The 130,213-nt window shown below is 37.9% G+C and overlaps 12 protein-coding genes across 15 annotated transcripts; 4 read left to right on the forward strand and 8 right to left on the reverse strand.

Moving 5' to 3' along the window:
- Positions 1-6,998: 6,998 nt before the first annotated feature.
- On the reverse strand, positions 6,999-11,204 carry LOC137953724 (uncharacterized). Of its 3 annotated transcripts, XM_068801213.1 has the most exons (3): positions 11,086-11,204; positions 8,278-8,339; positions 6,999-7,632 (listed from the first exon to the last, which is right to left on the reverse strand). In XM_068801213.1, exon 3 carries the CDS (start codon positions 7,613-7,615, stop codon positions 7,259-7,261), a length of 357 nt encoding a protein of 118 aa, XP_068657314.1. In that variant the 5' UTR covers positions 7,616-7,632; positions 8,278-8,339; positions 11,086-11,204; the 3' UTR covers positions 6,999-7,258. The 3 variants fall into 3 exon arrangements, with proteins under 3 accessions (XP_068657314.1, XP_068657313.1, XP_068657312.1); XM_068801212.1 differs by lacking the exon at positions 8,278-8,339; XM_068801211.1 differs by lacking the exon at positions 8,278-8,339 and having other exon boundaries at positions 6,999-7,676.
- An 8,466-nt stretch (positions 11,205-19,670) lies between these two features.
- On the forward strand, positions 19,671-20,117 carry LOC137952542 (uncharacterized). Its single transcript, XM_068799625.1, has one exon. The coding sequence runs from the start codon at positions 19,671-19,673 to the stop codon at positions 20,115-20,117; it is 447 nt and encodes a 148-aa protein (XP_068655726.1).
- Positions 20,118-20,742: 625 nt separating this feature from the next.
- Positions 20,743-29,506, reverse strand: LOC137953401 (GTP-binding protein At2g22870). Its single transcript, XM_068800788.1, has 4 exons — positions 28,560-29,506; positions 28,377-28,446; positions 21,459-21,621; positions 20,743-21,230 (listed from the first exon to the last, which is right to left on the reverse strand). The coding sequence occupies exons 1-4, from the start codon at positions 29,032-29,034 to the stop codon at positions 21,009-21,011; spliced, it is 930 nt and encodes a 309-aa protein (XP_068656889.1). The 5' UTR covers positions 29,035-29,506; the 3' UTR covers positions 20,743-21,008.
- A 2,826-nt stretch (positions 29,507-32,332) lies between these two features.
- LOC137952971 (uncharacterized) lies at positions 32,333-50,071 on the forward strand. The gene is made up of 3 exons (XM_068800115.1): positions 32,333-33,000; positions 40,960-41,147; positions 49,283-50,071. The coding sequence occupies exons 1-3, from the start codon at positions 32,361-32,363 to the stop codon at positions 49,907-49,909; spliced, it is 1,455 nt and encodes a 484-aa protein (XP_068656216.1). The 5' UTR covers positions 32,333-32,360; the 3' UTR covers positions 49,910-50,071.
- Positions 50,072-50,180: 109 nt separating this feature from the next.
- LOC137953960 (ACT domain-containing protein ACR3-like) lies at positions 50,181-52,923 on the reverse strand. The gene is made up of 7 exons (XM_068801536.1): positions 52,853-52,923; positions 52,695-52,740; positions 52,020-52,134; positions 51,791-51,858; positions 51,070-51,705; positions 50,873-50,977; positions 50,181-50,781 (listed from the first exon to the last, which is right to left on the reverse strand). Exons 1-7 carry the CDS (start codon positions 52,921-52,923, stop codon positions 50,413-50,415), a joined length of 1,410 nt encoding a protein of 469 aa, XP_068657637.1. The 3' UTR covers positions 50,181-50,412.
- Positions 52,924-60,034: 7,111 nt separating this feature from the next.
- LOC137953839 (uncharacterized) lies at positions 60,035-60,452 on the reverse strand. The gene has a single exon (XM_068801355.1). It carries the CDS (start codon positions 60,312-60,314, stop codon positions 60,120-60,122), a length of 195 nt encoding a protein of 64 aa, XP_068657456.1. The 5' UTR covers positions 60,315-60,452; the 3' UTR covers positions 60,035-60,119.
- A 7,653-nt stretch (positions 60,453-68,105) lies between these two features.
- LOC137953838 (anthocyanidin-3-O-glucoside rhamnosyltransferase-like) lies at positions 68,106-69,739 on the reverse strand. Its single transcript, XM_068801354.1, has one exon. It carries the CDS (start codon positions 69,579-69,581, stop codon positions 68,184-68,186), a length of 1,398 nt encoding a protein of 465 aa, XP_068657455.1. The 5' UTR covers positions 69,582-69,739; the 3' UTR covers positions 68,106-68,183.
- A 3,346-nt stretch (positions 69,740-73,085) lies between these two features.
- Positions 73,086-77,249, forward strand: LOC137953404 (large ribosomal subunit protein uL3m-like). The gene is made up of 5 exons (XM_068800790.1): positions 73,086-73,545; positions 73,886-74,095; positions 75,918-76,022; positions 76,204-76,317; positions 76,448-77,249. The coding sequence occupies exons 1-5, from the start codon at positions 73,234-73,236 to the stop codon at positions 76,694-76,696; spliced, it is 990 nt and encodes a 329-aa protein (XP_068656891.1). The 5' UTR covers positions 73,086-73,233; the 3' UTR covers positions 76,697-77,249.
- A 12,570-nt stretch (positions 77,250-89,819) lies between these two features.
- On the reverse strand, positions 89,820-91,295 carry LOC137952543 (anthocyanidin-3-O-glucoside rhamnosyltransferase-like). The gene has a single exon (XM_068799626.1). It carries the CDS (start codon positions 91,293-91,295, stop codon positions 89,820-89,822), a length of 1,476 nt encoding a protein of 491 aa, XP_068655727.1.
- Positions 91,296-102,601: 11,306 nt separating this feature from the next.
- Positions 102,602-106,403, forward strand: LOC137953717 (protein PHLOEM PROTEIN 2-LIKE A10-like). Its single transcript, XM_068801197.1, has 2 exons — positions 102,602-104,320; positions 106,048-106,403. Exon 1 carries the CDS (start codon positions 103,029-103,031, stop codon positions 104,289-104,291), a length of 1,263 nt encoding a protein of 420 aa, XP_068657298.1. The 5' UTR covers positions 102,602-103,028; the 3' UTR covers positions 104,292-104,320; positions 106,048-106,403.
- A 3,750-nt stretch (positions 106,404-110,153) lies between these two features.
- LOC137953365 (uncharacterized) lies at positions 110,154-114,334 on the reverse strand. Of its 2 annotated transcripts, none has more exons than XR_011112376.1 (2): positions 113,433-113,529; positions 110,154-110,670 (listed from the first exon to the last, which is right to left on the reverse strand). XR_011112376.1 is itself a non-coding variant. In XM_068800734.1 (2 exons), exon 1 carries the CDS (start codon positions 114,221-114,223, stop codon positions 113,774-113,776), a length of 450 nt encoding a protein of 149 aa, XP_068656835.1. In that variant the 5' UTR covers positions 114,224-114,334; the 3' UTR covers positions 110,154-110,670; positions 113,772-113,773. The 2 variants fall into 2 exon arrangements, 1 of the variants encoding a protein (XP_068656835.1); XM_068800734.1 differs by lacking the exon at positions 113,433-113,529 and adding an exon at positions 113,772-114,334.
- Positions 114,335-116,791: 2,457 nt separating this feature from the next.
- Positions 116,792-117,345, reverse strand: LOC137953989 (phytosulfokines-like). Its single transcript, XM_068801570.1, has 2 exons — positions 117,207-117,345; positions 116,792-117,074 (listed from the first exon to the last, which is right to left on the reverse strand). The coding sequence occupies exons 1-2, from the start codon at positions 117,318-117,320 to the stop codon at positions 116,940-116,942; spliced, it is 249 nt and encodes an 82-aa protein (XP_068657671.1). The 5' UTR covers positions 117,321-117,345; the 3' UTR covers positions 116,792-116,939.
- Positions 117,346-130,213: the final 12,868 nt, after the last annotated feature.

A 130,213-nucleotide genomic window follows, 5' to 3' on the forward strand; every position in this document is an offset into this window, starting at 1 on the left:
ATAATGTTGGGGTGATGCAGTTCTCACTGCATGCTTCTTTATAAATAAAATACCCTCTTCTATTCATGGGGGAAAATTCCCATTCAAGTGTCAACGTCTTCTATTACTTTATTTCCTTTTTATCTCCTTGTGTCTTTGGGTGTGTATGTTTTGTTCATGTATTTGGTTTTTTCGTAGATAACTTGTCTCCTCATGCAATAAATATATCTTTTTGGGGTATTATCACACATAAAAGAGGTACAAATGATTTTTTTCCCTCCACTAAGAAGACATTGTATCTACTAATGTGACATTTTTTAAAGATGTCCTCTACTTTTGTCTAGCTACCATAGATATTACTTCACCTTAAACATGTCCATAAATGGTTGCTCCAGCTCTTGTGGAGGATATCCTTATTTTCTATCCATTTGTTACTACAAATAATCCATTACAAGAGTATCAAAAAAGACGTGACACTCAACACCAAGCTCTAGTTACCTCTCTTCACTAATTCCTGAATCCTCTCCGCCTGCAAATCATGTGGTAAGTGATTTAAATCTCTCCAATGCCCTTCATAAAGGTGTAGTTCTAGATATCAATTGTCCAATTGTGTGTCCCTTGATTCCTTATCTCACCAGTACAAACAGATTGTTTTGTCCTTGTCCTCATGCATTGCTCCTTCTTTTGTGCAAAATGCTCTCCTATCCCCTTAGTGGAAGCAAATTATAAATGTTGAGATGGAGGCTTTATGTGATAAAGGCACAGGGGTTTTGTGTGATTTGTCTCCTAGTGTTATTGTAGTTGGATGTCATTGAGTATACACAATAAAATATAGGACATATGGTTTCCATTTAGCAATATAAGGCTCGGTTGGTAGCAAAGACTTTGGTGTTTGTTGTTGTGAACCAAACTTGACCACTGTTTCAATTGAATATCAAGAAGGCCTCTTTATGTGGTGACCTAGAAGAAGAGGTATGTATGGAGCAACCTCCTGGATATATTGCCTAGGGGGAGATTTGAAAGGTGCATATACTCAATAAGGCAATTTATGGCCTTAGACAAGGCCCTAAGGCATGGTTTGAGAAGTTGCCATGTTTGTTGTGTTCTCTAGGAGCCACTATGATTACTCCCTATTTGTCATGAAGAGGTCATCTGGTATTTTAGTCATGCTAGTATATGTAGGTAACATCATTTTATTTGGGAGTGATATAAAGGGTATTGAGGAGGTAAAGATACATCTTTCTAAGCATTTTCATACTAAAGCTTTGGGTTCCTTGAAGATTTTCTTGAAATTGAGGCGGCTAAAAACAAGGCAGTACACATCTTAACACAAAGAAAATATGTCAAAGATATGTTACAAGAGTATGGCCTGACCTTCATGATGAGCATCGTGATGAACTCAAGGACAATTCTGTATATGCAGACTAGTGGGGAAATTGATCTATGCCACAGTTCCCCATCCTGGTATATCTTTTTATGTTAGAGTGATCAATCAATTCATAAAGCATCCACGTGAGGTACATCTCAAAGTTGCATAAAGAATATTGAGATATTTCAAGGGTCTACTTGGAAAAGGGGTTATTCTTTAAACCTCATGATCACTTAAAGATAGAAGTTTTCCTAGATGCATATTATGTTGGATCTAAACTTAATTGAAAGTCTACTACTAGTTATTGTGTGTTCTCAAAAGTAGGGGTGACTTCGAACCGAGCTGGCTCACGAGCGGCTTGGTATCGGCTCGGTTCGATTCGGTATCCTTGGATCTCGAGCCGAGATCGAGATCCGGGATCAGCTCGTTTAAATTAACGAGTCGAGCTCGACCGAATCCAGGTTCAACTCGACGGCTCGCGAGCCGACTCGTTAACGAGATGAGTCGGGAGTTGGAGCGAGGGGGGGAAATTCTTCCTCCCCTCGTCACCGCCTCTATCGCCATCGACAGCTGCTCGTCGACCACCTATGTGGTCGTCCATTCAATTTCTTCCTCCCCTCGCCTTCGTCTCTATTTTCGTCACTGCCACCTCCGTCATAGCCGTCATCCCCGACGACAAGTCCTTGTCGGCACCGTAACCCCCTTCCTCTGTGTCGTCTCAGTGGAAAATCAAAACCATATACCTAAGTTCAGGGGGAAAATAATTTCTCTCCTACCCCCCCCCCCCCCCCACGCGCGAAGATGATTTTGCACATGCGAGATCATAAAGTGAAAAAAAATAAAAAATAAACTTTCCTTTACTCTTCTTCCTTATGGTTCCTAAAGAAATTGAAAATACATTTTAGTAGAAATAAATTTCTAGGGACTATTAGTGTCTTATGTTTTTGTAAATATTTTTCTAATTGAAATTCTAATTAAAAAATCATATAATTTTCTAAGTAAAATTTTCCTGCCAAGATGGGCTAGAAAACCGTATAGAAAATTTTTGAATAAGTATTTGACAGTTGATGTTGTAATACTTTTAGCATGAGGCAACTTTCATTGCAATTTTGTGCTTGATATTTTATATGATTAAAAATTTATCGATAAGTATAGTAATATATTAGATTGATTATTAATTTTTATTTATTTCCCTAGAAGAGGTAATAAGAGGTCCATTTAACTTTCCTAAGACAATTTTAAAATATTTCTTGTAATTCTAATAAATCACTAATAATAATAGGATTTTATTTAAAGGTTTTTTTGGAAATATGTATCATAAGAAAAAACATTTCTAGTTTTTCCTAGAATAAAAATTTTCAACCAAGGGCACTGAGGAGGCCATAGTAAATTTATGGCCAGATTCAAAAATTACAAAACAAGTTAGACAACATTTTGGAATAAAAAAGATTAATATTGGTGCGTTTTAATCCATTATTGAAATTCAATCCTGAACCTCCCCTATCATTCTTTTTTTAAAATGTATGCATAATTTTATATATAATTTATTGGACATATATTTTATATAGAGTATTAAATGTAGGTTAAGCTCGAACTCGGGTAGAGCTCGAGCTCAAACTCAGTTAAAATTATTAGGCTCGAGTTCGATTACAATTTTAGGTTCGAGGCTAGGGTCCGCTCGAGCTCGAGCTCGAAATATTTAAATCAAGCTCGACTTGAACAAGGTTCAGACTCAACTGGATTCGATGTCACCCTTATGCCCAATTTTAAGTAGAGGTTATTCCCAATTTTATGTAAAATGTATGCATAATTTTATATACAATTTATTTGACATGTCTTTTTTGAAAAGTTTTAAATGTATATTGGAGCACAAACTTGAGATATGTATTTTTTGAAAAGTTTTAAATGAATGTTAAAGCTCGAACTCAGTTAAAATTATTAGGCTCGAGCTCGATAACAATTTTAGGCTCGAGCCTAGGCTCGGCTCGAGCTCAAATTTGAAATATTTAAATCAAGCTCGACTCAAACATAGGCAGGTTCGGGCTGAGCTCGGCTCAATGCCACCCCTACTCAAGAGAAAACCTAACAAGTCAGAGCAAGAAATAGAATGTTGTGGCCTGATCAAACGTTGAAATTGAGTATAAATCTATGACTTAAAAATTAAAGACTTATGACCATGTATTAAGATAATTAGGCCACAATATTTATTACAAGAAATTCAGTATTTCCTGAGAGAATAAAACATATAAAAATTGACTGTCACTTTATTTGAGATGCGGTGATGAAAGAGAAAGTAATTATCCTTTATGTTGGGTCTCGTGATCAAGTTGACGATATGTTAACAAAAGCCTTGGGCAAACGAGAATTTGGGATTTTTTGTAACAAACTAAAGCTTATGGACATCTATGCTCCAACTCGAGGAAGAGTGTTAAAAAATAATATGAGGGCTAATTTCATCATTTTACATAGTCTGCATTTTCAAGTGAGAACACTATCTTAGTTAGTACATATAGGTGTGCCTATAGTTAAATTTTTATGTAAGTTGGAGATGTGTGCAAGGAGTTTTATGTTTGTAAGTATATGGAGAGTATTTGTGTTTTTATAACCTATTTCACTTAAGTTAATAAGGGGTCATGGGTCGTGCTCGATTTCTAATGAGAGCTCTTCAATTGCACCCTTTTCTAAAGCCTTTTCTAAAGCTCTTCAATTGCACCCTTTTTCTCTCCCTCTCAATATACTTCAATTTATCATGTTTCATCTCCATGGCCTTGGGTAAGGTTGTTTGTTTAAGTTTGGATGCTACAGGGAGAAACAAAAGGCATAAAATCACACTGACTGTACATATGCTCCATGTGTCACACTTGTTGATCGAAAGATGAGACAAGTTGTTGTGGGAGAACAATCCAACTTTGGAAATATCATATGTTTCTAGCTAGGAAAAAGACCTTGTAACTTAAATTAATCATTCAGGGAGGAAGCTCTGAACTCCAACAGACCTTTGAGAGAGGGATGAGGCAATCTATAGTTTATTTTCCAGTTAGAAAAAGATTGCTCCCTTGGCTTTAAGAGCAAAAACCACTTTGAAATAGCATCAAACAAGAAAACACTGGCTGGTGTGCCATTTTTCTGGGCATATTTAATTAGGTTTAGTAAACAAAATCATAAAAGCACTAGTATTTCTGGATTAAAAGACTGCCCTTTACAAGTACTTATTGCCCATTTTTATGCACATAACAAAAAACATGCTATCTTTCAGTTATTTAGACTTTCTTTTGATACACTGAAAAAGCCAGAACAGGAAAATAACCAAATTGGTAGAATCAAAAACAAACTTTAAAGAAAATTTTAATGAAGCTTTACTCATTAAACATGAGCTAATGTTTTTGTTAATTACAGAATATGGAAGTTAATTAGATGAAGAGGCCTCAAATGTTGAAAGAGGAAAGGAGTAAAAAAAAAAAAAACACTATTTTGCGGCAACAAAAAGACAACCAAGAGCAAACCAACATTGAAATCCAACAAATTGAATTGAAGTCTATTCTTACTGCTGAAGGTCTCCAGTTGAGTGTAGGCAACACCACAAACTCTCTTATTTATCTTGTTATCTGATTTTCTTTGTATTTGTGCAATAAAGCTTTCACAACGTTCAAATAAGAAATCTATTCTTATGCCAGCCAATTTTTACAAATGTGAGCTTTTTGGCTCAATGACCACATGACAGAAGTGTTTTTAGTTCTAGGTCTTCGATTCAAGTCTCACCAGGGTAGAGGTTTCAACAATCGCGGAAAAATCGACATTCAAAGAAAATGAGTTTTGCACAGATGAGGTTTGATGGATTTGTGGTAAAAAAAAAAGGATAGAAATATCAAGAACTGTATCAGAAACACTTTGGGCCAAAAACTATATATGAGAAAATAATAGATAGTCCTGACCTAGCACAATCCCAACTCACAATCCATTTCCAAGTGAGTCGGTTCTCCCCATTCTACATTTGTAGGAAGCATCAATGCTGGAGCCCTGCTAGGTATCTGCCAGATATTCCATTTCTGGTTCAGTAAAGCCATTGATTTTAGTTAGTTAGCATATAAAGAATTAAACTAAATTAGTTTTTTAGATTAGATAAAGAGCTATACAACATGAAAATTTCTAATTACTAGCCAAATGGTTCGTATTTCAAAATTTTCAGCTCAATCTTCAATTCCAATATAATTATTCCATTTCTGGTCCACTAAAGCCAATAATTTTAGTCAGATAGTATATAAAGAATTAAACTAAATTAGTTTTTTTCTAGATTATATAAAGAGCTATACAAAATGAAAAGTCAGTCTTTGTATGTCATGTCACTAACAATCTTAACTGACACCATTCATCCTCCAAATCAGCAAGCATCAAATGACTACATGAAAATTGTCCAGCACTAGTCCTTAATGTTCAAATTAACCTTTGCTTTTTTCATCATCACATGAAAACTGACAGAATATTTACAGGAATGAGCATCTTGTCTGACCATCAGTAAGAGCCCTCCCTGACTTCTCAGGAATGAGCATTTACATCCTGGAAAGCCATGAGGAAGAGCATCAGGCCCTCTGAGCATTTGGAGAGTATATAAACTCTTCACTCAATGAGCTTTAGTGATTCATGTATGCCCTTTTCTTTTTGTAATGGCATGCCCATCATATTTTATTTTACATGAAAAACAGGAAAAAGTAGAGCCACTTTTCATCAGCACAGGCAAAACTTGTGATAGGACCCCAAACATCAGACCACTGCAAAAGGTCACTTGCCCTGAATCATCTTGTGTTATTTCCTCAAAAGTTTAACGGGCTATTTGAACAACAGCTTAACATTTTTTTCCAAACAAGTATCCACATGTACTGGCTGATATTTCTCAGATTTTGAGCTCCTAATACCAGTATATGAAATCCCACTCCAGACCACCCTTTTTACTTGCAACAGCTCCCCCCCATGATCACCACGGGAACAAATCTAAGTGTTGTCCCACTCTCAAAGTGAAGCATATCAAAGAGTAATGAAGAAACTTAAAAAACAAAATATTTTCTAAGAAGATTACCTATGAATTTCAACCAAATATAAGCAGGATGTAATGTCAAAAAGAGTTTAGAAAGGAGAAAAACAGGTTATGTGATAGGAGAGTAAAAGGAATTAATCAATCTCCACTTACTAACCACAAAGTCTTCTTTCTTTTACCAAAAATCCTTTCATCACAAGTTGAGGCAGAAATGCCCGATGGAAAGTACAAAAAAGTCAATACTGTTACCCATACTTGTGAATATCCAGATAGCCAAACTGACACAGCTATAGGCATGTTCTAAAATCTCTCCCGCTAGCATGGATTCAATGCCAAACAGAAACAAACAAAAAAGAAGGTTCATTTCTTGTGGTAACGGTCTGAATTTACTGCAGTTGTTTTTTAATCGCTCTAGACCAGAAATTCTTCCATTTGACTCAATATTGTACAAATATCTCCAACAAGTAGCCAAGTTTTAAATTTTAAAAAAATCTCTACATGTACAAGATGTCCAATTTTTTCAGTGTCTAATAAAAGAGAAAAGTGTTGTGTCATGCATTCTATAAAATAACTTACAAATAAAAAAATTGAAAATTAATCACGAAAAGAAAAAAAATGAAATAACAAGAAAGGGAACATTCTTTTTTTCCTTAATATTCTAGCAGTCACAGATCAAAGCCTACAAAGACACTAACTTTCATCAACAGTAATCCCATTTTAACAGTAATATTTTATTGCATGACACCCGGTGTCACCCTTATCGATACAACTGCTTGAGTATCCGATTGACATCATTTTGCCACCCGAAACCCACCAAAGAAAAACAAAAATAAGAAATGGCAGCAAACAAGACAAGACAATGATTGTACCCAAGCCAAGGATCACTGAGACTCTTCAGCAAGTGCAGCAAGCTTCTCATTCTCGAGGCGTTCAAGTGCTTTCTTGTGTGCCCAAGTCTCAATGGTGAAATCGGGCTTGGCATTGAGACCAACACCTAGGATGACAACAGTCAGGAAGGAAGTGATGTAGCATGGAAGCTCCCAGTCCTCCCATTTTCGTGACTCACCAGGAGGTAGTGGAGTCCTATTTAAGAGGTAACCCTTAGGCTTTTCCTCGTGCCCATCACTCCTCCACCGGCTAACACCTTCACCACCACCTCCTCGTGTACGTAGCGCCCCTTGAAGCCGTTTTCGAAGCATGCTGCTGGCAGATGTAAATGGCTTTGCAGACATGGTCATGGTGATATAAATGCCAACTACAAAAATTTGCAGCTTGACAATCAGCTAGTGGTAACTTAATCTGAAAATTATAACAAAAGCAGAAGATTAAAACTCTCAGAGAGACTTAGACTGCGTTTGGTAGGAGAGAAAGTGGAGACAAAAGAAAGGAAAGAGATAAAAAATGGGGCTTCTTTTCTCTTGTTTGAAAGATAATAGAAAATGGGAGAAAAAATAGAAGAGAAACATGGCTTCCTTTCTTCAGATGTAAATGAAAAGTCAAAAAGAAAATTGAGAAAAATGAAAACACTACTAAAAGTTCAAAAATCGAAACTAAAACCAGAATTAACAATTTTCTTAAAAAACCTTCATCTATAAATTCATAAAAAAATATATTCAAATACATAAACTCATGTAAAATGGGCTAATAATGCAGCTACTTCAAAGTGCACCATATAGTCAAAGCCCCCAAAATGGAGCATTTGAAGGTACCTAATCATAAAAATTGTTTATTTGTTCCAATTGCTTATAACATCAACTGTAAAACAAGTAAAATCATCAAAAAGTTTAAAAAAGAAATATTACAAACCGTAAAAAAATTATAAAAAATCTACAGGACCACAATAAAATCTTTAGAATACAAGATAACTAATAATATTCACAAGTTATTTAGATTTCCCTACCCACAAAAAGTCACTCAAATTTCAAAGCTCCAACCAACACTCATTCATCCTCAAGCAACAACCTATACCAGTTGAGAGAATGACCCATCCATGAGTGCACAACATCACCATAGTCCACTACTACCTAAACAAAGAAAATAACATCTAATGGCCTATCCAAGCTCCACCACAATCATCTAATCATTAACCAAACTATTATTCAACACAGTAAAAAGGAATATACCAAATGCCTAATCCAAATTCTACAAGAAAAACCATTTCATCCTCAAGTAAACTGTTGTGCAACCATAAAGAGGACAACTTATCCATAAAACTACTACATTAAAGAGTTATCCAAAATAAATAAATAAATAAATAATAAACTGGAATATCAGCTACTCACTAATTGCAATAAAGAAGAGTTGCCAAAACAAGGAAATAGAAAAAAATCATGGAGTTTACAACCAATTGCTAAAATAAGTACCGAAAATTTTATGGACTAATTTGATTATCCATTATCATCAACAACCACATTGCTCCACTCCATATTTAATAAAAGGCATCTCATGAAGGCAAAGAACTATACTTTCATTTCCACAAAACCAACATCGAATCTATATCAGCTGAAGAGATGACAGAAGAATGTATCAAGGTCCAAACACATAATAAGTTGTTGGCAGAAAATCCGAAAATCCATCTCTTACTTTTTCTTTTCTTTTTTGATAATTACGAGAGGCTTCATAAAGAGAGAGGATAAAAAGTAATAGTGCGGCCATGAAAGCCAAGTAAAAAAGGGAGAGAAGAAAGGGAAAGTATTCCCCAAAAAAGGTGTTTTTGGCAAGCCCCAGCTCGAGCAAGAGTGTCAGCCACCCGATTGGAGTCATGGAGGTCTGCACCCATGTGATGTCAATCTGAGAAGTGATGATCATAATCTCATCAAAGAATCTATCAAGTTGCCAAAGTAGGGGGACCGCCTCAAAAGCCAACTAATGACAATCAATGAGTCACCCTCCACCTCTATTGGCCCAAAAGAAGCGATCACAAAATATCTTGTAGCCCAAAAAGCAAGGCCTTAATCTCAGTTTCTATCGTGTCCCTAACCCCATAGGGACCAAAGTATACAACTTTGATCTCACCTAAGTGATCACAAATCACACCACCACCACCACTCATGTACCGTGTTCAAATGCCGGTGAGAAAAAGCTACAACTTGTCTCTAGTGTTCTTGATGATCACGCCAGGTAGACGATTGAAGTAGGGAAGCTTACCAGCTAAAGAGAGTACATAATGGAAGCTTTGTTACTGTCCTTACAGAACAGGAACAGCCATCAAAGGTGGTGGTTTAAGGTGGCAAAGAGTGAACCAATAATAGAGGACTCAACATAATTTAAGTCATTTTCTAAAAGCCCCATGGTAAACCAGATTGGTAAGATCTTCACAATAAAGTCCTAATGTCAGGTCAGAAAGATGGAAGAAGTTACTCTTGGAAAGGAATGGGGTTCTACTGTTACAATTAAATGTGGTTGATACCAGTAGCCTATAACTTCTGCAAGGCTCTCAATTTCCCTTTAGGTTGAGTTAAATAGATATAAGGTTCTTGTCACATTATCCACACAGACATATACATGAACCTTATAATAGATGAAAGCAGAATACATTCAAAACCTTACTGATGGTTATTGCTGGGGAATCCAAGACAAAACATAAAAATGCCTCTAGCCAATTATTTGCGGTTGCCAATGGTAAACTCATTCTACAATTATAATTTCTTTTGAAAATTTGACCCAAGTTGCAAATTCCTAAAGCCAGTAATGACTTTCTTGTTCCAAAATAAACAAACATCAAACAACTTAGTCTTCCAAAGCAACCACATCAAATAGCTCAACAACACATAAAAATGCCTCTAACCAATTATTTTTGGTCACCAATGGTAAACCCATTCTACAATTATGATTTCTTTTGAAATTTTGACCCAAGTTGCAAATTCCTAAAGCCAGCAATGATTCTCTTGTTCCAAAATAAACAAACATCAAACGCCTCTGTCTTCCAAAAGGACCACATCAAACAGCTCAATCAATAAAAACAAGGCAGGAAACACAAAATTTGCACACCATCTGATAAAGGAATGCATCCACCTATAAAGGCTCTAATTGCAACTTCCAGTGATAAGGTGAAAAATAAGGTCTCCAGGAATCTGGATCTGCCAGCAACGTGCAGCCAACCCAGAAAACATAAGTAAACAAGAATGCTTAGTTCTTCTAGATTCCCAAAATTCAAGGTTCAAGCTTGTCACTATTTAAATCCACTATCTGACTGAACTCCGCATGCTGTTCAACAATCATACAAAAATCAAACTTCAAAGGCAGCAACAATTCAGTAAGTTAACTACTTTTACAGTGGAAACCCACATGTAGACATACAATTATACAACGACCAAACCCCAAAGGTAGCAACTTAGATCACCATAATACTAAAAAGGGAGCAGATAAAATAACGATCAAACACCAGCTTTCTCCTTGGTTTCTTTTCTCTCACGTTTCTCTCGAACCAAAACAAAGGAAAATGGTTATCCCTCCCTGTGCTTTTTCCTTTTCTCTCCACTTTTTGTGCCACCAAATAGGGCCTAAAATAAAACAAAGTCTCTAAAAGAAACTCAATAGTGCTTAAAGTGGAGATAAAGATAACAGTCCAGACGAAGACGAGCTAGAATGACATCTCAGAGGTGCTCAAATGACGGTCTCGAAGTTAAAAATCATGAAAGAGGAGCAAGGTCCCGAAGACTAAAAAGGAATTACTAGAACATGCTACTTTCATGATGGATCAGAGTACCTGGCGGAGTGGCAATGCCCGTCGACGGTCGACGATGAGCTGGCTGTTGGCGATTTCAGATTAGGAGGGGGAAGAAAGAGGAAGGCAAGGGCGAAAACTTGTTTCGTCTCTAGTTCTACCCCTTCTGCACTAGCGAAGAAAATTACAAATTTGCCTCTTCATTATCGGGTAAACGGAATTGGATTGGAGACGCGCAGGCACTCCGAATCAGATCGGAGAATGACAGGATACCCTTTTTCTCATTCATGGTTTTTACCCAATCACCTGGAAATCCGAGTCGAGTTGGGTTTCCCGCGATTCCATCCCCCAACCAACTCGATAACTTCCAAAGACAAGTCAACTTGTTGCTCAGCCAGTCAAAAAAAAAAAAGATAAAATATGAGAAAAATAGAAGAAAACGTTGTTTCTCTTGTTTGGTTGCAATTGCAAAATATAAGAAAAAGTAAAATTTAATAATAAATTTAAAATTTTCAAAATCAAAATTAAAATCATCAATTTAAAAGTAAAGGAAAAGATGGTAATATTTAAAACCAAAAATTTGAATTTATTTTCTTGAAATTTAAAGTAATAATCTTGTTCATAATCAAATTTCTTTCATTCAATTTGGGTCTAAAGCCTATCCCAAAATAACTAGCCAACTTAGTAAACTTTTTTTACCAACTAATAAACTTAAAATCTTTGTACTCACTGATCCATGTGGGGTGGTGGCCCAATTAGCTAATTATTTTGGAATGTGCATTAGACCCAACTTTACATGGTATCAGAGTAGGTCTTCATATGTGGGCCTCCACCCAAATTATCCATATATAGAACCACAAAAAATGGCTTACACGTGAGGGGGAGTGTTAAAGAATAAGTTGGCTAGTTATTTTGGGATGGGCCTTTGATCTAACTTCACATGATATCAGAGTAGGTACTCATATGTGGGCCTCAACCCAAATTATCCATTTGTAGAGCATACACGTGAGGGAAAGTGTTAAGGAATAGTCTCATATAGATTAGCGAATACAAAGATCTTATAAATTATTAATTGGGAAAAAAGTTTTTTAAGTTGGTTAGTCATTTTGGGATGAGCATTGGACGCAACTTCACAAGAAAAAGGGGAGAGAGAGAGAGAGGGGAAAAGGAAGAGGAGGTGACAAGGAAGGAGAGAGGGAGGAAAAGAGGAAGGGTAAGTTTGAATCTTATTCACTATTTGTTTTCTCTTTGATTTTGAGTCTTTAATTCATCTTCTTCTTCTTTAGTTCTTTTTTTTAAAAGAAAGAATTGTTTTTTGTTTGAACCGAGGTGTTTGAGTTCGGATTTAAACCTCTAGAGTTTAAAAAATTCTATGCCCTATTCAATCTATGCACAATTGATTGTGTATTGGGTTCTGATTTTTGAAACCAGTAGTTATGGGTTTAGGTTAGGATGGTTAGGTATCAAAAATTTTATGTTTACTTCAATTCCTACATGAATGGTCATGTATTGAGCTTGAAATCTTTTTAAACCAAGGATTCTAATTTAGATGAGGGTTGTTTAAGTTTCGAAGATTTTGTATTGCTCGATTTATGCATGAACAGTGTACTCAATATGGATTTCTGGAATTGGGTAGTTGGATTTGTTTCTAATTCATTTGATTTCTGAAATTTGACACCTCTATTCGATTTGGGTATAATTAATGGAATAAAGGGTGTGTATCATTGGAATTGACAGATCTGGGTGGTTTTTACTTGCTGACATTTCACATTTTTTAGCAATTTAAGTATCACTAGTTGAGTGCTATATAGATTTCTAGAATTGGAGGTCTTAGTTGGATTTTTAATTCATTTGATTTCTGAAATTTGATATCTCTATTCGATTTTGGTGTAGGCTCTAAGCTATTTCCTTTTGGCAATAGACAATTTTCACTTTTTATGGAAAATCTTTCTTAATGTGTCAAGTCTTCTCATTATTGTGTAGCTAAGGGAAAATGACTTTTTCCCAATCCTCATTCCAAGCTAGGGAATCAATTTAAATTCACACATTAAAATGATCTAACATTGTTTCACAAGTGTAGAGCATATAATTTTAAGTCCTAAAGACAAAGGTACTTAAAATTCAAATTAGTTGTACTTCTTGCACTTTTAAAGCTTACAGAAGATGCTTAAAAGTAATCCCAAATATCATTTCTAATTCATTTATGTCTACTATTTTAAAAGTTTGTCTTATGTAATTAGCAGACAATACAAATTACCAAGACTTGGACAATTTTCTAGTTTCAGCTCATGTTCGCCTAACTTAAATTTCACATATGACATGGTTATAAATAAACCACCAAGATGGTCAACGTACTCAAATTGAGCTACATTTACCTTTTTTGAGAAAATTACTAATTGAATGGCAACAACTGACTAAAGGTATAAAAGTTTAAGTTCAATGTCAAAGATTCATAATAGGTAGGGCACAAGTAAATTCAACTAATCAAGCATACAATTTCAATTAGTTACGAGCTTTCAAGATTAAGCACAATTGAAACAAATTAAGGGCTACATAAAGATGACTATCATCACTATAGGTCAAATTACTCAAACTTAATGAATTTTCAATTCTAAGATCTAAGTTTTAAGCTTGGAGATACTACTCAATAGAGTGGTAGAGATATATAAGGATCTAAATCATGAATCCTCATTTTGAAAGTATTATTGCTCATTTATTTGCACATGTAAATCATCTAATGAATAAGAAGAATCATGAACTTTGATTGAGAAGGATTAGTTGATCTCACAGTCTAGATGCTCATTCCTTTTATGATCATGTTATTTCATGTGGGAATGACCTAACCCACATAAACAAATCGATGTGGCTGAAGAAGATGAACCAAGTTTATGTAGTGGTATAGCTTGTAATTTCTAAGTATTTTTAAGTCTTTTTATTTTCTCTCATAGAAAAAGGGTAATTTAGTCCCTCTTATCTGTGCAATACATCCCTCCAAAAGTCAATTAGCAGATATTTTCACAAAAAAAAAAAAAAAAACTATAGAAACCAGCCCCCTTGCTATCACTTGCTCTATGTGTGGAATATTTGATGTTTTTGCACCAACTTCTGGCAAAGTGTTAAAGAAGATGAATCAAGTTTATGTAGTGGCATAGTTTATAATTACTGTATTTTTGGAGTTTTTTATTCTCTATAATATACAAGGGTAATTTTATCCCTTTTGTACCAAACTTTTCATTATAAATAAGAGGATTAGAGAGGGTTGAAATGCAATTTTCAAGCCCTCTCTTGTTGCCCTAATTCTCTTTTCTTTCCTACTCGAGTTCTCTTATCTTCCTTCCCTATTCTTCTTCTTCTTCCCTTTAACCTTAAACTTTTTCAAGCATGAAACCTTGGAATCTAACAAATGTCTCCAAAATTGATTTGTGAGTCCTTCAATTCTGCAAATCAAACACCTCAATCTACTTAAAAAATTCAAAATACTTTCTCAAGACTTGGGATAGAAACATGCTCTCCACTTATGGATTATCAAGTAATCTTAGGTACCTAGATTTGTTTGAGTCCCACGATCTTCATTGGTTGAAGTTGACATTAGGCTGCCTTTTGGTATCAATACTTGTTTTACTCCCTTTTAGTTCAAATTTTATAACAAGTACACAAATGCATATTGATCGTGACATCCACAATAGTACCATGTCTTTTAATGCAACGACTTCTTGTTGGCTTTTGCAAAAATAACTTCGTGGGATTTATTTTTCTTTGGTCTTTTCTATTATGTTTTTCTCCAAGTCATATATTTTCTTGGAGAATAGGCTTAGAGTAATTTCCTCTAAAGCATGGGATAGTTCTAGGACTTTAAGAGTTCATTCTCTTTGTGGAGTTCTCAGATCTTTTCATAAACATCTTTATATTTATCTCTTTGACTCTCCATGGGCATATAGCTTTGCAAATTTGGTATTGAGCTTTAAATTTCTCTCTTTAACTCTTCTAATTTTGAGAAACTTTCGTATTTCAAGATTAATTTTGGTAAGTTGCACACTATGTTAGTTGCTCTCATGGGTTTTTCTCCTAAGGGCAATCCTTGACTCATCAAGCAAGGATAGTAATTATGTCAAGTCAAATTCCTCATAACACTTACTTTTTGCTTCATCATATTTATCTAATTTATGTCTCCAATCATGTCCATGTGCTCAAATGAACATTGAGTGATATGAGTTGCACTCACCATTCCTAGAGTAATTAGATGTTGGTTTGTCATAGATTTTTTTTGTTGATTTGTAGAATTAAACCTGATCAACTAACTCATTGCTCAAAGCATTGAGCAATAGTTCCATTGTTGTTGATAGCTATGTCATTCTCATCTCAATCACTTTTAGAAGTCTGTCATTTACTCTGGGAGATGGGAGATTTGCTTATGGATTCAAGCACTTATTGGCAATCAATCAAAGTACTGATTCTTACAAACAAGTAAATAACAACTAGTTTGATTTGGAAAAATTATAAAAATCTCCACCAAACCGTGTATTGAGAAGTTAACCAACATTTATTGGCAAACATTTCAAGATTTTATTTTCAATCTTGCAAATTGTCTCAAAAGTGCTTTAAAGTGAAAGAGTGACTCATATACTTTGAAAATTCCACATCTCTTGTATCCCATCCTTACATTTCATACAGTCAAATTCTTTTATTCACTTCACATTGTGCTTCCAAATAAGTTGAACCATGAATTTCTCAAGGAGAAGGATCTCTCAAGTAAGGGTGTACTTTTTCCTTTCTTTTTACTTAAACTTGTGAAAAGTTCATCTAAGACCTATAGAATCTAGATATTATTGGCCAACTAGAGCTAGAATCTAACTACAATCTCTTGGGGAGATTGGCGTTATAAGAAACGTGTATTGAGCTATATGTGGCTTAAAAAGAGGAAGAATCTTTTTATGTAATTTCAGCTATTAGAGCTTTTAAATAGTGGCGTTTCACAAACAAGGGTTCTTGGACGGTGAATACCACTAGGGGAACATCGATAGCAAAAATTATCTATCTCTTATGGTGTGTGCATGTTTTGGTTTACTTTGAATTGTTTTTATACATGATTTTTTATTACACGCACAACTCAACTTTAATTTGATAATCTCAATTCACCCCCCTCTTGAGAAGCCACCTGGACCAAAAAATTTCTTTGTTGAACTTATGGTTGATATGAGTTCAGCTTAGTGGTTCCACATCTTTCAAACTCTCTGCATTAAGTTTTCCAAATTTGATTGTGTTTGTACTTTTAAATTCATAGTTTGCCATTGGACTTGAGTTGCTAACTGTTGCGGTATTTTCACATACAATTGGTGAAATGTCTTTTGTGGCTTTTATTGTAATATCTTATTAAGATGCTTTATAATTAACTAAAAACTAAGTTAATTTTACTAGGTTGTGAAGCAATCAAGACTTGGATACATTGATTGGTAGTTGCCACTAAAAATCCCTTTAGACAAGTTTTAATGTTTGTACCTAGTTGTTGTTAGTTATAAGTCCCAAGTGTTGGGTAGTTTCTCTCAATTGGACCTTTGAGGTTAATTGTCATACATGTTGTTTGACTACTAGATGAACCCATTAACTCCGAGGCAAGAGATCTCTAGGAGTAGGGTAGCAATCTCGAATAATGATTGTGAAGATATTGGTGTTCATTATGGTTGAATGCTTGAATGATTGTTTTATTTACTTGGTGTTACAAAATTGAAGTTGCAATTCAAATTAGTCATTAAAATCTAATAAACCTATTAAACCTCTAATGTCGTTATATCCTTTAGTTTCAATCAAGTGATGTGTCATATAGAATTTCAAACAATAGCAACATTAGTACAAAAAGTAATGACATTGTTTTCAAATCCAACTCGGTATGGACCCCATTCTAATGCCTAAGTTCATATCAATAAGTTCAATGACAAAAAAAAGTTGAACAAGTATGACATTATCTTGGTGCCATAAAATAAAAAATACAAATTTAAAAAATTTAATAACTATTTAGAATCATGACCCCTCCCTCAATCTTTCACGTAATGGAACTACCCTTGTCGCCTCTAGCAGAAGTTGTTTTCCTGGTTCAACTTTCTTCAACCTTGGATGGCCAGTAGTTAGGGGGCTTTTGATGAAAGAATTCAACCAAATTCTCCTTGTCTCTAAAATCTCTATCATTATCCAATAATATTCGGGTAGCAATGGTTGAATATTCAACAAGTGCATAGGAGACAGATTTACCGGACATTTTATGAGCCTCCATCAACCTTTGGAAGCCAAAATGCAAGTAAATCGAGTTGAATTACTTAGGCCCTGTTAGTACCCCTGGTTGAAAATTTATGTTGACATGAGAACAAAAAATATGAACGAACACGACAAATTTACGATGGTTCTGTGTAGCCTACGTCCACCGAAGCGACATAGATAATTCTTCACTAATGATAATCAGGGTTACATAGTCTTTATATAATACTAAACCCTAGAGGTATTTGTATCGAAAAGACACAAATACCCCTATACAATTATACCCCCTAACCTTAAATTATATGAGTCATATGTTCAACAATTTATATCCCAAAAAAAAAAAAACTATAAATATTTTTCTATAATATACTTTTCTAAAAAACCTTTAGATAAAAATCCTATCAGTGTCTTACTAGGAATAGAAAGCTTAATTTTTATCCATTAGGGTAAAATTTTATCATCTCCTAAATCGATACAAACTCTAGAAAATTTTAACCAAATAAAATTTAATAATTTTATTTTTTTCTTATGATATAAACACCCCTTTATGTCAAACAATTTCCCGTTATATTCAATTTGCAAATTGATGGTCTTCCTTGTTGCCTTTCTTTCACCCAGCCACTCTCTCCAGTTTAAGATTCTCACATTATAATAATCACAGCCCCCACCAACACTCCCAAAGCCGTTATTGGCATGGCCCAGGGAACACCATTATTTGAAGTCACTGATTTGTTTAAGCTTATCTTCCCAGAAAAATTAAGGTCTGGAGTCGATTCATCAGAAGAAAATGACATGGCTAAGGTTCCAATAATCCAAACTCCTGGCAGGTGAGCGATGTGTCACAGCAGAAGAAACGTCTGTCTCCAATTTAACCTCAACTTGTCTCAGATTCATGCATGTTGCTCCTTAAATTATACTTTTTCATGATTTCCTTCATTCTTTGATCGTCTTAGACCTCTCGGAGACTCTGAAAAATGGTTCTTTCGGTGGCACTCGTCTAACCTGACTGCGGAGTGTTGGAATTTAATAAGTTTTAACCTAAAATAAGAATTTGATCGTTATTATTCTCAAAAATAGTTAGTGAAAATAAGATAACGATTGAATTCTTTGTTTTTTTCACTAATTATTTTTTAGAATAATAATTATCAAATTCTTATTTTTTGTTCTTTTCTTTTCCATGGGGTTCCTGACCTTAAGGAATTGGTTCGTTTGGGTAGGACGTATCGTTTCGGGTGTTTGTATCATAATTTGTAACGTAGTGGATGTTATCCATTATGTCGTGTTCATCGTTCTAATTATAACCGATTGGATTTTTAATTAATTTGGTAATCATCGATTACATCAACCTCCACTTTCTGACTTTCGAGGTATATATATTATATATTATTTTTGTAGATACAATACCTGATAATAGATTTGCGGGGTTTGCATAAAGAATGACCTCACCTTAATTAACGCGAACAAAAAAATATGAGCTATTTTTTAAAAAATGTCTAAATTTTAATTTTAAGTTTCTTGAGCAATTGGGGCAATTTTTAATGGAGTTAAAGAGAAGCATTAGAAAGGAATATAGTTATTTAATCTCGAATTTTAAAAGAATATGAAAATATAATGCTTTATTTTACAATTTTTAATTCATTTCACATTTAGTTTATATTATGAGATAATGATCAAATTCTCCTTTTTATTAACTATTTTTTTAAATAATAATAATTAAATTTTCATTTTCTTTTCCACGGGATTTTAAACTGACCTTAAGAAATTGGTTCGTCTGGGGCAAGGGAAGGCATTTCGCTTCAGGTGTTTCTATCATAATTTGTAACGTAGTGGATGTTATCCATTATGTAGTGTTCATCGTTCTGATTATAACCGATTGGATTTTTAATTAATTTGGTAATCATCGAGAACATCAACCTCCACTTTCTGACTTTCGAGGTATATATATTATATATTATTTTTGTAGATAAAATACCTGATAATAGATTTGGGGGTTTGCATAAAGAAGGCCCTCACCTTAATTAACTCCAATAAAAAAATATGAGCTATTTTTTAGAAAATGTCTAAATTAAATGATGCTCTAACCTGAGTTTTGTACTGCTAATGAATTATTGGGTTAATAGTCAAAACATTCGACTTTTAAACAACTTACCACAGCCGTCACTGCCCTCCCCGGGTTACCGCCTCCCCTCCACGGTCAACAAAATGTCCTGTCTTATTTTCGGGCCCACATCACCCGCTACAAGCGACCAAAATAACTACGGTCAGATCTTCCTCCCTTTGACTGGCTAGCCCACGTCAGCCCGCCGCCACGTGATGCCAAAATCGCCTCCGGCCCCCCTTACAAATACACGACACTGAAAGCGTTGGCTGGCCATGCAAAGATGGTAAAGCAGACAACCAAGAACTCTTCCCTGGACGTACCTGCTGACGAGCAATGGAGAAGCGGAAGCTTCTATCTCCACACTCCACAAAAGCCGCTGCCGCCGTCGGCGAGGCGCCGGAACAACGAGGTGCCGCCCAAGGTGTACACGGTGCACCCCAGGGAGTTTCGCCGCCTGGTTCAGAAACTTACAGGGGCGCCTTCCCCGCGACGGCAGCACTTGAGGAAGATGGCACCGCCACCGCTGCCACTGGATAGTCGTCAGTATCCTCCGCCGATGGAGCCATTGCCGAACGCACTGAAAGAGAATCCCTCGCCTAGATTGCATTCTCTTCCGGTTTTGCCCGAAAACAAATTCTCGGGGTTCTTGTCGCCTTCCTCGAACACGCCCTGGCTGCTGCTCAGTCCCGGAACAATGGCGGCCTTGGAGTACGGCGCTGCTCTGTAGTCCGCTTCGGGTCGTTGATGTCGAGCCGTCGTAGTTGCTTTTTGCTAGTATGGTTCATTTCGTCAACTACATGGCCAACTGTTCTCTTCCTTCTTAATCATCGGTACTTCTGGGTGGGTTCACGACAACGTATTCCATGGTTTGCTGCAAGGATTTCCAGTTCTAGGATTCAGCAAACCCTTACTTTTCCGACTGAAGTCTGAAATTGTACCTGACGAGATCATCAACAGATAATAAAATTATTCCTTGTTATGTCTTACGGGGGCATTTCGATAAGGATATATCTGTTTGTTTTTCAATTTCATTTGTTTAAGGAGCACCGGCACTTTCCACGCAACTTCCATGAAATAATTTTTTTTTTATCTTAAACTACTTCCTCAAGTATGAATTGTTCGAGTATATAATACTCCCTTGATTTAGGAGACGAAAGTCGTATCATTTTTCAACCTGGTATTGAGACCCGGTCAAGTCAAACTCGACCCTCTAAACCCACGGATCATACTTCAGTTTAGATAACTTCTTATCCCTTCCGAGTTCCTGGTTCTGTCATTCTGAAAATGAGAGAAAGAGATGCGTCGTTCTGCAAATTGCATAACTCGCCAAAACAACCAGGTGGTCGTGTTTTCAAGTCAAGGATTTAAAATTCAAGACACGTAGTTAAAGAGTAAAACCAGTTGTTTAAAATATAGAACCGACTTCACAAGCTATTTGCATATCTTCAACATGGTACATGGCAAGCTTACTGCTGCATTTATACGAAAAGGATCCCGGTACAAGTCATAAACCTCCTTCCACTGAATCTTTTGGCTCTGTGAGATGTAATATGAAGGAGGGAGTTGCAGAGAACATTCAGGTTGCTGTACAGCTTAACACGTTAACATTTTCAGCAAGTTAGGTGTCCTCGTTGTCCCAATAGTTCCTCAGTTGTGACATGTGAAGTAGAAGCTCATCCCTGCCTAAGCCTGTAACACTGCTAGTCATGATCCACGGTGGTGGCTGACGGTAGTGCTTTCTGATAAAAGCTTGGAAATCTCTGATGTTCTCATCAGGTCTTTTTCCTTTGCTACCACCCTTCGTTTTGTCACACTTGGTGAAAACAAAAGTCATAGGTATCTGTAATATCCAAGAGAAGAAGAAAGTTAGATAAGACTAATTTGAGAGGTTTAAGTATGTTTAGAATTATATTACGGAAAATTGTTACTTATTCATAAGATAAAGTTAATAAGGAATGCCAGAGTTATCATCTGATCGAGGATAACTGTTCGCAAAGAAAGAAAAGAAGAACAAAGGAAGGAACAGAAAGAGAGGAAGAGGTGGGGAAAGAAAGCACTGAAATTGTACATTGTTGCGGCCAAGCCAGTTTGCACAGTCGAGATCAATCTGCTGAGGCGGAATACTAGCATCAATCAGAAGCAATACTGCAACCAGTGTTTCTCTATTGAGAAAGAAGCCTTTGGTGAATGATGACCAATCAGATCGAGCAGAATCAGGAGCATTAGCAAACCTGCATGCAAATAAAACTTGCATAAAAAATTATGCCAGTTGTGTGGTGCCTCTTTAGTTCTTAAGAAGAAGAGAATTTTTATTAAGAAGAGAAAGGAAAGACACAACAAAACAAGCAAGCTTACAAGAACATCGAAGTAAAAGAACAGAAAAGAGTGAGCTAACAGCACAACAACAAGTGATTGTTTCTCAACTCCTTTATCAAGAGAATCCACTAAATTATTAGCAGACCTAAGGGCATGGGACCATGACATTTGAAGCTTCAACACAATTATCTTATATTTCAGCATAAAAATTTCAAAGTGGCCGAGGCAGACCGAGCTCCATGGAGAACCAGCTAATAACAACCATAGAATCAGCTTCATCTTCTAGATGACCAAGGAGATCTTTTTTGAAAATCCTCAAGCCATATAAAAGGGATCCTTAGTGACAAAAGATAATTAGATTTAGAGCTAGTAAAAAAATGTTCACTCTGAGAAAGAGAAACAACAGGCAGGTTGTCAATTTAGGAACTCACTCCAATCTGCTCCAAACAGGGCATGCCAGCCACTCAGTTGAGAAAGAAAAACTTGACAAGGGACAGAAGGTTTTTCAACACCCTAACTGAACCCAAAAATAGAAATAGATAGAAGGAAAGAAATACCTCACATGGTATCTAGATTTCTTTTTTGAGAAATTAAAAATTTTATTGAAAGGAATGAGGACTACGCAGCACAAGCAGTTCAAACAGCAAAAACAAAAACAGAAAGCAAAGCTGGTGGGGTGGCCAGCCATGTCACATGGTACAAGAAAATTGAAAACATGAAGGTTTAAAATAAGGTCATCAGGGACAAGGAAAAGTTGCCATTGTGTCACAGTGTAAAATTTCATGTCAAGAAGCAGAACAGGATTTACAGAAAAAACCTATTACAAGTGCAGGATTTATGCCACAGGCAGCTGCAAGCCTGTCTGTTGCCATCCCAACAGGGTATGTAGGAATAGAAAATGAATCTCTCTTTTCTTTCAGAAAAGCTTTCATGCACCAGTGAATGAAGCCAGCTTGTCAAAATAAATAAAAACATCCAGATGACAGTATTTCACAAGATCTATGAACGATTTTGCAAATAGCATATAAATGATGTCAAATAACCTTGGTGCCACCAAGGTTTTTAACATAAACAGGTAGGTGGATACGTGATGATAAGGAAATAGAATTTTAAATATTTTTAAAGCAAATATTTTTAAAGCAGCAGTCCACATGCTCCTTCAGAGAAACAATTGAAACCATGGACTGTTATGGACTCAATAAGACTGAGTCATCTACTTTACTTTTATTATTTATGTTGCTTTTAATTTCGAATTTTATTGATTTGTAATAAGACTTAAAGGTAGGGGTAGAATTGGGTTTAATAACCCTAACCTATGTTGATGTTAATTACCCTATTTAAGGGGTAAGGATGGAGAAATAAAGCAAGTTCGGAATTAGCATAAACTAGGGTAATTTAGGTTCCTTCTAGGCTCTCTATTTTAGGGTTCTTGGTGTGAACTCTCTTGGGGGTTTGCTGCATCCATTGGGGAATCTTTGAGGAGATCTTGGAAGGAAAAGGAGGAGGAATCAGCCTTCTCTTCCATGCTGCAATAGTCATCCATCTCTTCCACGAACCAGTAGTGAGGGAAGGAGGATTTGGTTGAGTCTTAGCATCAAGAAAGGGATTTTCGAGTTGCTGAATTGAAGGAGGTCTTCAAGAGGTATTTTTATCTATCTTTTCCGAGTTTACAAGAGCTAGAGACTGCCCTCTTTACATTCAGCATTGGTAGTTGCATGAATTCAGAAACCCTACTCATTGATGTGAGGTATAAAGTGGGGTTTCATAATTGGATCCTTAAAACAGTCTCTTGCTTGAATTGGTGCATTCATAATTAAGAAAAGGAAACTCCTTTTCAAGGGGAATGAATTCAGTAAAGGGAAAGGGGTTGTTCTTGAGTAATTACAGCAAGTAAAACCCTCTTCACATGAATCATAAAAGAGAGGTTTCATATCTGAGTGCTTAAACAGTCCTTTAACTTGCTGGTTGCATCTATAATTGAGAAAAGGAAACTCCTTTTCAATTATAACGTGTGAGGGAAGAAAAAGATAGTTTCTTTTCACAAAAACGTGTTAAGAAACCCTCTAACAGTGCTGGATTCATATTCAACTCGCCGAGTTACTAGATCCATGGCTAGGGACCATAACAACTTGGTATCAGAGCAGGGTAACCCGGTAGAGAGAAGCACCAATGAATACTTTGAATTGCTTGAAAGAAAATTTGATATTGTCCTAGAGAGGTTCTCAAAAATTGATATCGATATGGAGACCTTGAAGGGAAGGATGGATAGCATGGAGAATGGTCTAACTACTGGCAAGAAATTTGCTGCATTGGAGGAGAAGTTCACTCTCAGTTTGGAAACTTTGAAAGGAAGGATGGATAGCATAGAGACTGGTCTGAGCACTGGCAAGAACCCAATTCCGGGAGACCATTCGCAGATCAGAGGGGGAGATGAGTTTACTAGACACACGAGTTTCTCGGGTCAGCAAGGACCCTTCATTCCGGGGGGACACCTCAACCATGGGGGAGGGACTGTACCCCTCATTCCAGATCAGAGAGGAGGGGACCATTCGTATAACAGAGGGGGAGATGAATTTCCGAGGCGCACGAGTTTTTCAGGACAGCAAGGACCCCTCATTCCGGGGGGACACTTCTACCAGGGGAGAGGCACTGTTCCGAGGTATACTAAAATGGAATTCCCTACTTATAATGGGTCAGAAGACCCTTTGATATGGTTGTATCGATGTGAAAAATTTTTTAGCCATCAGCGAGTCCCAACCTATGACCGAGTCAACGTAGCTGTTTTCCACTTACTAGGGGAAGCACAACTTTGGTACCAGCTAGTTGAGGTTGATAGCGAGGTGGTAGATTGGGATGAATTTAAGCGACTGTGTTCTCTCCGTTTTGGTCCTCCGGCTTACAGTAACCCTTTGGGAGATTTGGTTTTACTACGCCAAACTGGGGTCGTGGAGCAATATCAAAAATTATTCCAGGAAAAATTAGCACAAGCCAGCAGTATGGTACAAGTGGATCAACAAGTTGCGCTATTTACAGCAGGACTAACAGAGGCCTTAAAGCTTGAGGTGGAGCTCTATGCACCTGTTGTCTTATCCAGCGCTATGAATATAGCTCGTGCTTTAGAATTGCGACAACAGGCACAACACAGGCGACCTCCAGGGTCAGGGGAGCGCATTCCTCCGAGAAACAACCCGGGTATTACTTTGACAGGGGATCTGAGATCTAGTCATCCTACAACTCCTTATATAAAAAAATTGACAAGTGCTGAGATGGCAGAACGGCGGGCTAAGAATCTATGTTACAACTGTGATGAACCATATCGGGTTGGGCATCAGTGCAAAAGATTGTTTTTGATCGATAAGGTTGAAGATGAGGATATCGAGGTGACAGAGGATATGATTGAGGAAGAACCACCGGACATCTCCCTGCATGCCATTACTGGGCAGCAATCGGCCACAACTACGCAAAATGGGAGCGGCTCGACAACTTTCACCAGGTCTACCCAGCTTCCGAGCTTGAGGTCAAGCTCGATCTCCAAGGGGGGGCAGATGTTATGGACTCAATAAGACTGAGTCATCTACTTTACTTTTATTATTTATGTTGCTTTTAATTTCGAATTTTATTGATTTGTAATAAGACTTAAAGGTAGGGGTAGAATTGGGTTTAATAACCCTAACCTATGTTGATGTTAATTACCCTATTTAAGGGGTAAGGATGGAGAAATAAAGCAAGTTCGGAATTAGCATAAACTAGGGTAATTTAGGTTCCTTCTAGGCTCTCTATTTTAGGGTTCTTGGTGTGAACTATCTTGGGGGTTTGCTGCATCCATTGGGGAGTCTTTGAGGAGATCTTGGAAGGAAAAGGAGGAGGAATCAGCCTTCTCTTCCATGCTGCAATAGTCATCCATCTCTTCCACGAACCAGTAGTGAGGGAAGGAGGATTTGGTTGAGTCTTAGCATCAAGAAAGGGATTTTCGAGTTGCTGAATTGAAGGAGGTCTTCAAGAGGTATTTTTATCTATCTTTTCCGAGTTTACAAGAGCTAGAGACTGCCCTCTTTACATTCAGCATTGGTAGTTGCATGAATTCAGAAACTCTACTCATTGATGTGAGGTATAAAGTGGGGTTTCATAATTGGATCCTTAAAACAGTCTCTTGCTTGAATTGGTGCATTCATAATTAAGAAAAGGAAACTCCTTTTCAAGGGGAATGAATTCAGTAAAGGGAAAGGGGTTGTTCTTGAGTAATTACAGCAAGTAAAACCCTCTTCACATGAATCATAAAAGAGGGGTTTCATATCTGAGTGCTTAAACAGTCCTTTAACTTGCTGGTTGCATCTATAATTGAGAAAAGGAAACTCCTTTTCAATTATAACGTGTGAGGGTAGAAAAAAATAGTTTCTTTTCACAAAAACGTGTTAAGAAACCCTCTAACAGTGCTGGATTCATATTCAACTCGCCGAGTTACTAGATCCATGGCTAGGGACCATAACATGGACTGGTATCAATGGTTGAACAAGAAGAGCTCGCAGTCTAGATGTAATATATTTTGAGAGATGATCCAAGATCCCACCACCAGATGGTAAGACGATGAGATGAGTTTCTTTGCCAGCATATTTCACTTCATAAACGTTAACTGATTCACACCAAAAATAACTTATTTGACATGCCAAGAGAGATCTGAGAAAGAAATAAGAAAGGCAATAGAATTTGAAGCACTGATTTGAAGGTGCAAATGCTAATTGGAGACAATTCCATCAAAGAGATGCAACTGCCTTTATGAAATCTTGATACTGTACAGTAAGTTAATAACTCGCCCAATCCTAAGCTTGTGGTGATAGCAGAAACCATATTGAATGCCCCATTCACCCGTGTAAGTAGTAACATTGAACTGAATCAGAAGTTTAGATACCCAACCAAGGATCAAGGATGTCCAATTCATGAACTACACCAAAAGGTGCAAAGCACAATAGCCAATTAGTGAAATGATGGTTGACTAGAGTTGGTAGGAATTTGACCGTTAAGGTTCTGATCAATCAGAAGAATGTCCTAAAACATCTCCAACAATGGTAAAAGACAATAAAAAATGTCCTATTGATGACCCACATCAAACTGTACAAAGCAAAATGACTCCACAATTTATATGGGCGATTTGAGATAGGCAACCATATGTCATACTTATCCAATTACTGATTAAACAAGCCCAGAGCTACACCTTCCAACAACGCAAACAAACTGCAGAATTACACTCAATAGAAGTTAGGTTATCCAGTTTGAGTAGGACTCACTAACACTACAAATGACAATTCTGCAAACTCAGGAAATTAATGCTGGCAAAAGAAGAGGGAGAGTGACAACTTGAAGGTGTTCTAGATAATATTTCACTAGGTTCATAGAAATCTAGGGTAGGTCCAGGGGAACCCAGTTGACTGGAGTTGGGAGGAATTTGATAGTGAAAGCTTCAGAAGTTAGAAAACTCCAAACTGATGTTCTTGTTAAGGAATAGTCCCACAAGGATTAGTGAGTACAAAGATCTTGAGTTTATTAGTTGGAAAAGAAGCTTCCTAAGTTGGCTAGTCATTTTGGGATGGGCCTTGAACCCAACTTAACATGGTATCAAAGCAAGTACTCATATGTGAGCTTATACCTAAATTATCCACTTATAGAGCCACAAAAGAGGGCCTACACCTAAATTATCCACTTGTAGGGCCACAAAAGAGAGCCTACACCTAAATTATCCACTTGTAGAGTCACAAAAGAGGGCCTACATGTGAGGGGGAATGTTAAGGAATAGTCCCACGAGGATTAGTGAGTTCAAAGATCTTGAGTTTATTAGTTGAAAAAAAGGTTTCCTAAGTTGGCTAGTCATTTTGGGATGGGCCTTGGACCCAACTTAACAGTTCTAATTCCCATAGACTTGAACTAGTGAATATTATGGAATGAATAAATTTCTTGGTCAAAACGTAAGAACTCAATAAGAGCTTGGTCGCCTAAAGCCTAAGGATTGGAGATGGTAGCTTATCTTAGGGAAATAAAATCTCTTTCTTAACTGGAAAACCACGCTTCCTTTACATTCTTTCGGAGCATGCAAGCAGATCATGCCTAGGCAGCTGCCAAGGTCCTAGTTTTCTTCCAGAACAAAACAGAAAAAATCTGAAAAACATTGGCCATTTCTCCATTTTTGGCTCAAGGAATTGCATTTAAGGATCCATCCACATCACCTAGTGAGAGTTCAAAGAAGATTTTGGGCTGTAAAATAGAGATAACATTCCGCTCTATAGTTTCTAAATGAAGGAACCTGAAGACAACAGATTGATGATGATCCCTTGCTAGAATTGGCATATGTTCAAGGATCCCTAGTCACCCTACTTTGCAGCATATGGAAGGGCTGGCATAGAGGCATCGAAACTTTATTAGCCCGTATAGGATTTCACTAAGTGATATTTCCATGTAAATTGCTCCAATGTAAGTCCTCCAGTTTTCAAAGATACGAAGAACAAATACAGCCTGATCAGGACACATATATATAATCATACTACTTCAAGATTACAATTACTAGAAATCAGCTGGAGGAAAAACATCTCTGCAAGGGCAGAACATGAATAAAAATAAAATGGCAAAGTCCACTATGGCAAAAATAAATGATGTTAAAAGAGGAAAGGCAAGAAAAATGTACCCGTAGCCCGGCAAATCAACGATGTACCAACTCTTATTGACCAAAAAGTGATTTATAAGTTGCGTTTTCCCTGAAAGCAAGTGTAATAACATCAATCACCATGCAAAAGAGAAACTAGAGTTCACAGTCCATAACAAATTAACAATAACACCGAGAGCTAGGTAAAAAATGATAAGAAAAAACCTGGCTTTTTTGAAGTTAGGGCCACCTCTTTCCTTTTGACGAGAGCATTGATAAGCGACGATTTCCCGACATTGGACCGCCCGACAATTGCAAATTCAGGACGGTCGTCCTTGGGACAATCTTTTGGCTTTGCGCTGCTCTTCACGAATTCTACCTGTTTTATCTGGGAGTGACCGGCATAGGGTCCTACAACTATGTTCGACCCAGGAAGTATCATATTTTCCGTAACTTCATCTCTCTCGACCCCTGGTGGAACAAACAGAAACGCTTTCGCAAACTTTGCGGGTTCTGAAGCAGTCGGCTTTGGAGCGGAAGCAGTGGAGAAGGAAGTAGAGAAGTGCCCTTTCGAATCTGGGGAAGGGGAAAATTGGTTAAGCTTCTGAAGGAGGGAAAAGGGTTTATGAGAGGAAAAAGAAAAAGACGACGAGAATAGACAGGTAGAATGGAGAGGGAAGTACCGAGTATGGAATAGCATTTGGGAGATTGGAGAGGTCTAGTTGAGAGATAGAAGGGGGTTAGGATATCGGAAAAGTGGGGCTGCTCAGTGAGTCCTTAAATTTTGGCAGCAGTATATGACGGATGACACTCCGCACTGGCAATACTGCAAGAGTAGATTGCCAACCATTAATGGGAATTACAGTTCGCCACTTTTAGTCTGAAACTCATTGGCTTCAACCGACAGGCAACCATTGAAGCGCGTGGAAAAAGAAATGGCATTTCCAAAATTAACTGAGTTGCTAAACGCTAATGCATAAAAATGATGCAGGATTTCCCTCTTCGAAGAGGGGCTATTTTTATAGAAAAGAAAGAGGGAGCGTGCCTAGTAGGTGAAAATATGCTATACCTATACGATCGTCCTGAGTAGAGGATGTAGGAAGCGGAAGAGGCTAAGAAAAAAAGCCCACGTAGGCGGCAGTAGAGAGAGGACGAAGATGGTTGTGGTAGGGATCAGCCATGGATCGAGAAAGAGGACAAACAAACACAAAATCGAACCCGATAGATAAAGTAACACAACGGCCGATATGCTTTGAAAGAGGGATATACAACGTCCGATACCTACATTGTACTAGTAACTTTCCACTCTGTTACGGTCTAGTCTGCAAAAACTAAGGCATACCGGCCGTTTTATAACGGCTGATCTCTAACTGAGTCAAAACCGAGTTGACTCGACTATTGCCCTTCGATCGACATGAACCATCGGCCTGTTGATCGAATAGGCCTATGAAACGAAAGCATTGGAGGAAACAAATTTTATATCAGCTTAATCATTGGATCGAATTAATGTTGTGGATTAAAATGAGGTTTGTACTTTTATTTTTTCAACTTAGTTATAATAGATAATCATACAAACTTTTAATCTAAAATATTAGTTCGTAATGTGTATTTAAATAATGAGAAAAGGTCCAAGAATAATATATATGATATAAACATATACACAATCTTTGATATAGAAGAGTAAATATGATAATCTTATATAAACATAACCACCTCAAATATTTCATTAAATCCAATTAAATTTCATTAGTTATTACAATGAATTGAGCATTATACAATATAATTAAAATATTTTAAAATATAAACATCCATGATAGAAGATTAAGGATATTTAAAAAACTTAATTTAAAATATATATATACCAGATAATATCATGGCAATGCATGATGGATACATAAAATTTATAGGTGCAAGAATCATTTTGTAAAAATATTATCAAATATTTTTTATATAATACTATAAAATAAAATTATTTGCATATTAGGTTGGGTATTGACAGATTGGATTGGGTTTCAAATTTGTAGATCGAATCCAATTTATTTTAATTTTCATATTAGATTGGTTTGAGTTGGACTTTGTTTATGATATATCCATATATTTATTCATATGAAGTACATATAAATATATTTTACCTAAATACTAATTCATTCTATTCAGAATTGGATCAAATTTTGTAGATCATGATCGAACGATTGAGATAGTTGTTTCGCATGTTTTGTACAAAGTGATTTTTTCGTTATCATGATACACAAGTTTAAAATTTGGTGAGACAAAATATGAAATGATGGTAGAAGTCACTTGTAACTTGTAAGACTCATAGCGCAATAGGGAATAGCACCCGCGAGTCTTAGACGCTCGAAGGGGTGACTTCGAACCGAGCCGACTCGCAAGCGGCTCAAGATCGGCTCGATTCCACCTCAGTTTGATTCGGTATACCTGAATCTCGAATTGAGTTCGAGATCCGGGATCGGCTCGTTTAAATTAACGAGTCGAGTTCAACCGAATCAAGGTTTGGCTCAAAAGCTAGCGAGCCGGCATGTTAATTTAACGAGTGACGCGGGATTTGGGGGATTTAGAGGAGTCAGGACAGCGGGACCGGAGCGCCGAGCGAAGCGGGAGCGAGAGCGAGGGGGGGAAATTCTTCCTCCCCTCGTCACTGCCGAGCCCCTCCAACCGCCTTTGTCGCCCGTCGACAACTGCCTCGCCGACCGCCTTCTGCCTGCTCCTTTTTTTTCGTCGCAGCTGTTATCCCCGACTATCGTCGGCGCCGTTGGAAGCATATAGAAATTTTTTGAATCAGTATTTGACAGTTGATGTTGTAATACTTTTAGCATGAGGCAATTTTCATAGCAATTTTGTGTTTGACATTTTATTTGATTAAAATTTTATCGATAAGTATAGTAATATATTAAATTGATTATTAATTTATTTATTTCCCTAAAAGGCAATAAGAGGTCCATTTAACTTTCCTAAAAAAAATTTAAAATATTTCTTGTAATTTTCTAATAAGTCACTAATAGTAATATGATTTTATTTAAAGGTTTTTTTGGAAATAGGTATCATAGGAAAAATATTTCTAGTTTTTCCTAGAATATAAATTTTCAATTAGGGGCACTAAGGAGGCCATAGTAAATTTATGGCCAACTTAAAAAATTACAAAATAAGTTAAACAATATTTGGAGTAAAAAAGATTAATATTAGTGTGTTCTAATCCATTATTGAAATTCAATCATGAACCTCCCCTATCATTCTTTTTTTAAAATGTATGCATAATTTTATATATAATTTATTTAATATATATTTTATATAGAGTATTAGATGTAGGTTAAGCTCGAACTCAGCTAGAGCTCGAGCTCAAACTCGGTTAAAATTATTAGGCTCGAGTTTGATTAAAATTTTAGGTTTGAGGCTAGGGTCGGCCGAGCTCGAGTTCAAAATATTTAAATCAAGCTCGCCTTGAATAAGGTTCGTACTCAGTTGGATTCGATGCCACCCTTATGCCCAATTTTAAGTAGAGGTCATTCCAAATTTTATATACAATTTATTTGACATGTATTTTTTGAAAAAATTTAAATGTATCTTGGAGCACGAATTCGAGACTTGTATTTTTTAAAAAGTTTTAAATAAATATTGAAGTCGGTTCGAGCTCAATTAAAATTATTAGGCTCGAGGTTGATAATAATTTTAAGCTTGAGCCTAAGCTCGGTTCGAGTTCAAATTTAAAATATTTAAATCAAACTCGACTCCAACATAATTGTTAGGCTCGACCCACCCTAGCTCGAACTACTGATGGCGTCGTAACCGAATATCCGAATATCTGAAACACTCACACGACTTACGCTACAGCCTAGCGTGACAAGTCGCACCACAACTCAGCGATTCCACAGGGAACAGACAGAAAAGTCATAAAAAAAAGCATGATGGCTTTATTGTCATTTCCATTGAGCCATATAAATTTTACTCTGGTCATCTCCTAGCTTGTACAGATTACAGTATCTCTCTCTCTCTCGTCTCCTCGGAAGCGCAATGTCATGGCTGGCCAAGTCTATCGCTAACTCTCTGAAGCTAGACGATGACGTCGACGTCGACGTCGACGCCGCCGCCGAGAAAAACAGAGGAAAGAATCCGAGCGAGGTAGGAGATGATTACCATCAGATCTCCGCGGACTCGCCTCGAGGCGTCAAAGAGGACCTCTCGGAGCTCACCAAAACCCTAACTCGTCAATTCTGGGGTGTGGCCTCTTTCCTGGCACCGTCGCCGGCGGCGTCATCACATTCTCCTTCCTTTTCTTCTTCCTCGGTTTCGCCTCGATCCGTCAATGCGTCGACTACCGAGAGACTCGATCCGTCTGTCTCTAAGCAATCCGATGATCCGGAATCCGCTGGTTCCTCACCGAAGGTATTTGGAATTCGAAGCGATTTCTCCGAGATCGGAGGAAAGTTCAGGACCGGAATTTCGAAGTTGTCCAGTAATAAGGCTGTCACGGAGATATCAAAGATTGCCTCGAGTTTTCTTCCGTTTGGATCTGAGGATTCGGACGATGCAGATCTAGACGGAGGTGCGGTGGGGGTGACAGAAGAGGTCATGGCGTTTGCGAGGAATATCTCTATGCATCCGGAAACCTGGCTGGACTTCCCGCTGTTTGTAGATGATGAAGATTCCGATGGTAAGTTTATCTGCTGGTGTAAGAATGACGATTCCAATGTGTTTATTGTTTTATCCATGTGTTTTGCAATGGTAATGGAGAGGCATATTCAAGTTATATATATATGGGGAATACTTTCCTGCCTTTCTTGTGATTTTTCTATTCATATGCTCCAGAGCAACTGGAGTATTTCGATTACACTATAGGCAGGATTGCTCATGTTTCTTCAGGTCCTAATATTCATTTCAGCACTGTATGTTGTGGACTCTATAGCAGGATGAGTTATCCAGAGGCCACGCGGTGAGTTGACTCAGGCGTAGTGACACAGTGGAATTATGACTTAAAACGGTTTATGCGTACATATCTTTTAATTATTCGATTAATGTAAGTAGGGAAGCCTTAATGGCATTCTTGTAATAACTCTGTTTCGGATTTAGCTTAACGGCTATCGAATGTAATGGAAAACTAAGAAAAGAATTTGGGATCTGCATTCTCCCTAAGGAACCAAGCTCGGCGTTCCCCTGGAACCCACGGTGTAGACTCCCGTCGACGAGTCTAAATCCCCCTTTCCGGCAATCCTTTCTCATCTTCTCCCTTCCGTAATCCTTTTTCACCCATCGTTATCACCAAATCGACATCATAGGGAGACCAGAGAGATCTCGGCGACTAGGCTTTGTCCCAAAAACGCAAGTCGACTTCTCCCACAGACGAGTGACTCGATCCATGGTCAGAGACCACAACATTTTGGTATCAGAGCAGGCCGAAATGGGAGAGCCATCAAACAATGAAGATTGGAGATCTACCGTAAGAGAAATGATACAATCCGGGCAGGAAGAGACAAAGGGACGTCTGGCGATTTTGATGGAAAGCAGAGCGTCTCAGGTAAATGTTTAAATCCAACAAATTTCTGCTAAACCTGACGAATTGATGGGGGTAAGAAACCCCACTCCTCGTAAAGGGAGGAGGAGGCCTTCGGCTATGCAGGGCGACCACTTTGTGGGTCGAACAAAGCAGACCGTAAATGGCATGAGCTCGGGTTCTAGTGGTGGGACCATCCCGAGGTACACAGTTGGATTTTTCGCTGTTTCAGGGATTCGAGGACCCCTTAATTTGGTTATATAGGTGTGAGAAATTTTTTTCTCATCAAAGAACAACTGAAAATGACAAAGTAGGGTTGGCTGCCTTCCACATGCTCGATGAAGCGCAACTATGGGGCCACCAACTCGAAATGGAAAATCCGGACATAGATTGGGAAGAATTTAAAGATTTATGCACAATTCGGTTTGGACCACCTGCTCAGAGCAATCCATTAGGGGACCTAGCCTTGCTGCGTCAAACCGGCACCGTAAAGCAATACCAGCAGGCATTTCAAGAAAAATTAGCCAGAGGCAGGAAAATAGTCCGGTGGATCAACAGGTGGGCTTATTTACTGCTGGATTATCAGAGTCCCTCCGGTTAGAGGTTGAGCTCCTCGCTCCCTCTAATTTAGCCTGAGCAATGAACTTGGCCTGCACTCTAGAGGCCAAACAAAAAATTCAGAATTGTAAGCCTTGGCAGAATAACAGGTCTGCTACTAGCAGCACATGACGCTCCAGTGCCCCCTGCAAATACTTCCACAACAACCAAGACTAGTCAGCTTCTATCAGCATTTAGCAAAAAATTGTCAAGAGCAGAAATGGAAGACAGAAGATCCAGAGGGTTGTGTTATAATTGTGATGAAAAATATACATTTGGTCATCAATGTTAGAAGTTATTTTGGCTAGAATTGGAAGATCATGAGGAGGACGAGCCCATACATGCAGAGCAGGTAGAGGAAGAACCAAAACCTGAAATCTCTCTCTACGCAATTACTAGCCTACAATCTACCGAAACTATGCAGCTTTGTGCCATCGTCAATGACCAACCTCTCCTCAGTTTGGTTGATTCAGGGAGTACCCATAACTTCATTAGTAGCAACGCAGCCCAACAATTACAACTGCAAGTGCAGGCTCGCCCAGTGGCTTCAGTGTCAGTGGTCAATGGAGAGAAACTTCCTAGTTATGGGGTCAGCAAGGCCGTACTATTTTCTGTTGAAGGTTCTCAGTTTGAAGCAGAATTTCTGATTATCCCTTTAGCCGGATTCGATATGGTTCTTGGAGTTAAATGGTTGCACACGTTGGGCCCAATTTTGTGGGACTTCACTGCATTAACTATGATGTTTGAGCTGGCAGGCCAACAGTTCAAGTTACAAGGCCGCAAGGCTGACATTCAGCCACAATTGCATCTACTCCACCAACAGCCTCCTTTGGCAACGTCATTAAAAGATTTATTGGAGGACTATTATGATATTTTTCAGGAGCCTACAAGCCTTCCCACCTTGAGAAGATGTGACCACAAAATTTGTTTGAATGCTGGCTCTGAGGTGGTGGTGGTACGCCCCTATTGCTACCCTTATTTACAAAAAATGAAATTGAGAGACAATGTAAAATGATGCTCGAACAGGGACTCATCAAAAGGAGTACGTCTCCATTCTCGTCCCCAGTCCTACTTGTTAAGAAGCATGACCAGACTTGGAGATTTTGTGTGGATTACAGAGAACTAAATTCCAAGACTGTTAAGGACAAGTTTCCTATTCCGGTGGTTGATGAATTATTGGATGAACTACATGGGGCCCAGTTTTCCACGAAGTTGGATTTGCGTTCGGGATATCATCAAGTCCGTATGCACCCTCCAGATATTCAGAAAACCGCCTTCCGTACTCATCACGGACACTTTGAGTTTCTCGTCATGCCATTTGGTCTCTCTAACGCTCCTTCCACATTTCAGGCGCTTATGAACGAGGTATTTACGGATTATCTCAAAAAAATTGTTCTTGTATTCTTTGATGACATCTTCATATTCAGCAAGTCGTGGTTTGAACATTTACAACATCTCCAAAGGGTTTTCCAACTTATTCGAGCTCATCGGCTTTATTTAAAAAGGACAAAGTGTACATTTGGGAGCCAACAAGTTACTTATTTGGGGCACATCATTACAGCATTTGGGGTTACAGTGGACCTAGAAAAAATTGCAGCTATTACACAGTGGCCCATACCAAGCAACATTTCCCCTTTGAGGGGTTTTTTGGGCTTAGCCGGCTATTACCCCAAGTTCATTCAGGACTACACGGCACTAGCAGCACCTTTAACAAATCTGCTGCGTCGAAATTCCTTCCAGTGAGTAATGAGACCACCACAGCCTTTCAGACTCTAAAGATAGCACTTGCTACTGCGCCGGTCTTACGGTTACCAGATTTTGGGGAAATCTTCATGGTCGAATGTGATGCCTCCGACGGCGGTATAGGGGTGGTTCTGCTACAAGCTAACCATCCTATCGCCTATTTCAGCTGCCAACTTTCGCTACACCAACATAAACTGCCAGCATATGAAAGAGAACTTATTGGTCTAGCGAAAGCAGTACGCAACTGGCGTCCTTATTTATGGGGTAGATATTTTCTCATCCGCACTGACCATTATAGTTTGAAATATCTCTTGGATCAGTGCATATCTACATCCCCGCAGCAGCTATGGATCAGTAAATTACTGGGGTTCGACTTCACCGTGGAACATAGAGCGGGCTGATTGAATACAGTAGCTGATGCTCTCTCTCGTCGGTCTAAATCTTTGGCCCAATTGAATGCCATCAGTCACCCCATTCCTACATTGCTGGAATCTATCAAGACAACGCACAATATTATTTTCGAGTTACAAGAATTACAACAGAAAATTACAGCGGGACTAATGGCCTCCTCTTGGAGAATTCATGACGGTATTATTCTGTACAAGCATCACATTTATTTGCCTCCAACGTCTCCTCTCATTGACGTAGTGCTCTCAGCCTATCATAACAGTTATCATGAAGGCATCCAGAAAACTCTCTTTCGGCTCAGAAAAGACTTTTATTGGGAAGGTATGAAATCCTCGGTTACTTCATATGTCTTTATGTGCACTGTATGTCAGCGGAACAAGGCCGAGCATTTAAGTCCAGCAGGGGTACTCCAGCCACTACAACTTCCCACTCAGGTTTGGTCGGATATTTCAAAGGATTTTATTGAAGGTCTGCCGAAATCCTCCGACAAATCTGTTCTTCTGGTGGTCGTTTTCAGATTCTCTTAGTATGGACATTTCATTCCCTTGGAACATCCCTACACAGTTGCCTCAGTAGCTAAAATATTTTTTACTCACATTGTTCGGCTCCACGACATTCCAGAGTCCATTGTCAGTGACAGGGACGTCGTCTTCACTAGCCAGTTTTGGCGTGATCTATTCCACCTTTGCGGCACCAACTTAAATTATTCATCAGCCTATCACCCTCAATCAGATGGCCAGACAGAGGTGCTCAATTGTACCATTGAAATGTATTTACGGTGTTTGGTTGGCGATCGTCCAAAGCAGTGGGTGGACTGTATTCCTTGGGCAGAGTATGCTTACAATATCTCCTTCCACACGGCCTTACAGGAGACACCGTTCCGGATTGTATATGGCAGGGATCCCCCCCAGCTCCTTTCATATGTTCCAACGTCCACCAGGGTGGACGCAGTTGACACTGCTCTTATTGAGAGGGATAAATTGCTAGCGGTTACACACCTATGTTTGTGGCAGTCCCAGGCCAAAATGAAGGCGTATTATGATCAAGGACACAAAGAAGTTCAATACAACATTGGTGACTTGGTTTGGTTGCGCCTCCAGCATTACCGGCAATCTTCCATGGCAGGCAGCAGGCATAAGTTATCGCCCAAATACTTTGGGCCATTCGTCATCTCTCAGCGGGTGGGTGAAGTAACTTACAAACTCCACCTGCCTCCAGACGCCAGGATCCACAATGCCTTCCATGTGTCCTTCCTCAAGCAATTCAAAGGCAGTGACCCTTCCCTCACGTCATGTCTACCAACAATGGAAGAAGGTTAGTTATCTCTCATGCCTACCCAGATTTTAAATGCTAGACAGAATGCACACCGCTGGGAGGTTTTAGTTCAATGGGCACACTCAAACGCCAGCAATGCTATTTGGGAGGACATTGACGTTTTCTAGCAAGCCTACCCCATGTTCGAGATGCGGACAACCTCGTTTTTAAGGGGGGGAATGATGTTGTCGATTCGATAGCAAGACGAGTCATTCAGAGGCGATGCGGTGAGTTGACTCAGGCGTAGTGACACAGTGGAATTATGACTTAAAATGGCTTATGCGTACATGTCTTTTAATTATTTGATTAATGTAAGTAGGGAAGCCTTAATGGCATTCTTGTAATAACTCTATTTTCGGATTTAGCTTAAGGGCTATCGAAAGGAATGGAAAACTAAGAAAGGAATTTGCGATCTGCGTTCTCCCTAAAGAACCAGGGTCGGCGTTCCCCTGGAACCCACGGTGTGGACTCCCGTCAACGAGTCTAAATCCCCCTTTCCGGCAATCCTTTCTCATCTTCTCCCTTTCGTAATCCTTTTTCACCCATCGTTATCACCAAATCGACATCATAGGGAGACCAGAGAGGTCTCGGCAACCAGGCTTTGTCCTAGAAACGCAAATCGACTTCTTCCACAGACGAGTGACTCGATCCATGGTCAGAGACCACAACATCTAGAAATGTTAAGCACCTAGCCAATACTACCCAAAAGACCGGCCTGTCAGAAGCGGAAGGCATAGGTACTTAACCCAGGATCATAACATCACACCCCACCTTCACGAGCTGATGGCCACGGCGGCGCAACGACACAGGCCCGACCCGGTTTCTGCCGACCCTACCTGTGATTTTAATCCAGCCTTTGCGCGTGACGCAGCAACACAAGCCCGACCCGGTTTCTGCCGACCCTACCAGTAATTATAATCCAACCTCTGCGCCGTTGTCGGGAATCAAACTCGCGACATGGGAGCCTGCTCTGATACCAAATGTTAAACACCTAGCCAAAACCAACCTATCAGGAGCGGAAGGCATAAGTACTTAACCCAGAACCATAACACTGTACTCTACGTCTTCCCGGGCAACTTAGGTGGGACCATGTCGTTCGCTCTTGCTGTCGTAATTGTGTGTAGGCAATATTATATGTTATTATTGTAAAATCTCCGGTTTTGTATGACATCTGACAGAGTTAAAAGAAATATGAATTGCCTTTGCAAGTATATCCCGTCAAGATGCTTGCAAATTGAGTTAAGAAATCTTTATCATTAGGCCACGAGGGATGAGGCTAACGTTTGTTGTGATGTTTGAGAGAACGAAGTTAATTAATTGTGAAAGTGAGGACTGGGAATGAGAGTTCCGTCAGGATGCTTGCAAATTGAGTTAAGAAATCTTTATCATTAGGCCACGAGGGATGAGGCTAACGTTTGTTGTGATGTTTGAGAGAACGAAGTTAATTAATTGTGAAAGTGAGGACTGGGAATGAGAGTTTGGTGGCTTGTCTATGAGCAAATCCAGACTTTATTGAATGTATAGGAGAAAGAAGGCCATCTGCACGTTGCCTCATACATCTTTTTGAATTAAAATTAATGCTGCAAATTATTTTTTAAGGGATAAAGACAATAGAAAGCTACATCTACAGAGAGACCACATTCTTGCATTTTTGCAGAGAGCTTAAAATTTAATTCCGAAATAGTCAAATAGGAATGAGAATTATGATTTTCAGTATTAAGAAATCTTCATGACTGAGACATTCATACTTCCTTAAAACTTCTTCACTGGTTCATAGATTGAAGCACATTAGCAATGTTGGGATGATTTTAACACTTAATCTCTGTTTCTATTATTATTATTATTTTTTGTGGAGACAGAATTTGAATTATTTTTAAGGGAGGGGACAAGGTCGACCGATGGAAAGAAAGATGAAAAGGTATATATGAGGAGAAAAGGAGCTTGACTATGACTAAACCCCCCCCCCACAAATACAGCATATATGAAGCCAAAGACCAAATCCAGCACAATGGAAATAAAGTCTTCAACATCTTCGATAAACCTGCAAAGATCTCTGTTGTTATTTACATGAAATATGCTTGGCAGAATTGATTTTGTTGAGATCACTCACAAATTTGTACTATACTTTGAATAGTAAAAAATGTATTTAGAATAGAAAACAGCTGTTATGTATTTTATGTTGAAGATGTCTGCTCTCTTCTTAGCAGTTGCTGCTGTCATTGGAATTTGGATCGAAAATAGACCTGCTTTGAAGCTACTGTGATTAGAATCTTTTACTGACTTACTGTATTGACGGCGGAAAACATTTTCTGTACAATGTTTGGTTGTCACTAAATTGCATGTGTAAATTTGTGTAGGTTATCTCTTTTATGCTCATTGGAGGTGGCATTTGAGCTGGTAAATCACATAAAGAGTTCATCATCCTTCTTAAACTGCATTTCAAAAAAGATAATCCTTGTCAACTATGGGAACAGTTATTTTTCCAGCAGCTTTCTGCTGATATAACAGTGTCTATGCCACATGAAATATGGAGGCATTTGAAACTTTTTAGTCATTTCTTGTTTCTTTGGGAAAGCTGCTTAACTAATGTCATCAGCTTTTGTGGTTTTGGAATATGCTTTTAAGTCGAAAGAACCTATAAATATTAATGACAAATTGTTAGTTGGTTTTCTGTTTTTTTTCTTGTGAATTCACTCTTCAAAGTCTAATGTGATCATTTCTTGCATTATACATCCATGAATTTCATACCACCTAACTGTAACCTTCAAAATAAAACTATGGCATGGATTGCCTGATTAATTTTTTTTTTCTCCTGGACATCTATAGATTTAATAAGTTAAGTAGTAGCTGCTTCTTCTTCTTTTTTTTTTTTTTCTTTTTTTTTGTGGCAAATCCTATGCTGTGAACTGCACATGTTGAAGACCCTCATTTAGTATTTTATTTAAATTTATATTTTCAGTAAGGCACAAACATTTTGAAAGATTAGCAGTGACTACATAAAGATTGGAAGCTCTACTCTTGGTCTACATACTTTGCTTACATGTTTTACTTTACCTCCAGATTTTGATATGTCTAATGCACAACAAGAGCATGCTTTGGCTGTTGAACATCTTGCACCCAGGCTAGCTGCTCTAAGGATTGAGCTTTGTCCAAGGCACATGAGTGAAGGTTGCTTTTGGAAAATCTATTTTGTTCTCCTGCACCCTAGACTCAATAAGCATGATGCTGAACTGTTATCGACTCCTCAAGTAAGTTCCTTTGTTTTATTACCTCAACTCTGTGGTGAATATGGAAGTTGGAACTTCCGTAAATAATTCTTTTCTAGTGAATAATAAATTTTAAAAACCCACTATCAAGTTATGATTGACTTTCAAGAGCTTGAAATTTCTTTCTGCTGTTTGCAATTATTAGGTGTGCAAGTAAGAGAGAACACTTCTTTTTTTATTTTGGTAAGATAGGTCTCGTATGGTTACTTTCTCTGATGCAGAATGACTGTAGTGATAACTTCTGGAGCATTTTTTTTTATTTTTTATTGTTTTGAAGGTGATGAAATTATTATTGATAATATAATGACAAAATCTTACTAGAGAGTAATGTGTAATATGGACTAGTCTTTGGCTCATGTTGGGGAGGGGTTTCTAGTATGAGGTCTTGGGTTCAAGTGTCACCAGGCTGGGGTGTCATGTGTGTAATCAACATTCAGAACAAGATTTGAGATAAAGAGCACTAGCTCCGAAGCATGCCAAGTAGAGCAAGATAACTCATTCTTGAACATAACATGGAAATCCTTTATACCTTTTGAGTGAAGCTATACATACTTCTCACCAATAAAATCTTTTTTCACTTTGTTAAGATTGGTTATATGAATTCCTCATAGATATCAGATGTGAAGAAAGTTTTCCATTTGCTGTTAACCACCATAGATCATCTCCTTTACCTGAGGTTGGGTCTGGCAGCTTGCTATATAACCACCATTGATCGTCTCCTTTACCTGAGGTTGGGTCTGGCAGCTAAACGTTAAGTGGCAAAGTTGATTGTGGTTATACTTCCGAGGAAAAAAATTACTAGCATCTATACAGTATATTCACCATGGTTTTCTGGTCTAATAGCCTTGCTTACTTAGTGACCCAGGAGACAGACAATCCAAAATTCACTATGTCTAGATTTAGATATTCATTGACTTGTGTTTTTAAATTAATGTCTAATCCCATTACTGAGTTAATATTTTCAAACTTAAATACGAGTTGTATGATCATTGGTTGATTGATTTTATTGCTCTATCAGCCAGGATTATGTTATGATCAGAACAGCCCTTTTGGTTAAGTATTATTTGCTTTATTTCACTATACTTTTCCTTGAGGGTCTAGTTTACTGTTAGATAACATGGCTATGAATCAGTTGACTGGATTTTTCCTTTTTAATATTTTGGTGTATTTAAGTAGAATGTAGGTGGAGCCCAATAAGGTACATTTAGCAGATTAATTTGTATTGGGACAATGTTTTGTTGATGATAATGATGGTGATTGCTAAATACTTCTGTTCCCTCTTATATATTGTTCTTTTTTATGAAGAAACAATTATTCCTTGAATATTTTGCTTTGGTGATTTCAGGACCTGTTTGCTGTGAGAGTACTTTCTCTGAGGGAAGGGACTTTTTGGGAAACAACATAAACAGTTGATCTTAGAAATGTATAAAATTCCTGTAGATAAACATGAAATTGAAGTAATATAGAAGAGAAGAGAGAAGAGAAAAAGAGAGAGAAGAGAATAGAAAGGCAGCATGAGAAGCTGCTCACATTAGAGGGAGAACTCAATCCGTAGCCTGCTTTTATATCACTTTAGTAAAAGAGGGACAAAAGGTCAATATGTCCCTCATTGCATAAGTTCATAATGCACAATATGAAGCCATAAAAGTCTAGAAAGCAGGATAGGCTTATAGACTAGCTTCCTAGCATGCTTTATGGCTACTAGGAGTAGATATTACATAAGTAGAATGCCAAAATACCCTTGAAACACATTTTCTAATAGTCCCCCTCAAGCTGGATTAGAAGTATTTAAAATTTGCAGCTTGTTGCAGAGTATTATATGCTCACATTTCTGAAGGGGTTAGTAAAAATGTCTCCCAGTTGCTCAGAAGATCATACATAAGGTGTAACTATCTTCCCTTACATGATAGCTTCTTAGATAAAATGACAATTAACTTCAATATGCTTCTTCCTCTTGTGAAAGACTGGATTGTTGACAATAAATATAGCCCTTGATTATTATATTTCATGGCCATAGGTTCATTGACATGGAGTCCCTTCTCAACTACAATTGATTTTATCAACATAAGTTCACTAACATATGTGCCATGGTCTGTACTCTATTTTTGCACTTGATCTTGCCTCCACACTCTGTTTCTTGCTCTTCCAATTGATTAATTACATCCCACATAACAACATATCTGATTAGTAGACCTTCTATCTGATTTTGATTTAACATAGTCAGCATTAGAATATCCCATATCATCAACTTTATCTTGCGACTTATACCACAATCCTTCTCTAGGAACTCCTTTTAGATATTTCAAAATTATGTGGACAACTTCTAAATGTGTTTTACATGGGGAATCCATGACTTGACTAACTACTACTACAAAGCAAATTTCTAGTCTTGTCACCGTAGCATATAGTAACTTTCCTACTAGACCTCTATACTACGTTTTGTCCCTAAGCTCAGGACTTTGTCATCATGAAGGGCATGATTAAATTCTATGGGTATCTTTACCCAATCATCCACACTCCTCTAACATGTCTGTCACATACTTCCTCTAAACTAGAGGAATCCCTTCCAAATTTCAATTCTGAGATATATTTCAATTGCCCCAATTCCTATATGAAAATGCCTTACTAGATACTCCTTAACCTTTAGAATTTCTCCCAGATAATATAATGTCATCCACGTACACAACTAGATCCACAACCTCTGACTGTCTCCATAGCACAAACATTGATCACAATGGCTCCTAGAGAATCCAATCTCCATAACCACTTTGCTAAAAATTTCAAACTTCGCTTCGAGACTCTGTTTAAGTCTATAGATAGCCTTCTTGAACCAAACACCTTTCTTGTCTCCTTTCGAGCAACGTACTTAGGAGGTTTCTTCATATATACATATTTCTTTAAATCACCATAAAGAAACATATTTTTAATATCAAGCAGAATTAGGATCCACCCTTTAATATCAAGCAAAATGTTTCAAACACATTTATTTTAAAAGTTTGAGTGTACCCCTTCACGACCTTCCGGGCTATGTATCTTTCCATACTTCCATATGCTTTACACTTTCCTATTGCACTTAGGAAAGGTACACGGTATCCTTTGTCTCACTTTATCTTTAGTTCCCTATCTAACACCTATAAAAAAATTTCTTTGTCTATCTCTACCTACACTATTTCTTCTTCAGTGCAGGAGGCTCTTTTATCTCCTCATTGGAAGCAAACTATGGATGTTGAAATGGAGGCATTGATAGATCAGAGCACTTGGCAACTATGTGATTTACCGTCAGGAGCCAAAGTTGTTGGCTGTCGATGGGTTTATACCATTAAATATAATGCAGGTGGTTCTATTGAGCGGTATAATGCTAGGTTGGTTGCCAAGGGGTATACTCAAACATTTGGCATTGATGTGTTTGACACTTTTTCGCCTGTTGCTAGGTTATTATCTGTTCGTATTTTGATCTCAGTTGCAGTGAATCAAGGGTGGCCCCTATGTCAGTTGGACATAAAAAATGCCTTTTTGTATGGTAATCTTGAAGAAGAGGTGTATATGGAGCAACCTTTGGGGTATGTTGCTCAAGGGGAGACACATAGAGTATGTAAACTCAAGAAGGCGATTTATGGGCTAAAGCAGAGTCAGCGTGCTCGGTTTGAAAAATTCAGCCAAGTCGTGATATCTATGGGGTTTTCAAGGAGCCATTGTGATCACTCATTTGTAATGAATAGGTCATCTGGAATTGAGGTGCTATTGGTTTATGTAGATGACATTATCTTATCTAGCAGTGATATTTCTGGTATAGAGAATACTAAGTCTCATTTGTTTGCACATTTTCAAACCAACGACTTAGGGTAATTGAAATATTTTCTAGGTATTGAAGTGACGAAAAGTAAAAGAGTTGTGATGACACAATGCAAATATATAATTGATATGCTCCAGGAGTACAGTTTGTTGGCAGCAAAACCAGTTGATACACCAATGGAAGTGGGACATAATCTTCATGATGATCAGAATGCTGAATTAGATGATAGAACACAATATCAGAGGTTAGTGGGCAAGTTAATTTATGCGACAGTTAGTAAACCTGATATTTCTTTTGTAGTTAGTATAGTGAGCCCGTTTATGAAACATCCTTGCAAAATACACCTAGAAGTTGCACATAGAATTTTGTGGTATCTGAAAGGAGCACCAGGAAAGGTCTTTTCTTTAGACCCAATAACCAGACGAAGATAGGGACTTTCTCTATTGCAAATTATGTTGGGTCCCAACTGGACAGGAAGTCAACCTCTAGGTATTGTGTCTTCTTAGGAGTCAACTTGGTCAGTTGGAAAAGTAAAAAGTAAAATGTTGTGGCCCGGTCTAGCGTAGAAGCTGAATACAGGGAAATGGCTCATACAGTGAACGGGTTGATGTGGGTCAGATCAATCTCATGGGAATTGGGTTTCAACCAGGCTGAACCAATGAGTATGTTTTGTGATAATCAGGTCAGGATCTTCATCGCAAGCAATCCAGTTTTCCATGAGAGGAAACACAGAAGTGGACTACCACTTCATTCGAGATGCTGTGATGAAAAAAAAGGTAGTTACTCCATTTGTTCAATCTGGAGATCGGTTGGGAGATGTCTTCACCAAGGCCCTTGGCAAGCGAGAGTTTGCATCATCTTGCGACAAGATGGGACTCCTGGATATATGCTTCAGCTTGAGGGGGAGTGTTAGAAAATACATCCAGGGGTATTTTGGTCATGTCACCACATTTGTGGTTTAATTTCTTCATGTAATCTTGTTCTACATGTTGAGTTATGTTGGTGCTTAAATTTTCATGTACATAGGATACATAGTTAAGGAGGTATAATGAGAATAAGCTTTCTTAAGTGTATAGGGGCATTTTTGTTATTCTTAGTCTAAACTTATTATTTAAGAGAGCCAACGAGCCTTCTCTGCCTTTTCTCCCTTTCTCTCTTTCTCTCTTTTCCTCTCAATTTTCTCTTCTTCCTCCACCAAAATCCTTACTTTTTACATTGACCTTAGAACATGTTGCCATGAGATCACTTAGTGCCTTGACCTAATCATAACTTTGACGTTCCTAGAGGAGTGTGGCTCCTAGATATCTAAGAGATGACAATGGAAGAGTCCCCTTCAATTATGATGGCTGGAGAACTCCAGGGAGAGTAATTTCACTCCGAGTAAATGAGCCTGGATCTCATGTTCAACAGAATCAGATCTGCACATTCGCTTGGAAAAGATTGTTGAGAATGGATCCTCAGATAACATTGTTAGTACCTGCTATGCTGAGTTCCAAATTGAGCTGCCATCAAATTTAACTCCAGCCAGCTTTCAAGAGGGGATTTTCTAGGAGAGGTGTGACTTTGTGGTTATCTACTACGAATCTGTGTTTTCTAACTTCTAGCTTGCAAGGGTGGAAGACTTTAGAACGATTATGCCTACATAAGTACCTGGTGAAAGATGGTTCCAATGAACCCAACAAAGCTGGGTAGGTTTTTATGAAAGTGTTATTGTTTTGTTCAGTCATATACCAAAACTAATATTACTATTGAGGGCTTCCATAGATATTTTCCTATCTTTATTGGTGGGCCAAGCAGCCTGGAACTGATGAAGCTGAAGAAAGCGGTTCGGAGGGCATACGTTTGTTGGAATTTGTAGGAAGAAAAGAGTGGGAGTGATTAGGGTTTACTAATCCACTCTTTCCCCTATTATGATTTAAATAATATTGAAAATTACATACATGTCCCTGCTCTCCCTTAAACCCTAGGATTTAACTTTCTACATGAAATGACTTCATAGAAAATAAATTAAACAAAATAAACTCTACTTGTACCTTTTGACACTGCCTCTCAAGTTGGAACATATAACTTCAACTTGTTACAAAATTTCTCTTACAATCCCTGTAAGCATAAAATGCAAAAAATACAGAAATTAGTTTTCAGCAAAATATCGGTCTTATGACCACTTTGTTACTTGAATGCACAAACGGTAATTAAAATACAAAACAAGATAATTGACCACGACACTAAAGAATTTTATAGTGGGTCACAATCAATATTTCAGATTGCTATGGTCAGCAATTGACATCTACAACATAGAGCCTCAAGATACTCAATTTACAGCACCAACCCAAACACCTTGGGACTTATGGTCAGCAACTCCTAGGTACAAGTACCTAGATCCCAATTAAGGGACTTTGCAGCACTCAATTGAAGTTGAAGGCTTTGTAAGGGTTGCTTGCTGTCAATGTATCATTACACCTCTTGTAAAGCAGATATTAAAATAAAGTGCAAATTGATTACACCACTTCTATGGTGAATCCACCAACAATCCAGCTGCGCTATATGTTTTTAAAAAATCAATGTTTTTGGATGCTTTAGAAAGGCTGGTAATATGAAAGGAATTTTTAAATTCAAGTCAAATGATATTAAATTCAAGACCAATAATGAAATCGCCTTCCATAAGTCAAAGAACAAGTATTTAAAACAGATTTAAAACTCAATGCACATAAATACTTAGCTCTCAAATTGCAAACTTCTCCTAAAACACCTTTTCTTGGGTTTTGATGGCATTAATACTTTGAGAAATCACTTGGGAGCTTTGAAATTCGTGTGAGCAAGTTAGTCTTGAACTTTGGGCCAAGTTTCACATATATATATAGCATGTTTCTCACTGTTAAAAAAACTAGCCGTTAGAATGGATCAATCCTATTTCTTTGCTGAATATGGTGGTTGGTCACTTACAAGATTTGGATACCTATAACCCTCTGAATTAGCCTCTAACATTCTGACAATTTGAAAATCTGCATTGTGGGCTTGACTCCATTGCATGAGGGTCGAATCCATTAGCTCCAACGGTCGTTTTTTATAGAATCCTTCTTTGTGCACTCGCACCCATCTATAATTTTTGTATAGGGGTCAACTTCATTTGGCAAGGGTCGAATCCATTGATTTCAATAGTCCCATATGAGGTCGAATCCATCTCCGAGCACTTGAATCCATGTAATCTTTTGTTTGTCCATTGTTTACTGTATGTTGGTGTCGACTCCATTCCTTTTTTTACTAGCTATAAGGGGTTGATTCCATCTGAGTGTGCTCGACTCAAAGATGTTTTTGCTATTGTTCATTTGAAAATCTGTATCCATCAAATACGGGGAAGGGAGGAGCTTCAGGATACAAGAGGGAAAGAAAAAGAAAAAAAAAAACCTTTTCTATAGATATGGTTATAGAGATACCAGCAGCGATGCTATTACATTCTCTAGCTTTTAGAGATTAGTAAAAAAACAGAAAAAGAGACTATTATTCATCTGCATTTGTACTTGACTATTTTTCTTTTCTATGGTTATAGAGAAATCAAATCTGCGATTGTTTTGGTACTGTGTTAATCTGTTTCCTTAGATATTATGTGATCTCTCTTTTTTGTCTGAAATTTATTTGAAAGTGAAATTCAAAAAAGCCATTAAAAATGTTACCTGAGACTGAAAATAGTAAAAAGCTATCTTGAAAAATAAATCCATTTTAAAGTGAAATCAGTGAAAAGCTCTCAAACTAGGAGACATGAGCACAATTATATATAAAAAGAATCCCGGGAACATGTTTTGACTCTTATTCTATTAAAGTGTACGTTGAACTTACTATATCTGTCCTCATGTTCATTTTAGAAGGGAAGATCTTGCGGTTATATTATTAATCTACCAAATATCATAACTCTGAGCTTGCTCCTAGTAAACCTCAACATATAGTATTGTTAATCTCAATTATGTCCTTGATTTTTATGAAGTGAAATTTTCTTAATCTCAATTATATCCTTGATGTTTAAGATATGAAATTTTTTTTGTACATTACTTCAATGATTACAGGAAGGACGTAACCTTTAAACCTCAATAGTACCACTGGATCCTTGGATAAGGGTTGGATGAGGCTTGATTTTGGACCTAATTTGTTTCTGAAATGTTCGTGGGAATTTTTTCTTGATGTTTATTTTTAATTACATTTATCGACATGCTATTGAGTTTAATTTTTCAGAAACGCCATTTAGTAAATTCATTGGCTTGGTAGTCAGCGTGTATCTCCATTGTTGCTGTAGAGATTTATTTCTATACGTTACTCCATTCTTTATTTGCAGATTGTGGAAGCCAGGGCAATGTTGTTGCAGGAGCTACAGAAACGAACTAAGCCTAAAGCCGTAGATGCTGAAAGTGCAAGTGGTGTAAGCAGTCCTTACGCAAAAGATGTGGCTGAAGAACCTCGGCCTATAACTGAAATCACACCAGTCCGGACTTCTGCGTTTGAGTCTACTTCATCGACCATAGACTTTGAAACTGAAAAGCATCCAGTCGAGTCTACAGAAATGAGAATCATTGACAAGTCAGTTGTAGAAGAAGGGCCGAGCAGCCACTCTGGACACAAGGATGTATATGCCAAATCCAGCTTGTTGAACCCGAAAGATGATGACGATGGCGATGGCGATGACTGGTTACAAGAGGACAATGGGGAGATGGGTGGACAACCTGTTTCACTGGGTAACGAGGAGGATGTGTCATTCAGCGATCTGGAGGATGATGATGATGGAAGCCCCCCAACAAGTGCCAGGACGGTTACTGATGCCTCTGATTCTTCCAAAGGTTCAAGAGATTGGGTTCAGTTAAGCAAGAACTCTGGCGAGGCAGAGAAGGAAGGTCACTCTGGCAGCCCTAGCGGCACCAAGGAGTCCAGCGACTGGCTCAGTGTTGATGATCTCGATGCGGTATGACCAAAAATGTAAAATCTCTTGTAATTTGTGGTACTTGTCACGCTTTCCTTTTTGTTACGCTTTCCTTGCAGTAACAAATCCTTTGATTGTAAATATCACTATTTAACTATCGGTCTCATCCAATGTCATTAATTTTCTCTTATAAACTTCCTTATCCTTATTATTTACCCTAATATATTTGAATCTTCGTGATGACTTTTAGTGCTTTTAACTCCTTTTGACTTTAATGATGTGAAACCATTTTTCATGTCCAGCAGGAAATGAGCTTCTATGTAATGGAAAAAATGCTTCTACAATAAAAATGTAGTTTGTATTTCGGCGTATTCACATGTGGTGTGAGATGAGGAATATGAATCGTGGGATAAAGAACAAGAATTGAGGCAGCTATGATCTACAGAGATGACGTTGGTTCCAACCTCGGCAACTTGTTTGGTTAATCACAATCGACTCGGAGCTGTCCGAGCAATCCCAGTTGAAATGTGTCTTATAAGATGCTGCTTTGCTCACGGTCTTATGGAAGCAAAATTGCTGGAGATTCGCTCCAACTGGGCCCGCAAGAGGCTTCCTAAAGACGATCTAGATTTGTCTTCCCGCGAGTCCGTCTGGGCGGTATTTACGTGCAAAGGAACCCCCCAAACAGGGGCGTTGTTCACCTCCAGGCTCGTCCCTCCGATCTCCTTCCGAATTGTTTCAACTGTTTTCGGGTCCACATCGTCGCCCGATGCGTCTGTGACGTAGAACGTCCCAGAGGCTCTCTCGCCGCGGACTGACAGCTCAGCCCGAGATATGGACAAACTGTTCTCCCGGAATACCCGTGTGACGTCCGACAGCAGGCCAACTCTGTTGCCCGTGCACAAGTCCAGCCTCAGATCCTGCGATGGTACTAGACTGTTAGAGCTAACGTCCAATCGAAACAGTAATGCCAGGAAAAATACAAAAGTCGGGCTTGGTGGAGATACTGACATGTGAGACTCTTCTCTCTACCGCGGCAATCAGGCACTGCGTGATTCTCCGACGTTCGCTTTCACTGTCCAAGGTACATCCATCTCTCTGTCTAATGCAATACTCCTGCAACCAACGAAAAAGACTATCAGTCAAAAAGAGAGATTAATCTTCCTCTTACGAGAAATGGAATAAAGAGTTTGGAAGAAGAAATTCACCTGTGCTGCGAGGGAGCCATGAGAGCTAATGGCCGCGTGGAAGACGACATAATCCATATCAGTAAGAGTGCATACCGTGTCGAATAACAACTTGGGTCGATCTTTGCTTCTCACGTTTACAATAGAATATCTTTTCTCCTTGCAGTTCTCTATTGAAACACGGGCCCCACTTCGTTTCCTCTCGACTGCCTCATCCTCATCTTCTTCGTAGTCTCGATCTGCCATCATCAACTGGTGAAGACGCCGTTCCGTGTGCGGACGCCCCGTCTTGGGCCCCGATAACCTCACTCTCATCCTGGTCCTCTTGTCACCGTCTTGATAGTGCGCGCCTACTACATTCACCAGCTGCTCCTCAATGCGGGCGAGGTGCTCGCGGTCTGAGATGGGCCGCCGGGTGGTCTGATCACTCAGGTACATAATACAGGCTGCCCGCTTGTTGTGCGTCCAAGCCTCCGCCACAACGATGTGGCATTCGAGCTCCGCCAGCACAGCTGACATTTCCGACAAGAGGCCCGGTCGGTCTGTCGCAGTCATTTCCAAGGCCGTGTTATTATCTGTGACCAAGCTGCTCTGGTGTGTGTCCGCTTCTTCTGGACCATTCCTCCCACTTGTACTTTTCCTTCCTGCACAGAGTGCCTGCAATCATCCCTGTTAGACAAACAAATCCATCTTCTTTCTCTAGTACTTCAATGGGGTTCGTCCATCTGCTGAGGAAACGGACCTGCTGTATGTAATGGATAACACTCTCCTCGGTTATTTTGTTCCCTCGCCTGTCCGTCACGTGAAAGACTGCACATACAAATGGCCCCTGAGGAATAGTAGTGTTCTAATGCTTTAAGAAATTGTGGGCAACTACGAATCGTAATTCTCAAGTATTATTGTGGCCCTCATGAATTTATTGACTTGTCAAAGATCAAAAAGTGAGACAACGAGAAGCGTCCGTAGATTACCATCCATGACCCAGCCACCATCGGAAGAGATGTAAGATTTTGAGATGACGAGGTCAAGATCCGTGAGAACCTGGACCATATCCAGCAGAATGCCTGGCTTGTTGGCACTGTCAACCTGTCAAAGTCATTCACCTGTCATATAAATCCGTGCCTCTTTTCCTGATCTTCTGGTGAGGAAACAAAGGTTAAATACTGAAATCATGGAGGCAGACAAAATTTATAATAAAAAAGGGCTGGAGCGCATTAAGAGAGAGAGAATCATAAAATATAGTTGACGCTTGACTCCGATTAAACGACTGGTTACGAAAACATCTGCAGACAACTATTGAAGCCCACAAGTCTGTTTTAGTGGTTTCTTTGATGTTCCAAAACTTTTAATTTCTTCGGAAAAAACCACTAGCTCGTAGTATGGTCATCAGGTTATTCGAATTCAAAGGACAGACACAAAAGGGGCCAAAATCAATTCCAGGAAAGAAAAAACAGAGCTACTATGAAGAAACCAAATGGAGGCAGAACCGGGGGTATTTCTGCATCTAAATTATAGCTTAAAACTGCATATCTGAAAAAGAATCTGAGTAAGGCCCTGAAAAGTAAAATTCTCGGAGAAGCTGCCGACATCAAACAACTAGCTTCTTCTGTTTCTCACAGCAGATGCTGTATAGCAAAGAACCTTACCTTCACAAGAGTACAGTCTCCACACGAATCATTGTCAATGCAAACCCTGAAAACGCCAAATCGAATTATAAAAGAAGATGCTAACGACTTCAACGAAACGAAGAAACCACATAAACATATAAACAAAGAGAGAGAGAGAGAGAGAGAGAGAGACCCACCACGGAGGATGTATCCTTTCCATTAGTGTTTCGAACTCGGGGTCGAAATAAGGCCTATACAAGTTCTGCATCCTGCAAGAGACGAAAACTTTTCAACATATATGAGTGCTTTTAAACAGAACCAAGGGAAATCAGTTTCGAAAAACAGGTTAGGAAGGGATAAAGCCGAGTGCATATTATAGCTTTTGCTTGTCTTGCAAGAGATTGTTACGACTTAGAAGAGCAGCCATCGTTGAAACAACTTGTCTCACTTCTCGGCTTTCAACTAGGTCGAATCCTGGCAATTATATTTTCACACGTTTTTAATTTTTTATGAAGTTCCGTAATAATTTGGGTGGAAGATTTCAAGATCGATATCAACAAATTCAATATTAAAAATGTCATCGTTCATCATGAAAGACTGATGACGAAATTGTGTTTCTTTGATTGCCAGATTCAGAGGTTTTTGACTGTCAATAGAACAAAAAGAAGAAATAAAAAATAAAAATAAAACAATCAGCATAGATCCAAAGAAATGACATCAGAATTCAGCCATGAAAACCACTATTTGTTTATTATTAAACGATTTAAAATAGCAAAATAAGAGATCTGGTTCGTCGTTCTTCGATAAAACACATAATGGTTAGCCTCTCCATAGATGCCGGCGTTTTTTCCTGCCAGAGACGGCGGCGCATTTCCACCACACAACGTCGAACACCAACTTCTAAAGAACTTGTACAAAAAACATCCCGTCGTCCATCCTAAGTTACAATCCACACAAGATATTCATCTAAAATCTTCAAACAAAAACGCAGAAATTCACCTTTCCAGACAGCACTTATATAGCTCCAAATTCACACAACCTCCGTAGAACCTCCTCCTTTGTCTACGACAGCAACGAATCGACAAACAAAACAGTAAAATCTAGAGAAAAAAAAAGGAAAACCATAGGAAAAGAAGCAGAGAGCTAAAGAGCGTCCCAGTAATGGATGCTTTTCGCCGAAAACCAAAATCTTATGCGGAAGGCTCGAATAGGTCGGTTCGGTCAAATAACAGACTTTTTTCCAAAAATAGAGAAAATTAACCTTTTCCCGAACGACTGCTGACACGATTCTCCTCCCGATTCCCCTTTCTCTCTTCGTTTTCTTCTTCTCCAAAAACTCCTCGTAAGCAAGAAGGCGTCGAAAAGCGCCGAATCTCCTCAACTTCCTTTTATGTATCGAATCGAAGAGTCCAAGACGGAGGTGGAGTGGAATCAGTCCGGCACTGGAATCTCCCAACTTTTCGTCACGTAAGAAATTCCGAGTCAAGGTGACTCTTTTCCTTCGTTGGGGCTGTTTTCCGGACGCGGCGGCCCGATCGCGTCTCCCGGCGGAACACGTGGATTCATCCAAGTCGGATACGTGGGGAGTGGTCTGGGATATTCGCAGGAGTATTGTTTTAGCCGTCTTTGAAGTGTTGCGATGCCACGCTCATGTACGCCCACGTGTCAATTGAGGTCCTCTGACTCGGACTCGAGACTGACTCGGTCCTGTAGAATTCCCGGTTGTTTGACTCAGTTGATTCAGCTTTCTCGAGTCAGATAACTAGTCTTGGACTCAAGTTAGAAACCCTCTGCTTGAAAAAAAATTTCACTATCTAGCTCTAGTACCAAAAAAAACACAAAAAGATTAATCGAAGTTTTTTGAGCCAAGTGTAATCCCTAATTATACTTATCTCAATCTCTCCAAAAGCGGTTCTCATACAACTAGATTACAACTCTAGTGGCCGAATCTGGCCGATTCTCGTTTAGAGTTAAATGTTCTAAACAACCTTTGAAGAAAGTGAAAATTGCAAAAGAAACACAAAAACTTGGGAGAGACAACTTCAATATTTAAATATGGGAAATGAAGTATGTGGAGATACGAAGGAATTTAGAATATTGAGAAATGCAAGACTGGAAGAGATTTCAAAGAAATGAGGTTTGCTCTAGCAAAAGGGTAAATAAAAAATTTACATGTAAAAAATCATTTCAAAGCTTAGATTTGTCAATTAATAATTAATGAATTTTTAAGACAAGTTTCACCCCTATTTATAAGTTTTGTGGTGAAATTAACCATTTTAGACCATTGTACAAAACGTTGCACATAAGAGTTGATTTATCATCTCTTTCATTAATTGATCAATTGCCTTCAACGACTATATTATGATTAATAATAGCATCGATCAGAGAGTTTCCTAAACTTTTTATAATAGAATGATCGATAATGCTGCTATGGGTTGATTGATCATGCTTTATATACTTTGCTGACAAGATTCTATTTGATCAATTATGCCTACATAGATTGATCAATCTTTCTTTATGACTTATGCCTGTTGCATTCTATATGCTTAAGTAAGCATGATCGATCATGCCTGTAGAGGTTGATCATTCACGCTTTATGGCAAAGGTTTGTTGCTTTCTTTATAAATCGATCATGCACCTAAGTATATGATCGTTCATGCTATTTTGTAGTATTTTCTATTAAGTTTTAAGCATGACTAAGGCCAAAACTAAATTAATGAAGGGTTACTAAATATTTGAATTAGCTTTAAAAATATAGTTTTGAAAAAAGTTTGCACGTCCTATGCTCCAACACGGTTTAGGATTTTGATGACAATCCTCTTTATAAAGTTAAAGTTCTTGAGATTTTCTACTTGACACTTTAAACTCTATGTTTTCAATTCTTCTTTCTTCTCCAAGGTGTTTCTTCAATGTGACCTGATTCTTCACAATTTCTTCACATTCGTTTGGAACACAAAAAGTGGAGGGAAAATAAAAGGAAGAGAACAGAAAGAAAACAAAAGAAAAAACAAAAGAAAATAAGGTTTATTTTCTCTTGTTTGATGCCCATGGAAAATAAGAAAGAAAGTGGAAGAGAAATATAGTTTCTCTTGTTGGGATACATCTGGAGAATAAAAAATAAAATAAAATTAGTAATATTTTAAAATTTTGATGAATAAAGTTTCTATTTCTTTTCTTTTATCCCCAAATTCAATCATTTGTGAGATAAATTTTACATACTAAGCTCTTATTTTATTTTCCCTAATGATTCTCTTTTGGCAAACATCAAAAAATAATTTCCTCTTTCCTTTTTTCTTTCCTTTTCTTTCTTTTCTTTTATGTGTTTCCAAACATGCCCTAAGTTTCTATAAAAATCCATGTTGAGCTCAAGGATATGGTTAACTTAAAGAACCTGATACCATATAGATGTTATTTTATAGAAAATTTAAATAACAACATTTTTGAAAAAAAAGATTAAAAAGTAATTTTTTTCTAAAGGGCATTGATGTTATATTATTCACCTCTAATTCGAGCGTAAGGAATTTTATTTTAAAATAAATAAAGGGTGCTTGGAAGAAAAATTCGAACAAATGAAGAATATTTAAGTAATTTACAATGGAATAGTTGCAAAGTGAAACGTCAAGTGGTCGACGAAATCTCGGAAGTTAAAAAGTGGGGGAGAGATTATGCGCTAAACGCGTCAAACAACGATGCATCTATCTTTCGTCATTAGGAGTCAGTGTTGACAACGTTAGGTCAAAGTAACGACTTTTGTTCTATCTTTGAATCGGGCACTCACAGTTGACAATGTGATTCCAAGGTGTTTTCAATTCTTCTTTCTTCTCCAAACAATGTGATTTATATAATGAGAAAAAAAAGTATGATCCTTGAGTTCAAATACTTTGATTTGATTTCTACAAGAGTGTTGAACTACGAAACTATTGATTTGATTTGTTGTTTAGTGTAGGCAACGAGTTCATATATGTTGAAGAAACCATATTAAGGAGTCTAAGATGAGTCTCATGCAAAGTATATCTCAAAAGTTGCATTGAGTTTAAGGTGAATTTCATGCAATACAAGTCTCACAAGAGAAGCAAGATCAAAGGAAATAACTAAAATTTAGGAGGATATTTCTAAACTATGTTTTTAGCAATTTATATTTTGGGTGTTATTGGAAAATTTAATTTTTAGTAGGATTCAAATTGTACTCTTTTATAGAAGGACGAATGTAAGAGAGGATAACACCTCTTTCATAATTTTGCCTCTCATATCAATCTACACAACTCAAGGTTCTCACCTCTCCTTTCCATTTTTCTTCTAGTTTCTCTTTCATACTTCCTTCTTTTAGTATTAGAGTGAGAAAAGATCTCACATGGAAAAGGAGAAGAAGATGGAGAAAAAATGGAGGAAGAAAAGTAAAAAGAAGAAAAAGAAAAATAGGAGTTTTCATTTTCCCCTTTAGACTTCTTCTTTCCTAGTCCCTATTTTTTATAGGATTTTGCAACTTTTTTACCACACTTTTCATATAGCAAATTACTGATAAAAAAATCTTTGAGTCTAGTTTCGAGCTAAAAAAAATTGAAATTAGAGTTTTCTACAATGAGGATTTGACATTTGAAGTAGGAAAGGTAAGGTAGTAGAAAAGTTTTGAGGCAACAAAAAACCTTAATTTGGGAGATGTTTCTCGCCAACATGACCGAAAATTTATATGCAAAAAGAAACTCTACGACTCTATTTTCTAACTCAATGAACTTTTTCTTAATCCACTTAATTTTGAGAATGATATGAGTATCGGAAGAATCAAAGATCACGCAAAAAATATGCTGCTTGTGAAAATTCCCTTTTTAGCACCCATTTATCTTTTTTTGGTATCCACATTTTTTAAAAAAATTTCCATTTCCAGTCCTTGTTTATAATTCATAATTTTTCAGTTTTAATTATAAAAAAAATTAGTCAAGTTTTCTTTTACATCCTCATTCCCACTCCTTGTAATGACATAAGGTTAGTTTCCTTTTTGACATAGTCGAATTTTTTGAATTCAAAATTCTTATTTCCTCACTTTAAATTCCAAATATTAGTGTCCTAAATTTTATTTCTTCTATAATTTCTTTCTCGAATATTTTCTTTTTAAATTGGTCAAATTGTGTTGAAAAGTAATTGACTTATATGAGAGTTTCTTTTTATAAAGTTTATATTATTATGTTCCATATCAAAACTTTCTTTATTAGAGTATTTTTTTTTTAAATTTCCTCAACTACACATGTTCATAGATGGGTTTTTTTTTTTTTTTAATTTCCCCCTTGAGTCAAATCTGGTCACTTTTTATTCATCTACTGGTCTATGGGCTTCTTATCTAAAAGTATGACGAGCTGTATTTTGTGTTTCCTCCCGTTTAAAGTATGAGAGTTAATATCTTTTTATTGACACCCTTAATTCCTCAAAGTATTTTATTCAATCTGTAATTTTTTAAATCACTTCCGAGCAATACCTATAGACCCACTACCAACAATGATCAGGAGTCAGCCCAACATCCAATTTATTATATATATTTTTATTTTTTATCCAATAGGTCTTTTTCAGCTACCCTTATAAAGTGAGTAGATACTTTCCATTACTCTAAAATGGGTTAGACCGCCTTTAAATTTGAGTGGCTATTTGAGATTGAAGTTTGACTTTTCACATTGTGTTATGAGTGATTTTTCTCCTCTTACAATTATTTTGTACAAGTTGGGTCCTTTGGCAAAGACCAAAGAGATCCCCAACTTGAGGAGGAGAATTAGAAGAAGTATAAGTATGAAGTAACATATATTGAAAAATTCTACAATTTGTTGTAATCAAATTTTATGTAATCAGAATATCCAAATAAAGAAAAACAAGATAAAGACTACAAGCAAGATTTGAATAAGGCAAGATAACAAGAATTTCTTTATCAAGACACACAAGATAAAAATTTCTTTCATAGCCACAAGTTCCTTCAAGTTGAATAAGATGAAAGGAAAAAGATGAAATTTAAGAGGATATTTTCTAATAATGTTGAATCTTTATCTTAGATTAATAAGTTATATTTTGAGTTTAATTTGGGATTTTGAGGAAATTTATATTTAGTAGGATTCAAGTTGTATTCTTTGACATGGATGTGAGAGAGCATAACATCTCTCTCATATTTTTCTTCACATATCAATCTACTCGTGCTCTCTTGGTTCTCCGATTTCTCACCACTCTTTTCCACTTTTTCTTTTATGCGTCTCTCTCTTTCAATGTTTCCTCTTTGAAACTAATCAATATCCGTCCTGTATTTTAGTGACACGTAAAGAATTGGATTTGATCATTAGATTACGCCCGCTGGACCAGATTTTGGTCTCTTCGTTACAATTCTAGGAACAAAATAGCCCAATCCAAACTAAGCCCGACCCGCAAAACTCAGGTTTGGGTTCTAGGTTTTAGGTTTCACCCCCATAGGTTAGAGATGGGGAGAGGAAAAAAACACCTTAGATTTTGGGTCAGCGATGGGGCAAGTTTACAGGGACATGGCGGGGATGAGTCGGGTTTACAATAACAAAGGGGTTGAAGTCGCGGGGATGGGAATCAGGTTAGGGTTGGCTTTTGAGTTTTGTCTAAAGAAATAAAAGCATATAGGTATTTTTATAAGAAATAAAAATAGGTATTTTGAGTTTCCATCAGAGACATTGATGAAGTGGGGCCACCGACTCGGTTGACTGCGACAAGTCTCTCTGTTTCATCGCGCATAAATTCCTTCCTAGAGGCAGTTGTGTGTATTCATTGATAAATGGAATTTTGCTTAGAAAATATTGGAAAATGGAAACTCAAGCACATTTGCATATTAATTCGATCCATCTTACTCAAATGGGGGAAGATAAACGATACCTGTACACTTAATGGTCGGCTCCTTTTCTCTGACTTTTTCTTGGAAGGTGGGATGTATTCCCTTGATCGGATGAAAAAAAATGAGTGAAATTGGAGTCAGAGTCAGGATCACTTTGCATTTAATTCCATGGAATACGTAAATTCATTAAAAAATTAAGAACAGCTGAACAATAAGAACGGCAATTTGAAGAAAAAATGATAACAATAGCGGAAGAAAGGAAAAACTGTTTTCCGTGTTACAAATTTTCGGAGCTTTCCGCTGAGTCCGGTTTCAGTTTGTCTGAAGCGAAGTCCGCCGGAAGGTAGTAGCACGACCAAAAATGAGAAAAACTACTAGAGAAGGCAGTCAGTGCTTAATTCTCTGTAAGTTTCGTCTAAAGAAAGTAAAAAGACGACATGGATACCCGTTTCATCCAGCTTCTCCTTACCGGCGCCGTCACCGGACAAGACAGATCCGGCTGGATGGAAGTAAATAAGGAACAAGACTAAAACGAGAACTGTCGAAACAAGATAAGAAAAAAAAAAAGTGAAACAAAAACACTTATATTAACATTTACAGATTGAACAAACAAGAGAAGACAACCTCTGAGAAATCACGATTCAAGAAAGGCTTCCCTTCCCCGGGCGATCGGCGACTTTAAGCGTCTTGTCGATGAGCTTCCGCGCCTGCCGGCTTCGAATCTCGACCTTCACGCTCGAGCTCTTGTCCATCTTCACGTACGGTTTCTTCGATTTCTTCAGCGATCTCACCTTCGATTTGATCGACTGCACCAGGCTTTCCAGCTGATTCGCCATTATTCCGCTCTCCTCCCGTCTGCTTCTTCCCTTCCGGCTTTCTCGCAAACGCTCAGGAAGAAGTTCGCTCTTTCGACCTTTATAAGCTTTTCGCCGATGGCGTTTTAAGGAAAAAAACAGGGCCCGAAGATCACATTAGTTTGGTTTTCTCACATTCGTTTTCCTCCTGCACGCCTGCGCCATTTCAGTGTTCCTATTGAACGATTCAACCCTCCAAGTTCAAATATTTACGATTGCACCACCAATTCATATTCGGAATTCGGAATCTAGGGCCACGTGCAAGCATGGCCGTTAACTACAGTGTCTGTGTCCCTGCCATTTAACCCACTTTTTTACAGTCTTATCCCCCATCCGATTACCCATTTACGGAGCTCAGTTCAGTATAATCGGATATTAATTACCCTAATTTCGGTTTTCGGGTTTTTTTTAAATCCGATAACTCTGGCTCCTAAGAAAGTCCGGTTTCTAGATTTCAGGTCCGATTAAGTTTGAAACTTAAAATAATACATAAAATATATAGTTTAACAAAATTTATGCTAATAATTAAATCATATCAAATTATATTTTAAAAATAAAATTTCTTCTTCATGTTAAAGTTAATATATATATATATATATATAATTATTATAATTATATATATATATATTTTTAAAATTATTATAATTATATATATATATATAAATAAATTTATTTTTTATTATTATGTGAGTGACAAAACAAACTAGTCCCGGTCCATACAATTATTGTGTGCCGCTTATCGAGAAAAAAAGAGAGATACTCTGGACCAACTAACTTGTAAGTCTGCATCGACTTACAGGTCCCAACAAAACAATAGTCAAATTTAAATTGCCCACGAAAAATAAATTTAGTTGGCCCCGTCCGATGAGCTTGCAAACCAACATAGAAGTGGTTGCTTCTGTTCATTGAGTTCCATCGAAGCCATTAATCCTTTGACCTTAACACAGGAATTATTAAACTGAATGAAAAACACAGAAAGAAACGAAGTTTGAAAACAATGGCTTGATTTAATTGTTGACCAATCCCGTTTGGATTGTCTCATCCACCATATTTAGGAGAAGATAAGTCGGTGTTAGAGATACGAGCTGCTGAATTGAACCACATATTTACATTGACAAAAAAATAACTAAGTTTATTTATTCGTATAGGTCCAACAACATTGGACTATTCCTATTTACATTGAATGTGACGTCAAGATATGTTTGCAAATAGTTTGGTCATCCACATAGAACGGAAGCAAACGTATATTTCCATCAATGGTCCAGAAAATTGACTAACGTAGCCACAGCCTCCATTGGTTATTTCTCTCGAAGATTATAAAACCCTCCCATTGATTTTACTTGCGTCATCGTCTATTCAGCACTTGATTTCGAAAGTTCAATTTTAAGTCCACAAGGGCGCTGCTCCCCACTTACTTTAATCGAACCTTTCATTCTCTTATAGATTTTGCTTCTTTCTTAATAGATTCTTTATTTAAATCTCTGTCCAAATCTTCTGGTTCCCATCTTGTTCTGACCCTAAGAAGATTCGGATTAGGAGGTTAAGTTAAAGTTTGTAAATTGTCTCGTGTGGAACATGTAGCATCTCTTGGGAGTTTGTTCTTGCATACTCGAGCCCTCTCTTTCGAGTCAAGTTTTGCTTAAACTAATATAAAAATTAACAAAGAAATTAATGAGAAATTTTAGTGAATAAAAAAAAATTAATTTAAATATCTCCTCTCATTAGTAAACAAAATAATAAAATAACATAGATGATTCCTGTTGTCAATCTGTAGTAGCTCCTGTAGTTTTGTTTTTTTATTTCTTTGTTTTTTTTTTTTTTGTTTCTTGTCCTAGTGATTAGTTTTATTTTTTCTATGCTCCATTTGATCATATGGGACAATTTTTATTTATGTTGCATTTTTATGCCACAATTATTTTTTTACATTGCATTTGTTGTTTTATCCGATCTCGGATTATGGATTCTAGTCCTGACCCGAAATTTGATATGGATTTAGATTCGGATCTAGTTCTGGATTGTGGTACGGATCCAATTACTATTCCAGATCCGATTACTACTTCGTGTTGAACTTTTGGAAAAAAAGAAATATTGTACTAATTTGAGTACAATGAGTCTCTATTTATAATAGAGGAAACAAGTAGAATCTAATTATAATTAAACTACTTTTATCCCAGTTATACCCAAAGTTAAACATTAAAAGATAATTCCTAAAACAATTAAACAATTAAACAACTAAACATAAATAGAAGAGTAACATAGTTAAAACGCCTTGAACTAAAACTCTTCTGTGAGACATTTTCCTATGAGACTCCTATATTAATTCTGGCTCTGCGAGACTTTTTAATGTAAGAGTCATGTAAGACTCTTCCATATTTACTCTTTAACACTCCCCCTCAATTTTGAGTTTGTAACTTCAGCTTACAATGAAACGGTTTTTTTGTCTTCAATTTTCATTGGCTAATTTTTTTTTTCAGAGATGTAAAATCTTTATCTTTTATTCTCGTTCTTTCTTGAATATTTTGGTCACATAAAAAAAACCATAATATGTGGAATAAAATACCTATTTCTTGTACTTCTTCTTTCTTCTCCCCCTCAAGTTGGGGATAAAAAAGATATAGAGACCTAGCTTGGACAAAATACAATATAGAAAAAGAAAATCACTCTTAGCCATATAATAAAACTACATACACTAATCAAAACAGTCATTGGAACACACTATGCACAATTTTAAATGCAGAAAATTGACTAAATTTTAGGGGTTAATAAAGAGACTACTCATTTTTTAAGGGTAGTTCAAACACACATCACCTCTTGGGTGAAAAATAAAAGATTTAACTCAAACGTGATGTTGGGCAAACTCATATACTTTTCAGGTAGTGGGTCCAGGCATTGTTCTAAAGTAATGAAAACACAAAATGACAAACTGAAGAAATGTTTGAGGATTCACATTCTATTGATGAGGTTTGAATCCATCCATCTTTTAAGTTTTTCTCAATCCATTGATTCACATCCTTTTAGCTTATTGGATCGCATCCTTATTTAACTTTTAAAGTTTCTATAAGTGACATGGACATCCTATTTTTTTTTATGTTTTTTTCCATTATGTGCATTCCAATTAGGATTTGAATCCATTTCTCAAAAACTCTGAATACATACCTAAAAGGTGGAACCACATATAAGGTATTGTTAGAATTTTGGATTAGAAATAGCCATTGCTTTGCTCGTCGGGCTAGCACAGTCGAGAAGACGAAGAAAAATGAAATCGTAAAAATGTTTTGATTAAAGCACTGTTACGAGTTACAATGATGCTTTATACAGTAAAAGGAGGAAAAGGGTAAAACAGTAAAATTTAAAAAATAAAATAATGAATAAATTAAAATACATTCTAATACTCCCCCTCACAGTGGCTTGTAAATATCCTTGGTAGCCATCTTGGACAACAAAGAAAAAAGGTGGGTAGAAAGAAGAGGTTTAGTGAACATGTCGGCTAATTAGTACTGAGAACGAATGGGAAGTAACTTGTGGACGCCCGAAGTAACCCGTTCACGAACAAAATGACAATCGATCTCAATATGTTTTGTACGCTCATGAAATGTGGGGTTTGAAGCAATATGTATCGCAATTTGATTGTCACAATAGAGCAATGCAGGAGATGCAACCTTGACTTGAAAATCTTGAAGAAGTTGTTGCAACCAAATAATTTCACTGGCATTAGAAGAAAGAGCTCAATATTCAGCCTCAACGGAGGAGCGAGAGACGGTGATCTGCTTTTTGGCCTTCCAAGAGACCAAAAAATCACCAATGAAGATGCAAAAACCTGTAGTAGATAGGTGAGAATCAAGGCATGATCCCCAATCAGCATCAGAGTAAGCGCGTACCTGCAAGGAAGAAGTAGAAGAAAACAACAAACCTTGACTAGGACTGGTCTTAAGATAACGAAGCTGGTGATGTACTACCTGGAGATGAGGAAGGCGGGGTTGGGCCACAAATTGAGTGAGCTTGTGAACGGCAAAAGTAATGTCGGGGCGAGATAAAGTGAGGTAAAGAAGTTTCCCAACAAGCTGTTGATAGTGGGTTATATCAGGAAGCAGGTCACCGTCAGTGGCAGTTAAATGAAGCTTGGGATCCATGGGAACACTAGTGGGTTTACAAGCTAGGTAACCTGAGTCTTCAAGTAATTGTAAGGTATAATGGCGTTGAGAAAGCACAATACCGACGTTGGACTGAGCAATTTCAAGACCAAAGAAGTACTTAAGACAACCAAGATCCTAGCTCAGCAATAGCACTAGATGAAGGACCAGTAAGGATGATATCATCCACATAAACCAATAGTGCAACAAAGGAGGAACCATGACCTTCGGTGAAGAGAGAGTAATCAGATTTCGATTGGAGAAAGCCAAAATTGATTAAAACATGAGAAAATTTGGAATACCATTGCCGTGAAGCTTGTTTGACACCATAAAGGGATTTGTGAAGCTTGCAAACGAGTCGGCTGTGAGATGAAGAGGACTCCACCTGTCGAAGATAGCCAAGAGGGAGATCCATATAGATTTCTTCAAAAAGATCACCGTTTAAGAAAGCATTGTTGACATCAAGTTGAGCGAGATGCCAATTATGAGAGGCGGCAAGGGCAAGAAGAACCTTCACAGTGACCAATTTGGCCACTGGAGAAAAAGTGTCAACAAAATCTAAACCTTCTTGTTGTGTGTAGCCTTTGGCTACCAAACGAGCCTTATATCACCCAAGAGAATTATCAGATTTAAGCTTGATTTTATATACCCATTTGCAATCAATGGTATGTTTATCAGGAGGCAGCGAAGTGACGGTCCAGGTGTTGTTGGTTTCCAGAGCGTTCAATTTGTCACGCATAGCTAATCTCCATTCAGGGCACTTCACGGCTTGGTGATAGTATTGAGGTTCAATTTTAGTAGATACACTGAGTGCAAACTGTCTGTGCGAATCAGAAAAGGGCATGGTAAGAGATGTAGCTAGAGATCGGATAAGACGTAGAGGGTGAAACAGATGAAGAATAACCAGCAAGTAAATTGCAGTGATAATTCTGCAAGTAACATGAGGTGGATGGATCGTCCTAGTAAATTTTCGAAGAGTAGTACCAAGAGATGTGGAAGGAACAAGCACGGGAAGATCATTAGTTTGAATATCATCAACAAGAGCATCATAACTAGCTGGTGAATCATGAATAGGGGAAGAATCAAGTTCTGGAAGAGAATGAGTTTGTATGAAGGACTGGGGCAGAACCAAATCAGGAAAGGGATCAGTAACTGTATTTGAACTGGTGATGGTATGAAAAGGGAAAACTTCCTCATGGAACGCTGCATCTCTAGAATTTTGATTCTGGAAAGCATTGGGATTCGGATTCCGGGGAGCACTGTAATTTGAGTGAAATTTCTGAGAGGTTTGTGGGCCAGGTTTATGAACGTCTGTCTGCCCAGATTTAAATGCGAATGTCATTGTGTCGGTGGGGGTATGCGAACTAGAGGCATGAGGGGTCCTCCGTTGTTGTTCCTCTTGGACAACTAGAGAAAAAACACGATTAAGAGGAGGCATCAAATCCATGAGGAGCAGCTGACCACGAACATGGGAGAAAGAGTCATCAAGGCCCATCAAGAATGACATGACATACTCCATGTTGTGGTAATCAATAAGGTCCTTAACGCCACCACAACATTTTCCACAAGTGCAATGAGGGCGGTAGTTGTTCAGTTCTTCCCAAAGGGTCGTCAGCTTCGTGAAATAACTGCTAACGGAATCCTTGTCTTGGCGCAAGTTCATCAATTCTCGTTTAAGTTGAAAATGCGTGGACCGTTACATTGTTGATAACGTTCCCGAAGGACGAGCCAAATTTCGCGGGCAGAAGCAGCAAACATAACACTCGTAGAGATTTCCTTGGAAACCGAATTTAAAATCCAAGAGATGACAATATTGTTATTCCGAGTCCAAGAGTTGAGCAAAAGAGGATCAACACTCTGAGGTTCAGGTATGGAACCATCGATAAATCTCACTTTGTTCTTCACGGATAAGGCGAAGGACATTGCACGGCTCCAACTGGTGTAATTTTCATCGGTAAGTAGCTGCGAGACAAGAACTTGCCCGGGGCTGTCTGAATGGTGAAGATAGTAGGGGCTCAATGGTTCGTCAAAATTGGAACGAGTCAAACTGGTACGAAGACCAGAATAGGAAACGCCCATCGATGAATAAGTCTCCATGGAGCCCCCAAGAAGATTCTCCAAAGAAATAAAAGTCTGATATGTAACCTCAGAATTCAACAAAAAAATTTGAACAACAAATGTACCACATCAAACTTTTGGCCCACCACAACTCTCGGCCAACAACAAATGTCCGGAGAAATCTAACCTTCACGGCCAAATCCAGAGAGAGCACTAGCTCTCGGCCAAATCCAGAGGCAAACAAATCTAGAGGATAAATCAGCCCTCACGGCAATGGCGCTAGAGCACCACTACCAAAATCCAGAGAGACCACCAGCTCTCGACCAACCACAGAATCAAGACAATAAATCCAGCAACCAAGTCCAAAAATCCAACCTTCACGGCAACGGCGCCAGCTCGCCGAGAAAACAGAAGCCTAACTCTGTCGAAAAAGGAAATATTTAGGAGGAAGATGAAATCTAACCTCTTTGTCGGAAGATTAGCCGAAATAGGGAGCGGAAATCAGCCACTGCCAAAAGGGTTCAGCCGGAATGGGCGAAATAGACGAAGGAAGGTCCGCCGTTCGAAAATACTCAGAGGATGAGGATCATCCGCTCTGATACCATGTTAGAATTTCGGATTAGAAAGAGCCGTTGCTTTGCTCGTCGGGCTGGCACAGTCGAGAAGACAAAGAAAAATGAAATCGTAAAAATATTTTGATTAAAGCACTGTTACGAGTTACAATGATGCTTTATACAGTAAAAGGGGGAAAAAGGGTAAAACAATAAAATACAAAAAATAAAATAATAAATAAATTAAAATACATTCTAATAGGTATTCTTAACAAAAAGAGTTTGTTTACTTGTGGCTCGCCATAAATTTTCTCCTACCTCTCCGTACTGATACCCAGTGTATGAAACTAATTTTTTTTTTTTTCTCTGAAGTTGAACCACTTAAAAGAGTCCCAACGTGTCTCAAAATCTGCCAATTATCTCGAGCAGCTAACGACAACAACAAATTCTCCTATTTAGTGAAATACGTCTCTTTCTTTCTTCTTTAGCGTAAATCTCCTGTCATGCAACAAGGAAACTTTCCATACGAAGCCACTGCGACAAACTTTCTGGAGTGCGAAATTGCAGGACTAAAATCAGCTGCTCTGAACGGTGTCAACTATCGGAATGTCTTCCTCTTCAGGTAACCAAGTTGAGTAAACAACCGTCCAGCAATCGGGCAACTTCTCTGGCCGTTTGTGGTTCACAACCGGCCGGTCGTTAAAGAAGCTTTGGGGGATAACAGGTAACGCCTAGCTCTGGGTGTTCTATGTTGTTCACGTAAACTAGAGCAAAACCAGACCGCTCTGAGACAAAGGCCAGTGTGCCGTTCTCGTCGACGGAGATGACATCAAGAATATTATTTATTTAAAAAAACAAAAGGACTTGGAGGGGGAGGACCCCTATCGTCGCTGTCATCATCAATTTCTTCGTGACATTCATGTCACCACAGTCAATGCAGATTGCAGACATCTCAAGAGGCCCCATGTTTTGTCGTGAAGTTAATGATCATATCCTTTCCTACGTTTTTTTAATTTTTACTTTTCGCAGGCAGATAATGGAAACATAACTAATAATTTTATTTTTAACCTCAGATACAAAGAAACGGAAATCTGGTCAATGAACAAAGAATCTTAATTGACGAAACCCATCACCATCTCCTTCAGTTTCTTCACTAAATTCTTAGTAAATTCTTCCTGTATCTCTTTGTCAGAAAGAAAATCCCTCCAGTAACTTCCTCTCGCAGAAGCCATTGCTGTCTTCACGGCCTCGCACAGGTCATCTTTGGTGAAAAACCCGTCCTCGTCGTTCCTGTTCACCTCCACTCCGGCCTTCAGAACCCAGGCTACGAGCTTCGAGTTCAAAAATTGATCACCCCTCTGCGGGAGGAGAACCAGCTGCAGGTCGCAGATCAGAGCCTCGGTGATGGAGCTTAACCCCGCATGGCATACGAAGTAACCGACGCTGGAGTGGGCCATGATCAGCTGCTGCTGCACCCAACCGGTCTTCACTATCCCCCTCTCCTTCACCTTCTCCTCGAACCCCTTTGGGAGAGTCTCCTTCAGCCTAGACTCGCCGTTTTCGGGGAAATTTAGGACCAGGATGAAGGGCGAGCCCGTCATCTCCAGTCCCCAAGCCAACTCCTTGATCTCGTCGTCTTTCAGAAACGTTTCGCTCCCGAACGAGCAGAGAATGACTGATTTCTCAGGGAAGCGGGACAGCCACTCGGCCCACTGATTGTCCAACTCGCCGGACGGCGATTCGGGGACGACTGGACCTGCTAACAGAACTGGTTTATTGTATTGGCTCCCCAAGTACTCGACGTAGGGACCCTCCATCTCCAAACAAGTTTTCGACACTATGGCGTCGCAGGCTTCCATGCAGGCCGTGACCCTGTCGAAAACACTGGGCCCGCCGAAGCTCTTGAATATGTAGAGGAAGTCTAGAGACTCATAGGTTTTCAATGTCGGGAATGCCGTGTTCTCCAGCCCCGGCGGAGGTCTCTTGAGGTCCTCGGAGGTGGGAGGGCAGCCGTCGATCAGGCGGCTCGGAACAGTCAGATAAGCACTTGAAATGGCGCTGAAAACCGAGAAGAAGAGAGATCTGATGCCGAGTTTTTGAGCGATGGCAGGAAGCCACTGCATGCCAAAGTCGAAGAAAATGACGTCGGGACGCAAATCTCCGAGGAGGGTCTCAATCTGAGGCCCTATCTTGTCGTTTGCGAGCTTGAGGAGCTCGGCCATGGTGGGAGTCATCTCGGCCGTGCTCTCAACCCCAGAAGGAAGGCCGTCGACCGCCGGAATCTGAACAGGTACAACCTCAGTCCTGTGACGAGGATCGATCTTAAGCGCAGAGCTGATGCGTGGTATGTTACCGGGGGCGGAAAAGAAGGAGACCCTGACGCCATGGGCGGCAACCTTGTTGGCCAGCTGCACAAAAGGGCTGATGTGACCGAAGGCGAACCATGGGAACATCGCTACGTGGAGCGAGAACTCGGACGCTGCTGATCCATCCCTTGCGATGCGAACCATTTCTTCCTTATCGAGTGTGTCTCCGCCGAGTGCTGCCGTCTTTGCTGCTGCCGGAAGCAGGGATGCTTAATTCGTATATATACTTTTTCCAATTGAAGCGAAACCCACCCAACAGTCACGACACTCAAAACGGGCTGCGAGAAAATTGATAGAAGATTTGAGTGGAGAGGTGGTTGCCAACGTTGCTACCCGTGAAACGACCTGACTGTAGGGTTTGGTGGCGGGTGGTGAAGACTAGGGAAGGAAGAAGCCACGCGTAAGACCGAACCTGGACCAACCACTGCGTTGTTTGACAAGATTGTACGGAAGAAAATAAGGTCCTTTTTCTTCCGAAAAATATCCCAACTTTGGTTTAGATTAGTGGAAGTTATGGTTAAATTAATGGGATTAATTGATCATAATTAGTTGATGTCAAACTCGTTATTCTTAAATGGAACCCAATTCCTTTGACTTTGGGCTAAAAATACTAATGATCCAGCTCCAATATATGTAACCCTCACAAAAAAAAAAAAGAATTTGATCATTATTATTCTAAAAAATAGTTAATAAAAATAAAATAATATCAAATTATCCTTTTCACTAACTATTTTTTGAAATAATAATGGTCAACTTCTTATTTTTTATTATTTTTCTTATCCACAGGTTCCAAATAGACTTTAAAAAAGAATGATACGAGTTAATGGATTTAAAGAGGCTTGATTATGGTTTAAGATGGAGATTTTCTTCTCGAGAAATCAAAGAATAGTCAATTTGTAACATTTGGTAACATTTGGTCTAAGAATCATGAATTTGACATCAATTAATTTATGATTAATTAATTTTCATAATTTAATTAGTTAGTAATAATTGTAGAGGGAATGTTCTAGTGACAAAATTCAATGAGTTTGGTGGTGATCCATCATGGAGGGAGATAGATTGGTAGGGGGTTTACTAATACCCTAATTCACAAATCATATTTCATGAAAATACCATAATTGTTGTTCTTGTTAACTTCCGCTCTACCCTTAAGGTTTCGAATCACAAGCTTTGTGTTCAAGAATTTGTCACCAAACATGTGTGAGTCTTATACGAACTCAAACAAGGTAGATGGGTTTCTGTAATTAACCCAGGAAGTCCCTATTACTTTTAGCAATGTGGGACTAAAAAGAAGGAATGAATAATAGGGAAGGGGAAGAGAAGAATGACAGACACGTGCGCGATCCTCTCATGCATGTGCGTGCCTTTCTGATTTTTTAAAACATTATGACATCCTCCACTTTAAAAAAAAATGAAAACTGACACATGATTATGTATAGGCTTTGAGAATACTAAACAATTAAGTGTTAATCTTAAATATGAGTTCTATCTGGGTAATGCGTTAAGTTATAAGTATCTTGTATTGTGAGTGCCTTTAGAAAACAAGCCTTAAATCTCTGTTAGACTGTGGTCCAATAGTCACACACACATCATTGATATATTCTAAGGGTATATCGCATCTTTATACCCTATTATAATAACTTGATATCATTAAGGTAACACACCATCCTCATATCTAGTGCAATTGAACAACTACTTTATATCTATGAGACATGAATAAAGTTCACTTTAATTTAGTGTTCCTACCAATCACTTATTCACCTTGTTTTTCCCATTGAACCTTGAAACATATTGTACTTGTTCTCTCGACAAACCCTTGTTAGAGGTGGTTCTGGTCCACCTCTCTTGAGTAAGTTGGTTTTCCGCACTTAAACGACTAGTCTTTTAGGTTGCATTGGCCAACCTCTTGACATGGTATCAGAGCCAGGTCCAGAATGCAGCCTAAAAGACTAGTCGTTTAAGTGCGGAAAGCCAACCTACTAAAGAGAGGTGGGCCGAAACCACCTCTGACAACCCTTGATGAGATAATCTTCCAAGTTTTTCACTGATTTAATATAACTCAAACTTATAACTTCAGTGGATGTGAGCTTCCTCAAAATTTTTTATTGGAGTTCAATATACTTAGACAACTTTGACTTATGATTTTTACATTTAATTTTGATTATAGTTACTTGATTATCACAATTAATTAAAATAACTGGAATTAGCTTATCCATTATGGGAATGTTTGATAATAGACCCCTAAGTCATTTAGCTTCTCCACCAGCCAACTCTAAAGCTACCATTTCATTCTCCATAGTAGATCAGGTAATCAAGGTCTGCTTTGGAAGATTTCCAAGTGATTGCCCCACCACATAGTGTAAATATGAAACCACTAATGACTTTAGTGTTATCGAAATAAAAAATCCAGTTAGCACCATTACACCCTTCTAGTACAGTAGGAAATCCATAATGGTGTATTTTGAAATTAACAGTACCTTTCGAATATTTAAGAAGTATTTCAATAGCATCTAAATGGGTTTTATCGGGTTTACTCGTATACTTACTCAGTTTTCTTACTGCATAAAAAATATCTAACCTGGTACAGTTTGGTAAATACATTAAACTTCCAATAGTTTGAGAGTGCCTTAATTATGAAACATTATCCCCCAATTCTTCTTTAGTTTTATGCTAGAATTATATGGTGTGTCAAATAAAAAAATTGCTTGAATTATTTATCTATATATATATATATATATAATTGAAAAAAATACCATTATATCTAATTGAATAATAAACCAAAAAAAGCTAGAATCATATAGAAAGTAACAAAAATACTACCATATCATATATATTAGTACAATAGCTATGTACACACGTGCATGCATTTGCAACAAGGGCCAACACATGTGAGTAAGCATATAAGCACATATTAAGAGTGTGAAAGTGTACGGGCCTGCATGTGTGTACATCCCCACACACCACATGTGTGTATATACGTGTAAGCCTATACAAGTGTATGGCCATGCGTGTGTGTTAGAATGTGGTGTAGGGGACCACACACATATATGTGTGTAGGAATACACGTGTGTATGAGCGTGAGTGTAAATGTGAGTATCTAATAAGAGTCTTATTGAATACCTGTATTCTGACGGGTCATATTTTGGTATCTATCAATGGGTCAGGTTTGGACAATTGCTAATCCCCGTGTGTGTTTAGGCCCATACTGATATGTTAATAATCCATAAAATCTTCTGCATTGGATTATTGAAATATTTTTATATTTATATTTAAAAACCAATTTTATTAAACCGGTCTGTTTATGACCTAGTAAGGGGACGGGTCGGGTTACTAGATTAACCCGTTTAACATTACGTTTAAATTGACGAATCGGATCGAACCCGATGCACAGCTACCCCTGTTGCCCATTTGGAGAAAACACTACAAAGGACGGTTATGTTCGAAACCACTAGGTTTAAATTGACCCGACTCGGAATCTACTCGAACCCGATCCACTGCTATGAGTGCTACCCCTACCCGTGGTGGTAGTTTGGAAATTCACCAACATTCAACTGCCCATTTGGAGAAAATTACAAAGCACGTTTATGTTCGAAACCTGCGAGACGCCGAGACCTCCTAAAACCCTACAGAGCGAAAATTACAGGAAGCTCCTCCTATACCCTTCTGTTACAGCGGTCTTGCCTGCTGGTTCCTCACCTCGTTCCCTGATCAGCTGTGGCTCTATAGCATTTTCAGTTAACCTTGCAGCATGCCCTTCTCTCAAATTTCTTGGCTTTAGTATCTTCTTGCTGCAAGCATGTCGGCGGCGTCGAGAGGTCTCATATCTCGCTTCCGGCTGCTCTCCATCGGTCCAAGAACGTACAGCTTTAGGAGCTTCAGTGCGGAGGTAGTGGCGTTGGAAGATGAGTCCGACGGAGCTGCTGTCGAGCAGCGTTCCAGGGAGATGAAGCGCTTCTCGAAGCGTACAGGAGTTATTGCAGTTAAATGTGGTATGTCAGCTCTCTGGGATAAATGGGGAGCTAGGATTCCCATTACCGTCCTTTGGGTGGACGATAACATTGTCTCGCAGGTGAAGACAATGGAGAAGGAGGGGATCACCGCCTTGCAGGTACGATCTCGTTCGCGCTGAATGGGCTTTTTTTTTTTTGTTGTGTTATCAGATTTGGAGTCATAGGCTGATCCAAAGCTGTGCTGTGTTGTGATTTCTAAACTTGTTAATTCGTTCTGTGAATAATTTCTTTGCCTCTTTTTAAGATTTCGATTCTTGTTTGGGCTGTCATGGTATGTATTGAGCTCGGCTATCATTTTCCTTCCTAGTAGGTTGGAGTTTTTTTTCTTTTTTTGGACTAATTGCTTGCAGTTGGCGGTCCTTATTTGATTAGAATACACGTCTTCTTACTGGATTTGGAAGAGATTTGACTGTGATTTTGGTCTATGGCGTTAGTTAGATAGGAGCTGGGCAGAAAAAGGAGAAACACTTAACGAAGCCGGAGATGGGTCATTTTAGGTCTCAAGGCGTTCCTTTGAAGAGGAAGTTGAGGGAGTTCCCTGTTACTGAGGATGCACTTCTCCCTGTTGGTGCTTCAATCACTGTTCGCCATTTTGTTCCTGGTCAATATGTTGATGTAACTGGAATAACTCGGGGAAAAGGTTTCCAGGTAGCTGACATTGATGCTTTTGCTGTTTCTGTGACTATGATTATTGCTACTATTTAAGTAGGTTTTAATTCAATATTTATCTTTGAGGATTGTACTTGATGACTAGATATATGTTTGAACATTCTTACTCTGTTTATTTTTAAAATTTTATTTTCTTTAATCATATTCTATACATTTGAACATTAAGCTTCCAACAAGTAGGTTTTGGCAGTTAGAAGGAATCATTAAGCAGGACTTGGCAGTTAGAAGAAATCATTATGTTGGGACCTATATTTACTGACTGAGAGCTGTAATGTTAGTGGTACGGCAGTTTCACAAGGAAGGATCCTATCATCTAAAAGCTCAATTGGGGCTGGAGAGCAATTATTAGAGAATGAAGAACAACTTATTCTTAACCATGTCTCTCTGCTTATGAGTGTTAATATCAAAACATATAAATATTTCATTATTTTGGCATGTTCCTTGAGATCTTTCTTGTAAAAATGTCAACTAAAAAGATAAAATCTTCCATGGAGATTATGGGGACCTTTCAAAGCTATGGATGACAATGTCTCTTGCTGGAATCATGTTTTGAGATCACTAAATTGTTTGGGTGATTCTTTTGCCAATGAGGGCCTGCCAATTGCTCATTGTAAGGGTCCCCCTCATTTGGTTGTGTAGCTTTGCCTCAGGCTTTTAATTCAAATATGCTCTCTCAAAAAAAAAAATGCCAACTAACATTGGGAACTGTTACCATCATAAAATTCAGGTTGATTCTTTTACTGAAAGACATACTTATTTTCATCTCTTGTAATCCATGCTTTCTAGTACAAACTGTTGTGAAGTATCCAATGGCATGGACATTTCTTCAACAGGAAATTGTATACTTGGCAAATGGGAATTTACCAGAATGCTTATACAGCCTGGAGTTAGTGGCATGCAACTATTGCAGTATTATCATGTCTTAAAGTACAATTATAGGTTGGCTAAATTGTGCAAGGGTCTCTTGATCAATCCTAGAGATGCTTGCAGTTTGACCCTTATCATTCTGCGTTTGATACATCTTTCAAAGGTTAAGCCCTGTTTTGGGAACTGTTTTGTGTTCCATGGAGTTCTTGATAATCTGTTCCAGGAAAATTCCAACATTTGAGAGGCTATGTTTAGTCGTGTTTGAATCCATTTGCTGAAAAGAAAGAAAACCATGTTTGGATCCTCTGTAATTATTTAAGGTTATTCTATTAAATAAATGGATGCAAGGCAGTATATGTGTTGATATTATTGAGAATTACTCTTGGTGGTGAGCGTTTGAAGTAGACGATGTGGCAATTGTAATATGTATGTCTAGTTGTTGATGAAGCTAGCAGAGATTCTTTTTTTCGGATGTCTTTTTATGTGAACCTCAACTTTTTGCTATTCAATTATCCGTGCCTGCTAAATGAAAGTCATATGTAGTGGGTATGTCCTCTCATCTCATGGTTTCCTCCTCCGAAAGGTGTGATCCAGGTCAAAACGGGTGTTGGAATGGATATGTAGTAGTGCTAGTTTCTTGGGGGTTCTGTGCACATAATCCTTTATAGCTTTTAATTTGAAAGCCAGCTAACTGCCATTTCAGACTGAACCACCTTCGTAGGCAGATGTATACATGGGTTAATAATAAACTAGTAAATTATTAAGGCTTAATATAATCTTGTGTGGGGTTTGTTTTTGCATTAAACATAAAGTTTAGTTTGCACCAAGGGATCTCTCTTCTAACAATGATATGAAGCGACAAACTCCAATTATTGTTGTAGTCTGATCAGTTTTTTGAGTATATTTTACTTAAATTTGTGTTCATCATTGATAGGGTGGTATGAAAAGATGGGGTTTCAAGGGAATGCCTGCATCTCATGGTGTATCATTAACACATCGTCATATTGGTTCCACTGGTCAGAGAGACACTCCTGGCAAGGTATGAGATTTGGTGGATAGCTGAAAGTTTTGCATATTTTCCACAAGAATAGTGTTTAACTTCAATAGGGCATGAGCATTCTCTATTGGTTTGAATAGTGCCTAGAGAGTACTTAGAAGCCTCTTCATCCTGGAAGCAAAACTGAAAGGAAATTACTTAGTTGTTGTTCATTTTTGTATAGGTGTTCAAGGGCAAGAAAATGCCTGGTCGTATGGGTGGAAAGCAATCCACAGTTAAGAATGTCTGGGTCTATAAAATTGATCCGCAGAGGAATCTGATGTATGTCAAGGGCCAAGTAAGTGTCTTCTACATGAAAACTGTCAGACTCACTTCTTTTTTATTTCTGACGGATAACTTGGCATCGTTGGAGGTTACTCTCGTTTATCCTCTTTTTAAGCACTAATCTACTACTTTGATTTGCTCAGGTTCCAGGTGCAGAAGGAAACTTCGTATTTGTTAAGGATGCTGCTTACATGGTTCCTTCTCGGGATAAATACAAAAATAAAAAATATGAAGACATATCCCTTGAGAAAAAGCTTATGGTTTACAAAAAATTTGACATTTCTTTGCTTCCTTTTCCAACCCATTTTGCTTCACCTGTTGAAGATTTATCACAATTAGAACCTCTTGTTGCTGATATTGGAGATGCAGATCCTTTCATGCCTGCAGACTAACAATAATCAATGGATCCTGTTCTTTCTTCTTGCTGAAGAGCAGCTGGCATACATTTTTACTTCGTATTACAGGCAGAGGCCTGGCCTGAATTATGAAACAGATGAAGAGATCATTAGTTTGCGAGGTACTGTCGGTTATTTCAGAGGAGAGCATGGAGGATTCATGTTGATATGGGGTTTCTTTTGACCTGTGCTTATGAACAGGCTTATTGATGATCTTTGATGGGATTTTTGGAGAAAAGAATAATGACATGAATATAAACCATCCTGAAGTTTTGATCACATGATGCCTTTGGTTTATAGTTGTGGAATGTTCTGAAAACTATGTAAATTTTTATACTTTGACTCTATTTTTTTTTTTTTTTTTTTAACGGAAGGCTTTGGCCCAACAAAAGGAATCTCTTACGCCTAAAAAAAAGGCTCTTGTGAATTACCAATCTCTACCTGTTTTTAAGCAGGTACACAAAGCTCTTGTGCTGTCCCCTTCTCAATCAGTTTTTCAAATTGGGATGGCTTTTCCGTCCAAAATCAGTGTTTTGACGTATCGTTCCAGGTATTTTAGGTGAAATGTCACATTATGTTATTTTATAAGGCGTTGTTACCTTACTGTTGTAGCAGTATTATGGAGTATACACTGACTATGCTGAATATTTATCCAAAGCAACCTCAAACAAGCAATCTTGTTTGCATGGCCACCAACTTATTTTCATATTTATAAGACCAGAAGAAAATTTAGGGAAAAAATGGAATCAGTTATGCCAAAGATCTTTCCATTTTTCCTATTTTTTCTCCTATAATTTCTTTGTGCATTGGCATGAATTGTGTTTTCTTTTTTCCTAGAATCTTAGTGTTTTAGCCAAATTTCTCTTCTAATTAGAGAATTTTGGTTGGAATTAATTACTCCAAGAAGTGCTCATTCAAGGTATGCAAAAATTTTTTGTTTCTATGTTGTTTCAAAGTTTTGCGTTTTTGTTATTTAGTTGTATATCTTCCATATCATCAACTCTAAAAATTGTGGTCACCCTAATAAAAGTTATCTTGGTTAAATTTATTAAATTACTTTTATAATCTTCCCTAGTTTTTTTAAAAGGTCATATTCTAGATTAGTTTGGAAGTATGAGTGTTGTATAGTCGTGTCATTTTGTTTAAAGTTGTTTTCTTCTAGTATTTTAAAGTTGTTTTCTTCTAGTATTTTTTTAGTTTATCATCTTCTTATTCGAGATGTGATTTGTGTTTGAGCTACCCTTAAAAACTGAGTAGTTTCTTTGTTAAGCCATAAAGATGGGTAACTTTTTTGCCTTTAAAATTGAGTGGAATGTGTATGATCGTTTTGATTAGTGTATGGAGCTTTGTCATATGGCTAGAGATGATTTTTTTTTCTTTCACATTGTTTTTAGTTATGTTACTTTTTCTTTTTATGTTCAGTTGTTCAATTATTCTAGGACTTATCTTTTAGTGTTTAACTTCGAGTGTAACTAGGATAATGGTAGTTTAATTGTAATTAGATTATACTTGTTTCCTCTATTATAAATTGAGGTTAATTGTATTCAATCAACTACAAGTTAGTGAAGTTTTTCTCTCTTTTAGAAATTCAACAGATGGTAGAAACGGATTCCATAGGAGAATATTTTACTTACACGATGATAGATGGTAAATTGGTGATCGCTCAAGCACATGAAATTCAAAATATTATTGCTAAGATTATTGCCAAAGGCATTCCAATAGATGATAAAATAAAATAATTTGCCCTCATAGAAAAACTTCATCTGTCATGGTCAGACTTTAAGATCCAAATGAACCATAAAATAGAACTTCCTACATTAGATGAAAAACTTGGGTAGTGGATATAAAGTTAGCGGAAAAATAAATTTGATAGAATCAAAGAAGACTAACTTTATAAAGAAGAAGCCCAAAAAATACCTTGGTTAGCCTAAAGAGAAAATGCATAAGGAACAAAACAAGAGGGCATGTTATGTCTGTGAAAAACCAGGTAACTTTGCTAAACAATGTAGACATAGGAAAACTAAAAGGCAAGGTGAGGGAACGACTCCTTAGGCAAATATGATAATCTAAACTAGTTAGTTGGAATCGATGATAGGTTAATTACAACTAATTGAGAAATTAATCTGGCATTTAATCCAACTGATTAGTGGATTGACACAAGTGTAATTGTCCATATGTATACTGATATTTTTTCATTTTTTTCATACCAAGAGGTCAAAGGGAGTATTGTGACAATGAGCAATTCTTGTGATGCTCAAGTGATCAGTGAAGGAGAAATAATAGAATTGAAATTCACATTTGGGAACACTCTCACTCTTCACAATGTGAATTACATATTAGATTATAGAAAAATCTTGTTAGCGATTTCCTTTTGAGTCAATTAGGCTTCAAATTAGTGTTTAAGTTGAATAAGGTGGTAGTTACCAAGGGTGGATTTTTTGTAGGAAAGGGTTATATTTTTGATGGATTATTTAGATTAAATGTAATTCCTTCAAAAAATATTAATGAGAAGAAAGTTTCATCTAATGTCATGCTAGTTGACTCTTTTGACTTATGACATAGTAGACTTGGACAAGTAAATATGAACATTCTAAAAAGAAAGATGAACTTATATTTCATACCCAAAAATAATATAATTTTAAAATAAATATGAAATATATATCCGATTGAAACATCCTAGAAAGTCATTTAAGTCATTGAGCTAACATTCTAGAGCTTATTCACACTAACATCCGTGAGATGAGTGGTATTTTGACTAGAGTAGGAATAATGTACCTTATTACCTTTATAGATGATATGTCAAAATATTGTTATATGTATCTAATTAAGACCAAAGATAAAGTGTTAGAAAATTTTAAAACTTACAAATTAGAAGTTGAGAAGCAAACCTAGAAAATAATAAAAAGACTTGGGGCAGATAGAGGAGAAGATAACTGCAAAATTTAGAAAATTTTGTGAGGAACATGTTATGATACAAGAAACCACAACTCTTTATTCTCCTCACTCCAATGGAGTAGTTAAAAGGGAAAATAAAATATTTTTGGACATGATTAACTCTATATTGTCTAATTCTCGTCTTCCCAACAATATGTGGGGAGAAACTTTTAGCTTGTAAAATACTTAATCATATTCCATACAAAGACACTCAGAAAACACTATGGGAGGGGGGGTTTCCTTCATCAATTGAAGTCGTTAGTAGGGCGCAGATGACATTTCATCTGGAAGCTAGGATGAAGCGGTCCTTCATCTCCACGTTATAAAAAAATTCAAGTGGTTTCTGACCCTTTATTCCATTCATCCATATGAAGGACGCGCAGAGGTTCGAACCCGCGACATTTTTTTCCCCCTCTCTCTCCTCGCACCCCCCTCTCTTGCGCGTCCTCATTTTCAATTTTTCCTCCCTCTCTCCCGCACCCCCTCTCTCGTCTCCATGCGCCCCCGACATCTCTCCTCCCTCTCTTCTCTCGGACTCTCCTCTCTGGCCTTCGTCTCTCGGTCTTCTCTCAGACTCGCCCTCTCTCTCGCACCCCCTCTCTCGCACCCGTGCCTCGCTTTCTTCTCTCAGACTCGCTCTTCGTTTTTCTCTTTCGCTTCTCCCTCTCTCTTATCCCTCTCGACCTCCCCTTCTTCTCTCTCTTCTCCCTTTCAAGCTCCCACTCCCTTCTCTCTCTCTCTCTCTCTCTCTCTCTATTCTCCTTTCCCCCAAAATACCTTATGATTTCGTTTGATTTCCCCATTTCGATTTCAATTTTGATTTCCCCATTTCGATTTTGATTTTGATTTTGATTTCCCCATTTTGATTTCGATTTCGATTTCGATTTCCCCATTTACTCTATTGTATTAGTGATTTAATAGTGGTAATTAAATTATTGTTAACTCAAGCACTTGGTTTAATTAACTCATTTTTATAATTAATAAAATCAATGGTTTTATATTTAATGGAAAAATATTTTTGATTAATAATAAGTAAAAATATATAGTGTGTTAAAGTTAGTATTTGATAAATTTTTCCTATTTAATCATGACTTTTTTATGTTAAAGAACACCATATATTATCAATAAATTAATAACTTAAATGTATTATATTCGTTTATGTTATTTTTAACGTTATTTATTTATTTTTTATGATTAATCATGTGCACATTTAATTGACTTACGTAATTACAATATTAATGTACAATAAACAATAATCTCTAACTAATATAACATATAATTAAATTAATTAGTACATTAATATATTTTAGTTATATATTAAATTAGTTATTCGTGTAGTAATAATGTTTATTTTACCTAATTTGATGTTTAAGTATTATATTTTAATTAAGTATACTTTACAAGTTACTAATTCTCTTAGTTTTTGTGTTTTCCTCATTTGGGGACACTAACACTGGAAATTGTTTTTCAGTGGACATGAACTTGTCTACACTAACACCCATTTCGAAGATGAAGATCATGTAGATGCATGAGATGAAGATGAAGATGACGATCAAATTTCCAGTTTGTTGATTAACCCCCTATATGAGTTATGGTTGGACAAAGACCTAGTCTTAAATATTTTAAATCTGGGGTTCCTTGCTAAAATTAAAATTAACTTTAAAAAGATGGCGAAAATGAGTTCTAAGACTTACGATGCAACTTTCATAGGATATGCAAAAAACAACAATACATATTTGTTTTTAGTAGTACATTTAGTTTAGTTGAAATTTGGTAAATACTATTAAAGAATCCGATGATTTTTTTTTTTTGAAAATGTGTTTCCTATGAAAGAAAATGGAAAATTAGATGTAACAAAAACTTCTAGATATTACGATGAGGACACTGAGACAATGCCACAAATTGATGTTAGGCAGCGTAAGACACATAGGATAGAAAAGAACTTAGGAGATTATTTTAACACATTCCTTATAGATGATGATCTATTGATTTTTATTGAAACAATTAAATCTAGTGATGCATCCATGTCCATAGAATAATGTAAAGCTAAATTAGTTGCTAAAGGTTTTAGTTAGAGAGATGAGATCATTTTTTTTACACCAGTCGCTAGGATAATTACAATTTGAATGTTTATTGAACTAGTTGCATCATATAACCTCGAAATACATCCGATGAATGTTAAAACAATATTTTTCAATGGTGAATTAGAGGAAGAAATTTATATGAAACGGTCAAGGGGTTTTGTAGTTCTTGGTTGAGAAAATAAGCTATTTAAGTTACTCAAATCTTTTTATGGTCTAAAACAAGCTCCTAGACAATGCCATGAAAAAATTGTTAGGGTTAGGGGTGGCTTCGAACCGATTCGGCTCTCGAACGGCTCGAGCTCGACTCGATTCCAACTCGGTTCGATTCGGTATACCCAAATCTCGAGCCGAGTTCGAGATTCGGGATCAACTCGTTTAAATTAACGAGCCAAGTTCGACCGAATCAAGGTTAGGCTCGAAAGCTCCCGAGTCGGCTCGTTAATTTAACGAGTCGGCACGGGATTCAGGGGAGCGGGACTGGGGAGCGGGTGCAAGAGCGAAGGGGGGAAAATTCTTCCTCCCCTCGTCACCGCTCCCCTCTGGCCGCTGTTGTGGCCACCTCTGTTGCCTTCGACAGCTGCCTCGTCGGCCGCCTTCTGCCTTTTCGTTGTCGTCGCTCAATTTATTACCCCTCGTCTGCCATCGCTTTTGTTTACTTTGCCCCCGCTTTCGATGCAGTCGTTATTCCCGACAAAAGTTCCTCGCTGGCGCCGTTGGTTCCTCGACGTCATTCATCGTCTCGAGGGAAAACCAGAACTAGCAGAAGCGATACCTAGTTAAGGGGAGAAAGATGATTTCGCATGTGCGAGATCATAAAGAGATTTTTTTTTTGAAATAAATTAAAAAATTTGAAATTGAAAATACATTTTAGTAGAAATAAGTTTCTAGGGACTATTAGTGTCTCATGTTTTTTGTAAATATTTTTATAATTAAAAATTCTTATAAAAAAATCATATAATTTTCTAAGTTAGATTTTCCTGCCAAGATGGGCTAGAAAACCGTATGGAAAATTTTTGAATAAGTATTTGACAGTTGATGTTGTAATACTTTTAGCATGAGGCAATTTTCATAGCAATTTTGTGTTTGACATTTTATTTAATTAAAAATTTAATGATAAGTATAGTAATATATTAGATTGATTATTACTTTTTATTTATTTGCCTAGAAGAGGCAATAAGAGGTCCATTTAACTTTCCTAAGAAAATTTTAAAATATTTCTTGTAACTTTCTAATATGTCACTAATAGTAATAAGGTTTTTTTTTGGAAATATTTATCATAGGAAAAACATTTTTAGTTTGTCCTAGAATATAAATTTTCAACTAGGAGCACTTAGGAGGCCATAGTAAATTTATGGCCAAATTCAAAAATTAAAAAATAAGCTAGACAACATTTGGAGTAAAAAATATTAATATTGGTGCGTTCTAATCCATTATTGAAATTCAATCCTGAACCTCACCTACCATTCTTTTTTTTAAATGGATGCATAATTTTATATATAATTTGTTTGATATATATTTTATATAAAGTATTAAATGTAGGTTAAGCTCGAACTCAGCTAGATCTCGAGCTCGAACTCGGTTAAAATTATTAGGCTCGAGTTCGATTACAATTTTAGGTTCGAGGCTAGGGTCAGTCGAGCTGAAATTCAAAATATTTAAATCAAGTTCGGCTAGAACAAGGTTCAGACTCAGTTGGATTCGATGCCACCCTTATGTCCAACTTTAAGTAGACGTCATTCCAAATTTTATGTAAAATGTATGTATAATTTATACACAATTTATTTGACATGTGTTTTTTGAAATTTTTTAAATGTATGTTGGAGCACGAACTCGAGACTTGTACTTTTTGAAAAATTTTAAATGACTGGTAAATGAATTTTACAATTTAAAATTTTTACATCTCATATTTATACATAAAATTGTAAACAATAAATTGCGTTGTGATCCGTCTATTCCGAATGATCCGTCAGCGGACGAGAGCGTTCACACCCCCCGCAAGTTGAGCGTCAGATTGGAACAAATGTGAAGTTTGGATATAAAAAATTCAAAGAGAAGGTGTGGAATATTTTGGGTGAAAATATCAGCAATTTGTAGCTGAGATAGCACATACTGTGTGTGATGTTTGTTTGCATCAACAAGTTCTCGAAGGAAAATATAATCTAACTCAACATGTTTGGCGCATTTGTGAAACTGGATTGGAGCTGAGGAAGATTGCACTTTTGTTGTCACATAAGAGTAGAGGTGGTCGTAGAATAGGAACATGTAGATCGGCAAGAAGATGTGTAAGCCAAATAATTTCAACTGCAGTGTGCACTAGAGCACGATACTCAGATTCACAGATGGAACGAGATACCATAGGCTATTTTTTAGCACTCCAAGAAATCAAATTGTCCCCAAGATAAATGGAGTAACCATAGGTGGAGAGACGAGTATCAAGACAACCAGCTTAGTCATCATCAGAGTAAGCAATTAGAGCAACGGGAGTAGAGGATGGACCAAAAATAAGGCCAAAGTGAATGGTACCTTTGACATAGCACAAAATACGTTTAACAGCAAAAAAATGATCTTCAGTGAGAGCATGCAGGTATTGGCTAATAGAGTTGACCGCATGGGCGATGTCAGGGCGAGTGATGGTCAAGTATTGAAGGGCGCCAACGAGAGACCTGTAGAGAGTGGGATCCAAAAATAGAGAACCATCTGCGGACAGATGCTATGAAATGACCATAGGCATAGGAACCGGTTTGCTATCAAGTAGCTGAGCTCGAGTAAGAATATCCCGTGCATATTTGAGCTGACCGATAAATAAGCCATCAGTAGTTCGTGAAGTTTCAAGACTAAGAAAGTAGCTGAGCGGACCCAAATCTTTAGTCGCAAACTCATAATGAAGTTCATAAGTGAACCTGGTGATAGGAGTTGAGTTGTTGCTAATAATAATTATGTCATTAACATAGAGGAACATATATATAGGCTTATGAAAAACAAATAGAGAAGTGTTAGCACGACTACAAGAGAATCCAAGTTGAGTGACACAGGAGCTGAAACGTTGGAACCAGGCATAAGGAGCTTGCTTGACACCATAGAGTTTTTTACAACTGACAAACGTGATGTGGAAAACATGGGTCAATGTACCTAGGAGGCTGTTTCATGTAAACATTTTCAGTGAGAGTACCATTGAGGAATGCATTCTTGACATCAAGTTGGTGAAGAGGTTATTTGCTAGTCATAGCAAGAGAGAGGAAAACCCAAATAGTAGTAGCTTTTACCACATTGCTAAAGGTTTCAGTGTAATCAAGACCAGGGATTTGAGTGTAGACTTTGGTGTTTGTAGGTCGAGGGACTAAAATCCAGGTCTGATTATTTTGTAGAGCTCGAACTTCTTCATCCATGGCAGCAAGCCATGCCGGATTCTTAGCTGCAGATTTGAATCCTTTAGGCACAGTGGAGACAAGGAGAGCATAGAGAAGTCCAGAGGAGTCCACGATACCTAGGTTGGCCGGATGGTGTGGTTTGAAAATACCAGCTTTACCCTAGGTTAGCATAGGATGAGAACCCAATGGTAGTGTAGAGATTGGTGTAGGAGGAGTGATTTGTGTCTCGGGAGTTGCTGGACTGGAAATTTGATGCGACGAGGAGGGACCTGCAAAAGAATTAGTGGTCTGCAATGATTCATCGACCGGATCAGTACTAATTGAACATGGGTTTAATCCAGATTGAGTAATGTGGGGAGAATGGTGTGAGGAGGAAGAAGGAGTTTGTGTTTGGATAAGACTGGGTTCACGAAAGTTGGAAAAATGGAGAGAGGAAGAGGGGGGGGGGGGGGGGGGGGGGGGGGGGGGGGTGAGCCTGAGATGATTTTATGAAAGGAAAGTTTGTTTCATCAAATTGAGCATGGCGGGTGATGTAGATCCGTGAGGTGATATGATCAAGGTAGTGAAAACCTTTATAAGAGGAACTATAACCTAAAAAAATGCATGAAAGACTACGAGGTGAAAATTTGTTAGTCATATAATCACGTAAGCGAGGATATACATGATAACTAAAAGAATAAAAATTTTCATAATTTGGAACAAAACCATATAAAAGTTCAAACGGTGATTTAACGTCAAGAAGTGATGTGGGCAAACGGTTGATGATGTAAGCTGTAGTGCTGAAGGCTTCAACTTAGAAGTGAGGAGAGAGATGAGAGTGAAAAAGAAGTGACAAACCAGTCTCAGTCACATGACGATGTTCGCGTTTTTCACTTCCATTTTTTGGGCAGGTATATATGGGCAAGAAATTTGATGATGGATTCCAGAGGTACAAAGATGAGTTTGGAAGCAAGTACTTGTAAATTCTCCTCCACTATCACTTTGAAATTTTTTAATATGTGCTGAATATTGATTTTCCACAAGTTTTTTAAATTGGGTAAAAATATTACAAAAAGCTGATTTGAATTTCAAAGGATACAACCAAGTGAATCGGGAAAATCATCAATGAAGATAACATAATATGTATATCCTAAATAGGATTTGACAGGTGAAGGGCCCCATATGTCACAATGAATAAGGTCTAACACATGAGATGACCTATGTTTATGACGTGGATAAGGTATATGATAATTTTTTGCAAGTTGACTTGAACTACATAAGGATGGGGAAGGCAATATAGAGGTAAGATAGAGATGTCCTTGTTTATGTAAAGAAGAAATGACAAAATGATTTACATGTCCTAGGCAACTATGCCTCCATCTCTTTTACCGGTTGCCACCACCATTCATGTGAGACGATTTTGTATTGTGAAAAGATTGTTAGTAAATGTAACAGTTAAAGGAAAATCAGACGTTAATTTACTCATGGAGAGAAGATTTTTAGTGAGATGTGGAACAAATAAAATATCTAACAACTGAATATTTGGGGTAGGAGAGAGAATACCAGTATGGGAGATAGGTAAGGAGGCACCATTCCTCACAATTACAGAGTCCTTACCCATGTACGGAGCAGACTGATCCAAGATGGATGTGTTATTGAACATATGAGAGGATGCCCCAACATCCAAGAACTAGCCGGAGGGTGTTGATCCAGTGAGAGCACATGATCCTGTGAACGCCTCGGCAAGATGGGTAGGAGACTCATTGGACTCACTGCGGGCATAACGTTGATTGCATTGATCGACATAGTGACCATCAAGATGGCATATTTGACAGCGAGGAGGGCGACAACCTTGTGTTGAATGAGGTCAGCCTTGGGTGACATAATGGCGGCCAGAACCATTTGTTTGTCAAGAGCCACACCGGATCAACCAATCTGATCCTCAGGGTGCGGCAGTGAAAGCAATAGAACTTTCGAGTGATTTTTGAAAGAGCTCAAAGTTCTCTACTCTGGAGACGAGGTTAGAGAAGCGGGGGGAGAGGCGTGAGGGCCATTTGTGTGATGGAGAAGGTGGAAATTTTGACGCCAAGACCACGGAGAAATCAGTGAAGTTTATCTGTGTTGTCGATTGGTCTGCCGATCACGTGAAAGTTTAGGGTTTAGGGTCTGGCTCGTAGAGACCCTTGAAAATGCATGTAGAAGCGACAACGAATTGATTGCCGCGCTTTAACTGTTGAAGATTGTCTTTGAGTCGGATTTCCTAAGCCTTCGACTGATGACTGAAGGCATTTTCCAATGCGAGCCTGACCTCACGTGTTGTGGAAAGGCCAACGGCTTCGGCCATTACCTCTTCAGTGATGGAAGAAAGGAGGAGGTTGAGAAGGCATTAATCCATTGCTCTCCTTTGCAAATATTCAGCAGTATGATGGTAGAATCTGTGGCAGCAAGCTGAGGTGGTGGCGTGAGGGTTCCATCCACATAGGTGAGAAGATTATTACTCTCCAAAAGGGGAAGAAGTTGGCTTTTCCACAAGAGATATGTTATCGAAGAAATTTTAATGAAAAGGGAAAATATGAGAAAATGATTCAACATACATGTTTTTTAAGAGTAGACCTGTTGAACCAAGTTGGATTTCCAACCCGGGTGGTCTGAGCGAACCCGGTTTTGGGCGGCACGACAGAAGTGAGACGATGCGGCTCGTCTCTTTCGTTTCCGACAACAAGCAGCCAGCGTTTCGGCGAGTGTCCGACACGATTCAGCTCGTCTCCGACGGATTTCTGTTGGCGTCGCTTTTTGCACCGAGCGATTGCGCTCTCTGGCTGAGGTTGGTGCTGGCCAAAAAATAATTTTCCGGCAAATCGGGTGTGTTAAATAGCTCTCGAAGGGAACCTCTTTTATTTTCTTTTCTGGGCTGGACGCTGCTATGAAGGTGATGAACAATGTGACTACAACGGCGGAAGAGGGGTTACTCGTCGGAGAAAAAAAATGAATGGGGAATTAGGATCGACAAGGACTCCTAATACCATGTAAGGCTTTAAGAAACTCTTTATTCACCACTATTTGGAAACCATTTACATCACATATTAATATATAAAATTGTAAACAAAAAATTGCTAATTCTGGCAGTGTGATCCGTCTGTTCCGGATCATTGATCCTTCGGTTCCGGCGGACGGAAGCCTGGTTTGAAGGCTTTCGTTGCACTGTCGTTCACACTGTGCACGAGAGACCTGGCACAGAGCATGTCCACGCTCGAATAATGATAACCCAGTTTCACATATTTGAGATTCACGCTTTGCAAGAAGTTTGGCAGTCGCCGACTATGCGACGACGGCAAGATTTGTTACTCTTTCACGTTCCCGCCGTCTCGCTGCAATCAAGCAAACACATCCACACTCCCTGTCTAGTGCAGCATCGCATCAATTTCATCTCCATCTTCCATTTGAAGTTCATCAGGGGTTCGCTCTCCCCGGCGACAACATCTGTCTTTAGCGCCATCGTAGCTCTTCTTTCCCATCACCTCGTGAAGTTCGACAATGTTTGGTGGTTTACCATCATCATCACCGAGATCTCTCGCTTCACCTGGTCCATCGTGCGACTTTGATCATTTTCTCTTTAGCCACGACTTTCATGGTGACGCTCTAGCCCGTTACCAGGTTTCGAGAGAGATCAACAACAACTCTTCTTCTCCTTTGTCGCTTCCCCGCTTTGGAATCGGGTCCGCAGCAGAAAGAACGACGCTCATCCCCAAAAGATCAAAAGATCTTAGATAAAATCTTTGGGTTATTATCCCGCTTTGATACCATATAAAACTTTCTGTAAAATCTTTCTTTCCTATTCCAAAATAATTTCGTACACTTACGGATCTCAAGTTGTGCTAGAGAATACTTTCTTTCTTTTTGTTTTTACAAAGTCCTGCTGATCTCACGCCAACAGTGCACGACGAAATCATAGACAATGAGAAGCTGGACCAGGAGCGCTTCAAATCTGAGGTCTGATCAGCTGAGAGCATAAGGAGCTCGATCATGGCCGGAATCAACTCCACTGTAGTGTCCGTGAAGAATTTGGTCTTTATTTAATAAAGTTAGTTGACTCTGAGGAAAATTTAACTGGGAAAAGGAGCAGTTAAGCAATCAAAGCCCTTAAAACTATGCTTATAATCTCTTGAAACTGACACTAGGGGAGAACCCGTGGCATGCACACTGTAAGAAGAATATTATTTTCTACCTTTGCTGCTGTCTTACAAAGAAACCGATTAAACTAAGAAACCAAAAAACAGTAATAAAAACCCTTACCATGTGAATAACAAAGACAGTACTACTGATGCAAATCTTCAACGTCGAATACAAAACAATGACTCAAGGGCATCTAAACAACTTTTCTTTTCTTTCTCTCCACTTTCTGGGTATCCCAAACACAGCATAAATCACCGCTGCTTGTTTAAAACTTTCTGGTTTCAGTTAATAGAGACACGTATCACAGAGGCAACAGTAGTTGCAGTTAAGTATGGGATCAGATCTGGAGGATCAATTCGTTCTTTTAATTAACGGCTTATCTCATTCATAATGATTAAATAATAGCACAAGATAACAAAGAAATGGTCGACCAGTTCCAAACTTCCAAATCAAGCTTTTACATGTTCTTCCAGAAGTCCAAGCAAATGTTGCCGACAAGTTCATTAATATTGCCATGAAAAGGAGATTGCCAGATAGTTTATAGTTGTGTCTCAATCATGCCAGTGACTTGTTGCCATTTGTTTAAGTGCTTGAACAGAAGTCGATCAAGGCAATGGATTCCGCCAAGACGCCATCCGGACTCTCGCAAACTGCAGCTGAAACACAGTCGCGGGATTGGGACCCTTTGCTCACCATCTCCTTCATTTGTTCCACTAAATCCCTGGTAAACCCCTCCTGTTTCTCACCGTTACGGAGAAAATCCTTCCATTCAGCTCCCCGTTCGCAAGCCATTGCCGCCTTCACGGCCTCGCATAAATCATCTTTCGTGAAAAACCCGTCGTCGTCGTTCCTGTTCACTTCCACTCCGGCCCTGAGATTACAAACTACGAGCTTCGTGTTCAAGAATTGGTCAATTCTCTGGGGGAGGAAAATGATTTGCAGGCCGTTGGCTGGGCCTTCGATGATGGAGCTTGACCCGGCGTGGGTGATGAAGTATCCGACGTTCGGGTGGGCCAGGAGCAGCTGCTGCGGTATCCAACCGGTGTGCACCATCCCCTTCTCCTTCACCCTTTCCAGGAACCCTTCCGGCAGAGCCTCCTTGAGCCTGGACTCTTCATTTTCTGAGAACTTTAGGACCAGAATGAATGGCGCACCCGTCATCTCTAGTCCCCAAGCAAGCTCCTTTATCTGATCGTCTTTGAGAAACACTTCGCTACCAAAAGAGCAGAGAATGACTGATTTTTTGGGGAAGCGAGTGAGCCACTCGGCCCACCGCTCCTCCAACTCGCCGGACGGAGGGTCAGGGACTACTGGACCGGCTAATAAGACTGGTTTCTTGTACTGGGTCTCGATGTATTTGACGTAAGGACCCTCCATCTCTAAACACGTCTTCAACAAGAAGGCGTCGCAGCCCCGCACGCAGGCCAACCACCTATCGACCACACAGGGCCCGCCGAAGCTCTCATACACGTAATGAAACTCTCGGCATTCATAGTATTTGAAGGTCGGCAGAGTTTCAATTTCAAGGCCTGCCGGGGGTCTCTTGAGGTCCTCGATGGTAGGAGGCTGGCCGTCGGTCAGCCGGCTAGGAACCGCCAGGTACGCAATCGTGATCGCGTTGAAAATCGAGAAGAAAACGGATTTGATGCCAAGTTTATGGGCGATGGGGGGGAGCCACTGCATGGCGAAATCAAAGACAATGATGTCCGGACGAAGTTCTTCGAAGAGCGCTTCAATCTGAGGTCCCATCTGATCGGCAGCGAGCTTGAGGAGCTCGGCCATGGCCGGAGACATCTCGGCTGTGCTCTCGACGCCGGGAGGAAGACCGTCGACTGTAGGAATATCGACGGGGAGCACCGCAGGCCGATAACAAGGCCCACTCTTGAGAGCAGAAGTGATGCGGGGTATGTTGCCAGGTGAGGACAAGATGGAGACCCTAACACCATGGGAGGCGATCTTGTTGGCCAGCTGCACGAAGGGGTTGATATGACCGAAGGCAAACCATGGAAACATAGCAACGTGGAGGTTCGTCTCCGGCAACGGCGCGTGGGCAGCCATTCTTCTTCTCCTATGGTACTGGCCTCGATACTGACTTCTGAGTGAGTTGGGGAGAGACTTCTATATTTATACGGGAGTGGCGTAGCGTGCCGTTCGTGATTAGAGATGGCAGTGTTCTTCTCGTGGGAGAATCTGGGGCCCACATTTTTTCGGTACTAGATGCCAATTATCCAGGCTTCGGGACCCTTCGAGCAGGTTCACGGCCGATCGCATCAGGTGTTCAAAGCCTATTTATTTTGCAGACCGAAGAAGCCTGACGGTTGCATGTGGAGGTTGGAGTCTAGATCGGGTTCGAGTTCCAATTAATATTTAAAATTGTGTATAAAATATATATATCAACTTTTCATAAAATTTACACAAAATTGTGCATAAATTCTATATGAAATTAGACATAAACTCTGTATAAAACTATGCATAAATTCTGCATAAAACTGTTCATAAATACTACATAAAATTATGCATAAAATTATTCATAAATTCTGCATAAAACTAGGCATAAACACTACATAAAATTATGCATAAACAACGATATCAAAGTTATGATTACCCAAACAAAAATTATAAATCATGTATAAATTTGGATTACTCGAACAAAAATTTGAACCAAATACTAAACTTAGAATTTGTAATTTTGTTGTCACAAAAATTTAATTGGTTTTGAGATTGGAAACTCATTCCTAAAATTCCAAAATGATAGAAAAACGCTAGCTCTTTCTGATCGTGCTAGAAAATAATATGTTAAGCCTCTATTCCCTCAAACGCATGAGCAAAATCTCCATCTATGATAAAAAAAAAAAAGAATAAAACTTATTCTTGTGTGATAAAATGTTTTTTAATCTTGCATTACTAATTATTGTATACAAAGAAAAATATTAACTTACCAAGATGAGAAAAAGATAAAAAATAATGTAATTGGTAGCATTATCTCCACAGACTTCTTCGCTGACTACAATCACCAAACAAAAAATTAATAAATAAAACTAAAATATTCACAAGAAAAATATCATAAAGAATAATTACCAATATTAATTCACCTTTTGATTTTCTTTGAAACCATGAAGAGCTCGAATTTAATCACCACTAGAAATCAAATCTTATACTTAATTTGGTAGCAAATAAGAACGATATGACTCTATTACTCTACCACCAGCACTAAAGGTAGACAATAAGGCTATTGTAGATATGAGAATTATACTATCATCTTAGATAATACCTTAAATTTCTTGTTATACACTTCCCACCATTCTAAAATATCAAAATCATATTGTGAAGTTCTCTCACAAATATACACACCTTTTTTAAGATAATTATCCAATTTTGACTTTAGTGAATTCACTACTTCTACTTGTTTCACATAAGTCATTAGTTTTGACCAACTTGAACTTGATGAAGAATGTAACCTATAGCTTGTGGAAACAACTAAAGAATGAACACTCCAAACGTCTCTTCATTACTGATTCCCACATTAAACTTTATTACATATTCACCATAAATATCAAATAAGGTTTGTTGAAGACATTCAAGTGGTATATCATGTAATTAAGAGAGTGAGTGGCATATGTTATAATTAGTTATAAGTTGAGAATTATTTTTTGAATTTTTTATGTACTAGGACATTCAAGCCCAAGTAATATAGTGAGGGGGAAGAGGGTCATTGAACCCTTCTCCAAACCCTAATATTCACTCCAACTCATGCCTCTTACTAGCCCTCTTCTCTTCATTCTTCTCCTTCTTCTTCTTCTTCTCAAATCTAGTTCCTATGGATTAAACCGTAGAATCTAACATGTATCAGAGCTAGAATTATAGGGTTAAATCAAAGTTAACCAAGCCATGCAAGTGTAGAGAAAAGGAGTCTCAAAATCATCATTCAAGCAAAACAAGGTTCAACAAATTTGAAGAAAGGAAGAGGTTGAAGTCAATTCAGCATGGTCTTTCTTTAATCAGTTAAGTTTCACTCTATGTTTTAGATTATGAGGGATCAAATCCATGTCTTTTAAAGTTAGAAATCCATTCATGGTCAAGCCTGGTTAATTCTTAAGAAAAAAATCATTTTTTTCAAGTTTAATGACCGAAACTCGCATGGGCACATGTTGATTGTGTAGTTTATGACTTGCTTTGCTTTTTATGCCAAAAATTCTTCAATAAAATTATAAAAATTTCTCTGAAAGTCCTCCTTGAGTTCAATCTTGTGAAAAAGTAATTGATCAATTAATCCATTGAAACCTTAAGTTAGGGTTTGAGGAGTTGTTTTGGAAAGTCATCCATAGTTCAATTGTGTTGAGGACCACTTTCGTACTAGTTTTTATTTCATTTTCCTTGGCTAATTAACAGTAACTTTTGTCCAATTATAGTTCTAGTTTAAACTCTAAAAGGATAAACAAATAAAAAAGGGAGGCCATACTCGTATGCCTATAGGCTATATTTATTCTCTTGTTTGATTGTTGAATTCAATGTGTTGTTAGTGTTGTTTTTGAATTCCATTGCATCAAGTATTTGTTCCTTTGATTCAATCTTGTCATTTTCCTCCTAAAACTCATTCAAGAGTATTGTTCTTCTAGTTTTTTTTTTTTTGAGTTATCATGTCTGAGGTTCTGAATTCTTCTTCCTCCTCCTCTACATATGTTGATTTTAGCAAAGGAGAACCCTTGTGAATTACTACAATTTCACTAATAGGGTTGAGTAATTATTTGTCTTGGTCTCCAATGTGTGAAACAGTTCTTGATTACTAGAGACCTTGTTGGACATATAACTCAGCCACCATTGCATATAGATGACCCCTCTTATCACAAGTGGTTGAGGAAAGATACTTCAGTTATCAGTTGGCTAATAAATAGCATGGAGGAACATGTAGCAAACAATGTGGTGTACCTAGACCAAAGCCATATGGGATACATGTTTTGAGTTATATTCTACTCTTGATAGTCTTCAAAGGATTTATGATATTTTTCAGGAGATATGCAACACAAAGAGTGAAGACAACCTTCATGAGTACTTGGCTAGATTCAGGGGCTTACTACAGGAATGTAAAGTTGTACAATAAGCTCTTGATATTGCTACACAGAAAAAACAAAGAGAGGACCTTGTTTCAACTATATGTCTTGCAAATCTACCATCTTAATTGGATGGTGCCAAATCATAAGTACTCAATTCTACAACAAAACCCTCCTTCAATTATGTATGAGCTACCATGCTATAGATTCCGGTTAAGGAGTCAAAAAATCAGCTAGACCAAGTGGAAAATTCAACAATGTTCTCCCAAGGGATGGGGAACAATGGTTGTGGTAGAGGTAATAGAAGAGGTGGGAAAACATCTGGAAAAAGGATAAGGTAGAGGTGAGAATGTTCCTACCTCTAGTTCAAATAACACTAGCGGTTAGTTAAGAAAATATACTTTTTGTGGACTCAACAATCATTTGGCTGAGAATCATTGGAACCTACATGGGAAACCACCATACTTCAAAGTTAATCAAACATCAACTTCCACCACTAGTGAACTATCTTTAGACCCTCGTTAGTGCCCCTGGTTAAAAATTTATGTCCTAAGAAAAGCTATAAATATTTTTCCTAGGATACATATTTCCAAGAAAACTTCAAATAAAATCCTATTAGACCGTGTTAGTGATTTTTAAAGAAAATGGTGGAAAGACATTTCTAGTAGAAATATGTTTTCAGGGACAATTAGTGCCTCATATTTTCTTGAAACACTTTTCTAGCTAGAAATGCTTCCCAAGACAATGATATAATTGTCCAAGTAAGATTTTTAGCCAAGATGCCATATGAAAATTTTTTTAAGAAGTATTTGACAAAAGATGTTATAATACTTTCAACACAAGGTAATTTTTTAGGACAATTTTGTATTTGATAATTTATTTTACTGAAATTTTTATCGGATAAATATGGTAATTTATGAGAATGATTATTAATTTTCATTTATTTCCCTATAAAATGTACATACAGGTCAATTTTCTAAATTTTTACATATAATTTTCTAGTAAGGCACTAATAGGACTTTATCTGAAGGTTTCTTGAAAATGTGTATCCTAGGAATAGTATTTCTAGCTTTTCCTAGGACATAAAATTCCAACCAGGGACACTAATGGGGGCCTTAATGTCGTACTAGGAAATTACATGCAAAATTTTAGAAATTTCCAAGGAAAATTCTGTTACTGCCTTTTCTAGGGAAACACACATAAATTAATAATCAAACTCATACATTACCATACTTATCCGATAAAAAATTCAGTAAAATAAAAAATCAAATATAAAATTGTCTTGAAAAATTGCCTCGTTTTGAAAGTATTATAGCATCAATTAACAAATACTAATTAAAAAATATTCAATATGGTTTTCCAGCCCATCTTGGCTGGAATATCTTACTTGGAAAATTAAATGATCTTCCTGGTAAGAATTTCTAGCTAGAAAAGTGTTTCCAGGAAACATGAGGCACTAGTGGTCCCTGAAAATATTTTTCTACTACAAAAGCTTTTCCAGGGTCTCCTGAAAAAGGTAGTAACATGGCTTAGGTTTCTCTGATGACACTTTACTCTTTGTGCTGACATCTACAATCACTAAGGGGGGTTAGTCAACTTGAGGTCCGAGATGATCTTCAACCACATGACGCCCTTCAACACTTGAAGTCGTTAGTGGAGCGCATATGACATTTCATCTGGATGCAGGGGATGAAGCGGTCCTTCATCTCCACGGTTTAAAATCCTTCATCTCAAAGAAGGCCATATTTGATCTTCTTTGAGATGAAGGACGCGCGAGGCTCCCTTTGCCCCTCTCTCTCCTCGCACCCCCCTCTCTCACGCGTCCTCATTTTCCTTTTTTTCTTCCTCTCTCCCGCACTCTCTCTCTCGTCTCCCTGCGTCCCTGACGTCGCTGCTGCCTCTCTTCCATCGGATTCTCGTCTCTGCTCCCTCTCATCTCCGGCCTCCGTCTCTCAGTCTTCTCTGGGACTTTCCCTCTCTCTCGCACCCCCTCTCTCATCTCCGTGCCTCCCTCTCTTCTCTCGGAATCGCTCTCCATTTTTCTCTCTCGCTTCTCTCTCTCTCTCTCTTATCCCTCTCGACCTCCCTTTCTTCTCTCTCTTCTCCCTCTCTTCTCCTTTTCGATATCTCACTCCATTCTCCCTCTCGCTATTCTCTTTTCCCCCAAAATACCTTCCGATTTCTTGCGATTTTCCCTATTTCGGTTTCAATTTTCTTCGATTTTGACATTTGGGCTTCGATTTATTAATTTCTACTTTGATTAGGCATCGATTTCCCCATTCGGCATCGATTTCACTCTTCGGCTTCTGTTTTCCCCAAATTTCAGAAGGTATGACTAAACCCTAATTTTTTTCATTAAATTAGTGTTTTATTTGATCATCCAACCATCAATGGGATGAAATGGTCTTAGTGTACAATGATGGTCGGATGGGCATTTGCCTTTTGTTTTTGTTCTAGTGAAATTTTTGTGTGCATGAAACTTTTTATGTGTCCCTTTTGTACTGTAGAGAAACTTACTTAATGTCCAGGTTATAATTTTTATGCAATTCAATTTTTATAGGCACCAAAAGAATCAAATTACTTTTCCCTATTATAGAAGTCATCTATTTATCAATACTGAGAAACAAAAAAAAGGGTATGAATTGTTGTACACTTCTTGCTCATAATACAAGTGAAATAACCAAGCAGCAGTTGGACGGGCAAGGAACCATCTTGAATGGGAGACATACATGTAGAAATAGGAACTGATTTTGTGAGTGCATGTTCTTGTACTTCCCTCTCATGATTAATTCCCTACTACAATTTACAAAAGGATCTAAAGAACCTGAACTGCTTTGTTTTGAACAGAAGCTCCAGAAGGAGAGATGAGATCATTACCTGTGCATATAGGTTCTATTCTTATTTGAGCCTTCAGATTGGACTTCTTTGGTTCCCACTGTAATTGTAGCAATTAATTTATCTTAGAATATGGAGGGGCATTAAGTAGTTTATTTGGAGGAAAGTTGTTGTGGATGCAGGCTTAGTGAAATTGCTCACTGTTTTTATTAAGTTTATAGGTGTGAGAGGAAGAGGTCGGATGACAAAGCTAGAAGGAGTGAGAATGTTATATTGAAGCTATGTAGTTTTTTCATTTTATGGGATATATTTGATGTCATTTCATTATTTATGTGGTTATGGTGTATATATTGCCTGTTGTGGTCTCCCTATAAACATCTATAAACTGTTGATCCAAAGCTGGTAGGAGTGAGAATGGCATTCTTTATGGGGTTTTTGGTGTATATCTGTTACCTGCTTTGGTCTCCCTATAAACATTCTATAAGCTATTGACCTAAAGCTGGTAGGAGTGAGAATGGTGTATAGAAGCTACATAATTTCTCATTTTGTGTAATAATTTTTTTTTCATATCATTGTTTATGTTGTTCCTATTATACAACGGTTGTTTATGTAATCTCCATAGAAATTGAAAGAGGAAGAGGCTAAGAGGGGGGGAGGGGGGAGGAGGGGGGGAGGTTAAGAAGGAATTGTGGTTAGGAATGGAGAAGATGAAAAATGTAATTTAGTTAGTTAGGGCAAGGGCATTATACCTATGGAATCAGCGTTTAGGTGTCAATGGAAGCAAAGAGCAAACTGATTAGTTGGAAAATGGTTATGGTTCAAACCAATACAAGTCGCCATTCAGGTCAGGTAGATTGGGCAAGTCGATAGATAATATTAAAATCTGAATCTCAGAATGGTATTACTGAGCTAAATTTAAGGTTCACCTCTAGCTTTAACATAAATGATGAAAGTTCTCTCCCAAAACCCCTTCAGAGGTACATTTGAAGATGAAGATGATGATTCGGGTGGCGAGCTCGGTGGAGGAGGTGATGCGATTCAGGGTGCAATGGATGATACAGACAGCGACGAAGATAATGGTCTTGAGGATGAGGGTAGTCAAGTAACAAGCTTTCAGAGACAGCGTGTATTAGAATCCACAAGAGCCTCACAATTTCAAGATGCCATATCGACTTCCATGTGGAACGATAAATGATGGTTGTATGTTATTACTTTTGAACATGTGTCGTTCATATGTACTAAACTTTTAACTTGATGATTTTAATATTAAAGGCACGAACTCGTTATTTGAATAATTTTTCTTTTAGGTTATTAATAAAGTATATATATTTATTTATTATTTTTGTTCAATTTTATTACTATATTAAACTTACATATTTATTGTTCCAGGAAATAAAATATAATTAAAGTATGCATTTGATTAATTAATTAATTTTAATTTTGTGAAAATATATTAGTAATTAATACCATGTAAAAAATTTATCTTATGTTATTAATATAATATTTTTTTATTTATTAATCATTTTTTTTACTCCATTGTATTAGTGATTTAATAGTGGTAATTAAAATATTGTTAACTCAAACATTTGGTTTAATTAATTCATTTTAATAATTAATAAAATCAATGGTTTTAAATTTCGAAGATGAAGATGAACTTGTCCACACTAACACCCATTTCGAAGATGAAGATCATGTAGATGCATGAGATGAAGATGAAGATCAAATTTCTAGTTTGTTGACTAACACCCCCCCACCCGTAAGGTAAGTTAATGAGTATGAGGAGAATCCGATTCTGAAGGTTTTGCTCTGTGCCCTCTCGGACATCCCACAACCTCGTAGAGTGACCCTCAAGGGCACATTCGATTTGATGTGGTGAACATCTTGATAACAATGGTAACACATACAATTTTCTTTAAGAAAGGCTAGCTAACTGATTGTGCTTTCACCTTACATCCATCTCAGTCTTCACAGTGATGGTTGGTGAAGGTAAGCGGCCATCATGCTCTACTAAGGCTAAGGTAATGGACTTGTCCATCCAGGTATATCAGGTAAAGGTTGATTTTTTTCTTATTGCCCATTAAAGGCATGAATGTGGTGTAGGAAATGCAGTCAGTCCAAAAAGTGAGTCAGGTCCTTGGGAATTTTCAAGACATGACTATGGATTTTGAATTAGAAGGCAAAAACATCTGTTGGTAACCTCAATTGGTAGTGAACATGCCTCTGGCACACCTCAACACCCTCGATGCCTTTCAAATTTGTCTATGGGTGACCTCCCAAGTCCCTTCTTTCATGTGTAGGGGACCAACACTAGATGGGTCTATAACACCTTTTTAACTATTTACACATATAGGCTACTTATTTATATAGAATATAGGAATGAAGAATAATATTGAAGTGATTATTATTGATCAGGTGTTAACTATTTATAGAAATTACACAGAGATTGTAAGTGATTAGGACTTTACAATTTGAGTCTATCTCTAATTCAAACACTAGTTATCTTTATCTCTATCATTATCTTTATATCTATCACCGTGTTTATCTTTATCTCTATCATTATCTTTATATCTATCACCGTGTTTATCTTTATCTCTATCATGCCCCTGCAAGATGGAGCTCCTAGAGGAGAGTCCAATCTTGATCTTCAAAAAGAGGAAGCATGTTCTTGGAAGTGGTTTGGAGAGAGCAGCAACACTGGTAGCACTGAGTAGAGCCGCAACACTGAAAGCGGTTAGGGCAGACGAAATCGCATCGTCCAGAAGAATAGCAGCGGCACTGGAGGTGGCTGGGGTGGACAGAATCGCATCGTCTGGAGGAAGAGTAGTTGCACTGGAGGCGGCTGGTGCGGATGAAATTTCATCGTCTTGTGGGAGAGCAGCGACACTGGAGGCGGCTGGTACGGATGGAATTGCATCGTCTGATGGAAGAGCAGCGACACTGGAGGCGGCTGGGGCAGACGGAATCACATCGTCTGAATAGTTTTTTTTTAATAAAAAAATTCCACATGTGCGAAACTCACACTCGTGAAAGCCTACGTGCGAGTTCGCACGTTGCGCACGTACGTGCGTGGGACGACGCGTCCAAGGGGGAAATAATTTTTCCCCCTTGAACTTAAGTCGTCTCGGTGCTCCCGAGACGGGCGACGCCGGCAGGCTGGGGGTAGTCGGCGCTCTGGCTAGAGGTGCGAACGACGGCAACGACTAGCGGCAGGCGATAACAGAGTAGACCGATTTTGGAGGAAAATTGGCGACGAGTGAAGAGAAACGGAAGAGCGGATTCTATGCAGCACCAACTGGCTGAGGGCAGTCGACGTTGTGGCTGGAAGGGCAAAAGGCGGCGACGTAAGGAGAGCATATGCGAGCAGCAACGGAGTGTTGCTGAGAGTGGCGAGTTGTCGGTTCTGGTGTAGTAGGGACCGGTCGCTAAGCGACGGCTTGCGGCTGTGAGCGGCAATGGCTTGCGGCGGCGAGAGGGCTGAGAGTGGCGATGTCGTACGGTTGTCGGGTGCCGATTGTCGGTGGGCGACGGTTGCAGAAATTCGGCAGGCGACAATTCTTGACGGTCGACGAAGGTAAGAGACTCGTCGACTGTTGTAGAGACTCCGCATTGCAGGACCGTCAACGGGAACTTTGAGTAGAGCAGAGTTTCGGGACTCTGCTATGGCGAGGACGACGGAATCATCGGCGACACATGGTGGCTTAAGGGGGAGAGGGTAAAATAAGTTGGCCGAGAGAGGGAGTTGCCGATAGAGCGGACGGCGGCGGCAGCGGGGTGTCGGCGACGAGGATGTCAGGCGAAGCGATGGCGGTAATTTTTTTATTTTTTTTCAAAATTACCTCTAGTGAGATTGCACGGAGAGAGGGAGGAGAAAATACTAGGTATGGGCGACGACAATGAGCTACAGCTACGGAGGCTGTTCCCGATAAGGATTTCCAGCTACGGCAGACTGGTTCTGATTAATTAATCGGAAACTCTGATACCGTATAGAATATATGAATGAATAATAATATTACATTATTATTGACCAGGTGTAAACTATTTATAGAAATTACACAGAGATTATAGGTGATTAGGACTCTACAATTTGAGTATCTCTAATTCAAACACTAGTTATCTTTATTTATATCATTATCTTTATATCTATCACTGTGTTTATCTTTATCTCTATCAATTTAAGTGTCTAAAATCTAAATCGAGAGGCTTCTTTTCTAATTGGAGTTGGAGCCCTCTTCTAATTGTTTTGACATTTAAGCGGTTTTACCCTTTTTCTTAATTTGTTTTGATGCATTTTTACTTTTTCATTTTGATTTTTTCCCTTTCACATTAGCAACACCACCTAAACGAGCCCCAACTTTCGATTTCTAAAGGATGATATTTTATTTTAGAAAGAAAAAAAATCCTTTATTTCAGTTTTTTTTCCTTTATGGTTTCAGATTTTACCCAAATTCCAATATTATTCAATTTTGGACATAATTAGAGGTGCACATTGGGTCGGGTTTCATGAGGAACCCAACCCGACCTGATCTTACCTAAAAACCCTAGGGTTGGGTTTCAGGTTTTACCTCTCATGTGGACGGAAAAAAACTCCTTTGGTTTCTAGTCAAGGATAGGTTTTCCAGAGACTTTGTAGGAATGGGGTGGGGCTAGGTTGCAGGGACGGTGATTGGGTTGGGGTCGAGTTTGATATTTTGGGTTTTTTTCAAATTCGGGTTTTGGGGTCAGGGTCGAGGTAGGTTGTGCCGACCCCTGGACATAATCCTACAAATTTGAATTTGGATTACTAAGTTCCAATAGCTTATCAATTTTTGAATATTTTGATATTTTTAAACAGATCAGATCCAGAATGCCATATATATCCCTACAATTTTATACAAGACAATGGGAGGTGGACCTTCCATCTTAATGTTTTATTTTGAAAAAATTATTAAAAAAGAGTATGACTTAAATCCATCTAACTTTAGGTGCATAATTTTATTAATTTAAATACTAAATTTAAAATAAATATTTTGAAACTTATTTTTTCACACGATACATTTTTATTATCTCATACATTCATGGTTGAAATTCATATTATATATATATATATATATATATATATATATATATATATAAAAGTATTCATAATTCTTAATGATAAAATAAAGGTGATGGTATTATTACTTAATGACCCCTGATGCCACTTCAAATTTACCCAGCTTCCCGGCCCGGCCCGTCCCGTCATCGTGTTACTCGTGTAGTCTGGTTTGAAGAAATTTATAGCCAATCATGCATCTTAAAAAATGACAACAAAATCTCTTGGTCTCCGGGAGAATTTCTTGGAAATCCGATTCTGATCCCACACCAGAATAGTTGACCTATGATGGTTGCGCAGATGAGACCAAGACACAAAAGGTTGCGTCCGGTTACACATGTCGACGACAAATTCGTTATTTTTCCTAGGCTCTGCCGCTCTGGAAAAAGAGACCTGGACCTGCCCAACCTAAGTTCGCTTTTCTCTAACATTAACCAGGGTGCGCATTTTCCTTCCTCGGCGTCCTCATCGCTTTCCGGTCGCTTTCCCCTCCCTTTCCTATCTGAACTCTAAAGAGGAATTCGAGTGCAACACGCACACGGTGCACTTTTGAATCAGTCTGAATTCGAGAAGTTTTTTCCCAGCAACTGCTTTAACGTCGTTCCTTCCACACATCCTCGTCGTCTTTTACGACTTATTCCCTGTCCCTCCCTCTTTAATCCCTCTGCGAGACCTCGAGACGCGGGAAGCTGGGTTTATTCTGAAATTGGATAGGGAAGGCCTCTCTTTCGAACCTTCGGTTACCTCGATGCGTGGGAACATAGGCTTCGAAGTGGAATAACGAAAACGAAGCCCTAGGCTGCCGATTCGCCGTCGCCTAGGGTGTGTTCTCATCCGATGGATCTGCAACTCTTCGAGCCTTTGTTGAATTTCTCCAGGAGGCGGAAGAAGTTGCTCCTTTTGATCGCGGCAGCGGGTTTCTCCGGCTATGGCGCTTACAAGGTATATCACATCCCATCCGTCGCGAGGAAGCGACAACGGTTGTTTAAGCTGATCGGAGCTTTGGTTTCCGTTGCTGAGCTTGTTGCAGATTCCGCCGAGACTGCTGGTGTTGTCTCCAGAGACTTGAAGCAGTTTCTGCAATCGGATTCTGATGAAATGCCCATTAGTTTGAAACAGATTTCTAAGATTGCGAGATCAGATGAGTTTGCGGTGTCGATGGTTAAGGTTACTGAAGCTCTTACTGTTGGAATATTGTGGGGTTATCGTATTTCAGAAACGAGTGGGGTTCAAGAACCACGCTGTAGTTCTAGCTTTACCGATCGAGTCCTGGAAAGGCTTTTCTCTACAAGCGGTTCAGGTTTTGCCTCCGTAGTGGTTGGCAGCTTTGCCAGAAATTTGGTATTGGCTTTCTACTCGGACAATTCAATTTCTGGAAATTCAAGTTCGAGTAATCTATCAGGCATATCAGGTCGATTCGACTCGCAGGAGGGGCCGGCTTGGGTGAACGTCCTTTGTGACACCAAGTGCCGAGAGCTCATTGCGGACTGTATTCAGCTATTCGTTAGGACAGCTGTTGCTGTTTACCTTGACAAAACAATGGAAATCAACACATATGACGAACTCTTCTCAGGGTTGACTAATCCGAAGCATGAAAAGAAAGTTAAAGATGTCCTAGTTTCTGTCTGTAATGGTGCTGTAGAAACTTTACTAAAGACCTCCCACCAAGTCTTGACTACTTCAAGCCCTGCCTCATCTAGTTCCAGACGGTGTGACACAAGCCCGAGTAAGATTGAGACATTGGAACGAGCAGAAGACTGTCTACCCTTAGCCCATCAGAGGAGATCTTTGGATGAAATCAAAGAGACTGGGTGGGTTGACAAGGTGTCTTCTACTTTGGCAGTTCCTAGCAATAGGAAACTTGTACTTGATTTAACGGGGAGAGTTACATTTGAAACGGTCCGATCCTTTCTCGATTTTCTGTTGTGGAAAATTATGGATGGTTTTTGGAATAGTTTGGATTTTGTCCACCGGGAAACAATTGAGAAAGCGCTGGAGCTTCTGAGATATATTAGTGAAAAGTCTATTGTGATAGCAACAATTTGCTTCGCAATGTGTTTGCATGTATTGACAGGTGCACGGGTCCTTGTACCAGTTTAAGCAGTTGGAAGCTTTCTTATTTAAAATCTGTAAGCAATTTTACTTATTCCTTTTTGCTTAGTAACTATGCATTTTATTTCTGATTTTCTATATCTGAATAGAGTTGGTCAGAAGGAAAAAATCACTTCGAGATAAGCCACTGACTTCAGTTGCTAACTTTCCTTATTACAGAAAGTTCGTTGGTGTTTTTGTTTGTATGTGTTCTCCTCGTCCATTATTTTGATCTTCTGGTTAAGCTAGTTAAAGTAGGGGTTTAAATGTTGTATTGACAGATGATTCTTTCTAACCTAACAGCATACCAGCATAGATTCTGTAAGTTTGGTTGCAGTTGAATTTCTTCTGATTTTTTTCTTTGTATGATGAACCTACTGGAAAGATTCTTTTCCTTTTCTGTTTGAGAAAACAATGGGCAAATTTTTATTAAGCAAATATCTACAGGAGGGTAAACAAAGGAAAAAAATACAACTAAATTGACAGATAAAAAAAGACTGATAACTGCTGAATCACCCTCAACTTGAAGAGGCAGATAAGTGGACTACATTGCTCTAAGATCCTGGGAAGTTGCATATTGCATGCTTTGTTATTTATCCAATCTCAATTTGAAGTTGTTATTCGCTGTAGACAGTATATATGAGCAAGCTGTCTACTTCGATTTGTATAACAAGTGGAGTAATGTTTCCTTTCTTGCCAGTATTGTTAAATTCATACGGTATAACATAGAGAAGGCACATAAATGGGACTAATCAGAGTTTCAATTAACAGTATCACTTGGGAAAGTACAGTTACTAGAAGTTAAACGGCTAGAGATAATTTAATATGTCACCAACAGTTCTAAAAAATAGAAAAAAACAGAATGGGCAGAAAATAGCCTTTCGAGCTATGTGGGGCTGAGATAAATTGATGTAGTAGCAGAGGAAATGTGGTGTCTCTGTTGCTTTGCCAGGAATAATTGTTGATTTAATTACTTGGAAACCTTCTCACAGTTCTGCTTCGTATTTTTTGTGATGAGTAATTAGATTGATGATACCTATATTGAGACTAAAGATAAACAATGTGCTCCTGTTTCAAAAGCTCTTTGCCCTTTTGGATTAGAGTGAATTACATGTTCCTGTTAAGTGTTTCATGCCCAATTTATAACAGGCTGCTCTGGCAATAGATGCCAATATGTTAAAAGCTGTGTAGATTGAGTCTTTGACCTAATGGACACATGGGTGGGTATCTAGTGTGAGGTCTGGAGTTCAAGTATCACCGGGAAGAAGGGTGCAGTGTACTTGTGTAATTAACATTCAAAAAATACGTCAAAGTTAAACAACCAGAAACTCACCCCTAATTGACAGATAAATTTATCTTAGTTGAATAGTAATTTACCTCCTTTAGTTAGATTTTTTTTCCTATTTTGCGACATTTATTTAGTTGCCTCATCTTTGTTTTTTTCTTGTGTCCTCCAAAAATAATTTTCTGGTATACATGAAGCTCGGTTTTCTCATTTTATATTGGTTGGTTTTATTGTCATATTCGAAGTTAGCAAATTCTCTGGAATTCAATATGTATGTTTCATTGTAGACCTTTTCTTTTAATCTATCTTTATTTCTCTGACTTGTTTAAGTTTAGTGATGGGCTTATTTTCAAGTGGAAATGCACCAAAGGGTTGTGGGTAGTGATGTTTTATGTTTCATCCTAGATTTCTTCTCTAGTGGAAATGCACCAAATAATCACGAGTAATTGTTTTTTAATATCGAGAACTTTGATCTGGCAGATGGAGAACTGTAGACCCTGCAGAGGAGGGGCTGATCAGAGGATTTCAGGATGTTATGGTATTATTTACTGAAGTCCTAAATCTATTCCTTCGTTTCTCCCAAGTGTACTTCAAGTCTCTCTTCTGGAACCATGTGGAAGCAGGGAGCATATACAAAGTCTCTGGAAAGGAGCAAAGCAGTTTTTGTTACTACCATGTCAGAAAGGGTTTATGTTTGGCTCAAAATCAAATGAGCCTTGTAAAAGTTGATCAAATGTCTTATTGAATATCCTGATTAATTCATTAGCAGGATGGCATAATAGTTCTCAAATGTGTATCTCATGTTCATTCTGTCCTTATTAATGCATACATGAATACTTAGCAGATTGTTTTTTATCAAATTTTTTTATCAAATGTACAGATTGCATACATTTGAAGATGTATTAGTGCTTTCAGTACCGTTAATTATCTATTAATTCCCTAATGTTTCAAGGAAAAAAGCATATTTATCTGGAACCTGCTGCCTAGTAACTCGGGAATTCTCTAAGGCATAGGATTCTGGTCTATATGTTTCCTGAAAAACTAAAATCTGGAAACTCCTTTCATGCTTTTCCTCGATTATAGCTTTCCTGCTGTGGCACCAATGGGGCCTTAATGTCCTAACCTTTGCAGGAAAGACACATCTACATGGAAATCTCTGCCTGGAAAGTCAGTGTTTCCTGCCAGGTTAGGTTGGTACCATTGCCTGGGATTATTGTGGGGCTCCAGTATTGGTGAAGCCTAATATCTCTGTCACCTCATTGTTTTCATCTCTATGGAGTCTTACCTCAGCCATATACTGAATTGCCTCGATTATCTTGTTCCTCTTATCTGTCTATACCCCCTCACAAGGGGGGTATTTTAGGCCCTGTTTTTGCTCTTTCCAGGAAAGATTAAGAGTTCATTTTTCACTAGAAACTAGTTTCTAAGGAAGCATTAATCTCCTTGTGTTTGCTGGCAAAGGATTTCCTTCTCTTTGGAAACTTTAAGCCCTTTTTCAGCCCACAGGCTTTGGGCCAGGAGAGTTATGTTTCTGGATAATCGTATTTCTCTATATCTGAATACAAGCTATATCATCCTGTTTATGTATTTCTGTCCTGATCAGTTGAATCTGGTCATTGTTGCATTTTTTTTTTATTCTTCCATTTTTTATAATTTATATCACATCAACATTTTTTCCCTCCCTCCATGAAAGCTTGAAACTTATTACATGTAAAGATTATTCATCATTTTTGTCATTGCACTGCGAACCTTTCTACTTTTCTATCAGTTGCTGTAACTTTGAGTTATTATGGTTTCAAGAGCAAGAGGAACCATCGAGGACCATGACAAACATATTTACAGGAAAAGCAGGTAGGTCTTACTGATTTTAGAGAAAGGATACTTGATTGAAAGTGGCAAAAATATTATACCATAAGATCAGTTTTTGGTATGTGTTATGTTTCTGCTTTATGTGGAACTGAATTAAGGCCCCCTTTGTAACTAGTGGCATTGTCTCTTTTGGGAAAGATGAAACTCGACCACAGTTACAATTGGATTCTATTGAAGTTAATCTATCCTGTCATTGTCCTGTCTGGATGACTTCCCTATCCCAAGAATGGGAGCCTCAAGCAGTTTTTGCCATTACTTTATCCACAACTCCTTAAAGTGGTTTGTTTCATATTTATTTTGAACTTAGACCCTGAATTGCTAAATTTCCAAATTTTCTTTATAACACTGAAATTAAGTAAGATCCATGTTCTTCATTTATTTTGATGTCTTGTATATATATATATTTTTTTTTTGTGACAATCTGCTGGTTTCTTTACCAAAGTTTAGCTGTTTTTTATATTTACTTGGTGGCGGTTTGTGGGGGGGCTCTGTTCTGTTTAGTTGTTGCTTTCAAGATGAAATATACTTATCAGAAACATCATGTCTGCTTAGTTGTTGCATTCAAAATGAAAATATGCTTTTGCTGCATTATTTTTCTTGGTCAATGTAATATGAATGGTATTGGTTTCAATCTTATCAAAATCTTCGAGGTCATATAATTCTTTGTAACTACTTTGGTTGCAGGAGTTTGTTTCAGCACTCGTTGGAAGCTTGGGTTTTGAAAAGTTCAACTAGGGCTAGACCATATTGCTGAGTATGGTTTTGAAGATTAAAACGTTAGGACCAAGAATTAGTCTAATGAAATTTGGCTGAAGTTGGGGCCCCAATGTGTCCAATTTAAGGTGCTCTATTTTTTTCATCTAGTTCAGCTGCTGCATAACAAGAAAGTGGATGGTAGTAGCAATCTAGTAATTCGCTCTACTTGTATTTTGTTGAAAGTAGAGATTTTCGTCCCACTGACCTTCTTTGGTTTCTGTTCCAGAGGTTCTATATCTTCACTTTTTTGCTCCTGTCAGCAGGTTATTCTATTATCTTGGCGTCAATTAGTTTTTTAATCAAAGCTAAACCCTAAACCCTAAACCCTAAGCCCAAGATTTAAATTTTGTTTTTATTTTCAGTGGGTTTAGGGCTTTTAAGTGTTAGTTTAAGGTTTAGGGTTATTTTAAGTTTTAATTTTGATTCTTAATTTCAGTCAATAAAATGTTTTAATCTGGGCCGTTAAATTTTAGAGCTATGGCAGTTCTAGAATTGGAACTTGATGAATGAAAATCCAGAATTATGTTGCTCGAGTGTAAAACTACCTCTTTCTTGGAAGTGAATTCTAAAAATTAGGTTTGATGCCTCATTTTCTTTTTCTTTTTTTTCTTTTCCCTTAATCTGTGCATTCTAAAAATATTCTTCTTTTGCTGCATTTCATTCCTATTCTATTTCGGTTTTGTAGCAAATCCCATAGTTGCCATTTTTATCTCTTTTGACCTTCTTTCTTTCAAATTTCAGTACTTTTCTTTCAATTTTAAGACTATTTACTTTTACAACATCTCACTATTAATTTTCACATTTAGTTCTTTCATCAAAATTTATTTTTTCTTGTTTGAATTACCTACATCAAATCGCATCTTTTTTGTTTTTTAATCTATTAATATACTCTCTTTCCTGATTCGTGTAGTTACCCCCTTTGTGACCTAATTCATCACCTATTAGAATTCTAAAACTTAGAAATCTTTGTTGTCTTACATCAATTTTGATATCAAAGCCTTGTTTATCAACATTTAAGATTTTTTTACAAAAATACTCTTTATTCTAATTTCTCTCGTTGATTCCTTCTTTAGTTGGTTGATAATTATTCTTATTTACCTCAAACCTCACAGACATCGATTATTCAACCCTTTTGGGTCTCTCAACATCTAACATTATTGTTTGCCAATAAAATAAACACTATTAAAGGAGGTGCTTGATCTTTTTTTTAAGTCTATTAAATTAGTCATTATACATAGCTTACAATTCAATGGTACTTCACAATTTTTTTTAATTTTTTTTATAATATATTTTTTTAATTTTATATGTAAGTTAAAACTCAAACCAAGTTCGAACTTGAACTCAAACCTGGTTAAAAATTTTAGACTGAGCTTGAAATATTCACAACAACATATACAGGTTCGAGCGTGGCTCAGCTTCGTGCCACCCCTAGTGGCAGCAGCAACTTTTTTTCCCTCCTTTTTCTAGTGTCAATAAGGGAGGAATCCCCACATTCCCACCGCTGATGACAGGGAAGAAAAGGAATCCACCTCCATCATGGGTACAGGAAGTGGGCCCCTGTCACCATCCTTCTTCTTCTTCGTCCGCTTCTTCCTCAAAGTTGGCAGCAGCCAACATAGGCCAGTCCGGCCAACTCCATGACGCTGCTGGTGATTTTTTCTTTTATTCTCCTTTTTTCTTTTCTATATAAAGCAATTTCAGGAACCACTCAGGAGCCCAAATGTTAATAAACTCGAATTGTACATAATTTACCAGAAAACAACTTGAAGAACTAGTTGCATGAGGAAGCAAAACTTGAGCTGATAAAGGATTCTCTAGGAGATGGTTCATGTTAAGCCAACCAACCACACAAAACAGAGTCTGCACTCATCGATAAAACATGAATGAGTAGGTGCATCAGATGGAAACGACAAGATGATCTCGAGGTCTGCCAGGCTATTTATCTAACTAATGAAAGTACATGAAAGGTAACCACTAGATTCTCTCTTAATCAGTAATGAAATTGTAGATATAAGCCATTCTACGCAACTTATTTGAAACAACTTGGATTTCTTTATGAAAGTTCCTCTTTTCCCAGACTATTTCTCCATTTACTGCAGAAAAGAACTATTGGCTAGTTTCATCATTTTGAAACTGGAGATATAAGTGCAACAGGAACTAGTGAAGTGTTCAATGGGACTTTGCCGAATGATGAACAAAGTATTGATCTCAGAAAAGGAGTTAGATCCTTTGAGTGATGATAAGAAGATGTGAGTGATTTAACACACTGTTGCTTCGTTGGCCAGTGTAATGTGGTAAAGAAAAAGGCACCTATTTTTGCAACAACCTGTGCTGCACTTAGAATAATATTTTGTGTTTGCAATATGTTATCTGGATCTCGTATCTTTCACCTTCATTGCCTGCTTTTCTTGAAGCTTCTTTGCCCAGTATTCTTCGAGAGGAGGACCAAATATTGCCTTCCCTGAGATCACACCTATCCTGCAAATTATGTTGACAACTCAGCCAAATAAATACAAAATACTCATGGATGTTTATAGTAGTTTACAATGAAATAGTGATGGAATGATACAAGAGAAATCAATTTGCAACTAGATAATTTGCTTCTCATTCTCCTAGGAACAAATAGTTATATTTTTTGCCACAACTGGCAAAAGATGAGCTCGTTATTTCTATTAAGGGAAATGACAAGAAAAAGGTAAGTTGCAAAAACCAACATTCAGTCTCTACATTGTGCATAGGACTGAATGGCATATGCAGCAGCAGTTTGTGTAAGGACTAAGTCTTAACACATCCACTCAGATAATTCTTCTATGGATCTCTACTATGAGAATTTAAGGCAAGACACCAAACTAGAAAGCAAAGCTTCTTCTTCATCTGTCCTTTCATTTATTTACTCATTTATTCTGTAAATGCTATTCCCTATATTTACTCAACTCAAAACACTTGATGCACATTTTATTGACAATTTTATGTAGTCAAAACCTGGAAGCTTTGCTTCTATTTCTCTGTCAGAGAACCTTAACAATGCTAAGCAATGTTCCAAGTTCTGCTTCATATGAATCTCTGCTTCAAGCTATCCATCCTAGAAACGGTTATGGAATCCCCTTCTACAAATATCGTGGAAATAAACTGAAACAAAATGGTAATAAAAAACATAAGTATCCCCCTATTAAACAACCTTAATACACAACAATTTCTACTAAACACAATTCAGTGTTAGACGTGTCTAAATCCATGACTGTGAGTGTCTTTAAAAAACGAAAAGTTTTCTCTTTCAGAGTCCTTTTAAGGTCTCTTCCAAAGCCAGTCTACACTGGAAACACACCAAGCTCCAGAAGGGTTTGTCATAACTGATTCCATCATATTTCTATAAAGAGCCAGGGAGAACAAAGGAAATATTCGGCTGACCATATGGGATGGATGTATGGAGCTAGGACCCCATTGCTGAATTACAAGACAAATTAGGAATAGATTAGCAGGATTTACGTCTAAATACTTACTCATTGCAGGGAGAGTCACTTCAATAATGTTTTGCCTTGCCAGCTATTTTCTAATCATATGTTATGGTGTAATTTTTTTGTCAATGGGAGTTAAAAAATGACCCTGAAAGGAGTCAAACCATGGTCAAGCAACGATAAACACAATCCCCCAACTAACATGGAAGACTCAGTGTAAACCACCAAAAAAGAAAAAAAAAAAAGAGGTGGCTTAGCCTCAAGAAACTTATCATGGTTTAAGAAAGCATATCAATAAACGTTGCCATTGAGGTTTTGGGTTGAGAAAGAATCCAAATGGGTATGATAACGAGAACTATATGTTTAGCAGATGGAAATGCGTAAAGTTTCGGTACCAAACTGACTCATTCAAGAGTTAGAAGGAAAACTGGGCTTGCAAGGAACACTATAGAGGAGGGTTTTAGAAAACATGAACAATGAAGAGGTACAGTTGCTATTTTTTTACCATGTTGTGTAGCAGGTTAGAACAAAGATGACTCAAAAGTGACCATGGAATTTATAAAATGGTGCACCTCAATCATTGTGATGCAGATCATTGTTATACACACAGAGATGTCAAGAAGTTAGCAAATGTTTTGCCTAAAGAAAGGTCAGGTCCTGCTGCTATGTTCTGGTGGAAGTTGACATTGGAGTGTCTAGTTAAGTTAGATGTTGTAAGGATACCCTTCAGGGCCTTTGTCTAATCTTTGTATACCCTTGGACTTCTCTTTTGTTAATGAACTGTAGGTTTGTACACCGTCCTCCACCCCACACACACCCCAACCACCAAACCAACAGAAAAACCAAAAGAAAAGGGAAAGGACAATGTTTATAAGAATTAAACACTAAGGGGCAAAAGGACATCTAGCAGATAGCATAAGCATTCATGAGATGTAAGCTTAGGAGAAGATCATAAAGACCACTGCTGTAATTCTCGTGCCAGTCCTTTGCTAGATAGTAGAGGTCCCAATTCCTATGGATCGCCTTCCAATACTATTATACAATGGATTTACACATTATAGATGTATAACTAAGTGGGTTGAACTTCAAGAACCATTTAGGAAGAAACAAATTTTTTGCCTGTTGCTTCCTTTTCGCAACCTCAAGATCGAAGAAATGATTCTGCCCTTCAGCCTGTCAAAGACATAGAATGGCTCCAAATAAAAAATTTACATCCACATCAGTTAGATGGAGTCGAATGAAACAAATAAATGAAGTGCCAAAAAGGAACTAAATTTTACTTCCCAAGTTAAAACTTTAATTTGGCCAGAAAACTAGGTTGTACCAGCAGGTCCGGCTTTTCTATCAGAAACAGAGTAAGTCCTCCATTCAGACTCTTTATCAAATCCACTTAATTAAAAGCAGATAAATGAAATGCTCAAGCAGCACCACTGTTGGAATGCAGATGCCTGGAAGGTCAGAAGAACTAATTCAATTAAAGTTTAACAAACGAGAACATGCCAAAACTCCTTGTTTCTCGAATTTTCCCAATAATATTCACGACTTCCCTTAGACAAACAGCCCAAAAATAGACAGCAGGACCAATGAAAGGTTTACAAAAAAGAATTCAAAAGTCTGATAACCCCCAAAAAGAACATGATACAAAGGTTTGCAAAGAAATTTCACAGAAACGATAAAGATTTCTCACGTACACGGTTTGCCTTATAATCGTTTGTCAATGGACACTAAAGAACAAACTTCTATACACTACAAAAAAGTGAAATCCGGAAAGGGAAGAGAACTCACACGGATGCTACGACCACCATGGGTAACGAAAGAAATTTCCTCCTTCCAAACATTTTCTACGCCTCGGCTAGAACAGCCAAGGAGGTCGAGAGTACTATAAAGGTTTTTTAGTCCATAACAGTTGGGCAACTCCCAAACCTGGAAACGGACTGGACTTGGGTTTCACTTGATGGATCAGACTCAGATTGCTTATACCACCCAAAGGTTGCGTTCGAGCCTGTGGCAATTTACAGATGGGCTTGGATCGTATGAAGTGGACTTGGATTAAGTCGTTTTAACTTTTAAATCACTTTTTAAACTGTCTTAAAACAAATTTCAATGATTATTATAGGAAATAACCTCTAGGCTCCAGCAGCATCTTCTCCACTCTTCCCCTCGTAACCACCTCCCATCTCACAAATCCGCTCCCAAATCTTATCGGGAACTGGCACCACAGACAGCCTCGGCTGCTTGATCAACGCAAAATCCTTCAATCCCTCCTCTTTAATCTCCTTCAACTCAACCGGCCGGCCCATCGCCCCGACGCCCCTGACGTCGACGGCCCACTCGTCCTCGCCGCAGCAGTACCACTCTTTGGCAACGGCGACGACACCAACGACGCGGCGCTCCTTCGGCCCGGAGTGGTAGAAAAAGCAGAGGTCACCGGTCTTCATCGCCTTCATGTTGTTCTGCGCTTGTCTGTTCTTGACCCCGTCCCATTTCGAAACGCCGCCGTTGGATGCCTGGTCGGCCCACGACCATTCTCTGGGCTCCGTCTTCAGCAGCCAGAATCGGCGACCACTGGAACTCATTTTTACTTGGCAGCGATTGCGACACTTCCGCGATTCTGGAGAAGGATTACCTCGTGGGATAAGGGTTTCTGATTTCTTTCTGTCTTTTTTTTTGCAGTAAATGGAGCTGATTTTGGCGCCGAAAGGCAGTTCGGTTTTCCACCGCGGAAAAGCTCAATAAGAGACCGCCAAGATGCCTGTGGGCCTTTTGCTCTTAATGGGCTGAACTGTACACTAAGATAAAGAAGCAGCTGATTCCCCAGATTGGTAATGGGCTGAGCAATATGAATAATATGAATTATAAAAGCGTGGACAAATTTTATAGGGGAAATATCTAAAGTAACCCTCTATAAAAATATCTAAAAAATCCGTTGATTTGAATTTCCCTTCAATAAAAGCCACTAATGGCAAAACTATTTCTTTAAACAATCTACTAACACTATTTACTTAATAAGGAAAAATACCTAAATTGACCTTATTAAAATATCTAAAAAATCAGTTATAAAACATATAATAAATAATTAGGTATTTAAATATCCCTGAGTAATAAATAAAAATATAAGACAGTGGGCCACATAACTCCACGCCATCTTCACCTTCTCTCCCGGCTAAAATAGCCGTTAATTGAATAATTGTGATAACTATTAATTGGACAATTGAAATAGTTATTAATTAGATGGAGATAGCATCGGATGGTCAAAATAGCATTTGGTACCAAATAATTTCTTGTATTAAATTGGCCCTATTATGAAATATTAGCAAATATAAGTTTAAGTATATATTTTATTATTAAATTTTTAATTAATTTTGAATAAAAATTGATTTAAGTTTTTTTATACTAATATAATATTGATATTTTCTTTAAAAATTTAATGATAAAATAGCACATATAATAAAATAGATAAGAATAAATGCAAAACCTATCCGATTAATTAGAGGTGGTCCCAGCCGTAATCCAGTCGCCACTCTTTTAGATTCTCCCGAGATAAACAGGCGGTCAACAGTCTGGAAAGAAGCAACGTGTCTCCTACGCTTCAAAGTATAACGACAAGTTCGCTGCGTACGCTCCGGGGAAGCCGACGTGTCGATCACGGGAGGCGAAGTGGAGCACGTGACACACCCACAGGGCCACAGCCTATTGTCATACTGTGCAAGTGGGGCCGGTCAAATTCTCCTGGGTCCAAAAGTAGCAGTGACAGTGCTCGTGCACGTGGGGCCCGCTCAAGTTAACAGCGCTGAATAGAGCCGTGTCAAGTCTATCAGTTTAAGGTGGGCCCATGTATGAGATCATTTCAGTTCAAGTCAAAAAGCGATTTCCACTTTTGTGAAGCGAGGTGTAGTGTCTACTGTCTTTAGGTGTCTAGACAATTGAGTACAATCAAGGGTTTTCCTGCGGGCCCGGTGATTTAAGGGAAGATGCTTGATGGTTTGGTTCAATGAGAGTATTTATCTAAACCTGTTTTCATCAAAGTCGGCCCGAACCGGAACTGGGTTCAATCGAATCCTGCCCCTATATTTTAGGTAAACACATTGTATTATTACCTGATTGGGGATTAAATGCCATCCACCCAACAAATCCCCGCCATTTCCCTTCTCCCCGCAGTGGACTCATTCAAGAGCACTCCTGTGGAGTGGACTATCGACATTGGTTGAACAATCAAATTAATCATACCTCTTAGTTAGTGAACAAATTTTGCTCCTATGGACCTAACTACACAAACCCTTCACATGTGAAACACGGTTGGGTCGACCAAGGAGGGGCCGTACACGGACCCTCCAAAAAAAAAAAAAAAAAGTGACGCCACTTTGAGGTCATGGGTTTGGTCCACTGTCACCATATTGAATAAAATTGGGAAGTTTCTTATCGTCATGTTTATCAGGTTTATGTGGTCAAAGCATCTCGTGTACATGAAGTGGGAAGGGTCCACGTGACAGCAGACATCATATATTGTTTGTACATAGTCCATTTCCAGAAGTCTATGGATTGTGAGCTAAAAACTGCTTGGTGGTCGACTAGTCCACCCACTAAGAAGCTGTTCTAGCTCGAATCCATTAAATGGTTTTAATTTTTTTATTTTCATCAAAATAAAAATTTATTTTTGCCTAATAACTATCCAGCATAGTTGAATTTTTCTTAATTAATTTTTTTTTTATAAATTATAAAATCTAATACGAAAAACCCATTAGCTCAGTCATCCAACTATAATCGGACAGCTGAGATAACTGGTATCTTTGTTACTTATGTTATACCATAGTTTAGCTACATTAATTAAAAATTACCTAATATTAAAAGGAACGGAAACGTGAAGTAATTAAAAGAAAATGAAACGTCCCATTCCTTTTCCAAAGATTCCTTTCGAGTAAAACTGCACAGACATGGAAGGTGGCTGCATGCGTTATTTCACTACCGTAGATTCTTCACTCTCCACTTTGAGGATTTTCAAGAAAGTTCTGTTAAATCATCGGCGGTGGTTTACTTTTTAACTTTTCGGAATCCTCAGATGAAGAAGTATGAAAAAATGAACTCGAAGAGGGAAGAAAAGAAAGGTATGAACTGGAAAATTCCTGCCAAACAGATTAAACCCAGAGTCTTCAACTAATTAAATCATATTATTTATACTATTTTCATATCTGGAAACGATTTGGAAGACCCAGAAGGTGATCAACAACCACAACTTCCGAGCCCCAGAAGAAGAAATCGAAAACAAAGATTTTTAACTTCTCTGTTTTTCTTCTTTCAAGGGTGCTTCTTCCCCGCCCCTTGGGTGTAGATGTAATCAGTATGAGCAACCAGAGTCCTCCTCATCAAACATTCTTCCTCGCCAACCCCCTCGCATCCTTCCGGCACCTCGGTGGATTCCACCTCAACAGCCTGCACAAAGCAACACACAGAGAACCCATATAAGCGAAAAACACCCATGAATCGAAATCGTGACCAGTAAAGAAATATATTTCTCGGAATTAATAACAACAAAATAATGAAGAAAGAGAGTATAATACGTACCACTTCAGGGGTTTCCAACGCCGAATCTGCAACCGCGAGCGGCTGACGGCGAGCAGCAGAAGCAAGGGAAAAGAGGAGGAGAAGCGCGAGTGCGAGAAGGGTATTTCTTGCCATGTCTGGTGGAGCAGAAGGAGCCGACTTTTGGGTGGAACTTAGAACACCAGAGACAAGGTCACGGTATTTATAGAGTTGAGATTCGAGAAAGACAACGAAAGCGCGTGCGGAAAGGTTAAAATAAAACGGAAGGGAGCTTTAATTAGCAGCTGAAATCTCGTTGGGAGATTTAAATATCAAAATGGAACAATAAATCTTGGTAAAAGCACGAAAGGCGACCACGAGTTTTCATCAAAGAGTTGCAGATTTAGGTGGGGGACGTTCTCAGGACGATCCTCGTTTCTATCGGAGACGATAAGAATTTCAGGTTACTTTCAGAATGTCGCTGGGCTCGTCACCAGTACAGAAGTACCTGCCGAGGCCTGGATGTTTATGCGATCCGACGCAGCTAATTGCTAATATCGTTCTCGGCAAATTTGCTCAAAGAAAATTCGAGATTAGAGAAAGAAATAAGAAAACCTCTCTAACCACATAAATCATTTGCATAAGATCCTAAATCGAGCAGTAAGTAAAGAGAAGTAAAACAAAATTGTATAAATTATATTGGAAGCCTCATAATAAGCACCAGTTGATGATATTTAATGGATGAGTTTAGTTTTATTAACATCGAAGTCAAACACTTCATACTTGTTCTAGATAAAATGGAGACTAGAATGGTAGAATGAAGTACGGTTTGAATGGATCAACTATGCTTCTAGAATAGAGAGAAACAGAAGCAATCGACTGTAACAATTTATCGATTCGGGTTCTTTGAGTTTGAGTCTCAGTAGGAGAGAAATCACCAAAACCAGTTTACAGCCTTTTTAATTAAGTATTTAACTATCATTATTGAGACGTAAATAGCAGAGGGAAAGCTCTGAAAATGGTGAATCGGAGGTGGTGGAGGTGACGAAAGCGTAATTAGGGAGAGAACAGCTTGTGACAACATGTGAGATACGCTGACTTTGTTTAAAAAACTCGAGTGGTTCAGAATAAAATTTCTGGAAACATTACTTAAGAAGGATAATAAGCCTAGAAAATGCAGGTAAACGGTGGTTATATCCGTTAGTTGATTAGGGGCTTTGCATAATTTAATCATGGATGCTGTATCCTCTCTTCACTAATTTTTTTAAAACCCTACCCATGTTTTGTTTTGTAACGAATACCGTATTGGAAGGTCCTTTTAGTTTTCATGTAATGTGCAGCAGTTTCAAGCTTAAAAATGGAGGTTACGAGTCCCATCTCAGCTTTATTGCTGGGTCCATTTTTAATATACAGCTTCCACACGTAGAAGATGAATCACCAGGAAGCTTTAATGTGCTAAAAAAGGCCTGTCTCATGGTAACATCAAAGTAGAGAAACAAATTGACAAGAATGGCTGCTTTTGAGATGCTTCTTCACTCCATAAATGTGAAAAATTGGCAAAAAAGTGTTATTATGAATTTCGTAGCCGCCCATAATAAATAAGAACTCCTAAAGACGGTCGAATGGATTTGGAGAAGATTTATTCTTATGTATGTGTATTAAGGATTAGATGCCCTAATTTAATACTAATGAGAACAATAATAATCGTAAAAGAAGAAAAATAATCACGAAGAATACAATGTGTCTGTCTTCAGCCATTGCAGTGATTCACTATGAAGATGATATAATTTACACGAGAAATCGCACACAGTCGTGTTTTCCTCCTCAATAATCAACTAGGACGTACCAACTCAGTGTAATTCAGAAAAAAAAGTATTCTTCCACAAGTAAAAATGTTAATGGAGTTTGATGATAGTAGTAGTAGTAGAATTACTGTCAACATGCTCAGGAAAGACTTGTAAAAAATGGGGAGAATAGAGGAACTCTCGACACTCTTCTCCACGTTGGTTCACTTTCCGCAAAGACTCCTGCTTTGGCCATTTTTTTCTCTGCATCTGAATATTTCCACACTCGTTCATGTACTTTCTTTCGGGCAAATAATCAAACAGGTGTTGGATGTGTTCATACGTCAAACCTTAAAAAACTGAAGAAATTTTTGCAGAAAGCCCTGGAAGCTTCTGTTGATGATGGCACTACCGAGTCATCATATCGTGTGTATTTGACTGTCAACAGATGAACGAAAAGGGGTTCAGTGAGATGTGAATTGAATCGAAAGAGTTCCTTCATTTATTACCTTAAGCTGTTGCTTACGATTCTGGGGGAAGAAAAGTAAAACAAATCATTATGGAGTTCTGCTTCAAATGGACTCTACTCGACTGGAAGATGACCCAAGAAGCTTCAGCTGCCACTTCTCAACCTTCCATAATAGACAGTACGTATTTACTATTTGACATGCAAGTTGCTTCAGATATCGATCTCCTGCACATCCTCAAGCGAGTAGTTGTCAATTACTGTAGTAAGTATAAAAGCAGCTGAAACCATCAGATTAACTTTTCCTCTCATGGCTCTGTATTCAACTTTGGATAATGTTACAATGTTCATGAACGAAATTGAGATCCATTTCAGAGGGATGACCAGAAATCCTTGTAACTGGTCAAAGCTGCATGGTGACAGTATGTGTCCTTCCACAAACTCAACAGTTACTTTCCAACCTTCTCCACAGATAATTTCTCCAACGAAAAAGTCCCCATTACATTTGGTTTCTTCAAAGAATGAAAAGATTTCAACAAGTACTCGATGTGTTTAGTCTTCTTTGAATGCTTTCCACGACATAAGTATAAAAATCGAATTTCTACCATCATTAAGAAATTTATAAATAGAATGTAAACGAAAGCTAAAGATGGCTTACCGCTCGCCATTGCGATCAAATTCCAAAAGAATAATGCCTCGTTTATTCAGAAGCCTCCCAACGGAGAAGAAATAGAAACTGCTAACAATAGATCAACAACGCTGAACAGTCTCAGGGTTCAAGATCACAAAAAATAAAATAATCAAATGGAACAACTATTCTTTTTGGGTTTTGGGTTCCATTGCCTATTTCAATTTGAGATCAGTGTGAAAAAGCTATCAACTTTCTTTTATTGTAACCTGATGTAACACCTAGTAGTCAAATTGATGCAATATGAACACTAGTCTTGAGTCTTATTTAAATGCACGGCTTTAGTCATATTTTAATGATGGTGCATGAATGTTTTGTCCACCCCAAACCAGAACCCATCGATTAGCTTCATGGATTTGTCTAGTGATGGCTTTAGTCATATATAGACTTTTATTATATTTAACTTAGAAGTTTCTGATGGGAATGCAGTGATGAATATCAACAAAGTGACAAACCCATCAATGCAGAAATTGCAGAAACCAAATACTACTTGACTTTCTTATGCTTTGGATGTTTGAACTTGAGCTTCTATCCACACTAAGCAAGATTATCCTGAGGACAGCAAGAAGGACCTGCTGGCATCAAAAACCTATTAGTTTTGGTAACTCATGTTTAGAAAAATAAGAATTGAGAGATGAAGAGCATCCGAATCGGCCGGAATTCCTTCCGAAAAAACAATCAAAAGGAACAGAAACTATTGGTATGTTTTGTTGGTACATATAGAAAGTGACACACTTGGACGTTCTGAATTGAAAGAGGACTTTGAACCGTCTAACACTAAAACAATCAGCTGCATTATTCTCACTTCTGACCCTGAACATGATGTCTAATTGTTTCACATCAAAGAAAAATTTGTTCTGTGATTGACTGCATTGTGTTTCCATCTGGAATAAGCAACGGGTAATCCAACTTAGTTTTGTCGTCCTTCCATGACTTAATCCACCATGACAAGAACATACCATTTGGAGGTATCTGTCTTTGCATGAACAATGATCTGTCTGTGAGTTGTATTGACCTGTTCACTTATGAATACCCTAGTCCTATGAATCCCATTACGGTTCATTTTAACTCTTTTAAAATCATAATGAGGCAAAATAGAATAAAAATCAGTTCATGGGAGAGAGAACAGTTCATTAAATATAACTTAATTCAGACCACATATTAAATGTTGACTAAGGAAAGATCAGTTAGTCTCCCACCACCACCACCACCACCACTCAGTGGATAACCTATCAAGCGTGGCCAATCTCAATGGTTATCGAAACAGCTCAAACTGGAGGCCACACACTCTTAATCCCTCACTTTACAAGAAAAGCCGAGGCAACCGATTTCAACATCTAGATAGCAAGTGCCACACATTTTAGAACAAATCTTTGCAGAAATCTTTTTATAGGGACCACAAGCAAGGAGTAAAAATCCTTGAATATTATGCATGGCAGGAATCCAATAAGAGTTATTACAGAGAGATATGATCCATTCATCAGCTCAAGCCAATGTCTCTTTCAATTCATGAGCCGCGAGTTCCTCCATCTCTCTCTCTCACTCTCTCAGTTGAACAGTACAAGGGAACACAGGCTTCCAGTCCTGTAGCATTCATGAGCATCCATGCTGGTACATGTGCACGTGTTTTTCACGTGATCACCGGCAGGAAGACGGCGACCCATCACGGGTTTCTCCGGTGGGACTAGCCAAATACTCGCCCATGGGGCATTGTCAGCAGATAAGCTTAGGTTTGAAAGTACGGCAGATGAAGGATGAAGGCTATTCATTGATGATTACTGAAGTTGACCTGTTCTGTTTGGTTTGGGACTCATTAATGGAGGGGGAATGGAGATTCAATGGCTTCGGCGTTCTTCATTGAAATTGAAGGGCAAATTTTAATTAAGATTTTAAATAATGAAGGATAAATATATTTGATATTTCTGAGCTGGAGGCCTTCCATTGTCCAACTTAAACTTTGAACCTGGCAGTGTTGATGAAAGAAATGAAGCCATAGTGATGGAACACAGATTGTATACACATTGATTGGGTTGGCCATAGGAAATTTCTCTTGCTTATAGGATTCCATGGCTAGCAATAAGGGTATGTTTGAAAATAATCGAAAGAAAAGAAAATAAAAGAAAAGGGGAGAGAAAGTCCTTTTTCAATGTTTGACAATAAAGATTATCGAAGATAAAAGAGAATATGAAAGGAAACTTACTTTCTCTCTTAGTTAATGGATTTTCTGTAAAAAAAAAAAAGGAATTTGGAAGGAAAAAAAAAGAAATAAGAGAAGAAATTTTATCAAAATATTGTCTTAAATTCAAATTCATAGATATTAAATCATAGTATGCTTATTTATGATAAATTTTATTCATAATATTGATTTTAATTGGTAAATAGAAGTCTATCAATAATACATATAGACATTTTTGTTCTTAGACTTGTGTGTAATTTTAATCATTAAAATTTTTAAAATTATTAATTTTTATTGTTTCGTTTGCTTTGTGCATCCAAACAACAGAAACCATGTTTCTCTTTCGTTTTCTCTTTTATTTTCTATGGGCATCTAAACAAGAAAAATATAAACTTCTTTTATTTTCTTTATCTCTTCCTTTTCTCTTTCTTTTCTTTTCTCTTTACTTTTTGTGTTCCAAGCACAACCTATGTCATTATTGTATTTGGAATCCAAAGAAGGAAAAGGAAAAATAAAAACAAAAGTAGAAAGAGGAGACCATTTTGAAGTGTAAAAATCCCAAATCATTGAAAGAATAACCAAGACTAGTATGAGAGAAGCAAAGCAAAGAGTTTACACAAAAAATCTCCCACTTGGAATCTCTTTCGGACAGTGGACACATTGTAGGTTGCAAATTTTATCATGTATTAACTTATTTATGTTAATATTACCATTTATATAGATTTTTTAAATAACCATTTATTATTTTTTTGCAAGAATTCCTCATTTCGGTCCTCTACCCAACCACAATTCAAAAGTGGTAAAAAACACAACAAATCGAACCAAGCCCACAAATGGTCAATTGAACAAAAGAAATGTTTTTAGGGAAAAACAGTTGATTGTTTACCCTAATTTAGTGTTAGTGAAGTTTGTAACTTAATATTCGACTATATTAAAATGTATTTCATATCTATAGCTTATCAATTATCATAATGTCAATGTTAGATTATACATATATATTATGATTTTTCACCAACTACAAAAATGCACTTTATAATGTAGCACATTATTGTGTGTGCCTACGATACACTAGTTTATAGTTTAGGACCATAATCGATGAAAATGAAACCTATCGAGAACAATGTTGCTGGCCGCTGATGACATAGTATTACGATGTTCAATAATATGGTTTATTTCCAATGTGTAACATAGTACATGTTTATTGTTTAACATAATACTAATTGTGTCATTTCTCCACCCATACAAATATTTTATTTTATAATGTTAAATAATGTTATGTGTCTCCATTATGCACAATCTAATAGCTAGAAATACAACTGACCAAATTAAAATATGTTGACAGACGTCACGATAAATAACATAGTATTGGAACTACTAACTACATAATATGTTACCAATGGGTAATCTGGTTCTTTGTTTCTGCTTAACCTAATTGGATGTTTCACTTGTAGTTGTCTTAAAAAAAAAACCCATGCTTTCTATTTCTACTGTCAGTTGCTTCTAAAAGTGTAGTCAACCATGGCACCAAAGTGGTCAACTACACGGCTCAGTGTAGTTAACTAGTTTGATTTGTCTAGTGATAAACTCCAAGACATTAGAAATTGACTACTTCATTTGCAATCATCTACATAAATATCCTCATACTTTCTATTTTTGACAACTGATTACTTCTAGAAGTGTAGTCATTTGTCTATCTTAAAATAGCTCTGAAGTAGTTAACCAACTGCTTTTGATAATCATTTATTTACTGTAGATCTCTAGGACATAAACAATTAATTGCTTCATTTTTAGTCTAACCCTAATCTTATTTATGTTTGGTAGTCAATTACTTTTGTAAGAGAGTTTACTTGCCTAGTTTAAAATAATCGACTACTCTTCTAGAAACAACTAGGGATTTTAATAAAGTTGACTAGAAATGAAGCAGTTAGCTAACGCCATAGAGTTCAACTTTGGACAAATGACCTTCAAAAGCAGTTGCTTGCTCTGAGTTATACAATCAACTACTTTGGACCCATAGTTGACAACACTTCCAAAAGTAGTTGACACCTAGAAAAAAAGAGCATGGGTATTTTTTTGAGGTATGATACCCATTGGTAACATACTATGTTGCTAACAACCCTAATACATTGTTGTTGACCACCTACGCTACTATATTTTCAACATATTTCACTCCAGTTCATTATGTTTTTAGGCTACGAGATAGTGCGCTGTGGAGACATATAACCTTGTGCAACATTGTAGTATAAAGTATTTGTCAAAGTCCTAGGCAAGAGTACTTCCGAGGAGGTCACCCATCCTAGAATTACTCTTGCCCAAACTCGCTTAACTACGAAGTTCTGAGTCAGATACCTAGCCAATACAACCCGAAAAGACTAGCCGTTTAAGGTGCGGAAAGCCAAGTACCTAACTCAGACCACAAACTCTAACAAGAGTGGACAGAACCACAGTGACACCCACCCTGCCCATTCTGGAGCCGCTTCTCACGGGATACGAATGCGGGCTGTGGCGTGCCTAGCTCTGATACCATGTCAAAGTCCTAGGCAAGAGTACTTCCCAGGAGGTCACCCATCCTAGAATTACTCTTACCCAGGCTCGCTTAACTACGAAATTCTGAGTCAGATACTTAGCCATTATAACCCGAAAAGACTAGCCGTTTAAGGTGCGAAAAGCCGAATACCTAACTCAAACCACAAACTCTAACAAAAGTGGATGGAACCACTCTAACACCCATCGCGCCCGTTCTGGAGCCGTTTCTTACGGGATACGAACGCGGGCCGTGGCCTGCCTAGCTCTGATACCATGTTAGAGTCCTAGGCAAGAATACTTCCCAGTAGGTCACCCATCCTAGAATTACTCTTACCCAAGCTCGCTTAACTTTGGAGTTCTGAGTCAGATACCTAATCAATACAACCCGAAAAGACTAGCCGTTTGAGGTGCGGAAAGCCAAATACCTAACTCAGACCACAAACTCTAACAAGAGTGGACGGAACCACTCCGCCCATTCTGGAGCCGCTTCTCACGGGATACGAACGCGGGCCGTGGCGTGCCTAGCTCTGATACCATGTCAAAGTCCTAGGGAAGAGTACTTCCCAAAAGGTCACCCATCCTAGAATTACTCTCGCCCAGGCTCGTTTAACTACGAAGTTCTGAGTCAGATACTTAGCCAATACAACCCGAAAAGACTAGCCGTTTAAGGTGCGGAAAACCAAATACCTAACTCAGACCACAAACTCTAATAAGAGTGGACGGAACCACTCTGACAATATTTTCATTGGAAGATAAATGATGCCATTAGTATTTTATTAAGCAATAAACATATATTATGTTACCCATTAGAAACATATTATGTTGTCAAATATCTTAATATTATGTTATTGGTTGCTCACAACATTATTCTTGACATATTTTATTTTGGTCAATTATGGTCCTAGGCTATAATACTAGTGGGTTATGAACACATAATAACATGTTACATTGTAAAGTGCAATATTGTTGTTGGTGGCTAATGACAACAAGGATGTATAGTCTGATATTTTATATTACAATAAATACTATATATGAAATACAATATCATGTAGTTGTATACTATATTACAAACTTTACTAATACTACGTTACGGAAAATAGTCAATTGTTTTCTCCAAGAGTAGTCAATCGGTTTCTCCCATATACTTTTTCTTGGTTCAAATGACCATCTATGGGTTTGGGTCGATTTTTTTGCGTTTCTTACTACTTTTGATATGTGAACAATTGAAATGAGGGTATTTTCATTAGAAGATCATAAATGGTACTTTTTGGAAAACAATATCAATGAATGGTAATATTAGCGTAAATCGATATACTATAAAATTTTCTTGTAGGTCTCTATCTCATTTCAACTTGGTTCAACATAGTCATTAGAGCCACTGACCACAAAATGGTGAGTGATGTGCCAATGACCACCATGGAAAAGCCATAACATAAGAAGAGGAACTTGCAAGTGTGAGTAATATGGGAAGTAGCCATTGAAGGAGCAACCAAAGAAATCAACCAAATTATCTTTCATTGTTGACTGTTTGAATGAGAAGAAATATAATAAAACCTGTAAAAAAAGTATCCTTTCCAAAAAAAAAATTTCAATGTAAGTTTTGATCAAAGGATTTTCCATAGTGACACCAACAACCCCTAATTTGCAATGACTAAGCTATCCATTAGTGAGCAATGTCCTCACATGATTGGTGTCCATTGATGATTAATGAGTTAAATCTCTGAATCGTAGTCTATTTTGTTTTGGCCAATCATTTATAACTAGACAACTTTGATAAAGGGTAGCTCCTATAAAAATGGTGGTCACATACAATCAACAAAACAAACCAATTCTTTTGTGCATTATAATATTATTGTAAGAAACTATATAATTGAAATGTTACCGAATTATGTAACACCTAACATTATTGTGTGAAGTACCTATTCTATCGATGTATAGATGTATTTTTTGGTGGAGTTCTCTAAAATTCACATGAAAAAAAATCTCTTTGCATGACGAAACGTAATCTTTAGCTTATTAGGTTTCATGCACTTATTGCCTGTTCTATTCATTATCTAAGTCCATTGAACAAACATGAAGCTACAATTCAATGTGGTTTCTTTCTTTAATTGAACTGAAGATAAAGTTGTTAGAATTGGACCAAACTACTATAATGAACCACAATCAAGGCATTGTCCATTTCTTAAAATATGGATAGACTTAGCGTATTTGAGCTTCAAATTTCTAAAAGAGAAACATTTTCCCATAACTAACATATTTGTATCTAAAGTTGCATAAGAAATTATGTATTTTTATTACATATTGTGATATTAATTATATGAGTTGAGCCATTAATTGAACCCAACTGAACCAAGTCCACAACATTGTTTGAATTTAACATACCAAAGGCAGCTTTCTCATTTTAGTTGAGCAAAAAACCTAAGGTCTTCTAATGGAAATTTTTTGAAAAAGAATCAAAGAATACTCATTTAATCATGTAAAACGTTCATGAAAAAAAAATTATCCCTTTAAAGGTGATGGGTGTAAACCTAGAGATATGCATATGAAGCCCAATTTTTAGATATTTATGATGAATTTTAAAAATAAGTAATATTTAATATTTTAATAATAAAGTATAAATGCTACATTTTAAATTATATATTTATACTATGTAGAATCATATTGATATTATAATTCATATGTGATACTGGTTTTGCTTTTGAATCTGCGACCATGACAGATATCCAACTCAACTCAACTCAACTAAAGAACCTTACCTACCCAACAACCAGGATTTTAATGCAATCGGCCAATCTCCACATCTGTAAACTATCCATCTGCAGATGATGATTACAGGAGGAGACGCCCATTTGCAGATGATCAGAGAGTTCAGCAATGGAGGATTAAACAAGTAATCTGCAATTATTTTTTATATTGGACCGACGTTTAGAAATAAAATCTGCAGAGTTCCCAGCAGAAATTCGAAAGGACAAAAGAAAAAAAATTCAAACATAAAAAGCCGTTCGTCTTCGTCTCATCTCCGCCTGATCCATTGCCTCTCTCTTCACCTTCACAGTAAACAAACACCCACCAAACCTCCTTTAAAGAGATAAATTCACAGCCAGAATGACATTTAGATCCCCATCTAATTCAAAGGAAAACGCGGTATTGATCAAATAGCAAGATTTTCTGTTGTAGACTAGAAGCTTGATGATCAGCCATGGAATTCCTCGACGAACCCATCTCTCTTCTTCCCCTTACCCGTCTTCCTCCGGCTGTGAGCCACGCCGTCGTCCTTGTGCAGGCTCGACTCCTTGCAAATCAACGGCTGGTCGTTGGCGTCGTCGCTGTCGTCCTCAGTGGCAATGTTAATGCAGGAACACCTCTCCAGCGACGCAAAGAAAGCGGTGGCGACCCCGTTGCCGACCCACATCGCCACCCTGTCCAGCTTCCCGCACCCGGAGGAGCCCTGATGGGTCGGCATCCGGTGGGCGGCATCGCCTGAAGTGCAGCCTAGGTTGAAGAAGGTGGAGCAGCTCGTGGAAGTGGTGGTAGCCATGGATCTGAAAGAGGAAAAAAGTGAGAGGTGTGGAGAAGGCAACGGTAGAGAGTTTACAAAGGGTCTGGAAATGCATATACCCCAGTTATATATGGAAGGAGTACGTTCATGGCTGTTTCCTTTTGTTGCAGGAAATTGAAAGATACCCCAGTTTGGCTTAGTTGGGATTGGTGGCTTTAATTTTCATTGCACGAAAGCATCTTCTACCTGGAACGCTCTCGCAAGAGCTTGTATTATATTTTATTTATAATCTTTTTGCAGTATCGACTTCGTACTCGTACGAATTTCCTTAGTACTAATAGAAATATGGGTAGGTATGGATTTGAATTCTAAAGATCCCATTTAAAACGATAGATATGATTATCATACGTTGATCATAATAATATACAAGAATGATGAAACCCACAGCTGAAAGTGCTCATCATCATAGGCACACCCCACTAGCCACCTCATCTCATCATCTCCATAGGAGACCTCCCTCTTTCTCCCCATCTAAAGCATCTCAAAACATTTAAAAGAAGAAAAAATTGATATCAACAGTATGGAACAAAAGAGCATGTTGTGTACAGTGTGAAGTTGGGTACAAAGATTATCCCAAAATGACTAACTATCTTAGAAAACCTCTTTCTCGACTAATAAATTCAACATTTAGGATTATTCTTTAACATCCATCCCTCATATGTAGACCATCTTTTGTGATTCTACAAGTGGATAATTTAAATGCATGCCAACATATAAGTACTTGGTGCAGAATTTGAAGGGTTGACGAAGAATGAAGATTGGAATTCCATAATCACACGCATGGTGAGTAGCAATTTTATGCAAACACAAAGTAAGAATCTTTTGGGTATGATAATGTACATGTCTTGTCTAAGAGCCCACTACCTTAGAGTTGGAGACAAAGATTGAACAAAAGGCAGGCATGAATCTTCTTTGGATTTTATTCTTTACTGTCTCTTTGGTTTACTCTCTAGAGCCGGAGACCTTGACATTTGACCATGAAGCATGCAAAGAAGAAGATAGGGCTCAATTATGAGCCATATATGGCTTTATTTTACATCTTTTGGAAAAGAAATCAATATGTATTGACTTATGTGCAAAAGTAGGAGGCCCCTCTTGTATGCCTTTTACAATTTTTTTTTTCAGGTGTCTCATATGAATAAATCACCTTGTTTAGTTCAATCTAATCTTGCATCTTCATATTTTGGGATCTGTACATAGCCTTTGGAATTTTCGCTTAATTTTTAAATAGATTTTTTTTTAAATTTCTACTGTAATTTTTATATCTAATAATAATACCCAATTAGGTATACCAACAGAGGTAGTTTGATGCAAACTCATTTTTTAAGGCAGATTTTATTCCCTAGTAATGCTTCAAGTGTAGGTGAGGTAAGGAAGGAGTAAAGAAGTAATTGAGAATTGTTATTTGAACCTACCCCACCGACTCAACATCTTTAATTTGAAAATTTAGTCACACCCACTTAGAAGAAACATCTTCATTTACTCTTGAGAGGGGTTTTTGAATCGTTAACATGGAGTGTTGAAGTGCTACTTTATATGTATGTATATGGGTGCATATGCATATCATCTTTACATAACAGGTGTTTTTGTATTATCACAAACACACTTATAGATGTGATAGTATGTACCAACCATATACCAATTGTATACTAACAAAAAATTAATAATATATGTATACATACATATATGTATGATTAATTTCATTTGATTGGGTGGGAGAAATAGGAAGAGCAAAAGAGGAAGAAATTTTTTACCGTCCCTTATGTGTGAAGGAATTTCAAGTAAAAGCAATGGTTGAATACAATAATTTTCCAATAAATACTCTTATTACCGTTTACAAGACGTTTGGA

This window comes from Aristolochia californica, unplaced genomic scaffold (genome assembly GCF_029961685.1).
Source record: "Aristolochia californica isolate CCGP_79_NKW_82.1479 unplaced genomic scaffold, dmAriCali1.0.hap1 SCAF_16, whole genome shotgun sequence".
Classification (NCBI taxonomy): Eukaryota; Viridiplantae; Streptophyta; class Magnoliopsida; order Piperales; family Aristolochiaceae; genus Aristolochia; species Aristolochia californica.

Coding starts and splice junctions, on each gene's coding strand:
- LOC137953960 (XM_068801536.1), bottom strand. CDS start 52,923: ATGCAGAACTTGTATAGGCCTTATTTCGACCCCGAGTTCGAAACACTA. Junction 51,859..52,019: donor TGGTGGCTGGGTCATGGATG/GTAATCTACGGA, acceptor TTGTATGTGCAG/TCTTTCACGTGACGGACAGG. Junction 51,706..51,790: donor TTATCCATTACATACAGCAG/GTCCGTTTCCTC, acceptor GGATGATTGCAG/GCACTCTGTGCAGGAAGGAA.
- LOC137953717 (XM_068801197.1), top strand. CDS start 103,029: ATGGATCTGCAACTCTTCGAGCCTTTGTTGAATTTCTCCAGGAGGCGG.
- LOC137953404 (XM_068800790.1), top strand. CDS start 73,234: ATGTCGGCGGCGTCGAGAGGTCTCATATCTCGCTTCCGGCTGCTCTCC. Junction 74,096..75,917: donor CTCGGGGAAAAGGTTTCCAG/GTAGCTGACATT, acceptor CATCATTGATAG/GGTGGTATGAAAAGATGGGG. Junction 76,318..76,447: donor TGATGTATGTCAAGGGCCAA/GTAAGTGTCTTC, acceptor TGATTTGCTCAG/GTTCCAGGTGCAGAAGGAAA.
- LOC137953839 (XM_068801355.1), bottom strand. CDS start 60,314: ATGGCGAATCAGCTGGAAAGCCTGGTGCAGTCGATCAAATCGAAGGTG.
- LOC137953365 (XM_068800734.1), bottom strand. CDS start 114,223: ATGAGTTCCAGTGGTCGCCGATTCTGGCTGCTGAAGACGGAGCCCAGA.
- LOC137953989 (XM_068801570.1), bottom strand. CDS start 117,320: ATGGCAAGAAATACCCTTCTCGCACTCGCGCTTCTCCTCCTCTTTTCC. Junction 117,075..117,206: donor CGTTGGAAACCCCTGAAGTG/GTACGTATTATA, acceptor TGCTTTGTGCAG/GCTGTTGAGGTGGAATCCAC.
- LOC137952543 (XM_068799626.1), bottom strand. CDS start 91,295: ATGGCTGCCCACGCGCCGTTGCCGGAGACGAACCTCCACGTTGCTATG.
- LOC137952542 (XM_068799625.1), top strand. CDS start 19,671: ATGGTAAAGCAGACAACCAAGAACTCTTCCCTGGACGTACCTGCTGAC.
- LOC137953838 (XM_068801354.1), bottom strand. CDS start 69,581: ATGGTTCGCATCGCAAGGGATGGATCAGCAGCGTCCGAGTTCTCGCTC.
- LOC137953724 (XM_068801212.1), bottom strand. CDS start 7,615: ATGACCATGTCTGCAAAGCCATTTACATCTGCCAGCAGCATGCTTCGA.
- LOC137952971 (XM_068800115.1), top strand. CDS start 32,361: ATGTCATGGCTGGCCAAGTCTATCGCTAACTCTCTGAAGCTAGACGAT. Junction 33,001..40,959: donor AGATGATGAAGATTCCGATG/GTAAGTTTATCT, acceptor CTTTACCTCCAG/ATTTTGATATGTCTAATGCA. Junction 41,148..49,282: donor AACTGTTATCGACTCCTCAA/GTAAGTTCCTTT, acceptor CTTTATTTGCAG/ATTGTGGAAGCCAGGGCAAT.
- LOC137953401 (XM_068800788.1), bottom strand. CDS start 29,034: ATGCTATTCCATACTCGGTACTTCCCTCTCCATTCTACCTGTCTATTC. Junction 28,447..28,559: donor CCTAACTTCAAAAAAGCCAG/GTTTTTTCTTAT, acceptor ACTTGCTTTCAG/GGAAAACGCAACTTATAAAT. Junction 21,231..21,458: donor ACTGGCTTGGCCGCAACAAT/GTACAATTTCAG, acceptor TGGATATTACAG/ATACCTATGACTTTTGTTTT.